At 44.3% G+C, this 144,179-nt stretch overlaps 1 protein-coding gene across 1 annotated transcript; it reads right to left on the bottom strand.

The window, feature by feature from the left end:
- Nucleotides 1-41,555: 41,555 nt before the first annotated feature.
- RFLNA (refilin A) lies at nt 41,556-129,667 on the bottom strand. Its single transcript, XM_069755995.1, has 4 exons — nt 129,475-129,667; nt 121,433-121,775; nt 46,291-46,400; nt 41,556-45,860 (listed from the first exon to the last, which is right to left on the bottom strand). Exons 2-4 carry the CDS (start codon nt 121,649-121,651, stop codon nt 45,527-45,529), a joined length of 663 nt encoding a protein of 220 aa, XP_069612096.1. The 5' UTR covers nt 121,652-121,775; nt 129,475-129,667; the 3' UTR covers nt 41,556-45,526.
- Nucleotides 129,668-144,179: the final 14,512 nt, after the last annotated feature.

Below are 144,179 nucleotides of genomic sequence, written 5' to 3'. Positions count from 1 at the left end.
GTCACTTATAACATGTTAATATGGAAGGTATTTGTGTATGTCTGCAGAGCATCAGGCGCAGGAGGACTGGCATAGACAACGCGCTGACAAAAACATTTTCCTTGAAATGTTTTTGTCTTTATAGAAAATCTTATTCAAATTGTAATCCGTTTAATTATTTTAATTCTAAGAATTAAAAAAAACACATTTCAAAATTATTCAAAGTTACTATTACTCAGCTGTCTTTTCTCCTGTGACCTTCTTCCCCCTCTCCTGGCAGTCAACTTCCTCTTTGCTAGTGTGTATACCCAACCTTGTGATTGCAAGGTAAAGTATTTGTCCTTACTTCCTGTTCCTTTGAACCTCGGCCCGTTCAGTGCTTCTTGCACCACTTATCTACATGTCATCTTGTGTATCAAGAGTGGAGTGTGATAATCAATTTGTCTCTTCAGAATTCCACAGAGGTGTTTGATTTGGTTTAGACAAGGACACATACTTGGCCACTGGATCACTTTTACCCTGTTCTTCTTCAGAAATACAGTGGCCATAGTTGTGTGTTTTGAATCATTGTGACATTAGAAAGTGCCCGTCTACCAACGGAACAGAATTATGATAGCTTCTTCTGTTTTACTATATAGTAGTACATCCATGATTTCATGATATCATCAATGAAATGTAGCTCCCCAACACCAGCAACACTCATGTAGCCCCACATAACAACACTGCCACCACTATGTTTCACTGTAGGCACCATGTGTTTTTTTCTTTGTACTCCTCATCTCTGCAACGCCACACAGTTGTGATGTCATCAGTTCAAAAAACATTTATCTTGGTCTCATCACTCCAGAGTATAAAGTCTCAGTAGTCTTCACATTTTTCAGCATAGGCCCTGGCAAACTGTAGGTGGGCTTTTTGTGCATGGAATCTAGAAGAGAATTCCTTTGTAAACGACACCCATGCATGCAATTCCTCTGCAGAGTATGCCATATTGTGTCACGGGAAACACTCACCACAGTTTGGGTTCTACTTCTATAGCTAACTGCAATGAAAATATGACATTTTTGTATCATTTTTGCTACAGTATTCTGACTGATAAGTAAAACTTTGCTGATCTTTTTCTAACCTTTCACCTTTCTTCTGTAAATAAATAATTTTGACAGCATGAAATAAAAAGAGGTTGTCTTTAAATTATGCCCTTCGTAATTAGACTTACCTGTAGTTAAATTCTTGTTAATTAAAAATTGTCTTCAATGAATGCGTTAGAAAATTACTTTTTTGGTTATGCAAAATAAAAAATCTTGTTTGCAACCAATGGCAAGCATTTGTGGGAGTGTTTTGTAGTATGATAACCCATAAAAAGTTGATTCTGGAAGGAAACTAAAAGTTTTCTGAGAAATATGTTGGTGTACTCACTTATGCTAAGAAAAATATATATAAATAGCAAAACATATCAATTGCTCAGGCAATAGACCAGGATGACAGTTTACATATAATGAATAAAATAAGTATTGAACACGTTACCAATTTTCTAACTAAACATATTTCCAAAGGTGTCATTGACATAAAATTCTCACCAGATGTTGGTAGCAACGCATCCAATCCACCCAGACGTCCACCGCCTGCCTACAGTCTCCTGCATTAAGCCAAGCCAGACACAATCTAGTCGGAATGTGGCTTGGAAGTATGCAATTCGCATACTTGTGGTGACAGTCCGCTCCCAAAGCTGGCATCGGAGAATCCTCATAGCATGCATTGCACACGGTGTGAGGATTCGCAAGTCTGCAGTCACATGGAGTGAGTGCAGACTTGTAGCCTAAAGGTACCTTCACACTGAACGATATCGCTAGCGATCCGTGACGTTGCAGAGTCCTGGCTAGCGATATCGTTCAGTTTGACAGGCAGCAGCGATCAGGATCCTGCTGTGATGTCGTTGGTTGGGGCAGAAAGTCCAGCACTTTGTTTCGTCGCTGGACTCCCTGCAGGCATCGCTGAATCGGCGTGTGTGACGCCGATTCAGCGATGTCTTCACTGGTAACCAGGGTAAACATCGGGTTACTAAGCACAGGGCCGCGCTTAGTAACCCGATGTTTACCCTGGTTACCAGCGTAAAAGTTAAAAAAAACAAACACTACATACTTACCTTCCATGTCTGTCCCCGGCGCTGTGCTTTCCTGCACTGGCTGTGAGCGCCGGCCAGCCGGAAAGCACAGCGGTGACGTCACCGCTGTGCTTTCCGGCCGCTGTGCTTACACAGCGCAGAGAAGCAGAACGCCGGGGGACAGACAGCGGAAGGTAAGTATGTAGTGTTTGTTTTTTTAACTTTTACGCTGGTAACCAGTGTAAACATCGGGTTACTAAGCGCGGCCCTGGTTACCGGCATCGTTGGTCGCTGGAGAGCTGTCTGTGTGACAGCTCTCCAGCGACCAAACAGCGACACTGCAGCGATCGACATCATAGTAACATAGTAACATAGTAACATAGTTAGTAAGGCCGAAAAAAGACATTTGTCCATCCAGTTCAGCCTATATTCCATCATAATAAGTACCCAGATCTACGTCCTTCTACAGAACCTAATAATTGTATGATACAATATTGTTCTGCTCCAGGAAGACATCCAGGCCTCTCTTGAACCCCTCGACTGAGTTCGCCATCACCACCTCCTCAGGCAAGCAATTCCAGATTCTCACTGCCCTAACAGTAAAGAATCCTCTTCTATGTTGGTGGAAAAACCTTCTCTCCTCCAGACGCAAAGAATGCCCCCTTGTGCCCGTCACCTTCCTTGGTATAAACAGATCCTCAGCGAGATATTTGTATTGTCCCCTTATATACTTATACATGGTTATTAGATCGCCCCTCAGTCGTCTTTTTTCTAGACTAAATAATCCTAATTTCGCTAATCTATCTGGGTATTGTAGTTCTCCCATCCCCTTTATTAATTTTGTTGCCCTCCTTTGTACTCTCTCTAGTTCCATTATATCCTTCCTGAGCACCGGTGCCCAAAACTGGACACAGTACTCCATGTGCGGTCTAACTAGGGATTTGTACAGAGGCAGTATAATGCTCTCATCATGTGTATCCAGACCTCTTTTAATGCACCCCATGATCCTGTTTGCCTTGGCAGCTGCTGCCTGGCACTGGCTGCTCCAGGTAAGTTTATCATTAACTAGGATCCCCAAGTCCTTCTCCCTGTCAGATTTACCCAGTGGTTTCCCGTTCAGTGTGTAATGGTGATATTGATTCCCTCTTCCCATGTGTATAACCTTACATTTATCATTGTTAAACCTCATCTGCCACCTTTCAGCCCAAGTTTCCAACTTATCCAGATCCATCTGTAGCAGAATACTATCTTCTCTTGTATTAACTGCTTTACATAGTTTTGTATCATCTGCAAATATCGATATTTTACTGTGTAAACCTTCTACCAGATCATTAATGAATATGTTGAAGAGAACAGGTCCCAATACTGACCCCTGCGGTACCCCACTGGTCACAGCGACCCAGTTAGAGACTATACCATTTATAACCACCCTCTGCTTTCTATCACTAAGCCAGTTACTAACCCATTTACACACATTTTCCCCCAGACCAAGCATTCTCATTTTGTGTACCAACCTCTTGTGCGGCACGGTATCAAACGCTTTGGAAAAATCGAGATATACCACGTCCAATGACTCACCGTGGTCCAGTCTATAGCTTACCTCTTCATAAAAACTGATTAGATTGGTTTGACAGGAGCGATTTCTCATAAACCCATGCTGATATGGAGTTAAACAGTTATTCTCATTGAGATAATCCAGAATAACATCCCTCAGAAACCCTTCAAATATTTTACCAACAATAGAGGTTAGACTTACTGGCCTATAATTTCCAGGTTCACTTTTAGAGCCCTTTTTGAATATTGGCACCACATTTGCTATGCGCCAGTCCTGCGGAACAGACCCTGTCGCTATAGAGTCACTAAAAATAAGAAATAATGGTTTATCTATTACATTACTTAGTTCTCTTAGTACTCGTGGGTGTATGCCATCCGGACCCGGAGATTTATCTATTTTAATCTTATTTAGCCGGTTTCGCACCTCTTCTTGGGTTAGATTGGTGACCCTTAATATAGGGTTTTCATTGTTTCTTGGGATTTCACCTAGCATTTCATTTTCCACCGTGAATACCGTGGAGAAGAAGGTGTTTAATATGTTAGCTTTTTCCTCGTCATCTACAACCATTCTTTCCTCACTATTTTTTAAGGGGCCTACATTTTCAGTTTTTATTCTTTTACTATTGATATAGTTGAAGAACAGTTTGGGATTAGTTTTACTCTCCTTAGCAATGTGCTTCTCTGTTTCCTTTTTGGCAGCTTTAATTAGTTTTTTAGATAAAGTATTTTTCTCCCTATAGTTTTTTAGAGCTTCAATGGTGCCATCCTGCTTTAGTAGTGCAAATGCTTTCTTTTTACTGTTAATTGCCTGTCTTACTTCTTTGTTTAGCCACATTGGGTTTTTCCTATTTCTAGTCCTTTTATTCCCACAAGGTATAAACCGCTTACACTGCCTATTTAGGATGTTCTTAAACATTTCCCATTTATTATCTGTATTCTCATTTCTGAGGATATTGTCCCAGTCTACCAGATTAAGGGCATCTCTAAGCTGTTCAAACTTTGCCTTCCTAAAGTTCAATGTTTTTGTGACTCCCTGGCAAGTCCCCCTAGTGAAAGACAGGTGAAACTGCACAATATTGTGGTCGCTATTTCCTAAATGCCCAACCACCTGCAGATTTGTTATTCTGTCAGGTCTATTAGATAGTATTAGGTCTAAAAGTGCTGCTCCTCTGGTTGGATTCTGCACCAATTGTGAAAGATAATTTTTCTTGGTTATTAGCAGAAACCTGTTGCCTTTATGGGTTTCACAGGTTTCTGTTTCCCAGTTAATATCCGGGTAGTTAAAGTCCCCCATAACCAGGACCTCATTATGGGTTGCAGCTTCATCTATCTGCTTTAGAAGTAGACTTTCCATGCTTTCTGTTATATTTGGGGGTTTGTAACAGACCCCAATGAGAATTTTGTTACCATTTTTCCCTCCATGAATTTCAACCCATATGGACTCGACATCCTCATTCCCTTCGCTAATATCCTCCCTTAAAGTGGACTTTAGACAAGACTTTACATAGAGACAAACCCCTCCTCCTCTCCGATTTTTACGATCGTTTCTAAACAGACTGTAACCCTGTAAGTTAACTGCCCAGTCATAGCTTTCATCTAACCATGTCTCGGTTATTCCCACTATGTCAAAGTTACCTGTAGATATTTCTGCTTCTAGTTCTTCCATCTTGTTTGTCAGGCTTCTGGCGTTTGCGAGCATGCAGTTTAGAGGATTTTGTTTTGTTCCAATCTCCTCACTGTGGATTGTTTTAGAAATGTTCTTACCTCCCTTCTGAGTATGTTTTCCTGGGTCGTCTTTGTTCGAGTCTAATGTTTTTCTTCCCGTCCCCTCTTCTTCTAGTTTAACGCCCTCCTGATGAGTGTAGCGAGTCTTCTGGCGAATGTGTGTTTCCCAGGTTTGTTGAGGTGTAGTCCGTCTCTGGCGAGGAGTCCATCATACCAGTAATTCACACCGTGGTCCAGGAATCCAAATCCTTGTTGTCTGCACCATCGTCTTAGCCAGTTGTTTGCATCAAGGATCCTGTTCCATCTCCTGGTGGCATGCCCGTCTACTGGAAGGATAGAAGAAAAAACTACCTGTGCATCCAGTTCCTTTACTTTCTTCCCCAACTCTTCAAAGTCCTTGCAGATTGTCGGTAGGTCCTTCCTTGCCGTGTCATTGGTGCCAACATGTATCAGAAGAAATGGGTGGACGTCCTTGGAGCTGAAGAGCTTTGGTATCCTATCGGTCACATCCTTGATCATCGCACCTGGAAGGCAGCATACTTCTCTTGCAGTTATGTCCGGTCTGCAGATGGCTGCTTCGGTGCCTCTCAGTAGTGAGTCTCCCACCACCACCACTCTTCGTTGCTTCTTGGCTGTACTTTTTGCTGTCACTTGTTGCTGTGTGCCCTTTTCTTTTTTGCTTGCTGGTATTGCTTCATTCTTAGGTGTGCCATCTTCATCCTCTACAAAGATTTGATATTGGTTCTTCAGTTGTGTGGTTGGTGATTTCTCCATGGTCTTCTTGCATCTTTTGGTCACATGCTTCCACTCATCTGCTTTTGGAGGTTCTCTGACACTTGTCGGTATCGCTGCAGCATCGCTCAGTGTGACGGTACCTTTAGGCTGGACCAGCCCTTTAAATCTGTTCAAACTGTGCCTGTGCGCATGTATGCCTATAAAATGATATGAATATATAATGAAAATAAACTCAAATATGCGTTATGTTACATTTATTGAAAGGGTGTGGAGAAAAATGAACTGTAATATTTTCACTATTTCCATTCAAGGAAGCTGTTATAATGTTCAACCATGTGGAGGGCTGAAGGCCAAGCTATAACTAGCGGTGCCTATATTTAATTGGCTAGGAATTTTGCATTCAGCAGTTATACCACATCAATTAATCCCAAACAGTTATTTGTAGATACTCAGATATCCGTTACTTCTATTTGCTCTGCCGCATCATCAGTGGCCTTTTTTATTCTCTCTTCTTTTTTTGAACTTTTGGGAACAGAGAACGTATGTAAGCATGGTGACCACACAAGAAAAATCTAAATCCAACATTAATCAGCTGGGGATTGCAGCTAAAGATGTGGTTTGTGTAGGGTATAGATTCTCAGACACTCCCTAGTAATGATTTTAATTACGCTGTTATGCTAGATTTTAAATAAATATAGACACCCCAACTAATGGAAAATATCTTGTGCTCAGAATGCTATAATTTCATCAGCAGTCAGATTTTGGAGTATAATTTTAAAGGGAACTTCTTATTTTTAAAAGGAGTCCAATCTGCAGGTTTTGCAATCAAGTGACGGTTGCATTCAGGGATTGACAGCCTTCTATGTGTAAGGGTATGTGCACATGTTGCAGATTTTGATGCGGATCCGCAGCTGTTTTCCATGCACAGTACCATGTAAATGTATGGAAAACAAAATCCGCAGTGCACATGCTGCGGAAAAAAACACGCGGAAACACAGCGTTGTTTTTTCCGCAGCATGTCAATACTTTGTGCGGATTCCGCAGTGGTTTACAGCTGCTCCATAATAGGAATCCGCAGGTGTAAAACCGCACAAAATCCTTGGAAAAACGCGGTAAATCTGCAGTAATTCCGTGGTAAATCCACAGTGCGGTTTACCTGCGGATTTACCAAAAACAGTGTGGAAAAATCCGCACACCATTCCACAACGTGTGCACGTACCCTAAGTGTGTATATAGAGATAGCTGTCAGTAAGTAAATAGAACCGCCTACTGGACTCCTAAGAAAAAGAAGGGCAGTGACTTCAATAATAATAATAATCTTTATTTTTATATAGCGCTAACATATTCCGCAGCGCTTTACATTTTGCACACATTGTCATCACTGTCCCCGATGGGGCTCACAATCTAAATTCCCTATCAGTATGTCTTTGGAATGTGGGAGGAAACCGGAGTGCCCGGAGGAAACCCACGCAAACACGGAGAGAACATACAAACTCTTTGCAGATGTTGTCCTGGGTGGGATTAGAACCCACGACCCCAGCGCTGCAAGGCTGTAGTGCTAACCACTGCGCCACCGTGTTGCCCCGAATAAAATACAAGTTATATTGAATTTTTTATAGAGATTGTATCTGTTTTTTACCTCTTCACCCACACATAATGCATCCAGTAGTGGGTGATCAAATGTTTAGAATTTTTTTTATAGATTGCGGCTACAAATACCGTATTTTGCGGATTATAAGATGCACCCGACATTTTGAGGAGAAAAATAGGGAAAAAAAACCTTTTTTTTAATTAAATGGTGGTGCTTTTTATAATCCATGTGTCTTATTGCTTACCGCAGGTGGTGGCTGCAGTGAAGCGGGGTCCCAGGGTCGCTGCTGGAGGAGGCAGGAGTGGAGCGTTGCTGCAGACCACAGGCTGGGAAGAGAGGGAGTTCAGATGTGCGGTGCGGAGCACTGCTGTGGGTGTTCGGTGCTGCAGGTGTCCCATGCTGCAGGGGCTCTGCTAACATCTTGTGAAAGCCCAGAGCCCCCGCAGGCACATGGTTTCCTATTTGGTGAACTGGACTCCAGGAAAATGGCTGCCAGCCAGGGGCGGCGCATGTGCAGATGGAGATCTCGGCACCAGGATCTTGGGAGATGAGATCTCAGCACCGGACACCTGCAGCAATGGACACCCGCAGCGGTGCGCCACACCGCACATCCAAACACCCCCTCATCCCAGTCTGCGGCCGGTAAGGTATATCCGCATTATAAGACGCACCCCCATTTTCCCCCAAAATTTTGGGGAAAAAAGTGCGTCTTATAATCTGAAAAATACGGTACTTTAAACTAATAAATGTAACTAATTTTAGTGAACAGAAAAAAGAACCAAATATTATAGTAGAATCAGCAAAGTAACAATACTATGTATGTACCCCTACAATCAAAAAGTAGCAAAGACACGCAAAGCTTTGCATATGCAACGTCAAACATTAGTTGTGGTGGGTTCTCCCTCACACAGTGTCACTCTGATTTATCAGTGCCCTAACACACCCCGCGGGGGGCTACGTGTCAATCTATCTCAATTATTCAGAGGCATATCACACTTCCAATAAGGATTTTAGAACAAGTTTTTACTATTGTATATTTGGGGTCAAATAATATTTTAAAAAATTGGCAATAAAGTATGAATCAATCTTCAGATCTTCAGAGAGGAAGAGTAGTGGAGTCAGCATTAAAGAGCAGAGCCAATGTTTGGCTGGGAGATCTTCTGGTAAAAGATTTGCTTATACTGGTGTCATCCCGGGAATAAGTGATGGTTCTATAGAGGGCTCAACAGTGCCTGAAAGCTCTGGTGGTGGTAGTGGCAGTGGTGGCATGTCCTATGGGCAGGCATCTGAAATGTGGGAATTCTTTTTCACATTGCTAGAGGACCAATCTATGACATTGTGCAGGTTTTGCTGTTTTAAAATAATCAGTACACCTTGGCACACATTGACTAGGAACTACAGTTAGGTCCAGAAATATTTGGGACGAGACCGAATCGTCATGATTTGGACATGTATGCCACTATTTTTTTAATTTAAATAAAATAACTAAGCTTAGTACAATTGAAGTGTAGACTTTCAGGTTTAATTAAAGAGGTTGAACAAATATATCCATTTAGGAAAAACAACCATTTTTCTACAAAACCTCCTCATTTCTGTATGACTAAGGGCACACACAGCGCCAGAAACGGGTAACAGGATTTTTCTTTCACCATCATGTGAATTTTAATTGTTTGACATACAGTATATGGTATACAATTTGAAGATTTGATCTATTTTTTTGAACGCGCACATAAACTTTATTTTTCTTTCACATATTTTCTGGTGGTCAGCAGTATTTGAAACAGCACCCATTGCACATAAAGACAGATTTCATCATACATTGCTCGGTGAGCAATTTATTCAATATTCCTCCTCATTTCAGGGGCTCAAAAGTAATTCAACGAATTAACTTTACCATAAATAAAATGTTCATTTTAATGCTTTAAATAAATAGAATTAAAATCCCAAGTTTGGTAAATGTCTTAAATTAATTGCTCTCAAAATGCAATAACCAACGAAAGAGGAAATAGTGGTAGGTCAATGTATAAATGCAAATTATATAAATCGTTATTAAGAGATATAGTGAAAAACAAGTTATAGGGAAAGAAATATTAAACATGGCAAAATCAGATAAGAAAGTTGGGTGAGTCCAAAAGAGCCATTGAGAACAGAAGCATCAGATTAAATTGGTACGAATGCAATCCAGTGTCTAATTTCATTAGTCCGAATTAGTAGCGTAGCTACCGGGGGAAGGGCAGAGGGGGGCATCGCTCCAGGCCTGGTGCTCAGAGGGAGCCCACCCGGAGCTATGCTACGGTAACTGTATCGGCGCGCAGCATGCCGATACAGTTACCTTCTGCAGCAGAGTAGGGAGAATTGATCTCCCTGCTTTGCCGCCGGCTTCTGTGGGGCCCCAGAGCAGGTGCCAGCAGTGGGCCCCCCGCCTGTCATCACAATGATGAGGGAAGGAGCGCTGCGCTCCTTCCCCATCAACCCCTGTCACTGCCCGGAGCCCGCTGTCAGGAGACTAGCAGGAGCTCAGAGCAGCGCAGGAACCAGGAAGAGAGGTGAGTATTTTTTTTTTTTTAAGGGGTGTTGCCTTATAATACAGGATCTACCTATGGGGGGTCTGCCTAATGCTACAGGGTCTGCCTTATACTACAGGGTCTGCCTATGTGGGTCTGCCTATGGGGGTCTGCCTATACTACAGGGTCTGCTGATGGGGGTCTGCCTAATGCTACAGGGTCTGCCTATGGGGGGAGGTCTGCCTAATACTACAGGGTCTGCCTATGGGGGTATGCCTAATACTACGGGGTCTGCCTTATACTACAGGGTCTGCCTATGGGTGTCTGCCTAATACTACAGGGTCTGCCTATGGGGGGTCTGCCTAATGCTACAGGGTCTGCCTGTGGGGGGTCTGCCTAATACTACAGGGTCAGCCTATGGGGGTCTGCCTAATACTACAGAGTCTGCCTATGGGGGGTGCTGTCTTATACTACAGGATCTGCCTATGGGGTACTGTCTTATACTACAGGGTCTGCCTATGGGGGTGCTGCCTTATAGTACAGGGTCTGCCTATGGGGGTGCTGCCTTATAGTACCAGGTCTGCCTATGGGGGTGTTGCCTTATAGTACAGGGTCTGCCTATGGGGGTGCTGCCTTATAGTACAGGGTCTGCCTATGGGGGTGCTGCCTTAGAGTACAGGGTCTGCCTATAGGGGTGTTACCTTGTTCTACAGGGTCTGCCTATAGGGGTGCTGCTTTATACAACAGGGTCTGCCAGCGGGGTTCTACCTTATACTTAAGGGTCTGCCTATGGGGTGCTGCCTTATACTACAGAGTCTGCCAATGGGGAGTGCATTATACAATATACAGTAGGCCTATGGGGAGTGCATTATACTATATGGAGACCTATGGGGAGTGCATTATACTATATTGAGGTCTATCTGTTACATTATACTATATTGAGGACTATCTGGTACATTATACTATATTGAGGACTATCTGGTGCATTATACTATATTGAGGACTATCTGGTACATTATACTATATTGAGGACTATCTGGTGCATTATACTATAAAGAGGCTATCTAGAGGTGCATACAGTGTGGGGATTACAGTGTTGGAGCCATCAAACAGTTTGGAGGCTACTAAGGGGTCAGTATACTGTGTACTATAGAGTGAGGGAGCATTATACTGTGTATAAGAGAGCATCATACTGTGTATAGGGGAGCTGTACAGGGGAAGACTCGGGACTTTATGAAATGAAAAGTGGGCACTTATTTTTATAAGGGAACTCAGGTTACTGTGACTGTCAAAGGAGCACACAGGGCAATATTACTTTCTAGGGGACAAAATATGGGCACTGTTTTCTAGGACACTTGTGCCCAGCATTACTATATTAGAGAGCGGTGTTTTAGAATTTAGAGGGCACACAGAACCACACAGTAGGTGCAGTAGTAGGGACACATATGGCAGCAGCGGCTCAGTATTGGGGTATTAGGTGCAGTAATAGGACACATGCAGCGGCCCAGTATTGAGGTATCAGGGGCAGTAATAGGGACACATGGCAGCAGCGGCTCAGTATTGGAGTATCAGGTGCAGTAATGGGGACACATACGGCAGCAGCGGCTCAGTATTGGGGTATCAGGTGCAGTAATAGGGACACATACGGCAGCAGCGGCTCAGTATTGGGGTATGAGGTGCAGTAATAGGGTAACATATGGCAGCGGCTCAGTATTGGGGTATCAGGGGCAGTAATAGGGACTAGAGTTGAGCGACCTTGACCTTTTTAGAGTCGAGCCGGGTTTCGCGAAACCCGACTATCTCAAAAGTCGGGTCGAGTGAAATCGGCCGATTATGACGTAAAGTCGGGATCGACCGAAACACGAAACCCAATGCAAGTCAATGGGGCAGCATAGTCCGCAGTGAGTGGGGGCCAGGAAAACACCTAGAGTGCCCATTTTAATGTCAAAACCATCCATTCTTCTTAATGAAGTTTGTCAAGCGTAATTTACCTTATAATAATTGGAAGGCATTTGAAATTGGGGGTCATTTGGCTAAAGTTGTGTGGGGTAGGGCTGGTTCAAGTAATTAGTGGGCCCAGGAAATCTGGACCACGTCACGGCAGTGGAGCAGGGAGAGGTAAGTATTTCAACTTTGCAAGTGCTGTGATCCTGAGCAAGCAGGGGGGCCCACTTGTTGGCATTGGCACTGGCACAGGGCCCCTCAAAGTACAGCGGTGTGTTTGCACGGCGGGGGCGCCTCCCACCGGCAGCAACACTTTTGCGTACTATGAGAGGCCCTGTGCCAGTGACGTCGCCAACTAGTATTCCTCCCCCCACCTGATGAAGGAACCTGCACTTTCATCTGCACCTTCCTCTTTGTCCCCGTGTAAGGTGGTATGGTATGCGGGAAGAGCAACCTGACTTTCAGCAGGGTCACAATGTTGTTGTGTAGCATGCACGGGGAATGTTGCGTTATGGGTCAATGTACCAGCAGACTCATCTATCACTGGCTGGGCAATGGGCACGATGAAGTGGAAACACAGATATAGGCCCAAAGAATAAAGTGGGCTAAATGCAGTTCAAAATTGGTAACACAGGAATAACCAGGGGGCATTGCAGTGGAGGACAACTGGAATGAGAGGCTGACACAGAGAGTAGGGCCAAATCAGTAAGTAGTCGAAATGCAGTTCAAAATTGGCAACCGTAGTAAACAGGCGGCACAGCTTTGTTCAGTGGAGGAGAACAGCAAGGAATGGCAGACACCGATAGTAGGCCCCAACCCAACTAGTAGGCCAAATGCAGTCTAACATTAACAACTACTTAACGAGAGCCTGAAAATGGAATTTCAGGACAGGAAACCAGGAGAACAGCAAGGAGTGGCAGACACCGATAGTAGGCCCCAAACCAACTAGTACGCCAAATGCAGTTGTTCCATTTAACCACAATTTAATGAGAGCCTGAAGATAGAAGCTCAGGAAAGGCAACCTGGGGAACACCTTGGAGTGTAACACACCATCTCTCTCCACCCCATACCCATTTTGTAGGCCTAATGCAGTGTACTTTTCTACAACTACTAAACGAGAGTCGGAAGACCGAAGCAATGGCAAGGAAACCTGGGGAACACCTTGGAGTGTAACACACCATCTCTCTCCACCCCATACCCAATTTGTAGGCCTAATGCAGTGTAGTTTCCAAGAACTACTAAACGAGAGCCGGAAGATCGAAGCTCAGGAAAGGCAACCTGGGGAACACCTTGGAGTGTAACACACCCTCTCTCTACACCCCATACCCAATTTGAAGGCCTAATGCAGTGTAGTTTCCAAGAACTACTAAACGAGAGCCGGAAGATCGAAGCTCAGGAAAGGCAACCTGGGGAACACCTTGGAGTGTAACACACCCTCTCGCTACACCCCATACCCAATTTGAAGGCCTAATGCAGCGTAGTTTCCAACAACTACTAAACGAGAGCCGGAAGATCGAAGCTCAGGAAAGGCAACCTGGGGAACACCTTGGAGTGTAACAAACCCTCTCTCTACACCCCATACCCAATTTGTAGGCCTAATGCAGCGTAGTTTCCGACAACTACTAAACGAGAGCATGAAGATCGAAGCTCAGGAAAGGCAACCTGGGGAACACCTTGGAGTGTAACACACCCTCTCTCTACACCCCATACCCAATTTGAAGGCCTAATGCAGTGTAGTTTCCAAGAACTACTAAACGAGAGCCGGAAGATCGAAGCTCAGGAAAGGCAACCTGGGGAACACCTTGGAGTGGAACACACCATCTCTCTACACTCCATACCCAATTTGAAGGCCTAATGCAGCGTAGTTTCCAACAACTACTAAACGAGAGCCGGAAGATCGAAGCTCAGGAAAGGCAACCTGGGGAACACCTTGGAGTGTAACACAACGTCTCTCTACACCACGGAAGGGCTGATTCTTAGGAAGGAAGGCTGTTGGAAATAAGCATTGCGCGTCCGAGGGTGATTATATTCTTATTAGGTATATACTCACCCTCGGACGCGCCCTGCTTCTTTATTTGGATGAATGTTTATTTGCAATGTGGTGTTGACTTTCTCTATTATTTTGGTAATTAATGATTTTATTATTTTCATTGTTTTGCATCTTCTCGGCAATAATATAAAGAAGACGCGACAGGACAACACTCGGTGGATGCCATATGTGTGTTTTCAATTTAAAAAACCTTTCAGTTAACTACTTGCAGGAGAAAGTAATTGTAGCTGGTGGCCATTTTTAGTACTGTACCAGATTTTAGTTGTGTGTTTGTTTTTAATGTTAAAATGTCTGCATTTGATATCTCACCAGTATTTTCTTTTTTATAAGCAAAATACTTTTTTTTTTATTTTATGATGTTGGTTCAAGGGGTACACGGGCAGCAGTAGACAGGTCAGTGGAGGCCTAGTGGAAGGAGGGACCGCAGACAGGTTTCGAAGCCCTAACATAATAAATTGGGCTGCCTGTAGGCAATTTAAAATTGGTTCCAGGGGAACACGGGCAGCAGTAGACAGGTCAGTGGAGGCCTAGAGGAAGGAGGGACCGCAGATGCGCCAATTTTTCCCCCATACCCAATTTGAAGGCCTAATGCAGTGTAGTTTCCAAGAACTACTAAACGAGAGCCGGAAGATCGAAGCTCAGGAAAGGCAACCTGGGGAACACCTTGGAGTGTAACACACCCTCTCGCTACACCCCATACCCAATTTGAAGGCCTAATGCAGCGTAGTTTCCAACAACTACTAAACGAGAGCCGGAAGATCGAAGCTCAGGAAAGGCAACCTGGGGAACACCTTGGAGTGTAACAAACCCTCTCTCTACACCCCATACCCAATTTGTAGGCCTAATGCAGCGTAGTTTCCGACAACTACTACACGAGAGCATGAAGATCGAAGCTCAGGAAAGGCAACCTGGGGAACACCTTGGAGTGTAACACACCCTCTCTCTACACCCCATACCCAATTTGAAGGCCTAATGCAGTGTAGTTTCCAAGAACTACTAAACGAGAGCCGGAAGATCGAAGCTCAGGAAAGGCAACCTGGGGAACACCTTGGAGTGGAACACACCATCTCTCTACACCCCATACCCAATTTGAAGGCCTAATGCAGCGTAGTTTCCAACAACTACTAAACGAGAGCCGGAAGATCGAAGCTCAGGAAAGGCAACCTGGGGAACATCTTGGAGTGTAACACAACGTCTCTCTACACCACGGAAGGGCTGATTCTTAGGAAGGAAGGCTGTTGGAAATAAGCATTGCGCGTCCGAGGGTGATTATATTCTTATTAGGTATATACTCACCCTCGGACGCGCCCTGCTTCTTTATTTGGAATGAATGTTTATTTGCAATGTGGTGTTGACTTTCTCTATTATTTTGGTAATTAATGATTTTATTATTTTCATTGTTTTGCATCTTCTCGGCAATAATATAAAGAAGACGCGACAGGACAACACTCGGTGGATGCCATATGTGTGTTTTCAATTTAAAAAAACTTTCAGTTAACTACTTGCAGGAGAAAGTAATTGTAGCTGGTGGCCATTTTTAGTACTGTACCAGATTTTAGTTGTGTGTTTGTTTTTAATGTTAAAATGTCTGCATTTGATATCTCACCAGTATTTTCTTTTTTATAAGCAAAATACTTTTTTTTTTATTTTATGATGTTGGTTCAAGGGGTACACGGGCAGCAGTAGACAGGTCAGTGGAGGCCTAGTGGAAGCAGGGACCGCAGACAGGCTTCGAAGCCCTAACATAATAAATTGGGCTGCCTGTAGGCAATTTAAAATTGGTTCCAGGGGAACACGGGCAGCAGTAGACAGGTCAGTGGAGGCCTAGAGGAAGGAGGGACCGCAGATGCGCCAATGTTTCCCCCATACCAAATTTGTAGGCCTAATGCAGTGTAGTTTCCAACAACTACTAAACGAGAGCCGGAATATCGAAGCTCAGGAAAGGCAACCTGGGGAACACCTTGGAGTGTAACACACCCTCTCTCTACACCCCATACACAATTTGAAGGCCTAATGCAGTGTAGTTTCCAAGAACTACTAAACGAGAGCCGGAAGATCGAAGCTCAGGAAAGGCAACCTGGGGAACACCTTGGAGTGTAACACACCCTCTCTCTACACCCCATACCCAATTTGAAGGCCTAATGCAGCGTAGTTTCCAACAACTACTAAACGAGAGCCGGAAGATCGAAGCTCAGGAAAGGCAACCTGGGGAACACCTTGGAGTGTAACAAACCCTCTCTCTACACCCCATACCCAATTTGTAGGCCTATTGCAGCGTAGTTTCCGACAACTACTAAACGAGAGCATGAAGATCGAAGCTCAGGAAAGGCAACCTGGGGAACACCTTGGAGTGTAACACACCCTCTCTCTACACCCCATACCCAATTTGAAGGCCTAATGCAGTGTAGTTTCCAAGAACTACTAAACGAGAGCCGGAAGATCGAAGCTCAGGAAAGGCAACCTGGGGAACACCTTGGAGTGGAACACACCATCTCTCTACACCCCATACCCAATTTGAAGGCCTAATGCAGCGTAGTTTCCAACAACTACTAAACGAGAGCCGGAAGATCGAAGCTCAGGAAAGGCAACCTGGGGAACACCTTGGAGTGTAACACAACGTCTCTCTACACCACGGAAGGGCTGATTCTTAGGAAGGAAGGCTGTTGGAAATAAGCATTGCGCGTCCGAGGGTGATTATATTCTTGTTAGGTATATACTCACCCTCGGACGCGCCCTGCTTCTTTATTTGGAATGAATGTTTATTTGCAATGTGGTGTTGACTTTCTCTATTATTTTGGTAATTAATGATTTTATTATTTTCTGATGTTGGTTCCAGGGGTACACGGGCAGCAGTGCCCTGGTCAGTGTAGTAGTAGTTGAAAGAATGGACCGCAGACAGGCATCGAAGGCCTAAAATAAAAAAATTGGGCTGCCTGTAGGCAATTTTAAATTGGTTCCAGGGGTACACGGGCAGCAGTGGTGTGGTCAGTGGAGGCCTAGTGGAAGGAGTGACCGCAGACAGGCATCGAAGGCCTAAAATAATAACACATGGCTGTAGGCAATTTTAAATTGGTTCCAGGGGTACACGGGCAGCAGTGGTGTGGTCAGTGGAGGCCTAGTGGAAGGAGTGACCGCAGACAGGCATCGAAGGCCTAAAATAATAACACATGGCTGTAGGCAATTTTAAATTGGTTCCAGGGGTACACGGGCAGCAGTGGTGTGGTCAGTGGAGGCCTAGTGGAAGGAGTGACCGCAGACAGGCATCGATGGCCTAAAATAATAACACATGGCTGTAGGCAATTTTAAATTGGTTCCAGGGGTACACGGGCAGCAGTGGTGTGGTCAGTGGAGGCCTAGTGGAAGGAGTGACCGCAGACAGGCATCGAAGGCCTAAAATAATAACACATGGCTGTAGGCAATTTTAAATTGGTTCCAGGGGTACACGGGCAGCAGTGGTGTGGTCAGTGGAGGCCTAGTGGAAGGAGTGACCGCAGACAGGCATCGAAGGCCTAAAATAATAACACATGGCTGTAGGCAATTTTAAATTGGTTCCAGGGGTACACGGGCAGCAGTGACCTGGTCAGTGTAGTAGTAGTTGAAAGAATGGACCGCAGACAGGCATCGAAGGCCTAAAATAAAAAAATTGGGCTGGCTGTAGGCAATTTTAAATTGGTTCCAGGGGTACACGGGCAGCAGTGGTGTGGTCAGTGGAGGCCTAGTGGAAGGAGTGACCGCAGACAGGCATCGAAGGCCTAAAATAATAACACATGGCTGTAGGCAATTTTAAATTGGTTCCAGGGGTACACGGGCAGCAGTGACCTGGTCAGTGTAGTAGTAGTTGAAAGAATGGACCGCAGACAGGCATCGAAGGCCTAAAATAAAAAAATTGGGCTGGCTGTAGGCAATTTTAAATTGGTTCCAGGGGTACACGGGCAGCAGTGGTGTGGTCAGTGGAGGCCTAGTGGAAGGAGTGACCGCAGACAGGCATCGAAGGCCTAAAATAATAACACATGGCTGTAGGCAATTTTAAATTGGTTCCAGGGGTACACGGGCAGCAGTGCCCTGGTCAGTGTAGTAGTAGTTGAAAGAATGGACCGCAGACAGGCATCGAAGGCCTAAAATAATAACACATGGCTGTAGGCAATTTTAAATTGGTTCCAGGGGTACACGGACAGCAGTGGTGTGGTCAGTGGAGGCCTAGTGGAAGGAGTGACCGCAGACAGGCATCGAAGGCCTAAAATAATAACACATGGCTGTAGGCAATTTTAAATTGGTTCCAGGGGTACACGGGCAGCAGTGGTGTGGTCAGTGGAGGCCTAGTGGAAGGAGTGACCGCAGACAGGCATCGAAGGCCTAAAATAATAACACATGGCTGTAGGCAATTTTAAATTGGTTCCAGGGGTACACGGGCAGCAGTGACCTGGTCAGTGTAGTAGTAGTTGAAAGAATGGACCGCAGACAGGCATCGAAGGCCTAAAATAAAAAAATTGGGCTGGCTGTAGGCAATTTTAAATTGGTTCCAGGGGTACACGGGCAGCAGTGGTGTGGTCAGTGGAGGCCTAGTGGAAGGAGTGACCGCAGACAGGCATCGAAGGCCTAAAATAATAACACATGGCTGTAGGCAATTTTAAATTGGTTCCAGGGGTACACGGGCAGCAGTGCCCTGGTCAGTGTAGTAGTAGTTGAAAGAATGGACCGCAGACAGGCATCGAAGGCCTAAAATAATAACACATGGCTGTAGGCAATTTTAAATTGGTTCCAGGGGTACACGGACAGCAGTGGTGTGGTCAGTGGAGGCCTAGTGGAAGGAGTGACCGCAGACAGGCATCGAAGGCCTAAAATAATAACACATGGCTGTAGGCAATTTTAAATTGGTTCCAGGGGTACACGGGCAGCAGTGGTGTGGTCAGTGGAGGCCTAGTGGAAGGAATGACCGCAGACAGGCATCGAAGGCCTAAAATAATAACACATGGCTGTAGGCAATTTTAAATTGGTTCCAGGGGTACACGGGCAGCAGTGGTGTGGTCAGTGGAGGCCTAGTGGAAGGAGTGACCGCAGACAGGCATCGAAGGCCTAAAATAATAACACATGGCTGTAGGCAATTTTAAATTGGTTCCAGGGGTACACGGGCAGCAGTGACCTGGTCAGTGTAGTAGTAGTTGAAAGAATGGACCGCAGACAGGCATCGAAGGCCTAAAATAAAAAAATTGGGCTGGCTGTAGGCAATTTTAAATTGGTTCCAGGGGTACACGGGCAGCAGTGGTGTGGTCAGTGGAGGCCTAGTGGAAGGAGTGACCGCAGACAGGCATCGAAGGCCTAAAATAATAACACATGGCTGTAGGCAATTTTAAATTGGTTCCAGGGGTACACGGGCAGCAGTGCCCTGGTCAGTGTAGTAGTAGTTGAAAGAATGGACCGCAGACAGGCATCGAAGGCCTAAAATAATAACACATGGCTGTAGGCAATTTTAAATTGGTTCCAGGGGTACACGGACAGCAGTGGTGTGGTCAGTGGAGGCCTAGTGGAAGGAGTGACCGCAGACAGGCATCGAAGGCCTAAAATAATAACACATGGCTGTAGGCAATTTTAAATTGGTTCCAGGGGTACACGGGCAGCAGTGGTGTGGTCAGTGGAGGCCTAGTGGAAGGAGTGACCGCAGACAGGCATCGAAGGCCTAAAATAATAACACATGGCTGTAGGCAATTTTAAATTGGTTCCAGGGGTACACGGGCAGCAGTGACCTGGTCAGTGTAGTAGTAGTTGAAAGAATGGACCGCAGACAGGCATCGAAGGCCTAAAATAAAAAAATTGGGCTGGCTGTAGGCAATTTTAAATTGGTTCCAGGGGTACACGGGCAGCAGTGGTGTGGTCAGTGGAGGCCTAGTGGAAGGAGTGACCGCAGACAGGCATCGAAGGCCTAAAATAATAACACATGGCTGTAGGCAATTTTAAATTGGTTCCAGGGGTACACGGGCAGCAGTGACCTGGTCAGTGTAGTAGTAGTTGAAAGAATGGACCGCAGACAGGCATCGAAGGCCTAAAATAAAAAAATTGGGCTGGCTGTAGGCAATTTTAAATTGGTTCCAGGGGTACACGGGCAGCAGTGGTGTGGTCAGTGGAGGCCTAGTGGAAGGAGTGACCGCAGACAGGCATCGAAGGCCTAAAATAATAACACATGGCTGTAGGCAATTTTAAATTGGTTCCAGGGGTACACGGGCAGCAGTGCCCTGGTCAGTGTAGTAGTAGTTGAAAGAATGGACCGCAGACAGGCATCGAAGGCCTAAAATAATAACACATGGCTGTAGGCAATTTTAAATTGGTTCCAGGGGTACACGGACAGCAGTGGTGTGGTCAGTGGAGGCCTAGTGGAAGGAGTGACCGCAGACAGGCATCGAAGGCCTAAAATAATAACACATGGCTGTAGGCAATTTTAAATTGGTTCCAGGGGTACACGGGCAGCAGTGGTGTGGTCAGTGGAGGCCTAGTGGAAGGAGTGACCGCAGACAGGCATCGAAGGCCTAAAATAATAACACATGGCTGTAGGCAATTTTAAATTGGTTCCAGGGGTACACGGGCAGCAGTGGTGTGGTCAGTGGAGGCCTAGTGGAAGGAGTGACCACAGACAGGCATCGAAGGCCTAACATAACAAAAATGTCAATACAATGGTATTGTCAGTGGCAGGCATTGAAGGATGTCAGCGCATAGACTAAACATTGGTGGAGCTGTGAGATAATTTTGCAAGTGGTAGAGCACTGTTTGAGCTGGGGTGGGGGGAAACTGTCTTGTGGCCGGCGGTACAGGCCCAGGGCCCCTCATATTACAACGATGTGTCTGACGTTGGGTGCGCACCACCACCGCCAGAGACACTTTATTGTACTAGGAGGGTCCCAGTGGCAGTGCCGTCGACCAAAAGCGGGCTCACCCACCTCTTCAGACAAACTGCACTCTCACGGGTGCTGTCGCCAAGTGTCGATACCACGGCCCCTTGTGGGGAGTTTGGCCATTTAGTGAGGTGTAAACATGTCGTATGCTGGACAATCAGGTGCTGAAAATTACGAGATTGGAAAAGGCATTCAGAATAGTCCACAGGCAAGACCTTTTCATAGGAAAGCTAGGTGTCAGCCGGGCAAGGTGGGGCAAAAGATTTCGAAATCCAGTTGTGGTTCATTTTAATGAAGGTTAGATCATCTACATTTTGGGTAGCCAGACGAGTCCTTTTTTCTGTTAGTATTGAACCTGCAGCACTGAATACTCTTTCTGATAGGACACTAGCTGCCGGGCAAGCAAGCTCCTGCAATGCATATTCTGCCAATTCTGGCCAGGTGTCTAATTTTGATGCCCAGTAATCAAATGGGAATGACGGTTGAGGGAGAACATCGATAAGGGATGAAAAATAGTTTGTAACCATACTGGACAAATGTTGTCTCCTGTCACTTTGAATTGATGCTGCAGTACCTGTCCTGTCTGCGGTCATAGCAAAATCACTCCACAACCTGGTCAGAAAACCCCTCTGGCCAACGCCACTTCTGATTTCTGCCCCTCTAACTCCTCTGGTCTGCTGGCCCCTGCAGCTCGTGTGAGAACGATCACGGGCGCTGTGTGCAGGGAATGCCAGAAGCAAACGGTCAACAAGAGTTGATTGTTTGGTTGCTAATATTAGTTCCAAGTTCTCATGTGGCATTATATTTTGCAATTTGCCTTTATAGCGAGGATCAAGGAGGCAGGCCAACCAGTAATCGTCATCATTCATCATTTTAGTTATGCGTGTGTCCCTTTTGAGGATACGTAAGGCATAATCCGCCATGTGGGCCAAAGTTCCAGTTCTCAAATCTGCGGTTGTGCTTGGTTGAGGGGCAGTTTCAGGCAAATCCACGTCACTTGTGTCCCTCAAAAAACCAGAACCCGGCCTTGCCGCGCCACCAATTTCCAGTGGCCCCGGAAAAGCTTCCTCATTAAAAATATAATCATCCCCATCATCCTCCTCGTCCTCCTCCTCCTCTTCGCCCGCTACCTCGTCCTGTACACTGCCCTGGCCAGACAATGGCTGACTGTCATCAAGGCTTTCCTCTTCCTCAGCTGCAGACGCCTGATCCTTTATGTGCGTCAAACTTTGCATCAGCAGACGCATTAGGGGGATGCTCATGCTTATTATGGCGTTGTCTGCACTAACCAGCCGTGTGCATTCCTCAAAACACTGAAGGACTTGACACATGTCTTGAATCTTCGACCACTGCACACCTGACAACTCCATGTCTGCCATCCTACTGCCTGCCCGTGTATGTGTATCCTCCCACAAAAACATAACAGCCCGCCTCTGTTCACACAGTCTCTGAAGCATGTGCAGTGTTGAGTTCCACCTTGTTGCAACGTCTATGATTAGGCGATGCTGGGGAAGGTTCAAAGAACGCTGATAGGTCTGCATACGGCTGAAGTGTACGGGCGAACGGCGGATATGTGAGCAAAGTCCACGCACTTTGAGGAGCAGGTCGGATAACCCCGGATAACTTTTCAGGAAGCACTGCACCACCAGGTTTAAGGTGTGAGCCAGGCAAGGAATGTGTTTCAGTTGGGAAAGGGAGATGGCAGCCATGAAATTCCTTCCGTTATCACTCACTACCTTGCCTGCCTCAAGATCTACAGTGCCCAGCCACGACTGCGTTTCTTTCTGCAAGAACTCGGACAGAACTTCCGCGGTGTGTCTGTTGTCGCCCAAACACTTCATAGCCAATACAGCCTGCTGACGTTTGCCAGTAGCTGCCCCATAATGGGAGACCTGGTGTGCAACAGTGGCAGCTGCGGATGGAGTGGTTGTGCGACTGCGGTCTGTGGACGAGCTCTCACTTCTGCAGGAGGACGAAGAGGAGGAGGAGGGGGTGCGAACGGCTACAGCCAATTGTTTCCTAGACCGTGGGCTAGGCAGAACTGTCCCAAACTTGCTGTCCCCTGTGGACCCTGCATCCACCACATTTACCCAGTGTGCCGTGATGGACACGTAACGTCCCTGGCCATGCCTACTGGTCCATGCATCTGTTGTCAGGTGCACCTTTGTGCTCACAGATTGCCTGAGTGCATGGACGATGCGCTCTTTAACATGCTGGTGGAGGGCTGGGATGGCTTTTCTGGAAAAAAAGTGTCGACTGGGTAGCTCGTAGCGTGGTACAGCGTAGTCCATCAGGACTTTGAAAGCTTCGCTTTCAACTAACCGGTAGGGCATCATCTCTAACGAGATTAGTCTAGCTATGTGTGCGTTCAAACCCTGTGTACGCGGATGCGAGGCTAAGTACTTCCTTTTTCTAACCATAGTCTCATGTAGGGTGAGCTGGACTGGAGAGCTGGAGATCGTGGAACTAGCGGGGGTGCCGGTGGACATGGCAGACTGAGAGACGGTGGGAGATGGTATTGTTGCCACCGGTGCCCTAGATGCAGTGTTTCCTACTACGAAACTGGTGATTCCCTGACCCTGACGGCTTTGGCCTGGCAAAGAAACCTGCACAGATACTGCAGGTGGTGCGGAAAATGGTGGCCCTACACTGCCGGAAGGGATGTTGCGTTGCTGACTAGCTTCATTGGCCGAGGGTGCTACAACCTTAAGGGACGTTTGGTAGTTAGTCCAGGCTTGCAAATGCATGGTGGTTAAATGTCTATGCATGCAACTTGTATTGAGACTTTTCAGATTCTGTCCTCTGCTTAAGGTAGTTGAACATTTTTGACAGATGACTTTGCGCTGATCAATTGGATGTTGTTTAAAAAAATGCCAGACTGCACTCTTTCTAGCATCGGATACCTTTTCAGGCATTGCAGACTGAGCATTAACCGGATGGCCACGCTGTCCTCCAACAGGTTTTAGCTTTGCCACGCGTTTTGGGCAAGATACGGGCCCGGCAGATGGAACCTGTTGCGATGTTGATGCCTGCTGCGGCCCCTCCTCCTCCGCTTCAGAACTGCTGCCGCCTGCACCCTGTTCCCCCAATGGCTGCCAATCGGGGTCAAGAACTGGGTCATCTATTACCTCTTCTTGTAGCTCGTGTGCAACTTCGTCTGTGTCACCGTGTCGGTCGGTGGTATAGCGTTCGTGATGGGGCAACATAGTCTCATCAGGGTCTGATTCTTGATCAGCACCCTGCGATGGCAATGTTGTGGTCTGAGTCAAAGGACCAGGATAGTAGTCTGGCTGTGGCTGTGCATCAGTGCACTCCATGTCAGATTCAACTTGTAATGGGCATGGACTGTTAACTGCTTCACTTTCTAAGCCAGGGACGGTATGTGTAAAGAGCTCCATGGAGTAACCCGTCGTGTCACCTGCTGCATTCTTCTCTGTTGTTGTTTTTGCTGAAGAGGACAAGGAAGCGACTTGTCCCTGACCGTGAACATCCACTAACGACGCGCTGCTTTGACATTTACCAGTTTCACGAGAGGAGGCAAAAGAGCTAGAGGCTGAGTCAGCAAGATAAGCCAAAACTTGCTCTTGCTGCTCCGGCTTTAAAAGCGGTTTTCCTACTCCCAGAAAAGGGAGCGTTCGAGGCCTTGTGTAGCCAGACGACGAACCTGGCTCCACAGCTCCAGACTTAGGTGCAATATTTTTTTTCCCACGACCAGCTGATGCTCCACCACTACCACTACCCTCATTACCAGCTGACAATGAACGCCCCCGGCCACGACCTCTTCCACCAGACTTCCTCATTGTTTTAAAAACGTTACCAAACGAACGGTATTTGTTGCTGTCACACAACTTACACGGTGAGCTATAACTTCAGTATGATTTAGCTACCCCTTTACAGGTGGGTGAGACCACAACGAAAATCAGCCACAATGTTACACACTCTGTTGTTGTTGGCAACAAATGAGATGGCACACACGCAGGACTGTCACTGAAGCGCAAATGTAAATATTTATCTCCCACTGATTTGTGTTTGTTTTTTTTAAAAGGGAGACTTCAGAAAAAAAAAAATACAAAAAAAATGATTTTTTTCAGGAATAATTTAGAAACCAAAGAAAATAAAATGATTGTTTCAGGGAGAATTTAGAAAACAAATAAAACAAAAAATAGGCTTTCTAGGGCCCACTGAGTGACAGATGACGCACACAGGAGTCAGGAGTGGCACACAAGCCCAGAGGCCAATATTAATCTCCCACTGATTGATTTAGTGATTTTTTTTGGTAGATTTTGGAACCCAAATCAAGCAAAAAAATTAATAGGCTTTCTATGGCCCACTATTTGTGAGAGAGATGGCACGCTCAGGACTGGCACACAAGCCCAGAGGCCAATATTAATCTCCCACTTTTTTTTTTTTCCAGGGAAAATTTATAAACCCAATAAAATAATAAAAAAATAGGCTTTCTATGGCCCACTATCTGAGAGAGAGAGAGATGGCACGCTTAGGACTGGCACACAAGCCCAAAGGCCAATATTAATCTCCCACTGATTGATTTATTGATTTTTTCAGGTAGAATTTAGAACCCAAATCAAGCAAAAAAATTAATAGGCTTTCTATGGCCCACTGAGTGAGAGATGGCACACACAGGAGTAAGGAGTGGCACACAAGCCCTGAGGCCAATATTTTTCTCCCACTGATTGATGTTGTGATTTTTTCTGGTAGATTTTGGAACCCAAATCAAGCAAAAAAATAAATAGGCTTTCTATGGCCCACTGAGTGAGAGATGACACAGACAGAGATGGCACTCTAGCAGAAATGTCAATCTTAATCTCCCACAAAAAAAAAAAAAAAGGAACTGTCCTTCAATTACTATCTCCCTGCAGTAATCTCAGCCAGCTATGGCAGGCAGCAATAAGGAGTGGACTGATGCACAAATTAAATAAAAAGTGTGGACAAACAAACAAGATAGCTGTGCAGAAAGGAAGGAACAAGAGGATTTGTGCTTTGAAAAAAGCAGTTGGTTTGCACAGCGGCGTACACACAGCAATGCAGCTATCAGGGAGCCTTCTAGGGCAGCCCAATGAGCTACAGCGCTGAGGAAAAAAAAAAAAAAAGGAGCTTCCACTGTCCCTGCACACCGAAGGTGGTGTTGGGCAGTGGAAATCGCTACAGCACAAGCGGTTTTGTGGTTAATGGACCCTGCCTAACGCTATCCCTGCTTCTGACGAAGCGGCAGCAACCTCTCCCTACGCTCAGATCAGCAGCAGTAAGATGGCGGTCGGCGGGAACTCCCCTTTATAGCCCCTGTGACGCCGCAGACAGCAAGCCAATCACTGCAATGCCCTTCTCTAAGATGGTGGGGACCAGGACCTATGTCATCACGCTGCCCACACTCTGCGTTTACCTTCATTGGCTGAGAAATGGCGCTTTTCGCGTCATTGAAACGCGACTTTGGCGCGAAAGTCGCGTACCGCATGGCCGACCACGCACAGGGGTCGGATCGGGTTTCATGAAACTCGACTTCGCCAAAAGTCGGCGACTTTTGAAAATGTTCGACCCGTTTCGCTCAACCCTAATAGGGACACATATGGCAGCGGCGGCTCAGTATTGGGGTATGAGGTGCAGTAATAGGGTAACATATGGCAGCGGCTCAGTATTGGGGTATCAGGGGCAGTAATAAGGTCACATACGACAGCAGCGGCTCAGAATTGGGGTATAAGGTGCAGTAATAGGGACACATACGGCAGCAGCGGCTCAGAATTGGGGTATCAGGGGCAGTCATAGGGGCACATATGACAGCAGCGGCTCAGTATTGGGGTATCAGGGGCTGTAATAAGGACACATACGGCAGCAGCGGCTCAGTATTGAGGTATCAGGGGCAGTAATAGGAACACATATGGCAGCAGTGGCTCAGTATTGGGGTATCAGGTGCAGTAATAGGGACATACGGCAGCAGCGGCTCAGTATTGGGGTATTAGATGCAGTAATAGGGGCACATACAGCAGCAGCGGCTCAGTATTGGGGTATCAGGGGCAGTAATAGGGGCACACATGGCAGCAGCGTCTCAGTATTGGGGTATCAGATGCAGTAATAGGGACACATACGGCAGCAGCGACTCAGTATTGGGGTATCAGGGGCAGTAATAGGGACACATACAGCAGCAGCGGCTCAGTATTGAGGTATCAGGTGCAGTAATAGGGACACATACGGCAGCAGCAGCTCAAAATTGGGGTATCAGGTGCAGTAATAGGGACACATACAGCAGCAGCAGCTCAATATTGGGGTATCAGGGGCAGTATTAGGGACACATACAGCAGCAGAGGCTCAGTATTGGGGTATCAGGTGCAGTAATAGGGACACATACGGCAGCAGCGGCTCAGTATTGGGGTATCAGGGGCAGTAATAGGGACACATACGGCAGCAGCTTCTCAGTATTGGGGTATCAGATTCAGTATTAGGGAGTGACACATACAGCAGCAGCAGCTCAGTATTGGGGTATCAGGTGCAGTAATAGGGACACATACGGCAGCAGAGGCTCAGTATTGGGGTATCAGGGGCAGTAATAGGGACACATATGGCAGCGGCGGCTCAGTATTGGGGTATGAGGTGCAGTAATAGGGTAACATATGGCAGCGGCTCAGTATTCGGGTATCAGGGGCAGTAATAAGGTCACATACGACAGCAGCGGCTCAGTATTGGGGTATAAGGTGCAGTAATAGGGACACATACGGCAGCAGCGGCTCAGAATTGGGGTATCAGGGGCAGTAATAGGGGCACATATGGCAGCAGCGGCTCAGTATTGGGGTATCAGGTGCAGTAATAGGGACACATACGGCAGCAGCGGCTCAGTATTGGGGTATGAGGTGCAGTAATAGGGTAACATATGGCAGCGGCTCAGTATTCGGGTATCAGGGGCAGTAATAAGGTCACATACGACAGCAGCGGCTCAGAATTGGGGTATAAGGTGCAGTAATAGGGACACATACGGCAGCAGCGGCTCAGAATTGGGGTATCAGGGGCAGTAATAGGGGCACATATGGCAGCAGCGGCTCAGTATTGGGGTATCAGGGGCAGTAATAAGGACACATACGGCAGCAGCGGCTCAGTATTGAGGTATCAGGGGCAGTAATAGGAACACATATGGCAGCAGCGGCTCAGTATTGGGGTATCAGGTGCAGTAATAGAGACATACGGCAGCAGCGGCTCAGTATTGGGGTATTAGATGCAGTAATAGGGGCACATACAGCAGCAGCGGCTCAGTATTGGGGTATCAGGGGCAGTAATAGGGGCACACACGGCAGCAGCGTCTCAGTATTGGGGTATCAGGGGCAGTAATAGGGGCACACACGGCAGCAGCGTCTCAGTATTGGGGTATCAGATGCAGTAATAGGGACACATACGGCAGCAGCGACTCAGTATTGGGGTATCAGGTGCAGTAATAGGGACACATACGGCAGCAGCAGCTCAAAATTGGGGTATCAGGTGCAGTAATAGGGACACATACAGCAGCAGCGGCTCAGTATTGGGGTATCAGGGGCAGTATTAGGGACACATACAGCAGCAGAGGCTCAGTATTGGGGTATCAGGTGCAGTAATAGGGACACATACGGCAGCAGCGGCTCAGTATTGGGGTATCAGGGGCAGTAATAGGGACACATACGGCAGCAGCTTCTCAGTATTGGGGTATCAGATTCAGTATTAGGGAGTGACACATACAGCAGCAGCAGCTCAGTATTGGGGTATCAGGTGCAGTAATAGGGACACATATGGCAGCGGCTCAGTATTGGGGTATCAGGGGCAGTAATAAGGTCACATACGACAGCAGCGGCTCAGTAATGGGGTATAAGGTGCAGTAATAGGGACACATACGGCAGCAGCGGCTCAGAATTGGGGTATCAGGGGCAGTAATAGGGGCACATATGGCAGCAGCGGCTCAGTATTGGGGTATCAGGGGCAGTAATAAGGACACATACGGCAGCAGCGGCTCAGTATTGAGGTGTCAGGGGCAGTAATAGGAACACATATGGCAGCAGCGGCTCAGTATTGGGGTATCAGGTGCAGTAATAGGGACATACGGCAGCAGCGGCTCAGTATTGGGGTATTAGATGCAGTAATAGGGGCACATACAGCAGCAGCGGCTCAGTATTGGGGTATCAGGGGCAGTAATAGGGGCACACACGGCAGCAGCGCCTCAGTATTGGGGTATCAGATGCAGTAATAGGGACACATATGGCAGCAGCGACTCAGTATTGGGGTATCAGGGGCAGTAATAGGGACACATACGGCAGCAGCAGCTCAGTATTGGGGTATCAGGTGCAGTAATAGGGACACATGCAGCAGCAGAGGCTCAGTATTGGGGTATCAGGTGCAGTAATAGGATCACATACGGCAGCAGCGGCACAGTATTGGGGTATCAGGTGCAGTAATAGGGACACATACAGCAGCAACAGCTCATTATTGGGGCATCAGGTGCAGTAATAGGGACACATACGGCAGTGGTGGCTCATTATTGGGGTATCAGGGGCAATAATAGGGACACATACGGCAGCAGCGGCTCAGTATTGGGGTATCAGGTGCAGTAATACCTTCCTACTGTGTTGTCTGAGTAGCATTACGCTGATGTTAAAAAGAGAGTGGGCGTTTGGTGGGACGATCTCTTGTCCATGCGGTTTTGGCTAGTGGATTGGGGTGCCCGACGGACCCATGTGTCTCCTCACTAACCATAGATCTTCTGTGGAGGCAGACTCATGCAAATCCTTGGAACTCTTCATGTAGTCCCAGATAAACTTAATGATGTTAATGAGATCAGGGATTTCTATCATTCATACCAGTACTCCTTGTTCCTCTTTACGCTAATGATAGTTCTTAATAACAATGGCTGAATGTCCTGCTGCAGAATTAATTTGGAGCCAATCAGATGCCTTCCTCAATGGTATTGCATAAAGCATCAGAATTTGCCACATTTGTCAGCATTCAGGACACTTTTAATCCTAACCAAAGCCCAAACTTAATTTGCTGAAATGTGGTTCCGAACTTGCAAAGAACCTCCACCATGCCTCATTGTTGCCTGTAAAAACTAATTATTGTACTGTTCTCTAGCACTTTGACAAACAGACTGCTTTCTGTTACAGCTGTACCAATCTCAAGTCCTGTGACAAACTGCCTTCTATTGCAGCCAAAAATTTCAAATGTTGACTCATAAGTCTAGAACACCTGCTGCAATTTTTCTGCACCCTAGTTCCCATGTTTTCATGCATAATTGAGTTGCTTGACATTGTTTCCAGGTTAAGGATATGGATTTTTGGCCACAATTCTTCCACGATACTCACTTGTGGCCAGACCTCTCCAAACAGTATATGGATGTAGCTGATTCCCGCTGGTTTCTGCCAGTTCTGAGCTGATGGCACTGTTGGACATCTTCCGATTTTGAAGATAAGCAAGCATGATGTGTCTTTCATCTGCTGCACTGTTTCCTTGGCTGATCACTGCGTATACTGTCTTCAATGTTGCCCATTTCTTGGTACTTCTTCAAAAGAGCTTGAATCCTTAGTATCCTTTGAAATCTTTGCCTGTAATAATTTTCTGATCCAGTGTAACTTCCTTGTGTCATGTTGCAGTCTTGCCATGGTATATGACCAGTGACATAAAAAGAACAAAGTCCTGGAAGTGACAAAATGGCCCCCCCAGAGTCCTGACCACAACATCACTGAGTCTGACACGCCAACCTGGGAAAGTAAACAACTGCCGATCAGCTCTGCATTTTATGATCGGTGGGCATTTAATAGTCTGTTTACATAGGTCAAATGCGTACTGATCCATAGATTGATCATGTGCACAGGTTGCCATTTTTCCTGGCAGCACTTGTCCTGTTTACATAAGATGATGCGCTGCCAAAAATTATGATGTATTTTGCAGCACAAAAGATAATTTCACCTGATGAACATGCATTTTTCTTGTTCATCAGGTGATCGCCACCGTTTAAGCTGCAAGTTCATGATTGAGCATTCCTATGAACGCTAATTCACAATCATCTCGCAGTGTAAATGGAGCAATATTCTGTTCATTGCCTAATAGAAAATATATTGTGTAAAAAAAATGGTGAAGACTCTATCTCTCTCAGTCTTCCTTTTGAGAAAATTGGGGTAGCTTATTCTCAGTATAGATCAGTTAAAAATAAATGGTGCTATCGCGTGGTGTATTTATTTCTCTGCAGTGAAGCCTTTTTTCTTCACTTTAGACCTTGATTCCTTGCTCTAATTTTGCATATTACTCCTCTATGTTCTACTATAAATCCCATGATGCATCAGCACCGAATCACATGACCTTCTAGTGCTAGTATGATCTCTGCCTTTCCCTTCATATTCCACTAAATCAACTATGAGATTATTAATTCATCAAACATTTTGTACCAGAAAACTGGAATAAAAATTTTAGAAAATTAAATAAATACAAATTAAAACTTTTACACCAACACTGCCTAATTTTTGAAAAGTGGGCACAATTTACAGGGGTATGGTTTATCACTACCCTACATACTCATTATAAATTACATCCCAAAAGTGGCATCAATTATAGCAAAATTGTACTCCTTTCCATAGCTGGAGCACATTTCTGTCTTTAGCACGTGGCAGCTGAAAAATGCGCTATATTGATTTAGAAGATCATGCATCTTTAAAAGCTTAGCGCATTTTTGTCCAGTGAGCTCTGTATCAAGATTGGCGTAGAAAGATACTGGACTTGGTGACTGGACCCTTTAATCATACAGACAGGGAGGGTGAACTGTCATCTCCTACATTAGAATTGTGCAGTCATCATCAGTAACCATGATAATTGTTTATTTTCCCCTTACCTTACTGTGGAAAACGTCAGTGGCACTATCCATGCAATTTCATCAGACAGAAAGTTCTGGTGACTGAAATAGTGATCCAATTCAGAGAACTTAAAGCCATTAATTCCCAGGAGGTTACCATGAGATCTCAAGATCCGGCTAAAGAGACATATACCATAAATGTTCAGCTAGAAAAGAACAACTAAAAAAAAGGTAATACTAGATGAATTATATATATTGGTGGATTTGTGAAAATATTAATGATAAAAAATAAAACATGAGTGGTAAGTTTAAGAATGTATATATAGAAAAGCCAGTAGCGCTTCTAACCTTAAAAAACCCGCAGCAGGTAATGATACAAGTCCACCCTTTTGTATCGTAATCTATGAAAGTACTGAATAATATTATACCTGCGCAGAGTAAAAAATCCTCCGTACAATGCAACCTAGTGTTACCCAATAGGAGGTGTACAATTTGCCAGACACTAACCGTATTATTAGACTGACCACAATGTGGAAAAGGTCCTGCTATATAAAATGCCAGAAACGTTGTATTTCAGAATAAATAGATGTAACAAGTTATTACCTTTGTTTACAACAACGATGACTTGCAGGCTCCTTGTAATGTTCTTGCTGAACGATATCGGCTATGTCCGTAATTCCGGTGAAGATCTTCAGGTAGAGCTGCTTTGGGCGCTGCCCCGGCCGGTGGCAGAACGCTCCAAGCCCGCCTACCACGCGGAGTAGATGAACACTGGAGTAGCCGCTCGGTTCTCTGCCGATGCAGGACCTTCCGTGACGTCACGATCACGTGAGTATACACGTGACTGGGCTAAGGAAAGCGGAGAGGACCAATTCCTATGTGTTTCGGAACTAGCGTGTTCCTTCTTCAGGGATGGTCTATGATAACAACCCCACATCTTAAATACCCTCCAGCGCTCCGACATTGCCATTATTCATTTATTATGAACTGACTCTTGGGGACATTGGTTAACCAGCTCGGAAGATGGCAACTACCCAAAGATATATAGTTGTTCACATCAGTAGGCTTATGAAAAGTTTTGGTGCAAATTCGTTTATTTTCAATAAAAATAGTAAGATCCAAAAAGTCTATGGAAACAGTACTGGTGGTCGCTGTAAAATTTAAAAAGTAAGAATTTTTATTTAAATTAGTGATAAAATCCAATAATAAATTAGGGCCACCAGACCAAATAAAAACAATATCATCAATAAAACATTGCCAGAGTACCAGGTTCGCACCAAGGGCGCCACCCTCATAAATTGTATGGTACCAGAGAGGAGGAGAGGTGGTTAACCAATGTCCCCAAGAGTCAGTTCATACGTGCACATAGAAACTGTTCTAGGGTACAAGATTTCAATAAGGAAGTGGATATCTTGACAAAGAAATTTGTGCAGAAGGGATACAGCCAAAATTCTCTGTCCAATACAAAGGACATAATTGGTGGGATTCCTAGAACCCAATTTTTGAATAATAAAGATGCAAAGGAAAAGCAATTCCCACTTGAAATTATCCCTATCATCACACAGTTTAATGCCAATACCCACCTTCTTAGACGTATAGTGAATAGACATTGGGACATCTTAAAAGAAGACAAAATTATTGGGGAGAAGATTCCGGATCGTCCAACATTTATTTATAGAAGGGCAAACAACTTAGGTAATAAAATAGCCACTACAGTGCCACACTCCCATGCTGTTAAGTCGTACCCATTTTTTTGCAAACAACCAGGTTTTTATCCTTGCTCAAGATGTAAACCCTGTAAATTACTAAATACCAAAAAACAACTTTTGCTGTCAAATGCTACTACTAATTGGTATATTAAGGACTATATCTCCTGCAAGACTGAAGGGGTGATTTATGCAATCAGGTGCCCGTGCGATAAGATCTATGTCGGGAGGACGAAGCGTCCCCTGTATGTGAGGATAAATGAACATCTTAGGAATATAAATAAACAATTTCAAGGCCACCCGTTATCCAAACATTATTTAATTCACCACGGGGGCTCACTCAGGGGTACGTGCATTACAGGCCTGAAAATCGTACATAAGAGTTGGAGAAAGGGCGATTACATTAAACAAATGTCTAGAGAAGAAACCAAAATGATCTTCGAACTAGACACTCTGGCTCCAAAGGGTCTAAACAGCGAAATAGAGCTGTTTGCTTTTAATGAATAATGGCAATGTCGGAGCGCTGGAGGGTATTTAAGATGTGGGGTTGTTATCATGGACCATCCCTGAAGAAGGAACACACTAGTTCCGAAACGCGTAGGAATTGGTCCTCTCCGCTTTCCTTAGCCCAGTCACGTGTATACTCACGTGATCGTGACGTCACGGAAGGTCCTGCTTTGGCAGAGAACCGAGCGGCTACTCCAGCGTTCATCTACTTCGCGTGGTAGGCGGGCTTGGAGCGTTCTGCCACCGGCCGGGGCAGCGCCCAAAGCAGCTCTACCTGAAGATCTTCACCGGAATTACGGACATAGCCGATATCGTTCAGCAAGAACATTACAAGGAGCCTGCAAGTCATCGTTGTTGTAAACAAAGGTAATAACTTGTTACATCTATTTATTCTGAAATACAACGTTTCTGGCATTTTATATAGCAGGACCTTTTTCACATTGTGGTCAGTCTAATAATACGGTTAGTGTCTGGCAAATTGTACACCTCCTATTGGGTAACACTAGGTTGCATTGTACGGAGGATTTTTTACTCTGCGCAGGTATAATATTATTCAGTACTTTCAAGTTTAAGAATGTATTAGGCCACTATCAAAGGATCCTTCAATCATAGTTTGTTTACATTTGATGACAAGCCTAACATATTCATTTAGTATACAGATGTAGCACACATTAAATTCACATTCAAATCCTTACATACCATGATGCAGCCAACCTGAGAACGGATCCATCACCACATTTCACAATACAAATTTCATACATCACTGGGCAGATCTCTTGGAGCTGGACTTGGTTGTATTCTTTGAACAATCCCTACTTGATGGAAGAGTACCTTGAAGTTAAGCTTTTCACAAATTGTCTCCTGCTGGGGCCCACAGCAACACTGGTAATTTGTGGGGAAACCCTTCACACTGCATGATTACCGGAATGCTTGATCCTTATAATCGTGCAGTGTAGTCAAACAACCGTTCACTTGAGGAATGAGCAAAACACTTGTTCGTCATGTGAAATTATTTTTAGGCTTTGTTCTAGGCGGTTTATGTGCTCAGACGAATATATTACCACTAGTTCTGTATGCAGTTGGTTGGACTAAATGGGTTAGTAAATGATGTCGATCAACAAACATGAAGCAGATCAGTAGATCATTCAGTGAATACTTATATTCATACTTATATTCAGTGAATACTTATATTCCTGAACAAGTGTTAAATTTTCTGCAGCACCTTCTCAGAGGAAATTAAACATTGCACAGCTGGACAAAGACAGTTCCTCCCGAAATATTCTTTGAAACTGTTCCCAAAGATGTGTAAGAAATGAGTATCCATGATGACCCCCTACACCTCACATAAAGGGTTGTTCTCATCTTTGTTCTTCAGCATACTGCTTCCCAGCCTCCCGGCTTCCTGCTTGTCATGGGTGGTGAGCGCCAAATTATTGACAGATTGGAGCAGCGGCATTGGCGCACTGATGTCCCAGCTGTACGCTGATTCTATAAGCAGGGGTAGCATTGCAGGGGCACTGAAGATGGCCGAATCCAGTAAAGAGTTTGCAAGCGCGAGCTACACTGAAAAGTTCTCCACAAACCAAGGCAATGAGCAGTGACCAATACAATTTTACACCCCTCCATTTTTCAGAACTGAGACAATTTTTAATTGGAGGTAAATTGCAAAGTTGCTTTTTTTTTACAGACACTTTTGAAATTGTACACATTTATAATAATGAGAAAACTCCTTAAAACTCTGAACTCTCTAACCCAATATGCGTAAATTGAATTTGGGCCAAAATAATTTTTTGTCTTTTGCACTTAGAATAGAGATAGAGAAAGAATTGATCAAACTTTATAAAAAAAAAAACCTAGACATAAATCCATCAAATTCTAAGAAATGTGGTCGTATTGAGTTCACGGAAAAATGCAAAGAGATAGGAAGTCAAAACCGTATACATAAGAGTGTGTGTTTGATTAAACATCCTGCCATCACAGAAATAACAACCTATTACTACGTCTCCCAGGCAAATGATCTGGGCTTTACCTTCGTTTCCAAGTCATAGTCAGACTTGTGAACACCAGCTCCTCTAGCTTTATGTGTTGTGCTGTTAATATATTTTGCGCTTATTCCCAGAATATTTACAGCAGCTGTTTGCTTCATCCAAACTCAAGTCCCAAGGCCGTTCAATAATGCAAAGTAGAAATGTGTATTTTATATAAAGATGTAGCACTTTGTCATAGTTTATCAGTGGCGTAACTTGAAACTCATGGGCCCCGATGCGAAAGCTCCAACAGGGCCCCCAAATATTTTAAATCTTTTATAGCAATAGTCTTTTTCTATAGGCTAAAGGGACTTTTAGGGCCCCCTAGGCTCCAGGGCCTGGGTGCGATTGCAACCCCTGCACTTGTTGTAGTTACACCCCTGCTCCTTATAAATCACCATGTATTATATGTGGTTGTACATAGGATTACAGGTAAACAGATGATAGCTGAGAAGAGAGAATAGTAGTCAGGAAATCAACTTCCTTGTGGCCCCTTTATTTTGTTAATGAAGACAGAAGGTGATGGATGTCATTTAAAGTAGCAATCCAGCTGAAAATCCTTCCTTGTAAAAGTGCTGTATGGTCTGTTCTGTAAGAACAATGGGGAGGCTCTTGTGTATTACTTGGTTATACCTGTTTTCGGTGAAGTGCCATAACTGGGTTGTCCGATGTGTTGATTCTTAGTTGCCCGTGATGGCAATGTCTCATCATATTGCTTTGGCTCCTATCTAGGTTGCCAGTGATAGATCAGTGACCTAGAGCTGATGCCCCCTGATGTCACAGTGCATCCTATGTGATTTATACAGCAATGTCTCATTATTTCCTCTGTGATGTGTATAGCAAAGACTCAGTGTATTCTATTTGATATACAGCGGGTGAAATAAGTATTGAACACACAGCCAAATAAACTCTCAATTGGTTTCATAGAAAGAAAATAAAGCTGTTAGAATGGCCCAGCCAATCACCTGTCCTGAATCCAATAGAAAGTTAATGGAAAGAACTAAAGCTCAGAGTTCATAGAAGGAGCCCACAAAACCTTCAGGATGTGAAGAGTGTTTGTTCTTGTGGAAGAATGGGCTAAAATCACACCTGAGCAATGCATGCAACTAGTTTCTCCATGCAAGAGGCATCTTGAAGCTGTCATCACCAACTTTGTACAAAGTATTAAATACATTTTCAGTGTTAAATACTTTTTTCCTGTGTCATTTCTCCTTATTACACATAACTTAATTTATGGACATACTTGCGAAAGTATTTGGCCCCCTGGAACTTTTCAACCTTTTCCCACATATCATGCTTCAAACACAAAGATACCAAATATAATTTTTGGGTGAAGAATCAACAACAAGTGGAACACAATTGTGAAGTTGAACGAAATTTATTGGTTATTTTAAATTTTTGTGGAAATTCAAAAACTGAAAAGTGGGGCATGCAATATTATTCAGCCCCTTTACTTTCAGTGCAGCAAACTCACTCCAGAAGTTCCTTGTGGATCTCTGAATGATCCAATGTTGTCCTAAATGCCTAATGATGATAAATATAATCCAACTGTGTGTAATCAAGTCTCTGTATAAATACACCTGCTCTGTGATAGTCTCAGGGTTGTTAGAAGCACAGAGAGCATCATGAAGACCAAGGAACACAACAGGTAGGTCCGTGATACTGTTGTGGAGAAGTTTAAAGCTGGATTTGGATACAAAATTATTTCCAAAACTTTAAACATCCCAAGGCGCACTGTGCAAGCAATCATACTGAAATGGAAGGAGTATCATACAACTGCAAATCTAACAAGACTCGGCTGTCCCTCTAAATTTTCATCTCAAACAAGAAGACTGATCAGAGATGCAGCCAAGAGCCCCATGATCACTCTGGATGAACTGCAGAGATCTACAGCTGAGGTGGGACAGTCTGTCCATAGGACAACAATCAGTCGTACACTGCACAAATCTGGCCTTTATGGAAGAGTGGAAAGAAGAAAGCCATTTCTCAAAGATATCCATAAAAAGGGTTGTTTAAAGTTTGCAACAAGCCACCTGAGAGACACACCAAACAAGTGGAAAAAGGTGCTCTGGTCAGATTAAACCAAAATCGAACTTTTTGACAACACTGCCAAACAATATGTTTGGCGTAAAGACAACACAGCTCATTACCCTGAACACATCATCCCCACTGTCAAACATGGTGGTGGCAGCATCATGGTTTGGGCCTGCTTTTCTTCAGTAGGGACGGGGAAGATGGTTAAAATTGATGGGAAGATGGATGGAGCCAAATACAGGACCATTCTTTAAGAAAACCTGTTGGAGTCTGCAAAAGACCTGAGACTGGGATGGAGATTTATCTTCCAACAAGACAATGATCCCAAACATAAAGCAAAATCTACAATGGAATGGTTCACAAATAAACGTATCCAGGTGTTAGAATGGCCAAGTCAAAGTCCAGACCTCAATCCAATCGAAGCGAATCTGTGGATAGAGCTGAAAACTGCTGTTCACAAACAATCTCCATCAAACCTCACTGAGCTCGAGCTGTTTGCCAAGGAAGAATCGGCTAGAATTTCAGTCTCTCGATGTACAAAACTGATAGAGACTTCCCCAAGCGACTTGCAGCCGTAATCGCAGCAAAAGGTGGCGCAACAACGTGTTAAGTTAAAGGGGCCGAATAATATTGCACGCCCCACTTTCAGTTTTGGAATTTCCACAAAAATTTAAAATAACCAATACATTTCGTTCAACTTCACAATTGTGTTCCACTTGTTGTTGATTCTTCACCAAAAATTTACATTTGGTATCTTTATATTTGAAGCATGATATGTAGGAAAATGTTGAAAAGTTCCAGGGGGCCGAACACTTTCGCAAGACACTTTATATGGTTTGATTTCTTTGCCTGTGTGGATTAAATGGGTTGTTACCATCATCTAGTGAGAATTTCATGTCAACAGCATAGTATATTTCTTCTGATAAGGTATGTTGATTACCCTTACTAACAGCTAACTAACTTTCACTATATGAGTGGTTGTAACCTTGGATACCTAGACTACTGCAATGCCTTCCACATGGGGTAAGTGACATAGTGAATCAGAAGAACTATATAACATTTCTATTTGGAATTATTTGCTAATATTATTAATTTTTACAATGACTACATACTGGGATAGAATCTTGGAGATGCGAATACCCCTTTAAATTTAAAATTTTTTTGAGTCCAGCTATAGAATGAAATTGCTCATGAGTCCACCCAATCTCCATACTGCCACACAGACAGCTGGCAGCCTGAGATCTTAGCAACAGGAGGAACAATGGGGAGCTGTCAATCAAGTTAAGATTGGGTAAAACTTTAAAATATTATACAGCCATTTTTACATGGATTTTGAAAGTACCGTATATACTCGAATATAAGCTGACTCGAATATAAGCCGAGGCACCTAATTTTACCACAGGAAACTGGGTAAGATTATTGACTCGAGTATAAGCCGATTATGCATTGTCGCCTCATCCCTGTCCTGCTATGTGTGGCTCCCCAGTCCTGCCCTGGTATGTGGCTCCCCCGTTTTGTCCTGTTATGTGTGGCTCCCCCGTCCTTTCCTGCTATGTATGGCTTTCCGCGTCACGTCCAGCTATGTGTGGCTCCCCTCATCCTTGTATGTGTAGCTCCCCATCCTGTCCTGGTATGTGTGACTCCCCCGTCCCGTCCTGCTATGTATGGCTTTCCGCGTCATGTCCTGCTATGTGTGGCTCCCCTCATCCTTGTATGTGTAGCTCCCCATCCTGTCCTGGTATGGGTGACTCCCCCATCCCGTCCTGCTATGTATGGCTTTCCGCGTCATGTCCTGCTATGTGTGGCTCCCCTCATCCTTGTATGTGTAGCTCCCCATCCTGTCCTGGTATGTGTGACTCCCCCATCCCGTCCTGCTATGTATGGCTTTCCGCGTCATGTCCTGCTATGTGTGGCTCCCCTCATCCTTGTATGTCTAGCTCCCCATCCTGTCCTGGTATGTTTGACTCCCCCGACCCGTCCTGCTATGTATGGCTTTCCGCGTCATGTCCTGCTATGTGTGGCTCCCCTCATCCTTATATTTGTAGCTCCCCCATCCTGTCCTGGTATGTGTGACTCCCCCATCCCGTCCTGCTATGTATGGCTTTCCGCGTCATGTCCTGCTATGCATGGCTGCCCCATCCTGTCCTGGTATGTGTAGCTCCCCCATCCAGTCCTGGTATGTGTGGCTCTCCCATCCTGCACTGCTATGTGTGGCTCCCCCCATCCTGGTATGTGTGGCTCCCCCTGTTGTATGCATGGCTCACCCCCCGTCCCATCACTGTATGCATGGCTCACTCAACCCTGTCCTACTCACCCTCCACGCGCTGTTGCTGCATCTCCGTTGTCCCGGCATCTCTTTCTGTGCTGACCAGTCACGTGGTACCGCTCATTAAGGTAATGAATATGCGTTCCATGCCTATGGGAGTGGAGATGCATGCATATTGATTACGACCGCTCAGCACAGGAAGAGCTGCTGGCGCCGGGACTGAAATGCAGCAACGGCGTGAGGAGGGTGAGTATGATGTCTTCTGGTAGCCGACTCCTGCCACTGCTCCGCCGCTCCCCCTCCCCCCTCCATGTTCTGGACAATGACTCGTGTATAAGCTGAGAGGGGCGTTTTCAGCACAAAAAATGTGCTGAAAATCTCAGCTTATACACGAGTATATATGGTAAATAAAGAGTATTGTGACACTCCCTTTGAGAAAGCATCACAGCGAAAGGCACGTTGGGGCACTGGTGGCTGTATGTGGGGTCCCTTCACCTCAATATGGGTAAGCGCCTTACTACCTTTATATTAGATATGGACTGATTAAGGTTTTTTTCTTGTCTTCCAGTACTATAATGCATGATATACATATAGACTGATTGATTTTCTTTGTCACTATACTGTCTTGATAGTCTATACTGTGATTTTCGGTATGCCTTACATGCAAATTCTTACGTGAATCATGGAAGATCATTAGTATTCCCTTTGTCTGATATAGACTACCTTGCTACCCTTTACTTTTTGGGTAAACCCTCTCCCACCTTTATCTACTTGATTTTATCCCCTTTTGAATCCTCTTACATGTCCCACTTACCGTACTCTCTGGTTCATGTCTTTTTACATTTAATCCTTACATTTTTTTTTACATTTTATACTCTTTTGAGTGGTGTTTTTCTGGGTACTTTGTACCCTGACTTTTGTTGTATAGACAAACGGTGAGTGAGGATATCAACTCTGGCATTATTATGTCTTACAAATTGTAAAACAGGAGAAACCTACAGTAGCTATAATAATGAAATTCACTAAAACAGACATTCTGACAAGTTGTGACTTTCTTAGAGTACTACAAATGAAATATGCAAAAAGAATGAAACACAAAACAAATATACAATAAATATAATAAGTTACGGAAGAATAATGAAAAGCGACGTAAGAGCACAGACTGTAGTATATTTAAGCAGTGATTATACATGCCAATGAAAATCTCCAGTCTACAAACATAAATTAGGATCACATTTATATAAGTCTTTTTATCACCAAAATGTAGCAAAAAGGAAATAATCATTTGTACATTGTCATAATAACAGTTGGTTCAAATTTTCAAAACATAAGACCAAATGTATTAATGTATTTTTAGCACAAATCACAGGCCACCATAATTCATAATTCTCCCCCCATAGCCTGCCCCATAATAAAATAGACATAAAACAAAAAACAATATCTAACACAATGACAAATGGCCATAATTTAAAAAAAAAAATCTTATTTTTTTTTCATAAAGAAAAACATTCTTGATTGTTATTTTATGACTAATTGATGTTGATAACAAATTATACTTTTGAAAGTTATTTCACCCATTAACTATTCATCAGTCATTCCGAAAAGTACCATCTTCGGGGGCATTTAAACGCCAGTCATGACGCAGTGTCCTTTTCCTTGGCATTCCTGGGCAGTACCTGTTAACATTCTGTGTATTTCATAGTAAACCATTAAACAATGCAAACCTTTGAAGTATCCAAACATATAGACAATAGTAAAATACATATCAAGAATATTTAAAGTTTTATTATATCCAATCTGAGGAACTAAATAAATACCAAATGTACATACAAATCTCCCTGTGTACAAAATTATAGACCTTTCCACAGTGGAATGTAATATAGAACAAGTCAAGCCAAACAAAGTGAGAGAAAAGACCCTTCCCTAAAGTGATTACCTGCCCTTAACACCATTTTGGTTTTGTTCATCTAGAGAAGTCTAACATTCTGTGATGATTTATTTCTCTAAATAATATGCAGTGGATTTACAGTTTTGTATGAAAAAAAAGATTTCTGACTGCTTTTTAGTTATTTTAAGGTTTTTTTCAGGCCTCACATATTGGTGACTTACCCCCAGATATAGTTATTATTATGAGATTGATGGGGGTACAACACCTGATATTCCCAACGATAAGTTGATATCAGCCGATGGATGAAAGCAATGTAGGGTGAGGAACACACCAGCTCATACATTATTTAGATATTTCTACCAAATGCTGCAGTTTATCTCCCATTTATTTGAAATGGTGATAAACTGCAGTTGTCAACAGCAAAACAATGTATGGAGCTGTGTTGTTCTGGGCTGTATATGGCTGATATCCGGTGACTACCAGAATACATATAAGCTGATCAATGGGGGTGCAAATTTTTGATGTCCTGCTGATCTCACATTAATAATCTATCCATTGGATGAGATACCAATTGTCCAGTCTCATATAACCCTTTTAACTCTGTCCTATATATCCACGCTTAGCGGCATTTTTCTGCACACTGGTAATACATTGACCTGATTAATAAGACAGAATGTTCATAGGCCTCTTAATAGAGAGGCATAAAAAAACATTAGAGACAATAACCTCCTCCGCTTATTCCCTTACTCCCTGGGTCCCTGCTTTCTGGCTCCTTTCATCAGGGCTGTGGAATCGGTAAGCCAAACCACTGACTTCGACTCCTCAATTTCCCTGACTTCCGACTTCGACCCCACAGCACGGCCTCACTACTGAGAATGTACATAAAGTGCAGCACAGATTCATCTCAGCTAAAACTCCGACCCCACATCACGGCCACACTACTGAGCATGTGCATAAAGTGCAGCACAGATTCATCTCAGCTAAAACTCCAACTCCACAGCACGGCCTCACTACTGAGCATGTACATAAAGTGCAGCACAGATTCATCTCAGCTAAACCTCCAACTCCTTGCACGGCCTCACTACTGAGCATGTACATAAAGTGCAGCACAGATTTATCTCAGCTAAACCTCCAACCCCACAGCACGGCCTCACTACTGAGCATGTACATAAAGTGCAGCACAGATTCATCTCATCTAAACCTCCAACCCCACAGCACGGCCTCGCTACTGAGAATGTACATAAAGTGCAGCACAGATTTATCTCAGCTAAACCTCCAACCCCACAGCACAGCCTTGCTACTGAGCATGTACATAAAGTGCAGCACAGATTCATCTCAGCTAAACCTCCAACTCCACAGCACGGCCTCCCTACTGAGCATGTACATAAAGTGCAGCACAGATTCATCTGAGTTAAACCTCCGACTCCACAGTATGGCCTCACTACTGAGCATGTACATAAAGTGCAGCACAGATTTATCTCAGCTAAACCTCCAACCCCACAGCACAGCCTCACTACCGAGCATGTACATAAAGTGCAGCACAGATTCATCTCATCTAAACCTCCAACCCCACAGCACGGCCTCACTACTGAGCATGCACATAAAGTACAGCACAGATTCATCTCATCTAAACCTCCAACCCCACAGCATGGCCTCGCTACTGAGCATGTACATAAAGTACAGCACAGATTCATCTCAGTTAAACCTCCGACTCCACAGCACGGCCTCCCTACTGAGCATGTACATAATGTGCAGCACAGATTCATCTCAGATAAACCTCCAACTCCACAGCACGGCCTCACTACTGAGCATGTACATAAGGTGCAGCACAGATCCATCTCAACTAAACCTCCAACCCCACAGCACGGCCTCACTACTGAGCATGTACATAAAGTACAGCACAGATTCATCTCAGTTAAACCTCCGACTCCACAGCACGACCTCACTATTGAGCATGTACATAATGTGCAGCACAGATTCATCTCAGCTAAACCTCCAACTCCACAGCACGGCCTCACTACTGAGCATGTACATAAGGTGCAGCACAGATTCATCTCAACTAAAAGCTGAGATCCTTAGATCAGGAACAGAGCAGACAATTATAGGACATTTCACAACTTTCCCAAATTCTTATGAAAACACTTACAGCGCATACCGCATTGTACTACTGTACGCAATGTATTATATATTATAGTCCATCCATTTTATACCGACTCCAACTTCACCAAAATGGACACCAACTAAATGACTCCGACTCCACAGCCTTTTCAAGATTAATTTTATTTTTTGAACTACTTGGAGACTTTAAAAAAAATAAAAAATAAAACAACTGATCAACAGAGATCATGGCATGATGTATCAGAAAAAAATGGTAATCTCACCCTCCAACGTATGGAGAAATTAATCAGTACAGAATGTTAGAACTAAAACTGACATGATGATAAAAGGTGGAGATTCACCTACTACATTACTGTTGCTTACAATTTATATCTCACATTTCAATACGGAAGTACATCATTGTTACTACTTAGTCCATAATAAGTCAACTGCATACCATCCTACCTTCAGTCTTCAGGTTACAGATATAATCCCCAAAATAAATGTGTAACCACAGCTTATCTGATCCTAGCGTCAGTTGTTGCCTCCAAAACCGTTTTCAATCACTAAATGAAATTAGAATTGCAGTTGCCATGTCTTTCCTTCCCTCAATCAACCTTCATTATGTAAATTCTAAAACATCTCAAAACTTTCCAACTTTTCAAAAGTTTTGGTAGCTGATACATAAGCCAAGCCACCCATTGCACAGATCCCTCTGTATAAGAGCTGACCACCCGACCTGCTTCTCTTGTACACATTTGTACCCCTAAAACATAACAGAACCTTAAGAATATTTGCTCAGTTTCACCCTGGACACACCAGTGGTGGGTAGATGATCGCACACCACATTATCTGGAAAGCCAAGGAGCCTTCATGATCCATCCAAGACTCAACAATAAATCTCAGAGTAAATCCTTTCAACAATCTTCCGATTATAATGAAACCATTAATGATTTTACATACAACAGCACAGGAAAAAATACAAGAAGAATTATCAATAAGAATGATACTGGTGAACCCAGTTCCAGCGTTAAACTCTTCAATCAAATCCAGATCCAGACTGCAGATTCTCTCTTCCATGTTTGCACTGTTAAGATAAGGTTCCCTGAAGAGGTTGTGATAAACCTGGTGCTGGATTACAGATCATCTGAGTATATCATACAAGGGCTTGTTTCCTCACACAGTTCCAGATGTACACTGGAGGCGAACCATTTTTTGGGCCCCCCGCAGTTGTAGTTGAGTGTTGTTCTGTAAATGTTCTTGGCATGTTTCGGGTAGATGATAGTTGTGCTTTCAAACCTCAGAGCCTTGTTACGTGGCTCAAAAACCAGCTGAGATTTGTAATTCTTCCACGTGCAGTTTGGGGCGGAGATGATTGTTTCACTGAAAGAAGTGACGGTTGGTATTGGGGCATAAAACACATGATCTCGAAAATGCTTCTCTGAATCATACTTGATTTCCGAATTGCATCTGGAAATAGAAGTGGGAACAAGAGGAACATATGAGCAGGTATTCCTGTGGACAGATTCATAGAGTAAAGCTTGAAAGATATTTGACACAAATTATCATGTAAAGTTATAACATGGCAGAGCACGTGAGTATGGAGGTGATGCTCTTATTAAATAATCAAAAGTACAAAGAGAGCATCATCCATCTGACTGTTCTTGTTTAATGTCAGGATGTGCAGCATGGGTCAATTAAAGGAAATTATGGAATTCATCTGTCTCTAGGAAAATATTTGTCAGCAGTAATAACACAAAAATCTAAAATATCATGATCTTATTTTTTTAGCTAAACATCCCCATCCAATTTATCATATGATAGTAAAAAATATTAGGTGCATTGTGTTGCTTTTTCATTTTCTCCCAAAGGCATACAAAGGCCTAAAATTGTAATTTACCTGATTTCTTGGACTGGCTCTGGATTTACTTCTATGCTTTCCCCAAACACAACTGGGTGCATCCTTGGCCTTGCCTCTGGAGGAGAGTTGCTAAGTAGAAGATATGGTATCTGAAGAGGAGAGGAAGGATTTATTCTGCTGAGATTTTTATCAAGGTACATAAAGTATTGCAAGTGTATTAATAAAAGCAACAAAGGCAACATTTAATTCATCTGTTTCACAATGCTATGTAGCTTAACATTTGATGCTCTTAAAGGGAATCTGTCACCAGGTTTTTGCAACCCCTTTAAAGAGCAGCATATAAGGGGAAAGACCCCGATTCCAGATATGTGCCACTTACTGAGCTGCTTGCTGTCGTTTTGACAAAATCCCTGTTTTCCCTGTTGCAGATCCACCAGTTCTCTGAATGCTGTACTCTTTATAGCCCCGCCCCCACCATTGATTGGCAGCTTTCTGCCCAGTGTACACACAAAGCTGCCAATCAGTAGTAGGGGAGGGGTTATCTAGAGCTCATGAATATGTAGGACTACATAGCAGCAGGTTTATAGTCCTCTAATGATAATCTCTTGCTGATAAAACAATGATTTTTATCAAAACTAAGCAGCTTATTACGTTGCACATCACTGGAATCATGGTCTCTGTGTCTACATTATCAATAAAAAAATAGATCTTGACTGCTGTAATGATCAGTTTTTATTTTAATGCTAATTTTCTGCTAATAACCTGGCACCACTGGCAATTGTATGCTGATTTAATTGGCCACCAGGTCCCTGTCATATCCAAAAACCAAAACCTTCTAGAATTTAGATTCAGCAACTGGAGGGTGTAATGTGTATAGTCTCACCAATAACCCCAACTATTAGATTGGACTATATGCTTTATCTGACAGAACTGAATTTTTCTTACGCAATTTATTATTATATATTCTTATTTTGCTTTCCACAACCGTGCTTTTAATTCAGCTCTCACAGGTTCTTATAAGAGGGTTATGTAGGTGGACTCCAGTTCATCAAAGTTTGGCACCACAATTTTTGAGTAAAAAGCTTTGAAAAGTCACATTTTTTAGTCCTCATAATACAGGTCTTTTGATGTTCAGCATCTTGGATCATAGCTCACAGTCTTCGGATAGGCCATCCATATCAGATCAGTGGAGTCTCTCTCTTAGGACTCCCGCTGGTCCCCTGACTGAGGAAGCCCCATACTTTTTGTGGCTGTGCCTGGTATTTAAGCCGAGTCTTACTTAGGACTGAGCGACAGAGAGCTGCAGTACCAGAAACAGCCATTAAGACAAATATGGAGCCGTTCTTGGTCAACAATGAAGGGTAAAAAAACTAAAGAACCCTCAATGAGCTGATCAGGGGGGATGCTGAGAGTAGGATTTCCACCAATCCATTACTCATGCCCAATCCTAAATATAAACCATAAATATTCAAGGCCTGGAAAATCCCTTTAATACCTCAGCACTATTTGGAGGCTTGCAGTTGATCCACTTCACAATATTTTATGCCTAACTGGTTCTTCTAGAGATAAACCAGAACATTTTAATTAAGCTGAAACTTTCCAGTTACAAGGCAAGCAGTAGCAGCTTTGTTTAATGACAGACGCTATTCCAAATAACTTTAAGCATAAATTCCAGACTCACTTCTTATTTTAGGGTGACAGCTTGAGTAATAGCTTACTTTCCTGCAGCCAAAATAATAAACGTGCACTCAGGCAGCCAAACCCTGCTTGCTGACTGCTAGGAAGATGACTTATTTACCTGTATTTTTAACTACTTGTCAGTCTGACGAAAAAAGAGTTGTTTGCCGTGAGTACCTTTTATTTTAGAAGGTGTCCCCAATGATGACCTGACAAAGGATGTCCTGTTCCCGGGACCCTAGTGATCAGCACTAATCAGTAACGTCTGCTAGAGTGCCTCCATAGGAGAATAGAAGGATTACACAGTTCCACATTAAATAGAATCTATCAGCAGGTTTTTTCTATGTAATCTGAGTGCACCATGATGTATGGGCTGAGACTCTGATTCCAGCGATGTGTCACTTTCCAGGCTGTGTGCTTTTGTTTCAATAGAATTAGTGTTTAATCAGCAAGAGATTATCACTACTGGACTAGGTGTCTTGTGCTTTATGGTCCAAACATGACCCCATAACTGATTAGCAGCTTTCTGTCAATATACAGGGTACACAGAAAGCTGCTAATCACTGGTGCGGATGGGGTTATCACAACTCAGATTTCAAAGCTGAGAAAACTGTGATTGTTTCATAACGGATGCACCCAATAAACTAAAAAATGATACATTGCTGGACTCAGGGTCTCTGTCCTTACATGATGCTGCTGTCAGATTACATAGTAAATCACTGCTGATAGATTCCATTTAATTCAGTTTGCTGTCTTAATGGTAAGTGGCTATTATCCTCTCTAGTATGGGGGAATTCTGAATTTGGGTCTCCATCTATTAATTCAGAATTCTATCTAAGGCACATGTGGCCCCTTAACTACATATTGTGCACGTGCGAGTTATATACTATTTACACTTTTTAGAACCATATCAAGTGAATTATGTAGAAAACTATACAGACCGTATGGTCGTAAACGCCTCAATAATCCTGTATAAGGATAAGCAAGAAGCTCCAAAATCAAAATTGTAAAAAAAAAAAACACAAACAAAAACAAAAACATACAAAAACGCTTCTGAAAGTACCGTACATTTGTATTAACTTCCACAGCATTAATGTTTGGTTCAGATTCGAGAAGATCTGTTATAATGAAATCAGCCCTGAGCTTCTTGTTATTTACAGATGGAAAAAAGCCTCCAGCTCGGGCACTTCCCACATCTGCAGTTCAGAAATCAGAACCAGGCTAACATGTTTTAGCATTTCCCAGTGTAGACTCGAGTCATATACGGTAAATGGCCTCCAGCCTATCTTGCAAAATATCCTTACAAATGAATGCACTGTTTCATGTTGACTTGTCTTCTGAAGAAGGAAATACCACCGGCACTATTATTCATACACACCAGTGGCTTTCTGCAGTAACATCCACACACAGTTAAGGGCGCTAATGGTTGGAGACCTGATATCTCAACTGAAAATTACTACTAGGACAACCCCTTCTTGAAGGGTTATGGGGATATTATACTGATGGATGCGGGCTGTAGGGATATTATACTGGGGGATGCTGACTGTGGGGATGTTATACTGGGGGATGTGGGCTGTGGGGATATTATACTGGGGGATTCTGACTGTGGGGATATTATACTGGGGGATGCTGACTGTGGGGATGTTATACTGGGGGATGTGGGCTGTGGGGATATTATACTGGGGGATGTGGGCTGTGGGGATATTATACTGGGGGATTCTGACTGTGAGGATATTATACTGGGGGATGCTGACTGTGGAGATATTATACTGGGGGATGCGGGGCTGTGGGGATTATGATACTAGGGATGCTGACTGTGGGGATATTATACTGGGGGATGTGGGCTGTGGGGATATTATACTGGGGGATGCTGACTGTGAGGATATTATACTGGGGGATGCTGACTGTGGGGATGTTATACTGGGGGATGCTGACTGTGGGGATATTATACTGGGGGATGTGGGCTGTGGGGATATTATACTGGGGGATGCTGGCTGTGGGGATATTATACTGGGGGATGTGGGCTGTGGGGATATTATACTGGGGGATTCTGACTGTGAGGATATTATACTGGGGGATGCTGACTGTGAGGATATTATACTGGGGGATGCTGACTGTGGAGATATTATACTGGGGGATGTGGGCTGTGGGGATATTATACTGGGGGATGCGGGGCTGTGGGGATTATGATACTAGGGATGCTGACTGTGGGGATATTATACTGGGGGATGTGGGCTGTGGGGATATTATACTGGGGGATGCTGACTGTGAGGATATTATACTGGGGGATGCTGACTGTGGTGATGTTATACTGGGGGATGCTGACTGTGGGGATATTATACTGGGGGATGTGGGCTGTGGGGATATTATACTGGGGGATGCTGGCTGTGGGGATATTATACTGGTGTGTTCAGGCTGTAGGGATATTATACTGGGCGAAGCTGACTGTGGGGATATTATATTGGGGGATGCTGACTGTGGGGATATTATACTGGGGGATGCTGACTGTGAGGATATTATACTGGGGGATGTGGGCTGTGGGGATATTATACTGGGGGATGCTGGCTGTGGGGATATTATACTGGTGGATGCAGGCTGTGGGGATATTATACTGGGAGATGCTGGCTGTGGTGATATTATGTTGGGGATGCTGGCTGTGGGAATATTATACTGGGGGATGCTGGCTTTGGGGACATTATACTGGGGATGCTGGCTTTGTGGATATTATACTGGGGGATGCTGGCTGTGGGGATATTATACTGGGGGATGCTGGCTGTGGGGATATTATACTGGGGGATGCTGGCTGTGGGGATATTATACTGGGGGATGCTGGCTGTGGGGATATTATACTGGGGGATGCTGGCTGTGGGGATATTATACTGGGGGATGCTGGCTGTGTGGATATTATACTGGGGGATGCTGGCTGTGGGGATATTATACTGGGGGATGCTGGCTGTGGGGATATTATACTGGGGGATGCTGGCTGTGTGGATATTATACTGGGGGATGCTGGCTGTGTGGATATTATACTGGGGGATGCTGGCTGTGGGGATATTATACTGGGGGATGCTGGCTGTGTGGATATTATACTGGGGGATGCTGGCTGTGGGGATATTATACTGGGGGATGCTGGCTGTGGGGATATTATACTGGGGGATGCTGGCTGTGTGGATATTATACTGGGGGATGCTGGCTGTGGGGATATTATACTGGGGGATGCTGGCTGTGGGGATATTATACTGGGGGATGCTGGCTGTGGGGATATTATTGTGGCACCCCTAGGGGTATTTGCCACAAAAATAGTTACTGACAGTAAGTACAAATACTAAAATAGCAAGACTGCACTACCACCTCCGGCCAGAAGGGGGAGCTCCAGAGACTCCCCTTGATCCATTCTGGTCTGAGAGAAGAAATGGCAGTTGGGCTAAGGAGCTGAAAGTGAGAGGTCATACAGTTGAATCTCTAACAGCCCTGTGACTGTTACCAGGCCTAAATCACCGGCCTGAGGAGAAGAGGGATAGAGAAAAAGGACATTGTGAGAACCGGGTAGCATTAATCACTACCCAGAACAGGCGCAAAGACGGATACCGGATCCGTGGCTGTATTCATTATATATAATACAGCAACCGGAAAAACGTGAGGTGATATCAGCTTCACTAGGGCCGGACGCAGCAACAGACACAGAGTTCAGCGGTACTCCCAGAGGGGGTAAACCGATAAAAGGACTCGGGTTGCCCGTCGAACCAGGACCCGGAGGGGACAGATTGGGCCGGCAGCCAGTTCACATACAGCAGCAGGGCCACACAGAAATTGCGCACAATAAGAGGCGAAGACCCCGGCAGGGTCAAAGTAACTCAGAGTTCCCATACAGACTCCGGTGACAGGACTGGTTGTAAATCCTTTTATGTTAAAGTAAACTGGTTAAACGTTTCAGTGCCTCAGTCTTTCATTTGGACAATAGCCATCTATCCAGGATCGGGATCGTCACCGCTGGGAGAACCTGCTGCTGATCAAGTAAGTGCCTGTCCCCTCATGATACCCCTTACACTGTGCATTGCCTTAGGCCACAGCACCGGGTCAAGCCACCCGTGACATCCCCCTCAAGAGACAGACTCCATTGGTCCGGTGCTGGGTATCCCGGTCTCCTGGGCGTTACAATTGGCGTCACGAACAGGATCTAGCCAGCCCGTATACCGGGTATTGTGTGCCGTGATTGGAGCCCAAAACTGTGAAAACTGGGATGAAAAATCTTGAAAATTGACTTTATTAAAGAAAAATCCATTCCCCATTGAAAACTATTGAAAGTGACTTTTCCCCATTGGTTATAATGGAGTAAAGATGGCCGCCATCCCCTGAGGTAATCACTTCATAACCGTTAGGCACGAGACTGTTAATTGAGCTACACCATTACCTGAGCCCCAGTCTAACTGAAAAACTTCAGAATCCGCCATTACTGAGCGCGCGGCGGGCGGGAGCAGCAGGGGGCGTGTCATTGTGGGCAGCACCAAGCTGAGCGCTCTGACATCAGAGCAAGGGGAAAATCGATCCTGCTGCACAGCGGAACGAATCTACACTATCCCGACGGAAACGGAGGACCGGAAGGGTCCGGATTAACTAAGGGGGCACAGTATGTCGCAGCACGGAGACGCCGCAGCACCCGGCAACGCTAATGCAGCTGAAAGACAGAGTGTCAATAGAGAGTCCGGTAGCACAGCGGTGCAAGGAGTGGCGCCCATCATGCCGGTGCTGATGCCATATACCCCGGGTGGCCCATGGCTTCCAATGTATGAAGGTGAGCCTAATACCCTTGACGATTTCAGAGAAAAGATGCTGGCCCATTTTGACATGTTCCCTGTGGGTGAAGTTCAGCGTGTTAGTCTCCTGATGATGCAGTTAAGTGGCCATGCTAAGCGAGAAGTCACAGCATGGGCAGCTGATCTAAAAGGCACTGTTGAACGCATATTTGCTGGATTAAAAGCTACATTTGAAACCACGGCCAGCAGCAAAGCTAAAATACGATTCTTTAATTGCAAACAAAAAGCTAATGAGGGCGTGAGAGACTTTGCCTTAAACCTGCAGGAAGCCCTTAAATCACTTACACTGGCTGAACCCATTTTTAACACCGGAGCGGATAAACTACTAAGAGATCAATTTATTGAGGGACTCTACACCCCTTCTCACCGGGGGCATGTGAGCATGCTTGTTTTTAAGAACCCTGAATTGACATTTGCCCAATTAAAGGAGAGCGCTATACGTCTCCAGCTGGCAGAGGCACCTCGGGATCAGGATCCTGCGCAACCCATGGCAGAGGCACCTCAACAACAGGGAGTGCCAGTGACATCAGCTATGTCTGGGGCCATTGCTAAGCCCCTGGGGCCCAGTACTAATGAGGCTCTTCAACAAAAGCTTGACTCTTTAGCTGATGTTGTTGCTTCAATGGCTAAAACCATGCAGGAGATGAGAGGACACAAGATGGAGTTGGCAAACTGTAGAGAGGATGTTCCATGGATGAGACCCCGGAGATACCCGACATGGAGAGGACGACCCCGCGACCGCTACCAACCGGATGGACAGCCCATTTGCCGCCGTTGCCAGCAGCCGGGCCACTTTGCACGAGATTGTGATTTAAACGTGAATCCCCTGGGAATGCGGGCCGCTTCGCAGGAATGAACTTTCAAGGCCCAACACCCTGGCACGACAGGTACATCGGAGGACGACCCATTATCCCGATCGTGCTGGACGGAATTCCCCTCAACGCTTTGCTGGACACAGGTTCCCAGATTTCATCTATACCGTATATCCTTTATAAGAGGTACTGGGCTGATGCAGATATTGATAAAGGGCCCTCTGATGTTGAACTAGATATATGGGCCAGTAATGGTAAGTTGGTACCGAAACTAGGATTCAGGGAGATGACCATAAAGATTGGTAAAGTAGAACTGAAGAAACAGGGTATAATTGTTGTTGATGTTGACCGGCGGAACTGTGAACCAACTGTATTGATAGGAATGAATGTGTTAGAGAACTGCTTTTCCGAAGTCATTTCTGTCTTACAGCAAATTGCTGAAACTGCCCAATCCTGCCAGCAGAGAGTTCTCCGGAGGGAAATAAAAGTATTGATGTTAAGGCAACAGGTAGAAGTTGCAGGTGGAGAAATTGGCAGTGTGAGGGTAAGTGATCCAACGTCTATTGTAATCCCACCAAAAACAGAAATGCTGGTATGGTGTAGAGCAGCCATTGGTACTAAGGGACGAGATTATCAAGCCTTAATAGAACCAGTGTACACCGACAGCAGGCCCACTATACTCACAGCACGAGGGATAGTCGAGGTACACCGGGGACGAGTGCCGGTACGACTTTTGAACTGTGGAGAGGAAGAGGTCACTTTGCCAAGGTATGCTACAATGGCAAAGCTATATACTGTTGACAACAATGCCATCACAACCATTGAGCCCTTAGAACCAACCTGTCAGGTGGAAGGCAATGGCTCAGATGGAGAAATGGAGGATTGGTGCCAACAGCTACACGTGGGCATAAATTCAACACCTACCCATCAAAAACAAGGGGTGTATATTCTAGTGACGGAATATGAACAAGTCTTCAGTAAACACCCATTGGACTTCGGACGGATAGAAGGGGTAGAACACACAATCCCCACAGGTGACCATCCCCCAATAAAAGAAAGATATAGACCCATACCGCCCGCTCACTATCAATGTGCAAAAGATATGCTGAGGGAAATGAAACAGGCCGGGGTAATAAGAGACAGCTGTAGCCCCTGGGCGGCCCCTCTAGTGATTGTCAAAAAAAAGGACGGAACCATGAGAATGTGCGTAGACTACCGGAAGATTAATAACATCACCCATAAAGACGCCTACCCCTTGCCTAGGATAGAAGAGTCCTTAACTGCTTTGAAATCTGCTAATTATTTTTCCACCTTAGACTTAACAAGCGGGTATTGGCAAATCCCTGTGGCTGAGAGAGATAAGGAAAAGACGGCATTCACCACACCAATGGGTCTATGTGAATTTAATCGCATGCCGTTCGGACTCTGCAACGCATCCGGTACCTTCCAGCGGCTGATGGAATGCTGCCTCGGACACAAGAACTTCGAGACCGTCCTCCTGTACCTAGATGATGTGATCGTCTACTCGAAGACTTACGAACAACACTTAATGGACCTGGCAGAAGTGTTCGAAGCCTTATCCAGGTATGGCATGAAAGTCAAGCCATCCAAATGTCACCTTCTCTAGCCAAAGGTACAGTACCTGGGACACATCGTGAGTTCGGAGGGAGTAGCACCAGATCCCGAGAAAATAAGCGCCATAAGGGATTGGCCAAGACCTACCAGCGCAAAAGAAGTGAGACAATTCCTGGGATTGGTGGGTTACTATCGCAGATTTATAAAAGGATTTACCAAGTTGGCAGCACCCTTGCAAGACACCTTGGTAGGGCAGACGAAGAAACCTTCAAACCGAAACCCTCCTTTTCAGTGGAACGACGAAAGGGAAGACTCCTTTGAACAACTAAAGAAGGCACTAACCGGAGAAGAGGTTCTGGCATACCCAGATTACCATCAACCTTTCATCCTCTACACCGATGCCAGTAATGTGGGACTAGGAGCGGTGCTGTCACAAAAGCAAGAAGGTCGGGAGAAAGTCATCGCCTTTGCAAGTAGAAAGCTCCGGCCTACTGAAAGAAATTCAGAAAATTACAGCTCCTTCAAATTGGAACTACTGGCAGTAGTTTGGGCTGTGACGGAGCGTTTCAAACACTATCTGGCCGCTGCAGAATTTATTGTCTATACTGACAACAATCCGTTGACCCACCTGGACACAGCCAAATTAGGTGCGTTAGAACAGCGATGGATAGCCCGGTTATCTAATTACAACTTCATAATCAAGTATCGAGCAGGTCGCAAGAATGGAAATGCCGATGCCCTATCCCGGATGCCACACTTGAGAGATGTAGAAGAGGAAACGGGGGAGCTTGAAGAAATTGAACTACCAGCCTTCCATCGTCCCAAGGCAAAACATCATCAGTCAAGTACCTATCAGAAACAACAAGAGGTGAATTTTAATCCGTTAGCACACCATAGATGGGCTGACACCCAAGACAGCAATCCGGCTGTGAAGTTGGTGAAGGAACTGTTGACTGAGCAAAGTGCATATCCCGATGAGGATGCCCCAGAAGAGACGCATCAACTCTGGAAAGAGAGAGGCAAAATGTTCCTGTATCAAGGGAAGCTCTGTAGAAGATACACCAATCCGAAAACACATGAATTGGTTTGGCAGATTATTGTGCCTAAACAAGATGTGAAGATGGTCCTCGAAGCTTACCATAATGGTGCTGGTCACTTCGGTTGGAAAAAGTTAGAAGTACTTCTAAGAGAAAGATTTTATTGGGTCGGGATGAGAAAATCAATCGAACAGTGGTGCAGAAATTGTGGCCCGTGCAACTTCAGAAGAAACGATCAAAAGAACCAAAGAGCACCACTGCAGCCCATAATCACCAAACAACCACTTGAACTTGTAGCCATGGACCACGTGAAGTTGACACCAAGCCGGTCCGGCTATGTCTATGCCTTGACCATCGTGGACCATTATTCACGTTTCTTGGTAGTAGTACCCGTAAAAGATCTGACAGCAAAAACAGCAGCCAAAGCGTTCCAAACGTACTTTTGTAGACCCCATGGATATCCGGAACAGGTTCTCACCGACCAAGGTACAGCCTTTGAATCAGAGATCTTCAGAGAATTCTGTAATATGTATGGTTGCAAAAAGATCCGGACGACGGCCTATCATCCACAAACAAACGGCTTATGCGAGAAGATGAACCATATTGTAATAGACCTACTAAAGACTTTACCTGAGACAGATAGGAATCAATGGCCAGAGAAATTGCCTGACTTGGTGGATCTGTATAATCATGTCCCGGTGAGCTCCACCAACTGCACCCCAGCTTACCTTATGCGTGCAAGACCCGGCCAATTACCAATCGATCTAGAAATGGGAATTCTGAAACCAGACGCAGAAGTTCAAGACTCCAATTGGGATATCATACGGCAAAAGCAGTATCGCCAAGTGCAAGAGAGTGTGGAAAGAAGCCTTCAGCAAACTAAAGAAAGACAAGAGCGAACTTTCAACCAGAATGCTCTAGCGACCCCATTAAGACCGGGTGACCAAGTGCTCAAGAGAAATCGTCGAACCAATAAACTAGACAATCAGTGGGAAGCCGTACCCTACACAGTTTTACCAACAAGAATGGATAATCCTAAAATGTGTCTCATTAGCAAAAACGGAGGCTTAACATCTGTACTAGTGTCAAGAGACAATCTTAAATTGTGTCCGGAAGCATTGAAAGAGCCAGAAGTTGTCCAGCCAGAACCAGAAGTTATTCAACCCATACAGGTTCAACCAGTAAAGGAAAAAGAAGAGGAAATGTATCACACCTGTATAGGAGACTTTCCCAAAACCCTACTAACATACCATGGTGCAGTAGTGGTTCCCATGGTGGCCTTTTACCCAACACCGAACCCAATACCAGAAGTCCCAAGACAGGAAGAGGCTGACCCCGTACTACAGGAGGTTCCAGGCCAGGAAGAACAGATTCCTGATCAGAGTAATCTCATTCACGGTGGACTTGCCAACTCCATAGTCATGGAATTATCTTTAGCAGAGCGGGCAGATACTACATCCGCAGTAGACAGTAGTACACCACATGAAGAGATACCGCTATTACGTAGATCACAGCGTAGTACCCAGGGCCAATTACCGGCCAGGTATGCAGATTACCAACTATAAAGCTCATAATGTGAATTGTATATATGTTATGCCATATATAGTTAAACAGAAAATGTAGTATAGTCATTGTTATCAGTCTGCAACGTTTAAGCCCAGTGCCTACAGAGACTTGTCTGTATGAACTTATTGCATATTCTTGAACTTTTTATCAGCCCGGAGGCACTAAATCAAAGCTCCGGAAAGACTGCTTTTTGAACTTTGCTTTTTGCTCTTTTTGAACTTTCTTTAGACTTTATATTGATAAGTCCGTTGGAAAAATGGAACTAAATTCCTGGACACTAAGTACAGTGCCTTTCCTAATACCTTCAAGGATAGAACTGTATTAATGGACGCTATTTGAAGTGACTTTTTACAGAACTCTATTTTTGTTTCCTTGAGTGGTTTTTGTAACTTTTCATTTTTAAGACTCTGTACATATTATTTGTTATTTCAAAATGTTATTGTCCCACAGTCCCGGGGTACTGTTCTTAACTAAGGGGGAATGTGGCACCCCTAGGGGTATTTGCCACAAAAATAGTTACTGACAGTAAGTACAAATACTAAAATAGCAAGACTGCACTACCACCTCCGGCCAGAAGGGGGAGCTCCAGAGACTCCCCTTGATCCATTCTGGTCTGAGAGAAGAAATGGCAGTTGGGCTAAGGAGCTGAAAGTGAGAGGTCATACAGTTGAATCTCTAACAGCCCTGTGACTGTTACCAGGCCTAAATCACCGGCCTGAGGAGAAGAGGGATAGAGAAAAAGGACATTGTGAGAACCGGGTAGCATTAATCACTACCCAGAACAGGCGCAAAGACGGATACCGGATCCGTGGCTGTATTCATTATATATAATACAGCAACCGGAAAAACGTGAGGTGATATCAGCTTCACTAGGGCCGGACGCAGCAACAGACACAGAGTTCAGCGGTACTCCCAGAGGGGGTAAACCGATAAAAGGACTCGGGTTGCCCGTCGAACCAGGACCCGGAGGGGACAGATTGGGCCGGCAGCCAGTTCACATACAGCAGCAGGGCCACACAGAAATTGCGCACAATAAGAGGCGAAGACCCCGGCAGGGTCAAAGTAACTCAGAGTTCCCATACAGACTCCGGTGACAGGACTGGTTGTAAATCCTTTTATGTTAAAGTAAACTGGTTAAACGTTTCAGTGCCTCAGTCTTTCATTTGGACAATAGCCATCTATCCAGGATCGGGATCGTCACCGCTGGGAGAACCTGCTGCTGATCAAGTAAGTGCCTGTCCCCTCATGATACCCCTTACACTGTGCATTGCCTGAGGCCACAGCACCGGGTCAAGCCACCCGTGACATCCCCCTCAAGAGACAGACTCCATTGGTCCAGTGCTGGGTATCCCGGTCTCCTGGGCGTCACATTATACTGGGGGATGCTGGCTGTGGGGATATTATACTGGGGGATGCTGGCTTTGGGGATATTATACTGGGGGGTGCTTGCTGTGCAGGTTCAGTTTGTAGAGGACAATGTGGTGGGCAGTATGAGAGCATAGTGTGAAGAGGTGGGCCACCAAATGGATATGGAGAGGGGGTAGCATGAAATGGGGTCACAGTATGGAGAGAGGTTAACATCATGGGGCAGTGTGGAGAGTGTAAGGGAAACAGTGGAGAGGATCAGCGATGGTTTAGGCTGCAGTTCATAAGGGCAGAGTGTGTGGCAGTTATATCTGATAATTGCAGATAGTGGGGTGGCTGTAGATCATTAAGGTGGACAGTATATAGGCCATGTACAATAAGGGGCTTATTTAAGGTATAGCATAAAAATATATTTTGTGCAGAGGGCATATTAATAACACTCCTATTTTTAAAGGCACCATGTAAGGATGTGATGCAGAAGACCGGAAAAGAGGGAAGTCTACAGTGATGATATGAGGATATGAAAAGTCATCATGGCTTCTGGACGTCTGAAGATGGAGATGAAAATAAAGAAAATAAAGAACAAATCCAATCAGAAAAGATGTCACCTATAACGTACCTGGATGTAAATGTTTATTTGTGGTCGTTAAACCTTGTTATCTGACCCATCCAATGGAGGGGAAGGGTGTGGTGCGTTAGGGGTCCTGTTACCTTAGTCTCTGACCAATTCCTTTGCTTGGGAGGCTGAGGGTTCATCGGGGGAGGGCACTATAGGCTTCATCTGCCTACGGTACCAAAATACCTTGTTCCGGCCCTGCCACTGCCTAAACTTCCGTGAGCAAATGAATATAGTGTAGGTCTCTGCAGTATAATAATTTTTATTAAATGACACGATTAGTGATATTTTCTATGGACCAACCGAAGTCCTTTTAGTGGGTTTCAATAAATCAGGCAGTGTCCTCCTTCTGCTGCTAGTCTACCATCTTCAATACGCGAGAAAGCATCACAAGATTTTACAGTGCTCTCTCATGCACTGAATACAAGCGGCAAGCAGGACACTGCATGGTTTAGTGCAGGGGTGGGCAATCTTTTTTCTGCCAAGGGCCATTTGGATATTTATACCATCCTTCGAGGGCCGTACAAACTCGGTCCACAAAGTGCATCCTGACTCTGGCACTGGTTTCAGGATATAATCTTTCATTGCATGCCCTTCAGTGTTCAGTAGTGAACACTGCGTGCGTTTGCGCTAAGAGAGCAAGAAGAAATTAATGAGCTGGTGGTAATCAAAATACACCTCCAAGCCCAAGAAGAGGTCCCTAAGAATCTGCTTGGGGGCCTGATAAAAGGTCATCAAGGGGGGCTTGAGGTTCCCCACCCCTGGTTTAGTGCATCCTGCAGCACAGACTTGGGGAGTTCGGTACTGTAGATTATCAGCAAAAATTGCTAATAGAATGATTTAGAAAAATGATTATACTGCAGTATTCGGAAATATAATAATTTTACCTAAAAGTCTAGGTACACTTTATTATACTTTTACACAATACAATTCTTACTTCTCTGCCTTAAAGTTATTGCCCAAATATATAATTTCTACTGTCATATGTTTCGGCAAAATAATGGTTAATGCATCTCATACATCAAATACTATAACATTCCTGCATTATATTATATACCATTTTATAGCTGCATATTGAAAGTAGAAAATATTGTGTACAGCCAAAAAAAACTCTGCATGAAAACCCCCGGCGCATATTTGCATACTGTTATTCTCAATTTAAAATCAGCATGGTTTATGGAGATGCCAGACTTCTTTATATTGGGCAATGAGACTGCTGTTGACAGCCAAGAAAACACAAGTCTTGGCATTAAAAATTCACTTTCCAACCAGAATGGAACTGAAGCTCTTGCAGAGTGTCACATTTCTCCTGAAATCAGCAATACACCTCAGAAGATTTTACTCTTAATTCCTCTTGGCCTTTCTCTTATTACATATAAAGCATAGAAAGGACGGCGAACACACAAAACGTCTACTTGTCTCCGTGCATAAACCAGGACAAATATGCACACATACGGCCTTGATACTTACCGTATATATTTCCTATCTCATTTAACCTATTCATTTTTGCATTACACGGTATGCAAGCAGTCCTAAAAAAACTAAAGATCGTTTGTTCTACATCATAAGGATTTACACATATACAAACAATACACTGCCGCAATTGACAACCTTAACTCTACAATTGGACACCTCAATTCAATTTATCTGACAGATATACCATTTATCACACAATTGTCTCAATAATCCATCCGTGTTCCCTACTTAGGCATTAGGTTGCTCGGATCCCCTTCTACGAGCATGAAAAAGTGGCATCCATTCTGGCAGATTCAAGCCGTCAATGTAAGGCCTAAATCACACATCAGTTTTTTCTCATATTAAAAAAAAAACATTTCATCAGTGTTCTGGATCTGTGGCGCCCCAGGGTCCTGGTCGTCACAGTAGCATTGCTTCCCTCACGGGGGAGGTGATGTTACGTTGGGAGGGAAGAAGGGATAACTGTCACCAGGTAAACACAAGCATGCAACATATTCACACTCCAGGCACTAGGGGGAGCTTTTGATCCTATTTGCTAGGTGACTCCCCATATATATGGTAGTTTGTAGGGAAAGTTACACAGTTTGTGCCAGGAAGCAGACTGGACCAGTCTGAGGCAGAAGAAGGTGTACGGAGCTGTGTAGCCGCAGTGCTGCAGCTCCTGGGAAGAGATTATAAGAAAGCTGAATACATTGCAGTGAGCGTGTAGGAGAGAGGAGCACAGGCGAGAAGACCAGTGGGAGACCAGCCATGAGCAGGCTGCCTTCTTCTGAGGTGCAGACACCGGTAGCCAGAACACCGAGGACTGTAAGGGACTCCACGACTTACATCAGAGACTGGCAGGACAGCTGAACTGCAAGTTACCTGTTCGCCACACACACCTGAGACACAGTAGCACATAGAGCCCGGGGCGTGCTAGAGTCCCTATAAACAGGCTCGAGTTACCTGTCATGCAGGTATTGTCCTATCCTTTATGGGGACAGAGACGAACTGTGAGGACCTCAGCTGAAGCCATAGGCAGTAAGGGACTACAACACCACCGCGCTAGAGGAAGGTTTTGATCTCCACCTGGATAAGGGAACTCCTAACTTGCCTCCAAGCCGGCTGGACCCTCTCTGCCCTGTGATCTGGTACCCTGGACTGTGGCTGCCTGAAGTCTTCAGTAAAGCTGGTAAAGAGACTGCAAACCTGTGTCCTCATTCTTTACTGCGCCATTAACCATCTTCCACCTACACATCGGGAGCTCTGGAGACACACTTCACCTGTGGGAAGTTATACCATCTAGCTGCCATAACATCACCCCAGAGGGCCCCTTAAAGCAGCGTCGGTCCCCACTGACTGAATACCACAGGTGGCGTCACGAACAATAAACTTTTTTCACCAAATACCTTTAGCGCCGATCGTGGGCATTTAACCCCTCTGATGCCGCTGTCAGTAATGACAGCGACATAGAAGGGCATCGCGCAGGGACAGGGGCTCCGTGCGCTCTCCCACCGCAACAACGCGATGCGATCGCGTTGTGACAGTGTTCTGGAAGGAGTCCCCAGATCCAAAATGGCCGCAGGGCTCCTTCCGGGTCCTGAAGAAAGGTGGCTTGCCGGCGCCTGCTCAGAGCAGGCGCTGGAAAGCCTCTTGCACTGCCTGTAAGATCGCTGATCTGACACAGTGCTATGCAAAGGTGGGAAATCAGGGTCCAGGGCAGTAAAGCTGGACACAGGGGGGGCAGTAAGGCTGGACACAGGGGGGGGCAGAAAGCTGGACACAGGGGGGCAGAAAGCTGGACACAGGGGGGGCAGAAAGCTGGACACAGGGGGGGGGGCAGAAAGCTGAACACAGAGGGGGCAGAAAGCTGGACACAGGGGGGGCAGAAAGCTGGACACAGATGGGGCAGAGTGCTGGACACAGATGGGGCAGAGTGCTGGACACAGATGGGACAGAGTGCTGGACACAGATGGGGCAGAGTGCTGGACACAGATGGGGCAGGATTGGACACAGATGGGGCAGAGTGCTGGACACAGATGAGGCAGGATTGGAAACAGATGGGGCAGAGTGCTGGACACAGATGGGGCAGGATTGGACACAGATGGGGCAGAGTGGTGGACACAGATGGGGCAGAATTGGACCCAGATGGGGCAGAGTGCTGGACACAGATGGGGCAGAATTGGACACAGATGGGGCAGAGTGCTGGACACAGATGGGGCAGAGTGCTGGACACAGATAGGGCAGGATTGGAAACAGATGGGGCAGAGTGCTGGACACAGATGGGGCAGGATTGGACACAGATGGGGCAGAGTGCTGGACACAGATGGGGCAGAGTCCTGGACACAGATGGGGCAGAGTGCTGGACACAGATGGGGCAGAGTGCTGGACACAGATGGGGCAGGATTGGACACAGATGGGGCAGAGTGCTGGACACAGATGGGGCAGGATTGGACACAGATGGGGCAGAGTGCTGGACACAGATGGGGCAGAGTGCTGGACACAGATGGGGCAGGATTGGACACAGATGGGGCAGAGTGCTGGACAGAAATGGGGCAGAGTGCTGGACAGAGATGGGGCAGAGTGCTGGACACAGATGGGGCAGAGTGCTGGACACAGATGGGGCAGAGTGCTGGACACAGATGGGGCAGAGTGCTGGACACAGATGGGGCAGAGTGCTGGACAGAGATGGGGCAGAGTGCTGGACAGAGATGGGGCAGAGTGCTGGACAGAGATGGGGCAGAGTGCTGGACACAGATGGGGCAGAGTGCTGGACAGAGATGGGGCAAAGTGCTGAACACAGATGAGGCAGGATTGGAAACAGATGGGGCAGAGTGCTGGACACAGATGGGGCAGGATTGGACACAGACGGGGCAGAGTACTGGACACAGACGGGGCAGGATTGGACACAGATGGGGCAGAGTGCTGGACACAGATGGGGCAGAGTGCTGGACACAGATGGGGCAGAGTGCTGGACACAGATGGGGCAGAGTGCTGGACACAGATGGGGCAGAGTGCTGGACACAGATGGGGCAGAGTGCTGGACACAGATGGGGCAGAGTGCTGGACACAGATGGGGCAGAGTGCTGGACACAGATGGGGCAGAGTGCTGGACACAGATGGGGCAGAGTGCTGGACACAGATGGGGCAGAGTGCTGGAGACAGATGAGGCAGGATTGGAAACAGATGGGGCAGAGTGCTGGACACAGATGGGGCAGGATTGGACACAGATGGGGCAGAGTGCTGGACACAGATGGGGCAGAATTGGACACAGATGGGGCAGAGTGCTGGACACAGATGGGGCAGAATTGGACACAGATGGGGCAGAGTGCTGGACACAGATGGGGCAGAGTGCTGGACACAGAGGGGGCAGAGTGCTGGACACAGATGGGGCAGAGTGCTGGACACAGATGGGGCAGAGTGCTGGACACAGATGAGGCAGGATTGGAAACAGATGGGGCAGAGTGCTGGACACAGATGGGGCAGGATTGGACACAGACGGGGCAGAGTACTGGACACAGATGGGGCAGAGTCCTGGACACAGATGGGGCAGAGTGCTGGACACAGATGGGGCAGAGTGCTGGACACAGATGGGGCAGGATTGGACACAGATGGGGCAGAGTGCTGGACACAGATGGGGCAAAATTGGACACAGATGGGCAGAGTGCTGGACACAGATGGGGCAGACTGCTGGACACAGATGGGGCAGGATTGGACACAGATGGGGCAGAGTGCTGGACACAGATGGGGCAGAGTGCTGGACACAGATGGGGCAGAGTGCTGGACAGAGATGGGGCCGAGTGCTGGACAGAGATGTGGCAGAGTGCTGGACAGAGATGGGGCAGAGTGCTGGACAGAGATGGGGCAGAGTGCTGGACACGGATGGGGCAGAGTGCTGGACAGAGATGGGGCAGAGTGCTGGACAGAGATGGGGCAGAGTGCTGGACAGAGATGGGGCAGAGTGCTGGACAGAGATGGGACAGAGTGCTGGACAGAGATGGGGCAGAGTGCTGGACAGAGATGGGACAGAGTGCTGGACAGAGATGGGGCAGAGTGCTGGACAGAGATGGGGCAGAGTGCTGGACACAGATGAGGCAGGATTGGAAACAGATGGGGCAGAGTGCTGGACACAGATGGGGCAGGATTGGACACAGACGGGGAAGAGTACTGGACACAGACGGGGCAGGATTGGACACAGATGGGGCAGAGTGCTGGACACAGATGGGGCAGAGTGCTGGACACAGATGGGGCAGAGTGCTGGACACAGATGGGGCAGAGTGCTGGACACAGATGGGGCAGAGTGCTGGACACAGATGGGGCAGGATTGGACACAGATGGGGCAGAGTGCTGGACACAGATTGGGCAGGATTGGACACAGATGGGGCAGAGTGCTGGACACAGATGGGGCAGGATTGGACACAGATGGGGCAGAGTGCTGGACACAGATGGGGCAGAGTGCTGGACACAGATGGGGCAGAGTGCTGGACACAAATGGGGCAGAGTGCTGGACACAGATGGGGCAGGATTGGAAACAGATGGGGCAGAATGGAGACAGATGGGGCAAGATTGGAGACAGATGGGGCAGGATGGATATGATGGAGACAGATGGCGCAGGATGGGGAGATCATATGGGGCAGAATGGATACTCATGAGGGCAGGATGGGAGAATATATGGCTGGAGCCTGGAATGAGACACACGGGGGCTAGGATGGCGAATATTAACATAGGGGCTAATTAAGGGATATTATTATTGCAGTGATGTATTTATTTTATTTTTTGAGTATACTGTTTTAAATGGGGGGCGGTCCTGTTACTGTGTAGAGTGATACTATGTTGCCTTCTTCATGTGGTGTAATGTAGAAGTTGGGAAAATTAAGTAATGTGTTCTACAAGCGGAACTCGAGATAACTGTTTTATTTCCTGCAGAGACGAGTCCTGGCTGGATGAAGTGATGGCGGTCTGTGCTGGATGAAAGATGAAGGACTTCACCTAGAGATGTCACTGGTGAGTCAGTGTTACCTATACACTGACACTATACACTGTATACTATATACAGAGGTCCTGTGTACAATGTCACCAGTGATCACTGTATTACCTATACATTATATACAGAGCTCCTGTGTGTAATGTCACCGGTGATCACTGTATTACCTGTACACAGACACTGCTTACTAATTACAGATCTCCTGTGCATAATGGCACTGATGGTGATAGTATTGTGGGTTGTTTTTTTTCTTATTACTGATCAGTATTGTAGTATTCAGTCATTGGTGGTAATATGCGGTCTGGTCATGGTGTAGCGGTATTTGTTCCTTGTATTTTATATTATTCGATCACTGTGGTGGTAATATGTCATCTGGTCATAGTGCTGTGGTATTTGTTCCTTGTATGTAGTATTATAGGTCATTTTAAAAATTCAAAAATAAATAAAAATATACCTAAATTGTATTGCATATTTTAACAAATATTTAATAGGTTACAGCAGAGTAGGGCCCGGCCAAAAATGTCTACCGTGTTATGGCGGTGGCTTAAAAAATCTTTTGGCCAAAACAAAAGCTGCCGGCTATATGTGTGATCTGGTGATGGGAACTGTCAATGTGTAATAGGTGAGAAGTGGAGATTTTCCAAGAGAGAGCGGTGGGCCTGTGGACAGTTCGTGGGGTGGAGCCTTGAGGCGGGGCTGGGGTGGAGCCTGGGCGAAGTTTCAAGGGGGCCCCGAAAATTTTGCCAGTATGGGGCCCCAAAATTTCTAGTGGCAGCCCTGGAATAGGGGCAAGCCATAATTTTTCTATTTTTGTCCATTTATTATAGGCCCAAAGTGAAGACCACGAAAGAACCATTCGTAGATGAGCAGCCCAATAGTATTTAATAACATCCGGAACGGACAGGCTACCCTGTGATTTAGAAGAGATAAGAACACACTTGGAGATCCTATGACGTTTACCATTCCAAATGAACCTCATTATAAAAGCCTGAAGAGATTTACGTTCTCCTATAGGGACCCTGACAGGAAGAGTCTCAAAATATCAGAGTAACTTGGGAAGGAGAGACATTTTAACTGAAGCTATGTGACCTATCAAAGAGAGCGAGAGTGGCGTCCTTTTAGCTAACAATCTTTTCAGTTCACTAACGAGTGACGGGTAGTTACAGCCATATAGGCCACCATAGGAAGAGAATAGACTAACACCCAAATCTTTAACTGCCTCAGTTTTCCATCTAAATTTGAAATTTATTTTTAAATGGTCCAGAATATTAGGGGATATATTCAGAGGTAAAGCTTCTGTTTTGGAAGTGTTCAATTTATAACCCGACAAATAACTTTGCACGTGTAAGGTATCCACGAGATTAGGGAGAGTTATATGAAGCTTAGTGAGGGTCAAGAGGACATCATCCGCAAATAAAGATACAGTGTCTTGCGAAAGTATTTGGCCCCCTGGAACTTTTCAACCTTTTCCCACATATCATACTTCAAGCATAAAGATACCAAATGTATATTTCTGGTGAAGAATCAACAACAAGTGGAACACAATTGTGAAGTTGAACGAAATTTATTGGTTATTTAAATTTTTTGTGGAAATTCAAAAACTAAAATGTGGGAAGTGCAATATTATTCGGCCCCTTTACTTTCAGTGCAGCAAACTCACTCCAGAAGTTCATTGTGGATCTCTGAATGATCCAATGTTGTCCTAAATGCCTAATGATGATAAATATAATCCAGCTGTGTGTAATCAAGTCTCTGTATAAATGCACCTGCTCTGTGATAGTCTCAGGGTTCTGTTTGAAGCACAGAGAGCATCATGAAGACCAAGGATCACAACAGGCAGGTCCGTGATACTGTTGTGGAGAAGTTTAAAGCTGGATTTGGATACAAAATGATTTCCAAAACTTTAAACATCCCAAGGAGCACTGTGCAAGTGATCGTACTGAAATGGAAGGAGTATCCTACCACTGCAAATCTACCAAGACCCAGCCGTCCCTCTAAACTTTCATCTCAAACAAGGAGAAGACTGATCAGAGATGCAGCCAAGAGCCCCATGATCACTCTAGATGAACTGCAGAGATCTACAGCTGAGGTGGGACAGTCTGTCCATAGGACAACAATCAGTCGTACACTGCACAAATCTGGCCTTTATGGAAGAGTGGCAAGAAAACCATTTCTCAAAGATATCCATAAAAAGGGTTGTTTAAAATTTGCAACAAGCCACCTGGGAGACACACCAAACATGTGGAAGAAGGTGCTCTTGTCAGATGAAACCAAAATCAAACTTTTTGGCAACAATGCCAAACGATATGTCTGGAGTAAAGGCAACACAGCTCATCACCCTGAACACACCGTCCCCACTGTCAAATATGGTGGTGGCAACATCATGGTTGGGCCTGCTTTTCTTCAGCAGGGACAGGGAAAATGGTTAAAATTGATGGGAAGATGGATGGAGCCAAATACAGGACCATTCTTGAAGAAAACCTGTTGGAGTCTGCAAAAGACCTGAGACTGGGACGGAGATTTGTCTTCCAACAAGAAAATGATCCCAAACATAAAGCAAAATCTACAATGGAATGGTTCACAAATAAATGTATCCAGGTGATAGAATGGCCAAGTCAAAGTCCAGACGTCAATCCAATCGAGAATCTGTGGAAAGAGCTGAAAACTGCTGTTCACAAATGATCTCTATCAAACCTCATTGAGTTTGAGCTGTTTGCCAAGGAAGAATGGGCAAGAATTTCAGTCTCTTGATGTACAAAACTGATAGAGACATCCCCCAAGCGACTTGCAGCTGTAATCGCAGCAAAAGGTGGCGCAACAAAGTATTAAGTTAAAGGGGCCAAATAATATTGCACGCCCCACTTTTCAGTTTTTGAATTTCCACAAAAATTTAAAATAACTAATAAATTTCATTCAACTTCACAATTGTGTTCCACTTGTTGATTCTTCACCAAAAATTTACATTTGATATCTTTATGTTTGAAGCATGATATGTGGGAAAAGGTTGAAAAGTTCCAGGGGGCCGAATACTTTTGCAAGGCACTGTATCTTGAATACCTAGTTTTTAACTTCCACTCCTGAGACATTAGGATTTTGACGGATCATTGCGGCTAATGGCTCTATACACATGACATATAGTAAAGGTGAAAGGGGACATCTCTGGCAGGCGCCATTTGAAATATAAAACGAGGGGGAGATATGATTAGAGGCAGTTTGATTGAGGCTGAAAGGGAACTGTACAATGCCCTAAAATCCATCAGGAAAGCCCCTGAAATACCAAACATCTTTATAGATTCAAACAAAAAGGACCAATTTAGGCAATCAAAAGCCTTCTCTGCATAAAGGCTCAATATGAGGGTTTGCAGATTACTTTTATTAGATACATCTATTAGATCAATCGCCCCTCTAGTGTACTCCCCTCCCTGACGAAAGGGGACAAAACCCACCTTGTCCTTGTTAATAAGCTGAGGTAACCAACAATTGAGCCTATTAGCCAGCATACGGGTAAATATTTTCAAGTCAGAATTTAGTAAGGCTATTCGACGGTAATTGGAGAAATCCAGGGGATCCCATCTGGCTTTAGGGATAAGAATCAGGTAGGAGTGCGACATAGTATCTGGGACTGAGGAGCCTTCCAGAAAGGAGTTGAACATCCTGGTCATGTAAGGAGTCAACTCTTCAGCATAGGTTTTACAGTATAAATAGGTTAACCAGTCCATACCTGGAGATTTGCCCAGAGGAAGATCTTTAAAAATCTCTCTTTATCTCATCATGAGCAACTGGCTGGTTAAGAGATGCTACCGCTTCTGTTGAGCACACTGGGAGATTTAAATTGGAAAAATAAATTTTGCAATACGGTGTCTTCACATACGAGGGAAGAGTATCCTACAAATTATATAATTTGCAATAAAAATTATAAATCAGATTCGATATTTCAGAGGGATCATAGTTGATTGTACTGTCCTCCCCCCTAAGGACTTGGGGATTTGATGCCGACGTCCTATTTTTCATAATATTTTTGTTTTGTATATAAGAGTAGTTTTTCAACCTTTCATATAGACAGGTCTTTTAACCTATTTCTAATCTCCAGAACTTTCTTCAAGACCCCCAAGGAAAGAGAGATGGCTAGTTTGTGCTCCTCTTTTATTAGTTAAGAACTCAAATTACTATAGTCCAATTTCCAGTTTTTTAAGTCTAGAGCCCTCTTTAATACAGTAACCCCTCATTGCACAGTGTACACATAACTCGTGGTGTGGGTGGGGTTATAAAGAGCTCAGCATTCAGAGAACTGCTAGATAACAGTGAGAGAAAACAGCGAGAGAAATACCCGGAAGAAGGCTGAACGCCGAAACGTGCTGTCACGCCGTTAACGGCGATAAAGGGGCAGGACGGCGTACTGGGACCCGCACCTGTCCCTGCCACTATAATGGGGCCCTGGCTTTCCCTTATCTCAGGGCTCCAGTGTATAAATACAACAATAAACTGGGTATACAGACAAGGTAACTAAAAGACTCAAACTCACCAAATGCTCACACAACCACAGAGGTAACACAGAGAAGGGAAAAGAAGGAAAAAACTAGGAAGGAAAACAGGTTTAACATGCAACCAAAACAGCAGACACCAATCTCTGTAAATAAACCTCCAAGCTCCTAATATCACGCTCCTTCACTCTCCAAGCCAGGCAGCAGAACTGATCACTGACAATAGCTGTAGTCAAGGCTGGGTCTATATAGAGGGGGAGATTACAAAATCCACTTCAGCTGAGAGACCCAGCTCACAGCAACTGAAGCAACAAGGTTAACTCCTGCACTGCTGGCACAAAGCAGCCAGGTCAGAATACAGAAGAAGAGCTTCTGTTCACTGTGTGTGAATGAGGCCCAGAGCACTGCGGTTCTCTGGAACCTCTCTGTCGCGGTAGCCCCGTGACAGTTCCCCCCCTTCTACAGAGGACCTCCGGAACCTCAGGACCAGGTTTCTCAGGATGAGCTGTATGAAATGCCCGAACCAACCTAACCGCATGGACATCGGCAGCAGGTACCCATGTCCTCTCCTCAGGACCGTACCCTCTCCAATGTACCAGTTATTGTAGGGACCGACGAACTAATCGAGAATCCATAACCCTGGAAATCTGGAACTCGAGATTTCCATCAACAAGGACCGGAGATGGAGGTGAAGAGGACTGATTGGATGATGCTACAACCTTCTTGAGTAAAGAGCGATGAAAACATTATGGATCTTAAATGACTGAGGCAAAGCCAGCCGAAAAGCAACTGAATTCACGACGGCCACAATCCTATAAGGGCCAATGAACCTAGGGCCCAATTTCCACGAGGGAACTCTCAGCTTAATATTTTTCGAGGACAACCAAACCCAATCACCCACACACAGGTCCGGACCTTCCACACATCTCCGATCAGCCGCATTCTTATACCTGGAACCCATCCTCTTTAATTTATCAAGAACCCCTTGCCATACGGACGTGATGGATGAAGAAAACCTCTCCTCTTCAGGAACACCTGAAGAATCCCTTCTATTAAATGAACTAAATTGAGGATGAAAACCATATGCCCCGAAAAACGGGGCCTTACCAGTAGACTCATGAGTACAATTGTTTATAGCAAATTCTGCTAACGGTAAGTACTTAACCCAGTCCTCCTGATTCTCTGAGATGAAACACCTGAGATAAGTCTCAAGATTTTGATTTACGCGTTCAGTCTGACCATTGGATTGAGGATGAAAAGCTGAAGAAAACGACAAATGAGTCCCCAGCCGGCTGCAGGAAGCCCTCCAAAACTTAGAAATAAACTGCACCCCTCGGTCTGAGACAATATCTGAAGGAATACCATGCAGTCTCACAACCTCCTTGATAAAGACCTGTGCCAGAGTCTTAGCATTTGGTAACGCGGGGAGCGCAATGAAGTGAGACATCTTGCTAAATCTATCAACTACAACTAAAATAACTGTATTACCCTCCAAAACCAGTAAGTCAGTGATGAAATCTATTGACAAATAGGTCCAAGGTCTACTGGGAATCTCCAGAGGTTGGAGAGACCCAGATGGGCGAGAACGAGAGGACTTGGAACGCGCACACACACTGCAGGCAGCGACATATTCCTGTACATCATGTCTTACCCCAGACCTTACTTCCAGGGTGTCCAGCCAAAACCGAGTCATGATGCTCATTTATAAGACGTAGACGTAGGCACTAATAAGAAGGGGTGGTGCTCAAGTAGGAGCCCAAGCCGTAATGCATATGACAATAAACTTGGCACACACCAATGCGTAAATGCAGTGAAGAAGAGGGGTTTATTAATGAGGTAGAGTACATACAGTAGTAGACGTTTCGGTTTAATCACCAGACCTTCATCAATGTACCTCACTCTATTAACCCCTTTAGCCCCAAGGGTGGTTTGCACGTCAATGACCAGGCCAATTATTACAATTCTGACCACTGTCCCTTTATGAGGTTATAACTCCGAAACGCTTCAACGGATCCTGGTGATTCTGACATTGTTTTCTCGTGACATATTTTACTTCATGATAGTGGTAACATTTCTTTGATAGTACCTGCGTTTATTTGTGAAAAAAACGGAAATTTGGCAAAAATTTTGAAAATTTCGCAATTTTCAAATTTTGAATTTTTATGCAATTAAATCACAGAGATATGTCACACAAAATACTTAATAAGTAACATTTCCCACATGTCTCCTTTACATCAGCATAATTTTGGAACCAAATTTTTTTTTCGTTAGGGAGTTATAAGGCTTAAAAGTTGACCAGCAATTTCTCATTTTTACAACACCATTTTTTTTTTAGGGACCACGTCTCATTTGAAGTCATTTTGAGGGGTCTATATGATAGAAAATGCCCAAGTGTGACACCATTCTAAAAACTGCACCCCTCAAGGTGCTCAAAACCACATTCAAGAAGTTTATTAACCCTTCAGGTGTTTAATAGGAATTTTTTGAATGTTTAAATAAAAATGAACATTTAACTTTTTTACACAAAAAATTTACTTCAGCTCCAATTTGTTTTATTTTACCAAGGGTAACAGGAGAAAATGGACCCCAAAGGTTGTTGTCCAATTTGTCCTGAGTACGCTGATACCCCATATGTGGCAGTAAACCACTGTTTGGGCGCATGGGAGAGCTCGGAAGGGAAGGAGCGCTGTTTGACTTTTCAATACAAAATTGACAGGAATTGAGATGGGACGCCATGTTGCGTTTGGAGAGCCACTGATGTGCCTAAACATTGAAACCACCCACAAGTGACACCATTTTGGAAAGTAGACCCCCTAAGGAACTTATCTGGATGTGTGGTGAGCACTTTGACCCACCAAGTGCTTCACAGAAGTTTATAATGCAGAACCGTAAAAATAAAAAATCATATTTTTCACAAAAATTATATTTTTGCCCCCAATTTTTTATTTTTCCAAGGGTAAGAGAAGAAATTGGACCTCAAAAGTTGTTGTCCAATTTGTCCTGAGTACGCCGATACCCCATATGTGGCAGTAAACCACTGTTTGGGCGCATGGGAGAGCTCGGAAGGGAAGGAGCGCCGTTTGACTTTTCAATGCAAAATTGACAGGAATTGAGATGGGACGCCATGTTGCGTTTGGAGAGCCACTGATGTGCCTAAACATTGAAACCCCCCCACAAGTGACACCATTTTGGAAAGTAGACCCCCTAAGGAACTTATCTGGATGTGTGGTGAGCACTTTGACCCACCAAGGGCTTCACAGAAGTTTATAATGCAGAGCCATAAAAATAAAACAAAATTTTTTTCCCACAAAAATTATTTTTTAGCCCCCAGTTTTGTATTTTCCCTAGGGTAACAGGAGAAATTGGACCCCAAAAGTTGTTGTCCAATTTGTCCTGAGTACGCTGATACCCCATATGTGAGGGGGAACCACCGTTTGGGTGCATGGGAGGGCTCGGAAGGGAAGGAGCGCCATTTGGAATGCAGACTTAGATGGAATGGTCTGCAGGCGTCACATTGCGTTTGCAGAGCCCCTAATGTACCTAAACAGTAGAAACCCCCCACAAGTGACACCATTTTGGAAAGTAGACCCCCTAAGGATCTCATCTTGATGTGTTGTGAGAGCTTGGAACCCCCAAGAATTTCACTACAGTTTATAACGCAGAGGCGTGCAAATAAAAAATTTTTTTTTTCCAGAAAAATTATATTTTAGCCCCCAGTTTTGTATTTTTCCAAGGTTAGCAGGAGAAATTGGACCCTAAATGTTGTTGTCCAATTTGTCCTGAGTACGCTGATACCTGATATGTGGGGGGGAACCACCGTTTGGGCGCATGGGAGGGCTCGGAAGGGAAGGAGCATCATTTGGAATGCAGACTTAGATGGATTGGTCTGCAGGCGTCACATTGCGTTTGCAGAGCCCCTAATGTACCTAAACAGTAGAAACCCCCCACAAGTGACCCCATATTGGAAACTAGACCCCTCAATGAACTTATCTAGATGTGTTGTGAGAACTTTGAACCCCCAAGTGTTTCACTACAGTTTATAACGCAGAGCCGTGAAAATAAAAAATCTTTTTGTTTTCCCACAAAAATTATTTTTAGCCCCCAGTTTTGTATTTTCCCAAGGGTAACAGGAGAAATTGGTCCACAAAAGTTGTTGTCCAATTTGTCCTGAGTACGCTGATACCCCATATGTGAGGGTAAACCCCTGTTTGGGCACACGGGAGAGCTCAGAAGGGAAGGAGCACTGTTTTACTTTTTCAACGCAGAATTGGCTGGAATTGAGATCGGACGCCATGTCGTGTTTGGAGAGCCCCTGATGTGCCGAAACAGTGGAAACCCCCCAATTATAACTGAAACCCTAATCTAAACACACCCCTAACCCTAATTCCAACGGTAACCCTAACCACACCTCTAACCCTGACACACCCCTAACCCTAATCCCAACCCTATTCCCAACTGTAAATGTAATCTAAACCCTAACCCTAACTTTAGCCCCAACCCTAACTGTAGCCCCAACCCTAACCCTAGCCCTAACCCTAACCCTAGCCCTAATCCTAGCCCTAACCCTAGCCCTAACCCTAGCCCTAACCCTAATCCTAACCCTAGCCCTAACCCTAACCCTAACCCTAGCCCTAATGGGAAAATGGAAATAAATACATTTTTTTTATTTTTCCCTAACTAAGGGGGTGATGAAGGGGGGTTTGATTTACTTTTATAGCGAGTTTTTTAGCGGATTTTTATGATTGGCAGCCGTCACACACTGAAAGACGCTTTTTATTGCAAAAAATATTTTTTGCAATACCACATTTTGAGAGCTATAATTTTTCCATATTTTGGTCCACAGAGTCATGTGAGGTCGTGTTTTTTGCGGGACGAGTTGACGTTTTTACTGAAAACATTTTCGGGCACGTGACATTTTTTGATCGCTTTTTATTCCGATTTTTGTGAGGAAGAATGACCAAAAACCAGCTATTCATGAATTTCTATTGGGGGAGGCGTTTATACCGTTCCGCGTTTGGTAAAATTGATAAATCAGTTTTATTCTTCGGGTCAGTACGATTACAGCGATACCTCATTTATATCATTTTTTATGGTTTGGCGCTTTTATACGATAAAAACTATTTTACAGAAAAAATAATTATTTTTGCATCGCTTTATTCTCAGGACTATAACTTTTTTATTTTTTTGCTGATGATGCTGTATGGCAGCTCGTTTTTTGCGGGACAATATGACGCTTTCAGCGGTACCATGGTTATTTATATCTGTCCTTTTGATCGCGTGTTATTCCACTTTTTGTTCGGCAGTATGATAATAAAGCGTTGTTTTTTGCCTCGTTTTTTTTTTTTTTTCTTACGGTGTTTACTGAAGGGGTTAACTAGTGGGACAGTTTTATAGGTCGGGTCGTTACGGACGCGGCGATACTAAATATGTGTACTTTTATTGGGTTTTTTTTTATTTAGATGAAGAAATGTATTTATGGGAATAATATATATATTTTTTTTTCATTATTTTGGAATATTTTTTTTTATTTTTTTTTTTACACATTTGGAAAATTTATTTTTTACTTTTTTACTTTGTCCCAGGGGGGGACATCACAGATCAGTGATCTGACAGTTTGCACAGCACTCTGTCAGATCACTGATCTGACATGCAGCGCTGCAGCCTTCACAGTGCCTGCTCTGAGCAGGCTCTGTGAAGCCACCTCCCTCCCTGCAGGACCCGGATCCGCGGCCATCTTGGATCCGGGGCTGGAGGGAGCAGGGAGGGAGGTGAGACCCTCGCAGCAACGCGATCACATCGCGTTGCTGCGGGGGGCTCAGGGAAACCCGCAGGGAGCCCCCTCCCTGCGCGGTGCTTCCCTGCACCGCCGGCACATCGCGATCATGTTTGATCGCGGTGTGCCAGGGGTTAATGTGCCGGGGGGCGGTCCGTGACCGCTCCTGGCACATAGTGCCGGATGTCAGCTGCGATAAGCAGCTGACACCCGGCCGCGATCGGCCGCGCTCCCCCCGTGAGCGCGGCCGATCGGCTATGACGTACTATCCCGTCCAGGGTCAGATAAGCCCAGGGCACCTCGACGGGATAGTACATCTAAGGTCACAGAGGGGTTAATCAATAGGGTACCCCGGGTCAGTGAATGGACAGGGAGTCCCTGTTGCTGTGAATGGCTCCTAAGGGTTAAAAGTGAGCAGACCATGAAGTGAAGGTGGGCTGGTGTATGCGGACCATGGACGCAGTATCCACCGCTTGTCCAGTGGACAAGTCTTTAATAATTTTGCGATAGAAATTTGCAAAACCTAAAAACCTCTGTAAAGCCTCAGGACGATCCCACTCCAAGACCGCCCAGACCTTAGCCGGATCCATACGAAAACCTGTGGAGGACAAAAAATAACCCAAAAACGGAATTTCTTTAACTGCGAACATGCATTTCTCAATTTGGATAAATAATTTATTGTCCCTGAGTACCTGGAGAACCTGCCTAACATGAACATGATGAGACTCGAGGTCAGGAGAATAAATTAAGATGTCATCGAGATATACCACCACAAACCTACCAATCAGGTGACTAAGTATATCGTTGACAAAGTGTTGAAACACGGCAGGGGCATTACATAACCCAAAGGGCATAACCAGGTTCTCATAGTGCCCCTTAGGAGTATTAAATGCCGTCTTCCATTCATCCCCCTCCCTCATGCGAATAAGATTATATGCCCCCCTGAGATCCAATTTGGAGAACCACCTAGCCCCCACAATTTGATTAAAGAGATCCAGAATAAGAGGGAGCGGAAAAGAATCCCGGACCGTAATTTGGTTCAATTCGTGGAAATCCAAGCATGGGCGTAAACCCCCGTCCTTCTTCACAAAGAAGAACCCAGCCGTAATGGGAGACGAGGAGGGCCTGATATGACCTTTGGCAAGACTCTCCGTGATATAATCCTTCATGGCTTGTCTCTCAGGGGCAGAGATGTTGTAAAGCCTACTTTTAGGCAGTTTAGCACCAGGAATGAGATGTATGTCGCAATCATAAGGGCGGTGTGGAGGTAGCTCCTGACTTCCCTCTTCAGAGAATACATCCTCAAAATCTGAGATGAATTCTGGCAGAACCTGAAAAGCCACCCCGGCCAGCCAAGTGCCCAAGCAATGTTCCTGGCAAAACTCACTCCATTTAGTAACCTCTCGAGTCTGCCAGTCTAGCACCGGATTGTGTAGCGTGAGCCAGGGTAAACCGAGAACTATAGGCGATGGTAATCCCCCCAACACATAACAATCTATTGACTCAGAGTGCAATGCCCCTATTTGCAGGCTCACCCCTCGGACAATCTGGGTGAAAGTCCCTTGGCTCAAAGGTGCAGAGCCAATCGCAATTATGGGTATGGGTCTAGGCAACTCCTGAGTTTTAAATCCCTGGGCCAGCACAAACCCAGCATCGATTAAATTAAACCCTGCCCCAGAGTCTAAGAAGGCAGAAATTATGAGTTTATTTTCACCAAGACGAATCTCGGCAGGTAAGAAAAATTGTGGCTTACCTATGGAGGACACAAGTACACCCGAGTTGCCAACCTCCCCTCAACCCGGGCTCACTAGTTTTCCGTCGGTTGTCTTCTAGATGGACACACATACGCGTAATGACCCTTTCTGCCACAGAAAATACATACACCTCCCTTACGCCGTACTACTGCTGCCCCTTTAGAACGAGTTGCTCCACCTAATTGCATAGGTTCCCCTAGAGACTCAGGTTCTGGTAACTCCAAATTCGAGTCACCCTTAAAAAGCGGCGTCTCCTTAAGTCTCTGGCGCAGGCGGCGGTCTACACGAATTGCTAGAGACATGGCAGCCTCCAGAGTGGCTGGTCTCTCCTGTAGGGCGAAGGCATCTTTTACCTTATCAGATAATCCCTGGTAGAATTGACTGCGTAGTGCAGGATCATTCCACATAGTATCAGTAGCCCATCTCCGAAACTCAGAGCAGTAATCCTCCACTGGCCGATCTCCCTGCTGGGGATGACGTATTGTGGACTCAGCGAGGGAGACGCGGTCAGGATCATCATACACATGACCCAAGGCTTGAAAAAACTCATCCAAAGTCCATAACGGCAAAGCATCAGAGGGAAGTGAAAATGCCCAGCCTTGGGGATCTTTTGTGAATTCTGTTGTCAAGCTCCCTCCTGTGGTCGTGAATGGTACTTTGGCTGGTTCTGTCCATGGGCTTCCTCTGGTGGTTGTGAGTGGGGCTGCGGCTTCTGAGTTTCCTTCCACAGGTGACGAGGTTAATTCGTTAGCTGGCTGCTCTATTTAACTCCACTTAGATCATTGCTCCATGCCACCTGTCAATGTTCCAGTATTGGGCTTGTTCACTCCTGGATCGTTCTTGTGACCTGTCTTCCCAGCAGAAGCTAAGTTCCTGCTTGTTTTTCTCTGTTTGCTGTTTTTCTGTCCAGCTTGCTACTTTGATTTTTGTCTTGCTTGCTGGAAGCTCTGGGACGCAGAGGGAGCGCCTCCGCACCGTGAGTCGGTGCGGAGCGTCTTTTTGCGCCCTCTGCGTGGTCTTTTTGTAGTTTTTTGTGCTGACCGCAAAGTTGCCTTTCCTATCCTCAGTCTGTTCAGTAAGTCGGGCCTCACTTTGCTAAATCTATTTCATCTCTGTGTTTGTAATTTTCATCTTTACTCACAGTCATTATATGTGGGGGGCTGCCTTTTCCTTTGGGGAATTTCTCTGAGGCAAGGTAGGCTTTATTTTTCTATCTTCAGGGCTAGCTAGTTTCTTAGGCTGTGACGAGTTGCATAGGGAGCGTTAGGAGCAATCCACGGCTATTTCTAGTGTGTGTGATAGGATTAGGGATTGCGGTCAGCAGAGTTCCCACGTCTCAGAGCTCGTCCTATATTATTAGTCACTATCAGGTCATTCTGTGTGCTCTTAACCACCAGGTCCATTATTGTCCTAACCAACAGGTCATAACAGGGATCATCTTGTAAGAGCAAGATAACAATCCCAACCCTCTGTTCCTCAGAACCTGAAGTGTGGGGTTGCAACCTAAAGTATAATTTACAGGCCTCCCTGAATGTAACAAACTTGTCGCGCCCCCCAGAGAACCTGTCAGGTAATGCAATCTTAGGCTCCAGTGAAGCTTGTGGAGGTGTAACAACCCCTGCAGTGACCACTGGAGTGCGCTGTACAACCGCCGAGCGGAGGTCAGCCACCTCTAAACTGAGTTGCTGCAATTGTCCAGCTAATGCAGCAATGGGGTCCATATTGGACCAAAAAAATTCTTTATGGTCAGTGTTACTGTCATGCCGTTAACGGCGATAAAGGGGCAGGACGGCGTACTGGGACCCACACCTGTCCCTGCCACTATAATGGGGCCCTGGCTTTCCCCTTATCTCAGGGGTACCTATGATGGTTAGGAGGCCTGAGCCGCCAGCGTATCCCTGTCTCCTGTGCAAACCCTATCAGTGGCCCCCTCTCCCCCCAAGGAAGGTGGACTGCTCCTGTGTATAAATACAACAATAAACTGGGTATACAGACAAGGTAACTGAAAGACTCAAACTCACCAAATGCTCACACAATCACAGAGGTAACACAGAGAAGGGAAGAGAAGGAAAAAACTAGGAAGGAAAACAGGTTTAACGTGCAACCAAAACAGCAGACACCAATCTCTGTAAATAAACCTCCAAGCTCCTAATATCACGCTCCTTCACTCTCCAAGCCAGGCAGCAGAACTGATCACTGACAATAGCTGTAGTCAAGGCTGGGTCTATATAGAGGAGGAGATTACAAAATCCACTTCGGCTGAGAGACCCAGCTCACAGCAGCTCAGAAACAAGGTTAACTCCTGCACTGCTGGCACAAAGCAGCCAGGTCAGAATACAGGAGAAGTGTTGTGGATTCTGTTTTTGGGCTCCCTCTGGTGGTTACAGATGGTACTGGGTGACTTGTGTTCTCTGCGGTCTCTGGTGTCCACCTGTTCTATCAGGATATGGGAGTTTCCTATTTAACCTGGCTTTCTTGTCATTTCCTCGCCGGCTATCAATGTAATCAGTGTGTCTTGTTACCTCTGCTTCCCGCTTCTGTATTCTTCAGGACAAGCTAAGTTTTTGATTTTCCTGTTCCACGTTTTGCTTAATTTTTGTCTTAGTCCAGCTTGCAGATATATGATTCCTTTTTGCTGGTTGCTCTAGTGGGCTGATATTACTCCTCATGTTCCATGAGTTGGAACATGAGTTCAAGTAATTTCAGGATGGTTTTTTGTAAGGTTTTTCGCTGACCGCGCAGTTCACTTTTGTATCCTCTGCTATCTAGTTTTAGCGGGCCTCATTTTGCTGAATCTGTTTTCATAACTACGTATGTGCTTTCCTCTCATTTCACCGTCATTACATGTGGGGGGCTGCTATTTCTGTGGGGTGTTTCTCTGGAGGCAAGAGAGGTCTGTGTTTCTTCTGATAGGGAAAGTTAGTTCTTCGGCTGGCGCGAGACGTCTAGGAATCATCGTAGGCACGTTCCCCGGCTACAGCTAGTTGTGTGTTGAGGTTCAGGATCGCGGTCAGCTCAGTTTCCATCACCCTAGAGCTTGTTTTGTTTTTTGTGCTTGTCCTTTTGTGATCCCCTGCCATTGGGATCATGACAGAGAAGAGCTTCTGTTCACTGTGTGTGAACGAGGCCCAGAGCACTGCGGTTCTCTGGAACCTCTCTGTCACGGTAGCCCCGTGACACGTGCTTTGGGGCTGGCACCATCACCCACAGGAGGTAAATCCTATCTAGCACTATACTAACTATCCAAACAGGACTGGTGTTTAACAATGTATACACTGATTGTATCTTAGGGATGCCCTCTGGCAGCTTTATAGTCTGTTCGAGGAACAATTACTGGGGTTTTGTGATATGTGCAGCCTCTTATGGTTATAGATGTGGGTGGTGGTGCATCTATTTGGGTTTCCCACTCTTTTAATCTTTGTATGATTTTTCTATGTGTTTTTTTTTTAAATTATTTGTAACACAATAAAGATGTATACTTTTCTAAATATACGGTTCAGGTTCATATGTATCTATCAGGAAAAAAAAATTCAGAGAACTGCTAGATAACAGTGAGAGAAAACAGTGATTTTATCAGAACTACAACAAGAAGCACAGTAAGTGACACATCAAAGGAATCAGCGTCTCTGTCCCTACTTTATGCTGTTGTTAGATGGGGTAGCAAAAACCTGTTGACAGATTCCCTTTAATATGTTGGGGAACCCTTGCCTCTATATTGTGCTCTTTCTTCTTAACAACTTTAATACATTCTCTGTTGTAGCTTAGAGCTATTTTACCAGTTTCTATAAATTTTCTGGATAATTTGTCTCCATGCACCATGTTATGTATTAAGTCCTAGATGGTGGCCCGATTCTAATGCATCAGGTATTCTAGAATATGCATGCCCAGGTCGTATATTGCCCAGCCACGTAGTATATTGCCCAGCCACGTAGTATATTGCCCAGCCACGTAGTATATTGCCCAGCCACGTAGTATATTGCCCAGTCACGTAATATATTGTCCAGTGACATAGTATATTGCCCAGCCATGTAGTATATTGCCCAGTCACGTAGTATATTGCCCAGTCACGTAGTATATTGCCCAGCCACCTAGTATATTGCCCAGTCACGTACTATATTGCCCAGTCACATACTATATTGCCCAGCCACATAGTATATTGCCCAGCCACGTAGTATATTGCCCAGCCACATAGTATATAGTATATTGCCCAGTCACGTACTATATTGCCCAGTCACGTACTATATTGCCCAGCCATAGTATATTGCCCAGTCACGTACTATATTGCCCAGTCACGTACTATATTGCCCAGCCACATAGTATATTGCCCAGTCACGTAGTATATTGCCCAGTCACGTACTATATTGCCCAGCCACATAGTATATTGCCCAGCCACGTAGTATATTGCCCAGCCACATAGTATATTGCCCAGTCACATACTATATTGCCCAGTCACGTACTATATTACCCAGCCACATAGTATATTGCCCAGACACGTAGTATATTGCCCAGTCACATAGTATATTGCCCAGTCACGTAGTATATTGCCCAATCACGTAGTATATTGCCCAGCCACGTAGTATATTGCTCAGTCACATAGTATATTGCACAGCCCACGTAGTATATTGCACAGCCCGCGTAGTATATTGCACAGCCCACGTAGTATATTGCACAGCCCGCGGAGTATATTGCCCAGCCACATAGTATGTTGCACAGCCCGCGTAGTACATTGCCAGCCCACGTAGTATATTGCCCAGTCACGTAGTATATTGCACAGCCCACGTAGTATATTGCACAGCCGACGTAGTATATTGCCCAGCCACGTAGTATATTGCACAGCCCGCGTAGTACATTGCCAGCCCACGTAGTATGTTGCCCAGCCCGCCTAGTATATTGCACAGCCCACGTAGTATATAGCAATGTGAGCATCATATTCCTGTTAAAAAAAAAATAAAATAAATAAAAAATAGTTATATACTCACCTTCCGTGGATCTAGGAAGCATTTACCGACGCTCCTCGCGCGCTCCGGTCTCAAGAGTGCATTGCGGTCTCGCGAGATGATGATGTAGCGGTCTCGCGAGACCGCTACGTCATCATCTCGCGAGATCGCAATGCATGGACCAGTCACCGGAGCATCGCGAGGAGCGGGAAAGGCGCTGGAAGGTGATTATATGATGATTTTTTATTTTTTTTTATTATTTTTAACATTAGATCTTTTTACTATTGATGCTGCATAGGCAGCATCAATAGTAAAAAAAGTTGGTCACACAGGGTTAACAGCAGCGTTAATGGAGTGCGTTACACCGCGGCATAACGCGGTCCATTAGCGCTGCCATTAACCCTGTGTGAGCGCTGACTGGAGGGGAGTATGGAGCGGGCACTGACTGCGGGGAGGAAGGAGTGGCCATGTTGCCGCTGGAATGCGCCCGTCGCTGATTGGTCGTGGCAATGGTCGTGGGCGTTTTGCCACGAACAATCAGCGACTTGGATTTCCATGACAGACAGAGGCCGCGACCAATGAATATCCGTGACAGACAGAAGGACAGACAGACAGAAAGACAGAAGTGACCCTTAGACCATTATATAGTAGATTTATAACTTTGAACCACTTATTCTGTTTTTGGGTCACCTACTTGTTTTGTTCGAGTTTCTGTATGTCCTATTTTGAAAGTGAACCTGTCACCAATTCAAAAGTGGCTAGTTTTTGCTCTTTATTTAATTTTCAATGCTCCCCTAATGTGTTTTTTTTATATCTGTCATATGGTTCCAAAGAAAAAATAATAAAGCCTATACTCACCTCCCATGCCAGTGCTGTTCCCTGCCAGTGACGTCTCCCGGGGCTCCTGTGCAGTTGTGACAAGTGATGCCCAGCGCTCAATCAGTGCAGGCGTCACTGTCCCCGCCTTCGGACAAATTGAACAGGAAGAGAAAGCCTGGGCTGCAGCTGATCTCTGCCTTCCCCTTCATGTCCAATTTGAAAGCAGGTGGGGACAGTAACACTGGTGCTGATTGAGCGCAGGTGTCATGTGTCACAACAACAGCACGGGCGCCCCTGGACACGGAGTGCCGACACTAATGGAACGGCGGCAGCACGGGAGGGGAGTGTAAGCTTTATGATTTTATGGGGTATGAGACTAGTGGACATCTTCTTTAATACTAACTTTTGTAGGATAACAGGCTGCTTTGCATAATTACCATGTGATAAACGCCTCACTGGTAAATAGAAACAAACATAAAAAATAGTACTAAATAAAAAGGTAAATGTATCTGGAACCGTATGGCGTATTTAATGAAAAATGGAAAACTCAGAGGAGAACTGGAAATAAAATAAAGCTACGTTCCCACAATGACCTTTTGGTGCATTTTTGACGCTGCATATTCTTACTGCATCTTACAGTTCCAGCAAAAATGATGGGATGTACAGAAAAATCATGCCCACTGTGCTTCTTTTTAACAGAGCATAAACTCATCTGTGGTGTGGGTTTTCAATCCGCAGCATGTCAATTGCTTTTGCGCGTACGCTAAGTTTTCTGTGCGGAATTTCCCCATAGACTTGCATTAGGTGTGGAAATTCTGCAGGTAAAAAACCCACATGCTTTTTAAAGAGAACCTGTCACCCCGTTTTTTCAGATTGAGCTATAAATACTGTTAAATAGGGCCTGCGCTGTGCGTTACTATAGTGTATGTAGTGTACCCTGATTCCCCATGTATGCTGAGAAATACATTACCAAAGTCGCCGTTTTCGCCTGTCAATCAGTTTGCATCTCGGCTTTGGGAAAATGGCCGCCGCGATCTCTAATGCGCACGCGCGGCATCCCGCGGCCATTTTCCTGAAGCCCCGTGCAGCAGAGCATTCCATCTGCGCACGCGCGGCCCCAGGAAGATGGCCGCCCCCACCGATGCAAGGGATTACAGCGCAGATCGCGCGCTGTGTCTTCACGTGGGCGCAGGGAATTCGGACCTTGGACATGCGCACACCACTACGCCACCAACGGAATGCTGGGGAAGAAAAGAGCGCTGTGAACACGCCCACCTGACCAGACCAGCCTGATTGACAGGCGAAAACGGCGACTTTGGTAATGTATTTCTCAGCATACATGGGGAATCAGGGTACACTACATACACTATAGTAACGCACAGCGCAGGCCCTATTTAACAGTATTTATAGCTCAATCTGAAAAAACGGGGTGACAGGTTCCCTTTAAGTGCGTTTCCACAGCGTAAATGCATCTGCTTCTACATATGTCAATAAAGTTTTGTCAAAGCCAAACACCAGGAAGTATTAAAAAGAGAGCATCTTTATTTAAGCCCCCGGAAAAAGCTGTCTGCGAAACGCGCGTTGGGGTGAGGTGGAAAGCTGTGCTGCAGGTAGATATAAATATAAGTTCTGGATGTATGTGCATTTGTATTCCCTGTACTATAGGCATGCTTAGGCAGCCAGTAGGGCACCAGACAGTATAGGATTATGAGGTCACTACTCTGCATTTGACACTATTCAGTAATGTATACTACTCAGGCTCCCATCTTCTGTTAGGGTGCTTGGGCATTTATGCATTTTTATATATTTTTCAATAAAAGCTTTAATTTACTTTACTCTGGATCTCTTCGTTTCGGCTGTTTTTGAGTTCAGACCGTTGTTGTGTATTGTGTATCTGGAAGAGCCAGCCTTATTATCAGGACATTGGTGACTTTATGACACACCAACAAGAGACAAAAAAGTGGCGTCAAAAATGCATGTAAAAAAACTGTAGTCCACAGTTCGGTTTGGGTACCAGAACTACCCGAACTTGAACCTAAACCGGAACCCCATTGTAATCAATGGTTAACCAAACTTTGGAGCTGAAAAAACCCTCTCTCTTGTTCTCACTCGCCTCCCGGGACTGCGAACATTAAAATAGACTTACGGGAGAAATCAGTGTTCGGAGTTTAACACCGGACAGTTCGGCTTCACTCATCTCTAATCATGACCTACTTTTTTTTAATAATTCTTAATAATAATGTTTGAATACTTTGATGTTTCTGTAATTGTATTCTATTTGGAGTGTGTTGATTTCCCTGTGCTTTACCTCTTATAAACTTGTCACGTACGTGTTCTAATCATGATTTTCACATGCCCATGAAAGTCTAGGGAGCTATTCACACATAAATAATGGAGATATGTCTATTTTTGATCGGAGCCACAGCATCCATGTGCCATCTGTGTGTTGTCCGTGATCACCATGATATGATAAGAGAAGCTTTGTAATTTATTTATTTTTTTTCTTACATTAAAATCACTGATGAAATACTGATGGTAAAAACTGACCAAAGACTGAGGAAGCTCAGACCATTTTCTGCGAATGTGAAGAATTATGGACTTCTGAATGATCTAGTCTATTGTAGACTACAGTCAGCGCCAGGTTGGACCTTGGCATTGTGACTTATTTGTGCCAATAATGGGCTACTACCATCGGGTGGTCTGGAAATGATTGTCTTTATTAAATGATTTTGAACAGCATGTATCAGAGATGACTTGAGAAGCACATCTGAAATTCCTAAAATCTATTCTATTCACCTGATTCATTGACGAACAACACAATGTGTGCACATTAGAGGAAAGGGTTAAGTGCAATGCTATGGTAAGCCAAAGCAGGCTGTTCCAATAGAAACAATGATTGTAGTTTGATACCAATAAAACGTATCATTCTGCTGGAACAAGATGTCAATGGTGCCACTAAAAGCAGCAGTGCTTGCTTTATTTACCTTGGAATATTATATGTGTTTCAGCCTTGAACAGCCTATTTATGCAAACATGGCTAAGCGAGCAATGTTTGAGCAATGACGTTAGTGTTGGATTAGAAAATAATGCATCTAATATCAAATTGATATATTTTCATCTACTAAACGTGTACGGTACTCTGATACCCTCTTTTGTATAGGGCAATATGTTTATTGCAGTCAAATAGTTTTAAAATGTGGTTTATAAACTAATCACCCTAAAGTCACAAAAAAGGCATTATTACTAGTGATGAGCGAATATACTCGTTACTCGAGATTTCCCGAGCATGCTCGGGTGACCTCCTAGCAGCGAAGGACTGGGGCACCTTGGGCCCACCAGAGAAAATCATTCTTGTTGCCCACTATGTAGCTACATAGAAATAGATACAAGACCACCAATTGTGCGGTAAAAAGCGCTAATATCAGGGTATAATATAAGGTAGTACACATCTTAATTATGTAGCAAGGGTTGGGGTAGCCCCCTCACAGAATATAATTTAGCCCCCTCATAAAATATAACACAGTCCCCTCTAATAGAATATAATGCAGCACCCCACAAAATATAATGCAACCCCCTCAGGTATAACGCAGTCCCCACCATAGAATATAATGTAGCACCCTCATAGGGTATAATGCAGCCCCCTCATATAGTATAATTCAGCCACCACAGAATATAATGTAGTCAACTGAGAGAATGCAGCCCCACCACATAATATAATGCAGCCCCTCCATAGAGTATACTGTAGCCCCCTCACATAGTATGATGTAGCCCCCCATAATATAATGTAGTCCCCTGAGAATAATGCAGTCCCCCCACAGAATATAATGTAGCCCCCTCATAAAGTATAATACAGCCCTTCTCCACCCCATCATTGTCCTCATCACCACCTCCATCATTGCCTTCTCCCCCACCACCCCTATCATTCTCCCCCACCACCTCCATCACTGCCCATTCCACCACCTGCATCATTGCCTCCTCCCCACTATCATTGTCCATTTAATCACCTCCATCATTGCCTCCCCCACCACCATCATTGCCTCCCCCACCACCATCTTTGCCTCCCCCACCACCATCATTGCCCATTTCATCACCTCCATCACTGCCTCCCACCACCACCATTGCCCATCACCTCCATCATTGCCTCTCCCCCACCACCATCATTGCCCATCACCTCCATCATTGACTCTCCCCCCCACCACCATTGCCCATCACCTCCATCATTGCCTACCCCCACCACCATTGCCCATCACCTCCATCATTGCCTCCCCCCACCACCATTGCCCATCACCTCCATCATTGCCTCCCCCCACCACCATCATTGCCCATCACCTCCATCATTGCCTCCCCACCATCATTGCCTATCACCTCCATCATTGCCTCCCCACCATTATTACTTATCACCTCCATCATTGCCTCCCCTCACCCTCATTGCCCATCACCTCCATCATTCCCTCCCTCACCATGATTGCCCATCACCTCCATCATTGTCTCCCCACCATCACTGCCCATCACTTCCATCATTGCCTCCCCTCACCTCCATCATTGCCTCCCCACCACCACCATCATTGCCGATCACCTCCATCATTGCCTCCCCCACCATCATTGCCTCCCCTCACCCTCATTGACCATCACCTCCATCATTCCCTCCCTCACCATGATTGCCTATCACCTCCATCATTGTCTCCCCCACAATCACTGCCCATCACTTTCATAATTGCGTCCCCTCACCTCCATCATTGCCTCCCCACCACCACCATCATGCCTATCACCTCCATCATTGTCTTCCCCCACCATCATTGCCCATCACCTCCATCATTGTCTCCCCCAACCCAATACACACAGCTCACCGCAGCTCATCACACACACACACACACACACACACACACACACACTCTCTCTCTCACACACACATGCACACACACACACACACACACACACTCTCTCTCTTACACACACACACTCACACACACACACACTCTCTCTCTCACACACACTCACACACACACACACACACACACACACACACACACAGGCAGGCACGCAGCACAGCTCACCTCCCCGCAGCAGCAGCTCATTCCAGCAGCCTCTTCCTCGCTGGATTCCTGGAAGCTTTCTGACTGAGACAGCAGCACGCTGGATGATGACGTCATCCAGCTGGGCTGCCTCAGACAGGAAGCAGGTTGCCGGGAGGTGAGCTGGTCTGGGAGTCTGTGTGCCTGCGTGTGTATGTGTGCGGTGCGGTGCTGTGTGTGTGTGGGGGGTGTGTGGTACTTTGTGAGTGTGTGTGTGGTGCGGCTTTACATGCGGTCAGTATGCCAGCAGGTGTCAGTGCCTGGGCCCATCGGAGAATCCTCCGGTTCTCCGGTGGGCCAGTCCGAGCCTGCCTCCTGGTATCTTTTAGTGCTCGGAGATTTAGTTTTCCTCACCTCAGCTGAATGATTTCCATCTGTTAGGCTAGTTTCACATTTGCGTTTAAAAACGCAGTGTTAAAAACGCATCCGCGGGTGGTGAAAAAAACGCATGTAAAAACATACAAACGCTGTGTTTTTTAGACGCATGTGTTTTCGCGTGCAGTAAAAAAACACCGCGTTTTTACGAGTTTACATGCGTTTTTTCCTGCGTTTGCGTTTTTGATACGCATGATGAGAAATTTCACAAGAGAAAAATCAAGATCCAGACACCGCCAATGGGACTACAGAGGGCGTGTGACATGACTCTGTGGACCAAAATATGGAAAAATTGTAGCTCTCAAAATGTGGTAACGCAAAAAATATTTTTTTGGAATAAAAAGCGTCTTTAGTGTGTGACAGCTGCCAATCATAAAAATCAACTAGAATACCCACTATAAATAGAAATGGCTAGGGTTAGGGTTTGGATCCCTAGGGTTAGGGTTAGGGTTTGGATCCCTATGGTTAGGGTTAGGGTTAATGTTAGGGTCCCTAGGGTTAGGGTCCCTAGGGTTAGGGTTTGGATCCCTAGGGTTAGGGTCCCTAGGGTTAGGGTTAGGGTTTGGATCCCTAGGCTTAGGGTTAGGGTTTGGATCCCTTTATCACCTTGATGGTGGGGGGTGGCTTATCAGTGTGTAGACTTGTTTTTCTCTATTGAAACGCATGCGTTTAAAAACGCAACCAAACGCATGTGCTGAAAAAACGCATGCGTTTACCTAGACAGCAATACGTTTTTTTGCCGCAAAAAAACGCATCTAGAAATTACTACATGTTGCATTTCCGCAACAAAACGCAAGCATAGAAACGACACATGCGTCGTCAAATGCGGCCAAATGCGTACAAAAAAACGCATGCGTTTTTAATGTTAAATATAGGAAAAAAACACATGCTTTTTTTGCGTTAAAACGCAGTGGCAAAAAACGCAAATGTGAAACCAGTCTTAGCCAGCATAAGTACATGTGAGGGTTGTCTGGTTGCTAAGGAATCCCCACATGTACTTATGCTGGCTAACAGATGGAAATCATTCAGCTGAGGTGAGGAAAACTAAATCTCTGAGCACTAAAAAATACTAGGAGGTCACCGGAGCGTGCTCGGTAAATCTCGAGTAACGAGTATATTCGCTCATCACTAATTATTACGAAAAGTAAAAAAAAAATTCTGACAAAAAGTTTTAATATTTGTTTACTTCTCATTATCTATTTGCGTAAAATATGATAAAATATAATTTTCACATAAACATTAACACTATAGACTAGATTTCAAAATACTACCTACCGTTTAATAGTTACCCCATTATTTACTGACAAAATAGCAGGTTCATCCTGCTGCCAGAGTCAAGATAAGCATCTCTGTCACTGACAGCAGCAGAAAGAAGATGACAGAGGACAGACACAGGGGCAGATTAACTGCCGAAATCAAGCTACAGACTCAACTAACTCTGCTGAGAAATAAACTTGATGCTTTACAGAGCTCTGCAAATTTTGATGGCAGCCAAGTAGAGAGAGCAGAAGTTTTAACAATAGATGAATAGTATACTTGCTTAACCCCTTCACAACCTATGATGTGTATATATATGTGTCCCTGCATTCCATGTGGGCTCCGGTACTGAGCCTGCATGTTTTCTGGCACATGACAGCTGATTTCATGTTAAATGCCGCAGTCAATCTCCGACAGCGGCATTTAATTTTGCCACGCCGGAAGACCGTCACTAATCCTGGCATGACAACCTGCAGTCTGCAGGAGACCCCTGTGGTTGTCATTGCCGCTATGCTATGAGCCCGCCTAGTGACTGGCGTTCATAGCAGATGACTAATTCTGCTACGCATAGCAGGGTTGAAGCCCTGCTATGTGTAGCACACACGAGCAGGTTGAAGTCTCCTAAGGAGATTATTGAAGTAAGTAAAAAGTAGAAAAAAAAATGTTTTTAAAAATGTTAAAAAATTTAAAAATATAAAAGTTCAATTCATCGTCTTTTGCCCATTTAAAATTAAACAATAATTTAAAAAAATGCACATATTTGGCATTTCCATGTTCAGAAACGCAAATCAAAATATAGAAATAATTTATCCGCTAGACGATAGGGAAACAGAGTAATGAGGGAAAAAATAAAAACGCCAGAATTCCATTTTTTTTGGTCACCACAACATTACAATAAAATGCAATAACGGGCGATCAAAAGATCGCATCTACCCCAAAATGCTATTGATAAAAAGGTCAGCTTGGTGCACAGAAAATAAGCCTTCACCCAGCACCAGATCCCCCAAAAAGGGAGACTCTATGGGTCTCAGAAAATTATGCATTTTTTTTTTTACAAACTTTGGATTTTTTTTCACCAGTAAAAAAAACTATACATGTTTGGTGTTTGCAAACTCATAATGACCTGGAGAATCATAATAACAATTCAGTTTTAGCATTTGTTGAGCGTGGTGAACAACAAAACAAAAAACAATTGTGGAATTGCATATTTTTTTTTAAATTTCACCGCACTTTGAATTTTTTCGCATTTTCCAGTACCCAATATGGTAAAACCAATGGTATCTTTCAAAAGTACAACTCATCCCGCAAAAAAAAGCCCTCACATGGCTATATTCATTGGAAAACAAAAAGTTATGTCTCTGGGGAAAAAGGGGAGCAAAAAACGAAAATGAAAATCCCAAAGTCTTAAAGGGGTTAAAGTGAATCTGTCAGCAGTATTTCACCCCCATACTACTTATGTGCATGTAACTTTTTCAAAGACAAATCCAGTAATACTTTTACAGGGCCAGTCTGCTCCTCCTTTACTGAGAAATCAACGTTTCAATTGATATGCAAATGAACCTGAAGAGCTATTGTAGATCTGAAGCCTCTGTCACTCCAGCTCTTTTAACCACCCAGCACTGCTTCGTCCTGCTTGACTGACAACTTCTGTGGTATGTGACTTCAGGTAAAGCATTGGATAGTGAATAGAGCTGAAATGACAGTGGATTCAAATCCATCATAGATTTTCATCCTTATTTTCATATTTATTTTATTTGCAGCATAACATAAGGGGAACAGACCATGATTACAGCGATGTGTCACTTACTGGGCTGCTTGCTGCCATTTTTATAAGATCACTGTCAGCAGAGATTATCACTACAGGACTAGTAATCATACTGCCAAGTAGTCTAACTCCACCCCCACCACACCTAACCATACCCCCACCATTGATTGGCAACTTGCTGTGTGCACTGTGCATTACCAAAAATCTGCCAACCATTGGCGTGGGTGGGGTTATACAGAGCTCAGCATTCAGAGAACTGGTAGATCTGCAGCTGATAAAAAAGGTTTTAACCAAAACTCCAGTGTGAAGAATATAGGATACATAATTCTATGTCAATCATCTGTATACTATTGGGTATGGAATTCTCAAAACATCCTTCAGCACATGCTTTGGTAACATGAAACCTGGCCAGCAAAGACAAATGATTCACCCCCCCACTCAGCTAGCTGGTAAGCAACCTTCTACAGGAAGATCCAAGCCACGCGGCCTGAGTCCTTTGTTCAGCAAGCTAGGATTTCATAAAGGAATTATGGAGCTACTATACGTCCTTGCTGTACATTGTATATACTTTCAAGATCCCCAGACCAGGGCAAGCGCCTGTCTGGGTCTCGAGTCATTCTAACATGCACGGGAAGGGAGATACATAGAACAGCCGCTAGTAGCTAGCTAGTAAAATTGTGCTTAGACTCTATGAGTAGCAGGGGCCCAGATGGATCTGATAGGGCCAGAACCGCTGCCCCAGGACCGCCCAGAAAGGAGATATGATCTTTCATAGGTTTTGGGAGATTTATCTTCAAACCTCCAGTGGAGGAGATTTAGGTTCAGCCCAGAGGGCAGAAGGGGAGTGACGCAGAGGGTTAAATGCTTGTGTGCAGCATTTCCTATTGCTTTTTTCTCTGGGAGGTCAGGAGGACATCCTGTGAGGACAAGTCAAACACTGAGAGGAATACAAGCCTCCCATGTGGCAGCTCTTCCCCCGCAAGCCAGGCCTTTTATCTAACTGGTAACTATATGATCTGTTTATACCCTTTGTCCTACCACTATTGTATTTGCATATCTGACCATTATATATGTATAACCATTTTGAATATATAGCGTATTGTCTAGTGTGCCCTTAAGGTGATTTAATATATAATTTAACATTGGCCTTCTCTTTTATCTCGATCCACGAATCTACACATCCGTTTCTCGGCCTAATCTCAGATGTTACTGGGGCTGGTCCCTGGCCCGTTAAACAATGTTAATGGACTAGGTGTATATATCGAATGAAGAACTGGTGGCAGCCCTACCGGGCTGATGAGGCTCTGTTTCACTGGGGCTAGTGAAGGGGTCTCTCAGCCTGTCAGGGTTGTGTGTGAGTGTGGTGCCAAGTCAGTGACTGCTTGGGCCACCTTCTCTCACTCCACGTGCCTCCCAGGCCCGTGTGGACAGGGGGTTGTCTGTGTAAAACTGTGCCAAGCTGAACCTACGTATCCCTTGGGGATGTGCAACGTCATGTTGGTATAAGTGGGAAGACCTTACCATGTGATCCCGCTGACATAATATTGACGTCAGGTGGGGTGGCGAGGTGTAGCTCCTTCGCGTTTCCTTCATATACAGCAACCAGTAAGTGATACATCATTGGAATCTGGGTCTCTTCTCCTACACAATGCTGCTCTCAGATGGGGTGGCAAAAACATGGTGCTAGGTACATTTTAACTATTGCAAGAAAGTTAGTTCCAAATAATGCACATAACAATTATTTACATATAGCTATGATTAAAGGAAATCTGTCATCATGTTTTTGCTACCTCATCTGAGAGCAGCATAATGTAAGTGCAGCAGAGGCCTTGATTCCATCAATGAATCACTTAGTTCACTGGGTGCAGCATTTGTGACACAGAGTTCTTAGATATAGTATGAAGCAGAGCTGTTTCTACATAGAGCTTAGAAGGATTTATCTAGTCGAATTTTGACCAAATGTAAAAGAGAAGACTTAACTAAGTAGAAACGCAAAATGAGCAATTGTAAGTAGTGAAGGGCGAACCCTTGGATGTTTGGGTTCAGTTGAACAGTTAAAAACCTGAATTGGGATGGGACCCGAACATCCAGTGTTTGCCACTCTGCCTTGTGAATGACAACGCAGCAAACACTGCCTCTAATTGATGGTAAAATCATTACCGCCAGTAAGAGAATCGCAATTCCAACATTGTCAAATATCAGCATGAGACCGAAGCTTTGATCGGAGGTAAAAAGTTTACCTCCGCTCACTGGTATCAGCTAATGAGACTACTACTCCCACCATCCTATGCCTGCTGCCGCTATAGACAGCAAGAGCAGGTGGCGGCTGATGGGAGCATTCATCAGCTGGCGCCTGCGCTATAAATAAATAAATCATTTAAAAAAAGGAGTGGGTTCTCCTGTATTTTTGATAACCAGCCAGGCAAAACTGACAGCTGCGGGCTGAAACCCTCAGATGTTAGCTTTAGGAAGGTTGGTTATCAAGAATAGAAGGGTCCTCATGCCATTTTTTTAAATTTAAATGATTTAAAAAATGGCGAGCCCCCTCCCCATTTTTGACAACCAGCCAAGCTAAAGAAAACAGCTGGGGCCAGTATTTTCAGGCTGATAAGGGGCCATGGATGTTGCTTTAGCACGACTGGGTCTCTCCTGTAAGCGTATACTCCCCAAAATGGCGCATGTCAGAGCGCACGTTCGCTTTGCTGAGACCATTACAGTCTATGGCCATGTCGGTGCATACATCTGAACCCTGTGCGGGGGGTTTAACATATGTCCTGATGGGACCCACGATCGCAATGTGAAAGCACCGTTTCAATTGGTTGCATGGAGGACAAGGTCAGGAAAATGTCCAACTTTTCATTGAAAAACAAAGTGTTCTCATTTGTTGACAGTAATCAATCATTATACAGGAGTGAAAGCTTTCTTAAATATTAAATATTACATACAGCACATTATGAAGAAGTAAACTTTTGATCTCTGGATTGCTAGGTTGATAAGTCCGATAAGACAAAACCCAATGATATATAAATAGCTCACACACTGACATCACAATATATCGAGTTGCATTTTAAAAATGCGGCTCTAAACAAGACTTGGCTCCTTGAGGTCTGGCACAGAGGCAGCTGTCATATTTCAACTATCTACTTTAAAGAAAGAGATTGACACAGAAAGATGATCCTTCATATGTTGAATTCTGAGCTTCCTCTCTTCCTCCCGACTGCACACAGGGGTAATAGCCATGGATTATATTTACATGGATAGAATAATCATTTGTTTTTCTCTGCTACTGCAGCTCCTGTAAAGTTTTATGTCTGAGATATGGAAGTAGCCAGTAGATGGAGACATAAACCATTGGTCGGAATCTGCCCAAACCCGGGTGCGTACTGGCAACGCAGCTGATCTATCAGACACATATGGCCGTTCTCACACTGTGGGATCAGACTTGAATGTCATAAGCCCAAAACATTTGCAAAGTCTTTTACTAAAGAATAAATGAACCCAAGGTTGAATTTTGCAATATATGAAATGAAGAGCTGGACGAACTTCAAACAGATAAGTGGAAATAGCCAAAATCTACCAAATCTGTGGAGACCATTTTCCAATGTATGTGATGTAGTGTGAAAATGCACAGGATATGGATCTCAAATAGATAGGCACATTGTGTGTCCACGCCAAAATCAAGGTGAAATCTGAGACAACATACTGTTGCACAGTGTGCAAATGCAGCCTCCGCAACCCGCACAGTCATGGTGCTTTTCACATCTGAAGTGTAAATTTTGAGAATATTTAAGCAAAGGACAAGCTTGTGCAAAAATTGTCCAGAGGTGGCTCTTTACCTGTATTTTCTTCTTGCAAGTTTATTGAGGAGACATTGGTATACAGCAATATTTATATATATATATATATACATATATATATATATATATATATGTATATATATATATATATATAGGAAGTCATATTTACTAATAATAGCATCTCTATTACAATGACAAAAATAGTAGACACAAAAATAAAGATGGATAATGGACATAAAGAAAGCGGAAGTGCCTAGGTCTATCCAGGCTAAACATGTGGTAAGGTTAAAAATGTATATGTATGTATAATGTAAATGTATAAAATGTGCACCCACCGTGCAGTGAATATCATATTAAATATATCTATCAATGCTAGTCTATCTGCACAGATACAAATATTAACCATGCCACAAGCATGCAATGAAATAATACAAATATACAGTAGACTACGATGGCGCCTACCCCTAGAGTCAAATGGAAGAGAAATCTACATCTGAATAAAATATTACTTTTAACGATGTCCTTTTACCACTTTGAGCATGCTAATCTGGCTACATCATGGAATAGAGGCTGCAGAGCTGAGTAAAATGTCGTTTTTATTTTTTAAATCAAAGTTTGGGTTATAACTTATGTTAAGCATTACCAGAGATTTGTTTCTGTGGGGGCATGTACTTCTTCCCCTCCATGAGGCTGACAAATCATATGCAGGCAGAAACATACATGGGAAAGAAGAACATGCCCCTACAATAGCATAGAGCAGGTTTCTCAGTGTGAGGCATGTGATGACAAAAAGTCAAATCACCATACAAGGTAGCTTCGTCAGGGGCAAGTATGCCTGCTTACACAACCTTATCTCTTAAAAACACTTAGTACCACTTCCGACCGCACGGCCAGGTTTCAGCGCTGACACCACTTGGTGTCCTTGCGCGTGCGCACTACACTGGCAACAACGTCGTTGCCACTTCCGGTTTCGTGGCCGGTGCTCATCCTGCAGCTGATGCAGATCCCTCTATTATGTAAGTGTATTTAAGAGATAAGGTTGTGCAAGCAGGCATACTTGCCCCTGACGAAGCTACCTTGTGCGGCGACACGCGTAGGGCAACATAGCCCCACGGACCTCTTGGCACTCTGACTGACAGGACAGACTGGACTTTTTTGATTCACTATTGATGCCTCCATTAGGCTTGGGGAACCGCACACCTGACGATACACATGAGTATGGAGCTCCCATTGATATGAAGGTCTATCAATCAGTATTGGTGTTTGACTATGCTCCCTTATGCAGCTTATTATAGTTTTTTTGGTAATACGGCAATTTAGGGGGTATGATGACTCCACATGTGTTGTAGGTGGGTAATCCCTTTGCTCACTTGTTGGTAATTTTGTTTATTATGTCCTGCAGGTATTTGCTATGGTAGGGGCCCTCCTTTATCATAAATATTAAGTCCACTCTTGAGTAACTGTTTGACAACTATTAATTGATCAACTGTTTTTTTCTGGAGGGGTTCTTTCTTCTATCCCCTGGCTTAGCCTTCTCAGGTGCCAAAGTACATCTCAGTCTGTGGGATATGTTTTTCTCTTCCGTCATTGTGGGCATTTTTGTGCCTTTTAATTGTTTTTAATGTCGATGCTTGTTTATCCTTTTCTAATAAATATTTATATTTGGTAATTTATTTTGTCCTGTTGATCTCCAATACAACATGTCTTTTTCTATGTGGTTCAGTTGAGGTTTTTCATGTTGAGGTAGATTCGGGACATTTTTTGATCTGTTATATTAATGGTGGTGCCCTCCATTCTTTGATAAAAAAGTCAAATCTCCTCATTGTTGAGCTGAGTGTGATTACAACGTGTCATGAGTAGAGAAGAGATGAGAGTGATTACTAACACTTCTTCAGCTTTCATCACAAACAGCCATTGCATGTGCATGTTGAAGGAGGGGGAGCTGCTAGAAGTATTTGTAATGAGACAAAGCTTAGCTCTGCTGCACTTCCCCTCCATTTCATTGGCTGCCATGATGAAAGATGAAAAGTGCATATCTGCTTTGCACTCACTACTATGTAATCACATGTGTAATCACATGTATCTCTGATGTATCTGTGATGTAATCACATGTATCTCTGATGTATCTGTGATGTAATCACATGTATCTCTGATGTATCTGTGATGTAATCACATGTATCTCTGTTCTATTCCCCTTACTTTGTAATCACACCTATGTCTGATCTTCTCCTGGGACTATGAAATCACACTTATGTATGTTCCATCCCTGACACTATTTCATAACAGTTATGTCTGCTCTACTTCTGACCCAATGTAATCACACACGGCTTTGCAGTAAGATCAGGAGAGTAGACTGTCTGTCATTACATGTCTTACACTGGCAAGCCTTGTTGCAGAGTGCGTCTTCTTACAGTCACCGCTGTACTTAGGAAAGCTTCAATCAGCAAGATATCTTGAGTAAACAGTATTTACTTCATACTGGATAAACATGAGATACAATTCAGTGTCACACAGTCCGTGCACTGAAGACAACACATTCATGAAGAAAAGCAAAACCGAAAGTAAGAAAACAAACAACCAACCACTGAGAGCTTCCCTCCCCACATTACAGCAAGTATATGACTTTACACACTATCGCCATCTGCTGTCTGGTTAGTGTAAAGTCCTCCTTTCACTTATAATAAGTCCCAATCTGTTGCATATGCCAAAACCCTTTCTCAACAGTAAGGACTTATTCAATCAAACCCAACTTTTTTATTAGTCTCTGATGTTTATCAGCATTCAACGCCTTCGTGAAAATGTCTGCTGTCATTTCTTCAGTAGGACAGTACTCTAACTTCAAGACTCCTTGTTCCTGATGATCTCTCAAGAAATGATATTTCACATCAATATGCTTGGTTCTTGGATTGACTCTTTCCATCTGAGCAAGAACAAGACATCCTTGATTGTCCTCTTTTAGTTTTGTTGGTGCCAACTGTGGTTGTCCTAATTCTGTCAACAATTGTCTTAACCACAGTACTTCTTGACTCGCATGTGCTGCGGCAACATATTCTGCTTCTGTTGAAGATAGTGTCACAATTGACTGTTTCTTACATGTCCAACTTATTGGTCCACCTGAGAGGAAAAAAATATGTCCACTGGTAGATCTTCTGTCAGTTGGATCTCCAGCCCAATCTGCATCAACATATCCTGTTAAAATGCAATCATCGCTTGTGGGTAATTTCAGCTTAACATTGCTAGTTCCTTTCAAATAACGTATTACTCTCTTCACGGCATTCCAATCAGCTTTATTTGGTTTTGATACCTTTCTACTCAGGATTCCTACTGCTGCTGCGATGTCTGGTCTTGTAACGGTTGCTAGATACAGTAGTTTTCCTATTGCTGCTCTGTATTCTTCATTATTTGGTAGCATATTTTGTTCACTGTTCATCTCTTTGAGATAATTAGTTTCCATTGGAGACTTTACTGTTTTTGCATCCTTTAATCCAAATTTTTCTGTTATGTCTTGAATCATGTGATTTTGATTCAGTAGGAAACTTCCATCTTCTTCTCTTTCTACTTGTATTCCTAGATATTGTTTTACATTTCCCAAGTCTTTGATTTCGAAATGTCGCTTCAGGATTTTTAGAATGTTTTCGTTATCCCTTTCTTGTTCAAAACAAATCAAAATGTCGTCTACATATATGAGTATGTAAATCCATCTATTAATCAGCCTTTTTGTGTATAAGCATGGATCAGCTTTTCTTCTTTGAAATTTTTCATTTGTAAGTACTTCCGTGATTTTGTCATTCCACGCTTTAGCTGCTTGCTTTAAACCATATATGCTTTTCTGTAGTTTACAAACTTGGATTTCTTTCATCTTTGAATCCTGGAGGTTGTTCCATATAAATGTCTTCTGTTAAATCTCCATTCAGAAAAGCTGTCTTTACATCCAGATGTCTCAGTTGCATCTGTTTCATTGCTGCAACTGTAAGTAAAGTTCTTATTGTAGTGTGTTTGACAACTGGAGCAAATGTTTCATCATAGTCTTCTCCATATTTTTGAGAATACCCTTTAGCTACGAGTCTTGCTCGGTATCTTTCAGCTGTGCCATCTGTTTGGTATTTAACTTTAAAAATCCATTTACATCCTATGGTTTTTCTTCCTTCTGGTAAATCTGTTAGTGTCCATGTATTTGAATCTTGCATGGATTTAATTTCTGTTTCTGTTGCTTCTATCCATTTATTAGCTTCTTCCACTGGAAGTTTAGATATTTCCTCCCAAGAAGTAGGCTCATAGATTTTTCTTGTGCTTGTCTTGTATGAGAGACGTTTTGGTGGTTTTCCTTTGTTCTCTCTCATTGAACGTCTTGGTTCTGTGTCTGTTTGTAGTTGTGATTCTTCACTTTCAGTATTTTGTTCTTCATTAATTTCTGCTTCTTTCTCATCAGATATTTCTTCAGTTGTGTCATTATTGGTTTTCTCATTTTTTGTTTCAACTGAAATCATAATGTCTTCATTTAAATCTTCAATGAATGTCACACTGTTACTCACCGTAACTCTGTCTGTTTTGGGATCTAGGATTCTGTATCCTTTGCAATTTTCACTATATCCAACAAATATTCCTTCCATGGATCTGTTTTGAAGTTTGGAACGTTTTTCTGTTGGAATGAATATGAAAACTTTACATCCAAAAACTTTTAAATGATTGACACTTGGTTTCATACCTTGCCACAGTTCATATGGAGTTTTCGTCAGTTTTCTGGAAAAAAGTCTGTTCTGTAGATAAGTAGCTGTCATTGCTGCCTCACCCCAATATTTCTCTGGTAGTTTGGAATCAGTCAGCATACATCTTATCATCTCTGTTAGAGTTCTGTTTTTCCTTTCTGCTACTCCATTTTGTTCAGGTGTGTATGGAACAGTTTTCTGGTGTTCTATCCCATTTTGTCTTAAGTAGTTTTCTATTCTGTGACTTGTAAATTCACCTCCATTATCACTTCTGATGACAATTGGCTTCCTTTGAAATTTGTTACTTGATCTTGTTACATAGTCTTCAAGTTTATCAAAAACTTCACTTTTGTTTTTAATTAAGTATGTAACTGTGTATCTTGAGTAATTGTCTATAAAAGTCAACATGTATCTATTACCTCCTGATGTAGTCACTTTCATGGGTCCACATACGTCAGTATGCACCAAATCAAGTGGTCTTTCGCTTTTCAATCTCACTTTCTTTTGGAATAGATATCCTTGTGGCTTTGGATTTTATACAACAATTACATCTTATGGTAATTGAGCAATCTGATATCTTTAAATATTTTGTCAATTCTTTTCTCTGTAGTTCCCTTATACTGTCAGGGTGTCTATGTCCTAGACGTCTATGCCACATGTGAATACAGTTTTTGTGATCATGTGTACATACCTTCATCTGTTCCTTTGGTGTGTCAAAATGATATAATTGTTCATCTGCCTTGACTTTGGTTATCACCTTGTTTCCTGCAATAATTGCACACTCATTGTCTTTGAATTTCACTGTAAGTCCTTTTGCTGTTAAACGTTTCACAGATAATAATCCGCCTTCCAATTTTGGAACATACAACACATCTTGTACAAGTATCTTTGAATCTTGTCCGAACTTGTTTGAACAATTTAGCATACCTTGTCCGATACCTTCTGCGGTTATTTTGCTTCCATCTGCGAGATAAATGGCTTCTTTCTTATCTAAATCAAGATCAGTAAAGAAATTCTTGTCACTTGTCATATGACTCGTTGCTCCTGAATCAATAAACCAACCAAGTGATGATTTCTTGTCTGTTACTTTAAATGTGCCATTCCAATTATTCTCACATGAATCGGAAATTGTGTTTTTTACTTTCTCTGTATGCTTTTTATGTTGTAATTTTTGTTGTTCTGCTTTCCATATGGTACAGTCTTTCTTTAAATGACCTTTTTTCTTACATCTGAAGCATTCTCTTGTCTCTTTATTATAAGGTTTTTGGAATTCTGTAGCTTTAAGAGCGTTTTCACTGTCCTTTTCAGTAGAAGAATCATTTCTTTGCTCTTTTCTTCTCTGATATTCATCTATTAGTCTTGTTTTCACAAAATCTAATGTAATGTCAGTTTCTGGTCTCGTCTCAAGGGCATTTATCAAGGCTGTATATGAATCTGGTAAACTGCACAACAATATAGCTGCTACATGACTTTCTTTAATATCTTCACCAATAGATCTTAGCTGTGATATCACTTCCATCATTGAGAATATGTGCTTCTGCATATCGTCATTTGCACTCAATCTCATACTGTACAGCTTTCTTAATAAAAACAACTTGTGATTCAAGCTAGGTCTTTCATACAGTTTTCTTAATGCTTCCCACATTCCCTTAGCTGTTTCTTCATTTCTTATATGTATTAATTGAGCATCATCCACTAATAAGCTAATGGTGGCTCTAGCTTTTATATCCTTCTTATCCCATGTCTAATTATCTTGATCTGGTCTTGCTGTAACAATTACTTCCCATAGATCATCCTTAGATAACAACATCTCTACTTTGAATTTCCATAACTGATAATTTTCACTATTCAGTTTAGCTACTGTAAATTTCAGTTCTGTGTTACTCATCATCTTTATATAGTCTTACTTGTTTAGAGAGTTGTACTGAAGATATTCTCCTGTATGTCCTGTGAATTCTCTGCAATTATATCCAGCTCCTGGGATGCTGAATTCCTCTGTCACTCTGTATCTGGATTTAGTTCCTTCTGTTTACAGAGCTTATCTGTGTGCTCCGTTATCTGGGCTATAAACCAGGATCCTTCTGCCTGAGCTTGTAGTGCAGACCTGTAGTGTCTGGGGTGCCTGGGTTGCCTGGAGTTATCTGGGGTTATCTGGGGTGCCTGGGGTGATCTGGGGTTATCTGGGCCCATAACCTGTTGCAGAGTGCGTCTTCTTACAGTCACCGCTGCCCAATCTGTTGCATATGCCAACAAGCCTGCGCTGTTATTGTGGGGGCACGTTCCTTTTCCCCCATTATGTTGCTGCCTGCTTATGGTTGGTCTGATAATGCTCTCTTGAACTTATAATAAATTATAGCTTAACCTTTACAAACAAATATATCCACAATGGAGAGGTGAAATTAAAACAAGGAGTATTGCATGTTTTACTCAGCTCTGCAGCTGCTCTTCTATGATTTGTCCTGTGTAACATGCTAAAAGTGGTGAAATATCTCTTTTAAATAGACCCTAAAGTTTTGCACTTGGTGTTGTGGCACATACATGGATTGCTAGAGCAGAATTGCTCCTTGCCATGCCATACTTAGAAGGATTTCTTCATAGATGACGATCGCTGTCCTAGTTCACTAAAACAGCTTCCCTACAGATGCACCCTACATTAGATGTATGTACCTGCCTGGTATACTGATTTATGCTTATATATATATATATACGGTAATCCAGGGGAAGGGAGGCATTCAATCAGTCTAGTTCAGTGCTAAACTTTGGCCAGGATTCATTGACTGTTTTGACAGGCATCTTTGGCAGACTGGAATGAATCTGCCTTCCCTACTGTACGGTGGCAGATCTTGTTGCTGCTGTGTTATGTGTAAACCCCGAGCAAGTGCCAGGTTGGAACCAAGTTGGGAAACACTAATGTAGGAGAAGTACAGATACTGAAGTGGAACATGAACTGAGGGAACATTACATAACTCACTACATAAAGCTAGGAAGAACATGGGCGTGTAGAGGGTTTCAAGGACATAACCATAGACCCGCCATAGCACATACAGTGGGGCAAAAAAGTATTTAGTCAGTCAGCAATAGTGCAAGTTCCACCACTTAAAAAGATGAGAGGCGTCTGTAATTTACATCATAGGTAGACCTCAACTATGGGAGACAAACTGAGAAAAAAAAATCCAGAAAATCACATTGTCTGTTTTTTTAACATTTTATTTGCATATTATGGTGGAAAATAAGTATTTGGTCAGAAACAAACAGTCAAGATTTCTGGCTCTCACAGACCTGTAACTTCTTCTTTAAAGGTACCTTCACATTAAGCGACGCTGCAGCGATACCGACAACGATCCGGATCGCTGCAGCGTCGCTGTTTGGTCGCTGGAGAGCAGTCACACAGACCGCTCTCCAGCGACCAACGATGTCAGTAACCAGGGTAAACATCGGGTAACTAAGCGCAGGGCCGCGCTTAGTAACCCGATGTTTACCCTGGTTACCATCCCAAAAGTAAAAAAAACAAACAGTACATACTTACCTACAGCCGTCTGTCCTCCAGCGCTGTACTCTGCACTCCTCCTGTACTGTCTGTGTGAGCACAGCGGCCGGAAAGCAGAGCGGTGACGTCACCGCTCTGCTTTCCGGCTGACCGACGCTCACAGCCAGTACAGGAGGAGTGCAGAGCACAGCGCTGGAGGACAGACGGCTGTAGGTAAGTATGTACTGTTTGTTTTTTTTTACTTTTAGGATGGTAACCAGGGTAAACATTGGGTTACTAAGCGCGGCCCTGCGCTTAGTTACCCGATGTTTACCCTGGTTACCAGTGAAGACATCGCTGGATCGGTGTCACACACGCCGATCCAGCGATGTCAGCAGGAGTCCAGCGACGAAATAAAGTTCTGGACTTTCTTCAGCGACCAACGATCTCCCAGCAGGGGCCTGATCGTTGGTCGCTGTCACATATAACGATTTCATTAACGATATCGTTGCTACGTCACAAAAAGCAACGATATCGTTAACAATATCGTTATGTGTGAAGGTACCTTAAGAATCTCCTCTTTCCTCCACTCATTACCTGTAGTAATGGCACCTGTTTAAACTTGTTATCAGTATAAAAAGACACCTGTGCACACCCTCAAACAGTCTGACTCCAAACTCCACTATGGTGAAGACCAAAGAGCTGTCAAAGGACACCAGAAACAAAATTGTAGCCCTGCACCAGGCTGGGAAGACTGAATCTGCAATAGCCAACCAGCTTGGAGTGAAGAAATCAACAGTGGGAGCAATAATTAGAAAGTGGAAGACATACAAGACCACTGATAATCTCCCTCGATCTGGGGCTCCACGCAAAATCCCACCCCGTGGGGTCAGAATGATCACAAGAACGGTGAGCAAAAATTCCAGAACCACGCGGGGGGACCTAGTGAATGAACTGCAGAGAGCTGGGACCAATATAACAAGGCCTACCATAAGTAACACACTACGCCACCATGGACTCAGATCCTGCAGTGCCAGACGTGTCCCACTGCTTAAGCCAGTACATGTCCGTGCCCGTCTGAAGTTTGCTAGAGAGCATTTGGATGATCCAGAGGAGTTTTGGGAGAATGTCCTATGGTCTGATGAAACCAAACTGGAACTGTTTGGTAGAAACACAACTTGTCGTGTTTGGAGGAAAAAGAATACTGAGTTGCATCCATCAAACACCATACCTACTGTAAAGCATGGTGGTGGAAACATCATGCTTTGGGGCTGTTTCTCTGCAAAGGGGCCAGGACAACTGATCCGGGTACATGAAAGAATGAATGGGGCCATGTATCGTGAGATTTTGAGTGCAAACCTCCTTCCATCAGCAAGGGCATTGAAGATGAAACGTGGCTGGGTCTTTCAACATGACAATGATCCAAAGCACACTGCCAGGGCAACGAAGGAGTGGTTTCGTAAGAAGCATTTCAAGGTCCTGGAGTGGCCTAGCCAGTCTCCAGATCTCAACCCTATAGAAAACCTTTGGAGGGAGTTGAAAGTCCGTGTTGCCAAGCGAAAAGCCAAAAACATCACTGCTCTAGAGGAGATCTGCATGGAGGAATGGGCCAACATACCAACAAAAGTGTGTGGCAACCTTGTAAAGACTTACAGAAAACGTTTGACCTCTGTCATTGCCAACAAAGGATATATTACAAAGTATTGAGATGAAATTTTGTTTCGGACCAAATACTTATTTTCCACCATAATATGCAAATAAAATGTTAAAAAAACAGACAATGTGATTTTCTGGATTTTTTTTTCTCAGTTTGTCTCCCATAGTTGAGGTCTACCTATGATGTAAATTACAGACGCCTCTCATCTTTTTAAGTGGTGGAACTTGCACTATTGCTGACTGACTAAATACTTTTTTGCCCCACTGTATAACCACAGTCCAAGTATAATGATAACTAGAAAAAGAAGAAAATGTCCTTTTTTTCCAGTCTGGGGCTGTTTTCTAGTCATTTAAATTGTTCACTACAACGATTAGTCACCTTGCTTTTGTAAGGTAGCATTCCGAAAAAAAAAAAAAAAATTAATCTGTACATCAACTAATATTCTAGGTTTTACAGAGAGGATCGTTGTTAGAAAAATGGGGGTCTGACATTTAGACCCAACAAAAATCGGTGGAACTCGGTATCTTGGTCCCCTTTCACCGCATTTTTAAGAACGAATTAGAAGTTAAGGGGCTGCTCCCTTGAAACTTTATGGAAGCAATGGAGCAGATGAGTGTAGACATTTTTGTAAATGTTCAGTGCTCTATTATTCCATGGGAGATGATGGTCAAATTAAAAAGACCACTGAAGCACCAAAAATTATGATGCTAAATGGTCATCTGAAAGGGGTTATCCACTACTCAGCCTATAATTTTTTAAATGAAGTAGATGGATCGCCCCCAAGGGGCCGTGAGGTACTCGGTACCGGGTCATTCGGTTCTCAAGGGCGATGTCACGATGGCTGACCCGGTCCGTGGCCCTCGGGAGGCCCGTTGTGAAAGGGAAAGGTCTTTAAAGGGATAATGTTTGTGACGCCACCTGTGGTATTCGGTCAGGGTGACCAACACTGCTTAGGGGTCCGCTGGGGTGATGTTATGGCAGCTAGATGGTATACCTTCTCACAGGTGAAGTGTGTCCCCAGGGCTTCTCAGTCTGTAAGATGGTGGATGGTGTGAGGCGCAGTGAAGAACGAGGACACAATGTTGCAGTCTCTTAACCTTTTTACTGTAGACTTCAGCATCCACAGTCCAGAGGACCGGATCACAGGGCAGGCAGAGTCCGGCTAGTTTGGAGGCAAATCCAGAGTCCTGTTATCCAGGTGGAAATCAGTAGCCTTCCTCTTGGTGCTGTAGTACCTTACTGCTAAGCGTCTCATAAGGTCCTCACAGATTTCGTAGATGTTATCAATGTTATCTCTCTCTCTGTCCCCCAGATGGATATGACAAATCCGTATGACCGGTGGCCTGAGGCTTTTTACAGGGACTCTATCATGCCCCGGCCTCTCGTGGGTGCCACCTTGCCTCCTGGGTATAGGGCGGATCAGTAACTTGCAATTAGCTGTCCTGGAGCAAGGCATAAAGGACTGTTGCTCCCTCGGTGTTCCAGCTACCGGGATCCTGCGCCTCAGAAGGAGGCAGCCTGTGCAGGGCAGAACTCCTTCTGGTATCCACTCCTTTGCTATGCTTTCTTCTCACTCTCTACAATACAGTTCTCCGTTCGTGTCCTTTCTTAGGAACTGCTGCATGTGGGGCAGGCGCAGCTCCGTGACCTTCCGTCTAGGCCTCTGACAGGCACCCACCCCTGTCAGGGACCAACTACCTGAGCCAAAGCTCAGCCAACAACTGCCTAACTTCCTATCCAGTCCACCAGTTTTACCTAAGTGTGAAGAGTGCCCTAATAAATAGGAGCATAGCTCCCCCTGGTGGACTGGAGTATGAAATGTGCTGTATGTTTGTGGTACCTGGTAATGAGATCTCCTTTATTGCCTCCAATCGTAACATTACTCCCCCCTAGAGGAGAATGATTTTACAGCAACGACCAGGACCCTGGGGCGCTGCATAGACACCCTTGTAAACTAACATATACTCACCTCTTGTACCGGTGCCATTCCATTGTTTGTTGGCACTGGGTCTTCTAGGCCTCACATGACATTGTTATTACACATGAGCCCTGCAGTCACTTAGTGGCCACTACTAGGCTGCTGGGCTCTCATTTCTTCTCCTTGTCCGAGGTTTGTCCAAAGGAGCACAGTAGCCCAATAGCGGTCGCTGCGGTACTCACATGACAGCAATATCACGCAAGCTCGGGGAGACTGGGCGCTGATGCTAGAGGTATGTTATTTTTATTTTACAAGGGGGACTAAAATATTTTAAAAGCAGTTGTCCAGGAAGTGGAAAGCCCCTTTAAATAACAAACACTTACTGTACTGATAATCACCAAGAAATGGATAATGACTGCACCATTGACCACCAGGGAATGCATATTGTACTCTTGACCACAAGGTTCAATTGCTTACTGTACTTCTGTCCCCCAGAAATCGGATACCAACTGTACCACTGGCCGTTAGGTATCTAACATTAATAATAACACTGCCAACATGATCCAGGAAGGGATTGTACTACCGGCCATCAGAAAATGGGCAACTATCAGATGCTTGATTTTCTATGAGCCATGATGGTGTGTACCAATTTGGTCCATGTGTCACTCCTCACAATTACTATGCACTGAAACTCTGTATTACTGCAGGTGGTTTAGGGTAAGCACTGTATGCTCTATGTTAATGAATAATCTCTATAAATTGTTTTTAGAATAAATTTACTACACTGATTTACAAATACATTCTCATGTGATGTGGCTCCTAAACTACACTATCCGCACAGACAACACAAGAAATAGTGCAGAAATCAAGTGATGGAAATGTCATTAAACTAGATTTAAATATCATATGTCTGCATTTGCCATCGTGATCACATACTTTTCATATTTTCACCTCTTGTCTTCCTGTTTCATTGCTCTTCCCAATGACAGAGTTCAGAGAAGGTCAATGTATAAAGAGGCACCCTAGCTCTTCACAGGACATCTTATCACTGTGCAAACAGTCCAGACCATATAACCTGGTCAGAAAACAATAACTACTTCTCAGTAGTACAATGGATCTGCACAGAAAAAAAAGTCTATTTTTGGAATAAATTCCTATTAAGTTTTCCAAAGAACTTCAATTGCAAAACTCTAATATAATCATTTCCCCCAAAATAAGTGAAAGACGATACTTTACATTCTGCTTTAGAAATCAGGGATTTGTACACTCATTAAATAAACTTGTTGTGCCTTAGCCCATTCTATAACATTATTATACGGCACACGAGACGCTTGTGTAGAAAATAATGCAGCCTTGCACAGCATATGGGGTTCCTACTTACTGAAGAATACCGGCCTCTCAGTGTCCCCCTAAAACAGCAAATGCTGGAGTATGTCACGTTTCTTTTTGTTATTGTTTTTGCATAAACCCATGGTAAAAAAAATCCCCTTGTGTGATTCTCTCTAAACTGGAGGCAAGCAATATGAGACTATACATTTCTATAGATGCCACATTACAGATACTATCCTATTTTACCCAGAGAGGTGAACCCTCTACATCTTAGGTGACCATTGTTTCATTTCACATAGTTGTCCAACGAGGCTTTATATGAGTTTGTCTGGTAATGCACAGCCCAATTTGAATACGCGCAATGTGCCGAATGTTTTGCCTTGGCCAGCTCCTCTTCAAGACTCTGTGTCCTCTAGCAATCTCCTGACACAGCACTGCACCTTGTCAGGGAAACTTTTCCCATCTGATGGAACTGTGAAGGATGCAGCCCATCTCCTGCCAATGATATCCTATAGCATTCATGTGACATAAAAAATGTCATAAGAATGCCAGGGAACACAGCAGCTGTCATACCCGCTCTCCTTGGCGCTGCGGCCGCTGCTCCTGCCGGCTCCTCTCGTGGCATCTCCGCGTGCCGTTCTCAGCATTGCGCTGATTCCCCGGTTCCTCCTCCTGCTGCTCGGGGGTTCCGGCGTGGTGTCCGCGCTTCCTCCTTCTCCCGTCCTGTGCCTGCTCCACACATGCGCCTTAGGACGCGGGCGCGCGCTCCTTCTTCCTCTTAACCCCTTCCGCGCTTCTGGTCCTCCTATCAGGTACTTTCTCTGGCTATATCAGGCGTCTCCTCCTTAATGGAGGCGCCTGATTATTGTGTGCAGTTCATACACTGTTTCTGGTCCCGTTTGGTTCGGTTTTATTCCGTTCCTGCCTGGTCTGCTATTGCAGGCTTTTCTCTTATTAATCCCTGTCTTCTCCATTGTTTTTGTCCTGCCTCCTGTTATCCGTTCCTTGTTTTTTCCCGCTTCCATTTTCCCACTGTTCTGTTTGTCTTCTCCCATCCTCCCTCTCCTGTCTTCCTTTAGAGCCGTCCCTCTTGGCACCAACTGTTACGGTACTTGTCCCCCTCGGGCTTGCTCCCAACTATCCCTGTATAGGGGTTTTCATCTCAGGGTTCGCTCGCCCCCGGGTGCGTCAGTACCGTGACCCAGAGGGTCCTCTCTCTTATCGTCTTACTCTGACGTCACAGCAGCTCAATGTAGAGGGCCCTCAATTATCCAGAAGGTAAGTATACTTTTTTCTTATTTTATATGGCATTCTGAGGGCATTCAAACGTGGTGGTCCAGTAGCAGACAACCCCATTAATGTGTTGGTGTAACTGCGACCATATAGCAATCCCATTTGAAAAAGTGGGGTCAAGAGCCAACTACCGGTAATCTCCACCATGACTTACCCAACTCTATGCAAAAATATCCCAAAATGAACCCTGTAAGCACCAAGGGCAAGAAATCAAGACACCTCTGCATATACCAGGACAGCTGAACGGTTCTTGTTCCGTGTAAGATTCATGTCATTATCAAATTTGGCAGAATGTAGGAAACAAGACAACATTAGCTCACAATGATACATTTAAACATTACAATTTTTACCATTAATTCACAATATCTCTCTGTTAATATATGCCTCTTCAGGGAGAAAGAGGACTTTAACTCTACTGCCACCTATTGGAAGTAGCAATCCTAAAAGGCAATATCAACCGGTTAACAAGCCTTGCCACATGACTTATGATAAAAACAAAACAACAATCTCAACTTGCTGACATGTTTTCAGGATGTTGCTCCTCCTCAGTAAGTCAGTAAGAAGCATGAGGTCTAATTTGGCTGTATGAGAGGTCTCTAACTGAAGTTTAAGGGGTAAGGTCTCTCCTTATGGAGACTGACATGCCTGACATGCAAGTGTAAGGAGACTTATAGACCATGTAATGCTCCTCTGGGAGATTAACTAAGCAAATTGCCTCTTCAGAGAGGAAAAGGACTTGAACTCTAGTGCCACCTACACTGGCATATCAGGCAAGTGACTCTACCCAAGAAGAGACATTACCCCTCAGACCTCAGTCAGAGGTTTATCATACAGCTAAATCAGAGGAGAGGCAACTCGCCGAAACACTTAATATTGACTTTTAGGATTGCTACTTCTAATAGGTGGCACTAGAGTTCAAGCCTGCTTCCTGAAGAGGCAATTTGCATATTTAATTTCCCAGAGGAGCATTGCATGCCTATAAGTCTCCATACACTGACAGGTGAGGCATGTCACTCTCCACAATGAGAAACGTTACCAATTAGACATCTGTTGATATAATCATGTCCATGACATGCACACTTACAGCATTACAACTATGATACTTTTTGTGAATGATGTTGTCTATTCTATTGGATGAAATTAGTATTATAATACCGTCCTTGGTGGGACAATCCTTCTGTTGACCTGAATCTCCCGGCACTTCCACACTTCCTATATTTCCTTTTTGAAATGCTAAATAGCCTGTAATTAAAGAGGTTCCGTCACGAACATTGAAGGCAAATTAACCACCCGTGGGTTACACACCTATGTGAAGAACATGGGTGCTTCCTTCGCATTTACAAATGTTGAGGTATTCACCAGCTGCGGCATCAAGGTGGACAGTGACTGTAAATGTCCCACCAACATTGTGACTCCCCTTTCTCTTCTACGGGAGTTATGGAAAAAGTCAAACAAGCGTGGTCTCTGCTGTTACGTTTCAATGAAAAGCCGTTCAAGCATGTGAACCATATGTGGATCTTTCACGCAATGAAATGCAAGTGACTACTCAAAAAGTTTGAAGAGATGCTATATTGTATCCATTTATCATTTTAGATATTAGCACTGAGCCATTATAACTACAAATACCCAGAATGGTAAAAAAAAATATTTGCAACATGTAAAGAAAGATAAAGCTGTGAGGAATTGTAAGATCTTAATTGTATATCATGTACTTTATGTATACACTAGGTTCTACTAAACAACCACCTCACCTAGTTCCCACTACTCTGCTGCCAACACAGGAGTATGATATACAGATACATTTAGACATAACAGTCCCACATGTGCCTCATATTAAATCACCATCTAGAGGATCGTGAATGTCTGTAAGATATTAACAGTAACCAGGCCTTCAGTAGAGGCTGCATAAGGTCCACTAATGGACATCATTAACTTCGGTACTTTATTTGTAAATTCAGAAATGAGTTAAAACGCCTGAGTTGCTTCGTTCTGCTTAACCCCAGTAAGGGACAGACATTTGCTTCAAAGCCATGTGCAACTCAGCCTGAATATCAATAGGTATTGAAAATATCATTGAAACAGAATTTGACAGCGCTTCTTAGATCTCTTGCCCAATTTAAAAAAATAAAAAAATTAAGTGCAGAATATATTTCATTCATTTCCTTTAAACGCATCTCACGTGTTATTTCCAAATGCAAAATTGTGACAAATCTTATTCACATTAATATAACATCTGGAGGCCCATTTTTGAATAAAAGAAAACAAATCAAAATCTGAACCGGGACTTAAAGTACTTTTTAGTTTTTATGCTCTCCTTAAATATCTGTTGTCAAGTTTATCAGTTTAAGGTAGGGACAGAGACCTTGATTGCAGTGGTAGGTCTAAAAATTGGGGAACACTCATTTACAGGAATTGTTCTGTCTCACCAGGCCAGCAAACACCCATTGAATGAGCAAATTCAATGTTTTAATTTTTAAGCCATCTTAAAAATCATTGTTTTCCCCAGCACATCTTGTGTAATGTCAAATTATTGTACACTCCGCAGTATGAAAGCTTTACTTCTCAAAATGCAAATCACCATAGCAAACTCGGTGCAGATACCAAACAAGCGGTGACCAGAAAAATGTCCATAGGAAAAATGCCCACAGGAAAATTGCCCACAGGAAAATTGCCCACATGGAAAATTGCCCACACTGAAAATTGCCCACATGGAAAATTGCCCACACGGAAAATTGCCCACACGGAAAATTGCCCACACCGAATATTGCCAATTGCAGCATCACAAAGTTTCAGATCCATGATATTTGAGGTGCAAGGTGAAGAATGCCCACAGAAAATTGCCCACAGGCTGAATTATAGGTTAAATGCTCTGTAGGACAGGGGGATAGTATATGCATGTACACATGAGATGCTCTGCAGGGAAAAAGAATAATATATAATTATAGGCGAGATGCTCTGCAGGGCAGAAGAATAATATAGATTTATAGGTGAGATGCTCTGCAGGACAGAGAATAGCAAAGAGATATAGGTTAAATGCTCTGCAGGATAGGGGGATATTATGCAGGTATATGTGAGATGCTCTGCAGGGCAGAAGAATAATTTACAATTATAGGTGAGATGCTCTGCAGGGCAGAAGAATAATATAGAATTATAGGTGAGAAGCTCTGCAGAACAGAGAATAGCAAAGAGATATAGGTTAAATGCTCTGCAGGACAGGGGATAGTATGCAGGTATATGTGAGATGCTCTTCAGAACAGAGAATAGTATAGCTGCCGGGTGATTGCCCTTGACTTCCATGGGCTCCATTGAAATACAATACAGCACAACACAGGCAGCAAAGAAAATGCAGAATGGATTTCAACAAAGGTCTCTGGGCCCAGTTTACTTCTCCAGGTTGTACAGGTTCGGTTCACTCATCCCTAGTCCCACAGTATGGATTCTGTTCTTAGGAGTTGTCATTCCATTGTGCTAACAATAATTCTACTCTCATTGTGGTGTGTCTGGGCCTAGAGACCCTTATTCCACTCTCATTGTGGTGTGTCTGGGCCTCGAGACCCTTATTCCACTCTCATTGTGGTGTGTCTGGGCCTAGAGACCCTTATTTATTCCACTCTCATTGTGGTGTGTCTGGGCCTAGAGACCCTTATTCCACTCTCATTGTGGTGTGTCTGGGCCTAGAGACCCTTATTCCACTCTCACTGTGGTGTTTCTGGGCCTAGAGACCCTTATTCCACTCTCATTGTGGTGTGTATGGGCCTAGAGACCCTTATTCCACTCTGATTGTGGTGTGTCTGGGCCTACAGACCCTTATTCCACTCTCATTGTGGCGTGGTCTGGGCCTAGAGACCCTTATTCCACTCTCATTGTGGGGTGTCTGGGCCTAGAGACCCTTATTCCACTCTCATTGTGGGGTGTCTGGGCCTAGAGACCCTTATTCAAATCCACTCTGCATTTCCTTCCATCCTATGCCTGCCTGCCCCTGTAGTAAATCTGTATGATACATAACTAGGTAGGGTCTGTTCACTCTTACACTTGGTAGCCATAAGTGGACAGGGAAGGAAGTGCAGGCCCCAGATTCACTGCCACTGAAGTCAATGGGAGAGCGGAGCTGCTATGGCACTTCCGCTCCTCTGACAGATTCTGACAGAATCTCACCTTTCTGGGCTTCCAGGACCATCTATCTCAGCCAGCAGCACCCTGCTTTTGGTGGGCACCCACTGAAATGATAATGTATTAGATCTGACCTGCAGTCCCATGTAACTCTACAGATAATATAGTGATTCTTTTGTGGGCACTGATAGCAGTGATGGCACCTCTGGATCATACTGCTGCTGGTTCTGCCTGTGCTGCTGTTCTGGGCTTGTGCGAGGAGTAAGGCAGAATCAGTGAGAGATGAGAGCAGACTAGATCTATCTATTGCTGAGAATGACAGACTACTACAAACCACAGATCTTCAGCATGCTTGCAGTGTTGCACTAGGTCAGCTGTAAATCACAAGTCATGTGAACATCCTCACCTTTCACCTCAAATATCACAGATCTGAAACTTTGTAATGCTGCAATTGGCAATTTTCCATGTGGGCAATTTTCCATGTGGGCATTTTTCCATGTGGGCAAATTTCTGTGTGGGTAATTTTCCATGTGGGCAACTTTCCGTGTGGGGAATTTTCCATGTGGGGAATTTTCTGTGTGGGCAATTTTCCGTGTGGGCAATTTTCTGTGTGGGCAATTTTCCTGTGGGCATTTTTCATGTGGGCAATTTTCCTGTCGGCATTTTTCAGGGAACCGTTAAACAAAATGTCAATGCGCTGAGATAATCTTATACATGTGCCCCTGCTATGTACTGTGTAATGGCTGTGTCTGACTGTACAGGAACATGGTCTGATCATACCACCTCTCCTGGACAGGGGAGGAAGCAAAAGAGTATAAAAACATTACAGAATGGGATCCCGTGCTGTAATGTCTATATACTCTTTTGCTTCCTGCCATGGCCAGGAGCTGTGGTATGATCAGACAATGTTCCTGTACGGTCAGACACAGCCATTACACAGTACACAGCAGGGGCACATGTATAAGATTATCTCAGCGCATGGACATTTTTTTCAAACACATCCAATTGTGGAAGTTATTATTATTAAAAGATTTATTGATTAAAATGTTGATTAAAATTAACTTTGCTTGTGGGAAAATTCCTTTAAATCAGCCCAAAGGACAGTTATGTTTCTCTCCTACAAAAGGTTGAACAGGAAGGAAGTGTTCCAAGGAAATGTTTTTATTTAACCCCTTAGTGACAGAGCCAATTTGGTACTTAATGACCGAGCCAATTTTTACAATTCTGACCACTGTCATTTTATGAGGTTATAACTCTGGAACGCTTTAACGGATCCCGCTGATTCTGAAATTGTTTTTTTCATGACATATTGTACTTCATGTTAGTGGTAACATTTCTTCGATATTACTTGCGATTATTTATGAAAAAAACAAAAATATGGCGAAAATGTTTAAAATTTTGCAATTTTTAAAATTTGTATTTTTATGCCCTTAAATCAGAGAGATATGTCACAAAAAATAGTTAATAAATAACATTTCCCACATGTCTACTTTACATAAGCACAATTTTGGAAACAATTTTTTTTTTGTTAGGGAGTTATAAAGGTTAAAAGTTGACCAGCAATTTCTCATTTTTACAACACCATTTTTTATTAGGGACCACATCACGTTTGAAGTCATTTTGAGGGGTCTATATGATAGAAAATAACCAAGTGTGACACCTTTCTAAAAACTGCACCCCTCAAGGTGCTCAAAACCACATTCAAGAAGTTTATTAACCCTTTACGTGCTTCACAGGAACTGAAACAATGTGGAAGGAAAAAATGAACATTTAACTTTTTTTTGCAAACATTTTACTTCAGAACCATTTTTTTTTATTTTCACAAGTGTAAAAACAGAAATTTAACCATAGATTTTGTTGTGCAATTTCTCCTGAGTACGTCGATACCCCAAATGTGGGGGTAAACCACTGTTTGGGTGCACCGTAGAGCTTGGAAGAGAAGGAGTGCCATTTTACTTTTTCAATGTAGAATTGGCTGGAATTGAGATCGGACGCCATGTTGCGTTTGGAGAGCCCCTGATGTGCCTAAAAAGTAGAAGCCCCCAAAAATGATACCATTTTGGAAACTAGACCCCTTAAGGAACGTATCTAGATGTGTGGTGAGCACTTTAAACCCCCAGGTGTTTCACAGAATATTATAACGTAGAGCCGTGAAAATAAAAAATCACATTCTTTTTACAAAAATGATATTTTTGCCCCGAAATTTTTATTTTCACAAGGGTAACAGGAGAAATTAGACCACAAAAGTTGTTGTGCAATTACTCCTGAGTATGTCAATACCCAATATGTGGGGGAAAACCACTGTTTGGGCGCACCGCAGAGCTTGGAAGAGAAGTAGTGCCATTTTACTTTTTCAATGTAGAATTGGCTGGAATTGAGATCGGACCCATGTCGCGTTTGGAGAGCCCCTGATGTGCCTAAACAGTGGAAACCCCCCACAAGTGACACCATTTTGGAAACTAGACCCCTTAAGGAACTTATCTAGATGTATGGTGAGCACTTTCAACCCCCAGGTGCTTCACAGAAATTTATAAAGTAGAGCCGTGAAAATAAAAAATACTTTTTTTTCCCTCAAAAATGATTTTTTTAGCCTGCAATTTTTTACTTTCTCAAGGGTAACAGGAGACATTGGACCCCAAAATCTGTTGACCAGTTTGTCCGGAGTATGCTGATACCCCACATGTGGAAGGGCACTGTTTGGGCATCCATCGGGGCTCGGAAGGGAAGGAGCGCCACTTGGAATGCAGACTTTGATGGGATGGTCTGTGAGCGTCATGTTGCATTTGCAGAGCTCCTGATGTACCTAAACAGTATAAACCCCCCACAAGTAACCCCATTTTGGAAACTAGACCCCCCAACGAGCATATCTAGATGTGTGGTGAGCACTATGAACCCCCAACTGCTTCACAGAAGTTTATAATGTAGAGCCATGAAAATAAAAAAAAATCAAATTTTTTCCACAAAAATGATCTTTTCACCCCCAAATTTTTACTTTCACAAGGGTAACAGGGGAAATTGGACCCCAAAATTTATTGTGCAATTTATGCTGAGTAGGCTGATATCCCATATGTGGGGGGGACCACTGTTTGGGCGCATGGCAGAGCTCGGAAGGGAAGGAGCGCCGTTTTGGAATGCAGACTTTGATAGAATGGTCTGCAGGCGTTATGTTGCGTTTGCAGAGCCCCTAATGTACCTAAACAGTAGAAGCCCCCCACAAGTGACCCCATTTTGGAAACTAGACCCCCCAAGGAACTTGTCTAGATGTGTGGTGAGAACTTTGAATGCCCAAGTGCTTCACAGAAGTTTATAATGCAGAGTCGTGAAAATAAATAAAAAAAATTTCTCCGCAAAAAAGATTTATAGCCCCCAAGTTTTTATTTTCACAAGGGTAACAAGAGAAATTGGACCCCAAAAGTTGTTTTCCAATTTGTCCTGAGTATGCTGGTCCCCTATGTGTGGGGGGACCACTGTTTGGGCGCACGGCAGAGCTCGTAAGGGAAGTAGCGCAGTTTTGGAATGCAGACTTTGATAGAATGGTCTCCGGGCGTTATGTTGCGTTTGCAGAGCCCTGATGTACCTAATAGTAAAACCCCCCACAAGTGACCCCATTTTGGAAACCAGACCCCCCATGGAACTTATCTAGATGTGTGGTGAGAACTTTGAATGCCCAAGTGCTTCACAGAAGTTTATAATGCAGAGTCGTGAAAATAAAAAATATTTTTTTTTCCACAAAAAAGATTTTTTAGCCTCTAAGTTTTTATTTTCACAAGGGTAACAAGAGAAATTGGACCCCAAAAGTTGTTGTCCAATTTTTCCTGAGTATGCTGGTACCCCATGTGTGGGGGGCCCACTGTTTGGGTGCACGGCAGAGCTCGTAAGGGAAGGAGTGCTCTTTTGGAATGCAGACTTTGATAGAATGGTCTGCGGGCATTATGTTTCGTTTGCAGAGCCCCTGATGTACCTAAACAGTAGTAACTCCCCACAAGTGACCCCATTTTGGAAACTAGACCCCCAAAGGAACTTATCTAGATGTGTGGTGAGAATTTTGAATGCCCAAGTGCTTCACAGATGTTTAGAATGCAGAGTCGTGAAAATAAAAATATTTTTTTTTCCACAAAAAACATATTGTAGCCCCCAAGTTTTTATTTTCACAAGGGTAACAGGAGAAATTGGACCCCAAAAGTTGTTGTCCAATTTATCCCGAGTATGCTGATGCCCCATATGTGGAGGTAAACCACTGTTTGGGCGCACGGCAGAGCTCAGAAGGGAGGGAGCACCATTTGACTTTTTGAGCGCAAAATTGGCTGTCATGTTTGGAGACCACCTGATGTACCTAAACAGTGTAAACCCCCCAATTCTAACTCCAACCCTAACTCCAACACACGCCTAAGCCTATTCCCAACCCGATCCATAATAATAATCACAACCCTAACGATAATCACAACCCTAACCCCAAAGCAACCCTAATCTGAACCCTAATCATAACCCTAATCAAAACCTTAATTCCAACACACCCCTAATGCTAATCTCAACCCTAACCTCAAACCTAACCCTAATCCCAATAAACCCCTAACCCTAATCCTAACCTTAACCCTAATGCCAACCCTAACCCTAATACCAACCCTAATCCAAACCCTAACCCTAATCCCAACCCTAGCCCTAACTTTAGCCCCAACTCTAACCCTAGCCCTAACCCTAACTTTAGCCCAACCCTAGTCCCAACCCTATATTTAGCCCCAACCTTAATCCTAGCCCTAACTTTAGCCCCAACTCTAACCCTAGCCCAACCCTAACCCTAGCCCTAACTTTAGCCCCAACTCTAACCCTAGCCCAACCCTAACCCTAGCCCTAAGGCTACTTTCACACTTGCGTCGTGTGGCATCCGTCGCAATCCGTCGTTTCGGACAAAAAAGGGATCCTGCAAATGTGCCCGCAGGATGCGTTCTTTGCCCATAGACTTGTATTGCCGACAGATCGCGACGAATGGCCACACGTTGCGTCCGTTGTGCACTGGATCCGTTGTGTTTTGGCGGACCGTTGTAACAAAAAATGTTCAATGTAACGTTTTTTTGTATGTCGCGTCCGCCATTTCCGACCATGCATGCGTGGCTGTAAGCCCGCCACCTCCTCCCAAGGACATAGACAGGGCAGCGGATGTGTTGAAAAACTGCATCCGCTGCCCACGTTGTGCACAATTTTCACAATGTGCGTCGGTATGTCGGGCTGACGCATTGCGATGGCCCCGTACCGACGCAAGTGTGAAAGAAGCCTAACCCTAGCCCTAACCATAGCCCTAACCCTAAATTTAGCCCCAACCCTAACCCTAAATTTAGCCCGAACCCTAACCCTAAATTTAGCCCCAACCCTAACCCTAAATTTAGTCCCAACCCTAACCCTAACCCTAAATTTAGCCCCAACCCTAACCCTAAATTTAGCCCCAACCCTAACCCTAAATTTAGCCCCAACCCTAACCCTAAATTTAGCCCCAACTCCTCCAGGAGGGGACGCAGGAGGGCCCAGGGACACCGGTAAGTATAGCAGGGTCCCCGAATCCCCCTATTTCTCTGTCCTCTGATATGCAATCACATTAGAGGACAGAGAATGACAGATCGCTTTTTTTTTGCGGCCGCTGGTAAACCGGGTAATTACCAGCGATCGCAAAACAGGGGTCAGTAAAAACCATGTCATGTTCTTTGGTGTCTCGGCTACCCCTGGCAGCCAAGACCCCAAAGATTTTCCGGGTATCGGCCGGCGGGCGCACTGCGCATGCGCCCGCCATTTTTTGGCCAGAACAAGATGGTGGCGCCCATCGGGAGCTACGAGGAGCACCGGGGGAAACAGGTGAGTATCGGGGGGATATCGGGGTCCCCATTTCTCTGTCCTCTGATGTGCGATCACATCGGAGGACAGAGAAATTAAATGGGAAATCGCTGGGTTTTTTTTGCGACCGTCGGTAAACGGTTAATTACCGGCGATCGCAACCCGGGGGTCGGTAAAAATCCCCCAAATCATGTTCTCTGGGGTCTCGGCTACCTCCGGCAACCGAGACCCCAGAGAAAATCTGACTCTGGGGGGCGCTATTCACGTTTTCCACAGCGCCATTAATTAACAGTGCTGTGGTTTAAGTACCCTTAACTGCCACCGGCATATCGGCGGTTGTTAAGGGGTTAAAGAAGCACTAGGACAGGATCTCTATTTTGAGATATTTATGTAGTTCCCTTTTCTGTGGCTCCAATCTATGGGTGTACTCTTTACTACAGGTGTCGATGTTTCCTCGTACTATACTTGTCAGGCTACAAATATGCTTTAGCACTTTTTCTAGCCGCAGTAATTATTTACAAACTATTAACACTAAGCTCCTGACATTCTTCTCACATAAGTTCTGGACAAATATACAAGAAACACAAATCTGTTTCTCATCAATATAAGAAATAGCAGCATATGTATGTCTGTAACAGAAGACAGATTCTGGTCAGAAGCATCCGAATTACTAGTTTAAAACATTACAGAAAGAAGTTAGATTAAGAAAAAAACTGAAGGATCAGTAGACCGCTTATTTTTTACATTAAAACCTCAAGTGCATTCTATGGCGAACATTTAACCCCACCCTGCGATCATTAACATGCTCTAATAGGGTGTAAACACAATGGATACAAGCTGAAAATCCATGAACAAGTTATCACAAGACGCGTCCTTAGAATATGGGAATAGAGGAATGCAACAGCAGTCAAATAAACAGTTTAGCTAAGAAAGCTAGAATAAAGTACATACCACTTTCCCCTCTCTGGTCTCCTTCTTGTAGGCATATCCTGGGTATTGTGTTGGTGTAATGCTGCCCTCTGCTCTGCTCTCAGTAATGCCAGGAGAGACAGAATAAAAAGGAGGACTGGGGCTTGGTGGGAGGCCAGAATCCGGACTATCCAATAACCCTTCCCGATTCTTGTCCTTTAAACTGTCTTCCATCCCTTGCAAATTCAGATGTCCTACCATGTCTGGCAGAGCCTCGGTCAACTCCCGGGAAAACCTGATCCAATTTCTGTTTATTTCTTCCACACAATGGATTCACAGATCAGACACAATTCTGAGATCTCGCAGTCCACCCTAAGATCAGGCCCTAGGTTAAGAATAAATTAATATTAAAAACCAAGATACTTTATCAATCATATAATTGTTTACATATATTTGTCAGATCTACAAGAGTCATGGACCTCTGTAAAGCTATACCGTAGTGCTGGCTCAGTAGGAGAGGTAGTAGCGTAACAATGTGGCTCTATTCTTCTATAAGCTACATGTTGTTTTGCAACCAAATAATTCTGCTCCTACCATGAATGAAACACTTCCCGAAAAGGCATTTAGGAAACAGTTCAAAGTCAAAGAATTCCTCTTATTTCAATTCTTCTATCCCAAAACAGTGTGATGTTCTGAGGGCACCACCAGGGAAGAACTTGTGCTTTCAGAGATGACTTTCTAATCCATATAGCAAATATACAAACACTACATGCCATATATCTTTATTCTGGTTTCTGGTATTTGTAGAGTCCCTGTTTAGCGCCAGTGCCGGAAGCCCTACAGGGCCTGAAATTGAGGTGGAAGCTCAGAGCTCAGAAGAACAAGTTATACATTGTCCTGCTCTATGGTCAAAAGTCATCTGCAGTTAAAGCACATCTTTACTCCTTAAATGAAACTTTACACTGTACAGAGAACTCTTCTTCTGGTGTTAACCAGTTATGTTCTTGGCCACACATTCACATTCTTGCATCTGAGTTCAGGAAGTTGACACTTTGCAACAATCATTTTTGACTCTATGGATCTACTACAATTTAGTCATATAGTCACTTAGACTTTGTGGAAACACATAAACCCTGCTCTTTTCCATTTCATAAATCTTCCCCCTTCTGCATCTAGGATTCAAATTAGTACAAATCAGATCACTGCATTGTTTTGGGTTTTAATACAGCATTATGAAGGATAATGCCCCCGCAGATTTACAGCAGTAAAGGGAGAACCACTTTAACACTGTCATGTACATTATGTGTCACATATAGTAAGAATCAATACTATATGTTTGGTCTATGAATATATACGAACATAGAAATGGATCAATATTCATTCTGCCTAAATGTAGAATTGCAGTTTCTACTTTACACAAAGTTCTAATATTGCTTGCCTTTTTAAGACATTGGGGGAAGATTTGATAAAACAAGTACCAATGAAAAATCTAGTAGATTTGCCACTCTCATCTTTAATAGGGCGTTTGGAAAAATACTCTATCCTATAAGTGATCCAACTCTCTTGGACTCATTTTGATAAAACTTAACCATACCAAACATGCATCAGCTCCTAATCCGAAGCACGTACCAATTTTAGGAGGCTCTGGAAACTTGGCCCCTAAAACCTTAATTTTAAAGAGTACCATGAAGGTGTTAAATGTCTTGATCAGGAGTAAGCAGGCCCTAGGTGATGCATACAAGCAGATCAGAATTGCAGGACAACACTTGTTATGTATTATCTTAGGGTCCCACTCTTTGTGAGGCTTCTACATGGTCTGGTCAGCCATTGAAGGCAGTGAAGAGGCACCAGAAGCTTCCTCTGACAATAACCGATAATATCCACAGGTTGCAGAAAGGTGAATGTGCAGATGCATCCTTCCTTAACTTTACTAATATATCCAAATGGTGAGTAGTGGTAGATGGCCATTTTTTGAAAGATAAAAACCTTTTACATTACTCTGATGGACATCGTGAGCAACTCAAGAGTTTTTCTTTTCCTAGATGCCCATCGTACTCCACTCGCCTTGGTTACCTTGAGTTACGAGTAAAGTTAAGGATGAGCAAATTTTTATTTTATCCATTGGACAAATTCTTTAAAGGGAACCTGTAACATGACAAAACCCTATTAACCTGCAGTTATGGGGTCAATCTACAGGTTAGAGCTGATGTCAGTCAGGGCCGGGGGAGCGGTTACAGCAGACGCACTATTCACAGAGTGGTGACTGAACCCGCACCGGCAGCTCCCTGTGACTAAAACTCGAACACTGTTTAGGGGAATAAAGTTAATTTCCTTCCGGCAGCGGGAGTTTTAGTGTTGGCACCGGGCTTTTTACCTGCAAATTTACCCCATGTCTGCAAGTTAATTGCGTTTTTCCATGTGACAGATTCTCTTCAAGTAATCTTTTAAGAATGAGCAATTTGGTCCTCGTTCAGGTAAAAATGTAATTTCCTCCTTCTTCGTGATGTGTCATCTTACAAAGGTTCCTTCATTTCTAGAAACGCTTTTCACGTTGAGTTTTGCTGTTTTGTTGCTCAGCCCACTAGACTTCTAAGAAACTAAAATTCTCAGAAGCGCGTTGCATCTCCTTAAGGCTGCAAGCACCTTCTGTTCTCCTCCTGTACTGCTGACATTGACGATTTTGCTAAGTATTCATAGGCCACATTTTGTAGACATATTTTCATTGATGGTTACAGAGCATATTCTTTTGCATACACATTAATGTGCCAGAGGTCTAGACAGCGCATGTTTGCTCTGTGCAGTGAGGATGGGAAAACTGTGCATGCGCAGACTCGCCGCGCAGAGAGGTAGTGGTTACTACACACAGACAGAGGCAAGTGATAATAGCTGATAATAGCATTGTGACATATGTTATTTTGGGTTTTTAGTAATAAGAAACAATGATTTACCCAAGATTCAGTATTACTGATTTAACAAACAAGACACTATAAGGCCACGTTCACACAGTCAGTATTTGGTCAGTGTTTTACATCAGTATTTGTAAGTCAAAATCAGGAGTGGGTGATAAATACAGAAGTGGTGATGTGTTTCTATTATACATTTCCTCTGATTGTTTCATTTCTAGTTTTCGCTTATAAATACTCATGTAAAAAAAACTCACTAAATACTCAACGTGTGCACGTGGCCTTGACATTACGCTCCCATGATGAGCTTTTGGTGCAGAAAAAACAAAATGTCTTAAGGTACCTTCACACTAAACGACGCTGCAGCGATCCAGACAACGATGCTGATCGCTGCAGCGTCGCTGTTTGGTCGCTGGAGAGCTGTCACACAGACCGCTCTCCAGCGACCAACGATGCCGGTAACCAGGGTAAACATCGGGTTACTAAGCGCAGGGCCGCGCTTAGTAACCCGATGTTTACCCTGGTTACCATCCTAAAAGTAAAAAAAACAAACGCTACATACTTACCTACCGCTGTCTGTCCCCGGCGCTTTGCTTCTCTGCTCTGGCTGTGAGCGCCGGGCAGCCGGAAAGCAGAGCGGTGATTTCACCGCTCTGTTTTCCGGCCGCTGTACTCACAGCCAGAGCAGAGAAGCACAGCGCCGGGGACAGACAGCGGTAGGTAAGTATGTAGCATTTGTTTTTTTTACTTTTAGGATGGTAACCAGGGTAAACATCGGGTTACTAAGCGCGGCCCTGTGCTTAGTAACCCGATGTTTACCCTGGTTACCAGCGAAGACATCGCTGAATCGGTGTCACACATGCCGATTCAGCGATGTCAGCGGGAGAGCCAGCGACCAAAGAAAGGTCTGGCCCTCTAGCCCCGACCAACGACATCACAGCAGGATTCTGATCGCTGCTGCGTGTCAAACTAAACGATATCGCTAGCGAGGACGCTGCAACGTCACGGATCGCTAGCGATATCGTTTAGTGTGAAGGTACCTTTACAGTTCCAGCAAAGTGGATGGGATTTATATAAATCTCATGCCCATTGCACTTTTATTTTACTCAGCGTAAACTGACCTGCGGTGCGGGCTTCAAATTTGCAGCATTTCAATTTTTCTTGCAGGTACACTAAGTTTTTTGGTGTGGATTTTCCCTATAGACTTGCATTAGGTACAGAAAATCGTTGGAAACGCATGTAATCCGCACCAACAGTGTGGCATGTAAAAATTACTGCTATTGTGAACTGCTAAGAAAGTTAAAGATGAAATGATCTCTAAAAGGGATAAAGTTAAAGATGACACGTTTCTTTTGTATTTTAGGCTCAAAAAAATAAATACACATTGTCATTTTTCACATTTTAAAAATTACAAAAAGGAAAATGGGCCCATGCAAAAGTTTGGGAACTTTTGGAGACTTGTGTGCTCAGATAACTTTTACCAAGGGTTCAGACCTTAATTAGCCTGTTAGCATTATGCCTTGTTCCCTATCATCATTAGGAAAGGACAGGCGATCCAAGTTTCCCAGCTTTATAAAAACCCAGCCTCTTCTAACCTTGTGCCAAAAAACAGCAGCCATGGGTTCTTCTAAGCAGCTGCCTAGCACTCTGAAAATGAAAATGGTGGAGGCCCACAAAGCAGGAGAAGGCTATGAGAAGATATCAAACGTTTTCAAGTTGCCCTTTCCTCAGTTTGAAATGTAATTGAGAAATGGCCATTAACAGGAACAGTGGAGATCAAGATAAGGTCTGGAAGACCAAGCAAAACATCAGTGAGAGCTGCTCATAGGATTGTGTGGAAGGCAAAACCAGAACCTCTGCTTGACTGCAAAAGACCTTCAGAAAGATTTAGCAGACTCTGGAGTTGTGGTACATTGTTCTACTATTCAGAGACACCTGTACAAATATAGCCTTCATGGAAGAGTCATCAGAAACCTCTCCTGCATCCTCACCATAAAATTCAGCATCAGAGGCATACAAAAGAACATCTAAACAAGTCTGATGCATTTTAGAAACAAGTCCTGCAGACCAATGACGTTAAAATTGAACTCTCTCTAACCATTAAACATGGGATTGGATAAATCATGCTTTGGAGTTATGTTGCAGCCAATGGCATGAGGAACATTTCACGGGTAGAGGGAAGAATGGATTCTACAAAATGTAAAAAATTCTTGATGTAAACATAACACTATCTGTAAAAAAGCTGAATTTGAAAAGAGGATGGCTTCTACAAATGAATAATGATCACACACATCAAAATCCACAATAGATTACCTCAAAAGGTGCCAGTTGAAGGTTTTACAATGGACCTCACAGTCCCCTGATCTGAACATCATTGAAAATCTGTGGCTAAACATCAAAATAGCTGTGCATACAAGACAACCCAGAAATCTCACAGAACTGGAAGAATTTTCCAAGGAAGAATTGATGAAAATCAGTCAAAAAATAATTTAAAGTCTCTTGTCTGACTACAAAAAACGTTCACAAGCTATGATATTTTCAAAAGGGGGTGCTGCTAGGTACTAACCATGCAGGGTGCACAAACTTTTGCAATTGCCTATTTTACTTTTTGTAATTTTTAAAATGTAAAAGATGACTACCGTATATATTTTTGCCTAAAATACAAAGAAAATGTGTCATCTTTAACTTTAGGCATTTTAGAGATAATTTCATCTTCAACTTACTTAATTGTTCACAATAACAGCCATTTTGACCAGAGGTGCCCAAACTTTTACATGTCACTCTAAGTATATCAATATAAATTTTGTCAAAGCCAAATATCAAAAACAAGCCAGAAAGTATCAAAAACTAAGCAGCTTTATTTCAATCATGACACGAAAAAGAGACAAAAATACGATAAAAACGTATGTTAAAAAAACACGCAAAAAACACGATTAAAAACTGCAAGCAACTTAATTGAAATAATAGGTGCAGAAATTCTGCAGCATTATATAATCACCAAAAGCTCTTCATGGGAACGTAGGCTTAAATCACTGCAAAGTGGAACTGTATTCCCTTCAATTGTTGAACAGACGGTAACTATGACTACTGACCCATTACTAATAACACCAATTTTAACAGATCCCTTTTACGGGCTAACAATAAAGGTATAAAAAGGGTGTTAAGAGGCTTACTGTAAATAACCCTTTTAAAAAAATATTATAATAATACTTATTTTTTATAAGGGTTATTTACAGTAAGCCAATCCTTTTTACCCAGTTTCGCAATACACTGAAGTACCAGTGCCCATTTATGCCTAACCCCATCGCAATTTATATTTATGAATGCATTTTTAAAGGGAATGTGTCATCAGAAAAGATCTATTGTTTAAATCACGTTATTGTTTTAAATGTATTTTTTTTTATATAACTTAAGTCACTGTATGATTTTCCATATCGCAGGCTTTTATTAAAAACAAAATAATAAATCTTGTAATTTTCATACTGGCCACTGGGGCTTTTTTAGACTCTAACATTTATGATATTCACATGTACATTAGCAGCACTGACCAGACTCTGACCTTATCTTTTTTTTTCAGGTGTTTAATAAGCGTGTGCAAACATCATTGTGAAGGAATGAGTGAGCAGGGTCAGCTGTAACATCACCTGTTGTGATCGGTGGATCATTTGTAAGCTGTACACAGAGGTGTTATCTGTAAGTGCAATCCGACCTCTGATGAACATGAGTCTGCTGAAAACTCTTCTTCACAGGACAGGAAGTATGAGTCTAAAAAGCCCTGGAGGTCATTGGTAAAATTGCAAGATTACTAATTTTATTTTTAATAAAAATAATATTAAAATACATGCAACACAAAAACGTAAACGATTTAAACACGCTGTCATTTTCTGATGACACTTTCCTTTTTCTGACCGTTTGTAGATAAGTAAAATGACATATGACAATGTATAATGGTTGTGCCAAATAAACTTACAGGTATGACCGTCATGAGGGACTGTAAGGAACAGAAGCGTTTATACCAAGTTGTGCTGTTTTTGTACATTTGTAACAATTTGTCATTTTTTTTACATTTTTCTGCCATTCTTTATAATATGTAAAAGTAGTATAAATTGAAAAAGTTCTTCCGCTCACAGCAAAATAAATCTGCTCCTTTCCATAATGTAGTCGTCATTACCAACTGGGTTGTGCTCTGTGACCGTACACGATGAGTAGGGCTCATTCCGCAGGTGATCCATGTCTTCCACCCAGGTGATCCAGTAGCGGGCCAGTAAGAGGTTAACTCGGTAGAACATCTCTAGGACCAGTAACCTGAGCTGGTGCAATGTTAGGGAAGCAGTGCACTGTAAACATAGGTAGACCAAGTGGGAATTCCAGGGATCAATGCCCCCATTCTACTCTTTAACACAACACTGCCTTCACACTGCATCAATTCAAACCATATGAAAAAGAATATCATTGTATCCATTACTTAACTCATTCCCTCCCGCACCCAGCAGGAAAATAGGGGTTCGGGGCTCCATAAAGGAGAAAAGTGTGAAGAAGAGACGTGTCCTAAAGAAAGCAGCCCTGCAGAGGTGACATTCTGGAAAGGGGGAGTACTAACAGTAACTTACCAGTTTCAAAAAAGATTCCTACCCTCCTGAATTCATGGCATTGAGCAAGGGCAGGAATCCCTCTGATCACTGGTACATGACAGGTCTGATTGGCATGTCTGAGTGTGCTACCGGAAAGCCCCTTTAATTCTGTGGTTTCCTTTACACCTTGTACCAGGTGGTGACAATATCTCTGCTTCTTCTATTATATCCTGTCATACATGTAATCCTGGATCTATAATGTTATACCAGGAACATATACAATAAATCCCTTTAACTCTCCCCCTGCCACAGCACAGCCTATGGCATCTCACAGAGAAATAGATTTCACAATCACTTGGAAAGACTGGAATTTGTAATGTAGCAGAGCTGGCTTTGTGGCTATAGCTCATCCGTTACATGCATGTGTGACTTTTTTTTACATGGGACTGCTGGAAACCAGCTATCACAAGTCACTTCACACTCAGCTCTGCTAAATCAGGCTACAGAATACTACACACAGCATTGTGGAGAAGGAAAGAAGGAAGCATGGCTGGCACAGGACATCATGCAGAGGCTGGCACAGGCAGCAGAGAGGGTGCAGGGCACTTACTGGGCGCATCCAGGTGGCAGAGATCCTTGAAGGGTCGGTGCAGGCAGCTGAGAGCTGGAGGAGAGTGCTCCCTGGAGCTGCTGCTCTCAGATCTGGAGGGAATCCAGCCTCCACTCCAGGCTGCCCTGCTGAGGGAGGGACAGAGGTGGAGGCAGCACAGCTGATCTGCAAATGTCACCAGCCAAGGTCCTCTGCCCAGGTTATGTGGGCTCAATGAGAGCACTCCCTCTAGTGCCACAAGGCTGACAAGTGCCAGTGATCGGGGTCTCACCCAGTTGTGCCTGGGACCCTCTGACCCTGGAAACTCCTGGATTTTTCATGGTTGACTTGTGTCCAGCTGACTTCTATTGTTCTGCCATTGTCCACCACTAAATAGAAAGTCAGATTTTTCGTTACAATGCAGAATTTCTCCACTTATAGACACCTCTAATTTTAGCCTTCAGGACTCAACGATTTTTTATTTTTTTAATCTTGCCTATATATATTTTTTTTTCATTTTACTTCCAACAATGTAGGCGTATGAACGAGGGCTCGTATTTCTCTGGATCAGTTGTATTTTCAAGTGGTACATACATCATATTGTATAGCTTTTATTTGTTAGAGGGGTGGGAAAAAAAAATCAGCTTTCACAATTGTTTTTTTGGGGGGGAATGGGGGTGTTTTTAGTATTCAACATGTTAACTTTTTTCATTGGGTCAGTCCGATTATCGCGACACCTAATTTATCTTTTTTGGTTATGTTTTACTGCTTTTCCAATGATAAAAACATTTATACTGTACAACAATCATATTGCTGTGTTGCCTAACTTGCCTTATTCAGAGACGTAGCATATTTACTTTATATTATCAAGAGAACAATGCAGTGTATTTTTTATATATATAATATTGAGCTATGTTGTTTTTATTTCTTTTATGGCAAACACCATTCAACTTGTCAAGTATGACTTGTTATAGACATGACGGCAGGGCCGTATTTAGAGTTTCTGCTGCCCTAGGCACTTTTACTGCTGCCTCCCCCTTTGGTGAGTATGACGCTATCAGCATAGACTTTGGCAAGAATCGCTGATGTGAAAGTCGCCTTTTGCAGCAGATCCGGCAGGTTTTCTGCATCTGCCACGTAAAGGATCACTTACAGCAACACTGCGTTCAGCCTCATTCATTCCCTATGGGATTTGCGGCACTTGCCGTGATCTGGCAAATGTGGTACCATACCTCCCAACTTTTGAAGAAGGGAAACAGGTATAAAGTAAATTTAAAATTGTAGGCCACGCTTCTGACCACACCCATTTCACAACTAGTCACACCCATATCCACCTCCCAACCACACCCATTTAGCACTGCTGATCACACTGTTTCATATACAATAATTATAACCAAAAGAAAATATGGCCACACATGATGCTCAGTACTGTATAATGGCCACACATGATGCTCAATACTGTATAATGGCCACACAGTGCTCCATACTGTATAATGGCCACACATGATGCTAAATACTGTATAATAGCCACACATGATGCTCCATACTGTATAATGGCCACATATGATGCTCCATACTGTATAATGGCCCCACATGATGCTCCATACTGTATAATGGCCACACATGATGCTCCATACTGTATACGAGGCTCCATACTGTATAATGACCGCACATGATGCTCCATACTGTATAATGGCCACACAGTGATCCATACTGTATAAAGGCAACACATGATACTCCATACTGTATAATGGCTCTACATGATGCTCAATACTGTATAATAGTCACACATGATGCTCAATACTGTATAATAGCCACACATGATGCTTCATACTGTATAATGGCCACATATGATGCTCCACACATACTGTATAGTGGCCCACCCCCTCCCATCCTGTATGCATAGCTCATCTCCCCCCCCATGCATGGTTCATCGGCTCCCCACTCCCATCATGCATGGCTCATCTCTCCCCCCTCCCAGTATGTATGGCTCATCTCCTACCCTCCCATCCTGTATGCATGGCTCATCTCCCCCTCCTTCCTGTATGCATGGCTCATCGGCTCCCCGCTCCCATCATGCATGGCTCATCTCTCCCCCCCTCCTGTATGCATGGCTCATCTCACCCCTCCTGTATGCATGGGTGGCTCATCTCCCCCCTTGTATGCGTGGTTCATCTCCCCCTCCCTGTATGCATGGGTGGCTCTGGCTCATCTCCCATCCCCCCTGTATGCGTGGCTCATGTCCCCCTCCCTGTATGCATGGGTGGCTCTGGCTCATCTCCCATCTCCCCTGTATGCGTGGCTCATGTCCCCCTGCGTGTATGCATGGGTGGCTGTTGCTCATCTACCATCCCCCCGTATGCCTGGCTCATGTCCCCCTCCCTGTATGCATGGGTGCCTCTGGCTCATCTCCCATTCCCCCCATGCATGGCTCATGTCGGCTCCCATCTTGCATGGCTCCTCATCTCTCGGTCCTCTCTCCCTGGCTGTCATATACTCACCGCGCACGGCGCAGAACAGAATCCTCCACCTCTGTCCCGGCGCAGCACCCTCGTCCTGTGTGAGCAGTCAGGTGGTACCGCTCATTAAGGTCATGAATATGTGGCATATTCATGACCTTAATGAGCGGTACCACCTGACCGCTCACACAGGACGAGCTGCAGTCGCTGAGACCAGACCAAGCATCGCTGGAGTAGCTAGGTGAGTATGTATGACTCATAATGACTCATAATGTATGATGTCAAGGGGGGCAAGGACTAGGAGGCAGGCAGGCAAGCGGGCGAGCGGGGGGGGGGGGAAATTAAGGTGACCCCGACCCAGACTCTATAAAAAAAACAAAAAGAAAAACCTTGCTCAGGTGCCGCCCCCCGCATCGTCCCCACCCTAGGCATGTGCCCTCAAGTATATCAAAACAATTCCCAATAATAAACCACCAGGCACTTCAACAATACATAACTACAAAACAGACCTACAAAAAGTAGTCAAAATGAAGCGAACCAATAAAAATAGTAACCATATTTATTGAAAACATATTAAACATATAAAAAATAACAGACAAAAAACATAATCAAGATATTCAACAGGAGGGGCTCCGGACAGTAGACCTACCCTTATATTATTGGTCAATGTGTAGCCCAAGAATCATACGCTATGGTACTCCCTTAACCACAATATATATACAAGGTATTCTCAGGAATACAGATAATTTGAACAAGCAGGGACCTTGAGCCTTAAAGGAAGGGGGTAAGGCTGCAGGCAAACAACACACCGCAGCGCTATATTCCCAAATAAGATGGATGACACTTATTAAAATCAAAGGATCTAACAACACAAAGGGCCTTTTGCTTTTTTCTACCTTTACATCACTTGAATCCTGACTCTAGGAGCCTGTTACGAACTGTTCCTACCGTGCACTTCACCTCAGCTGCCATTTGCCAATAAGATGAATGTCATTCTGGTCAGTGGAGAGTCATTTTCGCCCTCTGCCGGTCTGTAGCTTTGTTGTCCCCAATGTCTGCTGCTTGACCTTGTTGTAATGGACTGCCGTCTTAAGTATGGAGGCATTATGATGCTCACTGTATCCCTCTGCTGGAAAAGCCAGAATTGAGCCCTTCTTTTCCTCACTCAAGACTTTTCAACTCCTTTGGCATGGCTAAAAGCTATTTTTCATTCCTATTAATTTTGGGATATTACTAGCATTTGTTTTGCCATCCATCTTGTCCTATTGCAAGAGTATTGTGAACACCACAGCAGTGTTTTTTATACTTTCCTTCGTCAAATAAGATTTGGTTCAATAAATGGTCACCCAAAGCAAAATCATAAGGGGTTAGGGCTAAATAGTAAAACAAAATAAAATCATTAAGCATAATGTGCTCAGTAAATTGAAGCTAGCCATTTATGCAAGGAATTGAACCTCCACAATAGATATAGGCAATTCAGAGAATTCTTACAAATATTAGTCTCATAACACAGCAGAAGGATCTTAGAAGGAACCTGACTAGTGATGATGAGCGAGTATACTTGTTGCTCGAGTTTTCCCAAGCACACTCGTATGGTCTCCGAGTATATGTTAGTGTTCGGAGATTTAGTTTTTGTCCATGTAGCTGCATTATTTACGGCTGCTAGACAGGCTGAATACATGTGAGGATTCCCTAGCAACCTGGCAACCCCCACATGTATTCAGGCTGTCCAGCAGCCATAAATCTTTCAGCTGAGGCAAGGAAAACTAAATCTCTGAGCAGTCACAAATACTCGGAGTGCACGGGAAAACCTGAGCAATGAGAATACTCGCTCATCACTAAATCTGTCACATTGTAGATGCAGACTGATCTGTGGACAGCATTGTGTAGAGAAGAAGTTGAACAAAATGATATATAGGTTTGTTGGGAAATATTCAGTATAACTTGTATTTTGTCATTTAAAATCCCTGGAGTTTGTCTACATATGAGTCCAGTGGGCGGTCTTAGTCAGTGATTGTTGGCTATCTCTGATTTTCAGCTAGGGAAAGCGACGGACACTGCAGTTCAGTATATAGATTAGTGTATGAAACTGATTACTGTAATTTATTTCCCATGTCGGCTAATCAGTGGAAGCGCTGGTTGTCAGATGCCCACCAAGGATAGGTCATCAGTATGCTATCAATCAAATAAAGCAGCACTAAAGCAGCAGCATCACTGCACTAGAAATATGAAAAATTGAGAATATAAACATTCTCAATTTTTAATATTTTTCGTGCAGTAATGCAATTCAATTTTCATATTTCATATTTGCATGCTATAACGCTACAGTGTGCTGCCCTATTTGCTTGATTGAACTTAGAGAAAGGCCGCTTGCAGCACATACACAACCTGCTCTTAGCATCTACTGAAGGACATGGGGGGCTGTTTTTTTTTACGTGTTAGTGATGTGGGCACACACTGGAAGTACACACGGAGCCGTGGTGTAGGACTGCTTTGAAATGCTTATAATGAGCGGTGGGAAAGATGTTGGGTTTGCAATGCACTGGAGATTCGTATTGAATGCTTGTTGGTGGTGTGGAGGCAGATGGAGAGCCCTGGGATGCTTGCTAGCGCTAAGGGAGTGATATGGTGGGAAGTCGGGAGATGTTGAATGTTTTTTAACGGTGAGGGGGTGTGTTGTAGGCTGATGAGGAGCTGTAGGATATTTCCTAGTGGTGTTTGGTGCATTGCAGCCCAAGATCGAGCTGTGTTAATTCTTGTTAGTAATATGATGCAGCAATAGAAACACCTTTGGAGCACTGTGATGCTTGTTTGTGCATTTGGGATGCACTGGGGGCAAATGGGGAGCTGTTGGACACTTGTTAGTAGTGTGGAGGCACCCTAACGGTTTATGGTGATCCAGTATTATAAGCATGATTTACTCCTCTAGTAAAATAAGTGAAGTCTAATGGCACAGCATATTTGGGTGTCTATGTCTCTGTAGCAGAATTGAGAGAGAAATACATATTTAAATGATCAGTGCCATGTCCCTGAAAGCTTGACTTCCTCAATAGCAGGAGCATGGGCTCATACTGGCTTGCATAATTTTGCAGAGATAACCAACCATAAAACAAGGACTTTGCTCCCTTATGATGAGATTAAATCTACATTAGCCTTTCCTATGCTCCCGTTATTCCAATACATTAAGATTAGGCATTTTGCATCATCCCTATTTTGCGGTTTACAAGTTTTTATCCCAACATCCTGTGAAAGACTTTGTCGAAATGGTCCTTCAACAAAAGGCTTAGACTCTGATGTCTATAACATTATTCAAAACCGCAATGACTCGAAACTCCTTGACTAGGCACCTATATATGCTTAAATGGGAAAGATATTTGGGTAGAACTCTAAAGCAATGCTGATTTGAGATTTGTATGGTCTACAGCAGCCATTCTGGCATTTTGTATCACTTATAAAGAGAACCAATACAAGATCCTCCACTTCTGGTACCACACTCCTGAGCTTCTACATAAATTAGATCCATCTATCCCCCTTGTGTTGGAGATGTACCTTGTTGACAGGCTCTATACCCATCTATTACGGGACAGCTTCCTGATAAGACTATTCTGGACAAATGTACAAACTTTGATTAAATAGATCTTTGATCTAGACATATCATTAGATCCTCAACACTTCTTACTTTATATTTTAGAATATTTTCCCTCAAAATATATCTAAAAGAACTGTTAGACTTCTCCTACACATATTGATGGCCGCAAGATGCTTGATAGCTTCGCACTCGAAGCAAACCCACCACCACCGCCCTTCTATACATGACTTGTCCACCAAGATCAAAGATATCAGAAATTTCAAATATCGAATTGCTCTGAATGATGAAACGGTGGAGAGACTCAACCTCATTTGGTCCCCATGGGACACTTTCTGAACATTTTGGAACCTTATTCACTAGGTCACATGTCTCCTTCAACCCCTAACACCTTTACTCAAACCCTTTCCCTTATGTCTATTTGTATGTCTTTATGTATCCCCCTTTGTTTTTTTTTTAAGTTTGCCATAAGAAATTTGTTATGTTACACCTATAAAGCAAAGCTGATTTACTTTGTTTTCATTGTGATCTTATAACCTTTATTCCGTTTTCCAAGTCTATTCTTTGCTGAACTTGAAAATCTTTCAATAAAAAAAAAGATAAGTGCCATACTACAAAGTTACTTATTTATGACTATACTGCAGATTTATGTGAAACAAATATATACACATAGCACTTTTAAGATTATATTGACTATTATATAGTTTCAATTTCATTAGTACCTGGCTGTGAGTATTTATCCATTAATTAAATATTGATTGGTGTAACAAATACAGTATGTATTTTTTTTTCTTAAGTCTATCCCATGCATTTTAAGACTTGTTTTTCTTATATACACATTGCGTAATAATGATCTTGGCATCTTATTGTTTTTATGTTTTTTTCTCCAACTATATAGAAGCAATGTAAAATGCAATCTTTGTCAAATCTTGTAAGAAAAGGGATGTTATGTATAAATAATTCACTTATATAAAGCTTACTGTATATGTTCACTAGAGAGCTAGGTTCTGACCTTTTTAGACCACATCGGGTCAATTTATATTCCATAGTACACTTTTATTAATGTGTAAAATAAATACTTATTTTCATTGATTTTACAGTGGGTATGGAAAGTATTCAGACCCCTTTAAATTTTTCACTCTTTGTTTAATTGCAGCCATTTGGTAATTCAAAAAAGTTCATTTTTTTCACATTAATGTATACTTTTCACCCCATCTTGACTGAAAAACACAGAAATGTAGAAATTTGTGCTATTTTTTTAAAGAAAAACTGAAATTTCACATGGTCATTAGTATTCAGACCCTTTGCTCAGACACTCATATTTAAGCCGCATGCTGTCCATTTCCTTGTGATCCTCATAGAGATGGTTCTACTCCTTCATTGGAGTCCAGCTGTGTTTAACTAAACTGATAGGACTTGATTTGGAAAGGCACACACCTGTCTATATAAGACCTCACAGCTAACAGTGCATATCAGACCAAATGAGAATCATGAGGTCAAAGGAACTGGCCAAGGAGCTCGGAGACAGAATTGTGGCAAGGCTCAGATCTGGCCAAGGTTACAAAAGAATGTCTGCAGTACTCAAGGTTCCTAAGAGCACAGTGGCCTCCATAATCATTAAATGGAAGAAGTTTGGGACAACCAGAAGTCTTCCTAAACCTGGCCGTCCAACAAAACTGAGCAATCATGGGAGAAGAGCCTTGGTGAAAGAGGTAAAGAAGAACCCCAAAATCACTGTGGTTGAGCTCCAGAGATGCAATAGGAAAATGGAAGAAAGTTCCAAAAAGTCAACTATCACTGCAGCCCTCCACCAGTCAGGCCTTTATGGTAGAGTGGCCCAACGGAAGCCTCTCCTCAGTGCAAGACATATGAAAGCCTGCAGAGTTTGCTAAAAAAAAAAAACACATGAAGGACTCCCAGACTATGAGAAATAAAGTTCTCTGCTCTGATGAGTTGAAGATAGACCTTTTTGGTGATAATTCTAAGCGGTATGTGTGGAGAAAACCAGGCACTGCTCATCACCTGCCCAATACAATCCGAACAGTGAAACGTGGTGGCAGCATAATGGTATGGTGGTGTTTATCAGCTGCAGGGACAGGACGACTTGTTATCCTTGAAAGAAACATGAATACTGCCAAGTACAGAGATCCTCAGACTTGGCCAAAGGTTCACCTTCCAACAAGGCAATGACCCTAAGCACACAGCTAAAATAACAAAGGAGTGACTTCAGAACAACTCTGTGACCAGGGCCGGACTGGGACTAAAATTCAGCCCTGGCATTTGAAGTTACACAGGCCCACTTGTCACATGGTGACTGTATAATATCTTTGTACATTTGTAGGTTACAAGAAGTGAGGGGAGTGTAACACGACTATATAACATATAATCACAGCTGTATCCAGCATTACAGCTCAGTCCTATTTATTGCTTTTAGTTGCAGTACCAAGAAAAGCCGCTACTTTACCTACATAACTGGATCTCGTAGATAATGAAGAGATTGAGATGACCAAAGGCAATGGAACCTCATTCTGATTCTCCATAAACGTTGCCTACAGCCACTTTGGGAAAAAATCCCCTTCTGCAGTCAGGTGCCAGCCCCCTCGCTGCAGGATAATCACATATATAATGTGCATATAATTAAATTTGTTTGATGTAATCCTGAAATTTATTAAAAAAAAAAATCCGTTTGAAAATGGCGCCCGCCGTACCTGCACAGTAGCAGCTATCAGTATATATAGAGGTGATCCGATAGCTGCTACTGCGCAGGTACCGGCAGCGCCATTTGGAGGAGGAATTTTTTTTCTCTACAAAGATGGCGCCACCTGCACAGTAGCAGCTGTCGGATCACCAATAGCTGCTACTGCACAGGCACAGCAGGAGCCATTTTCAAACCAATTTTTTTTTTTTTTTTTAGGAATTTCAGGATAACCTTAAACAAATGAATTAGATACACATCACATATGCGATCAGACTGCAGCGTGGGGGCTACTGCCGGCACCGATCTGACTCTGTCGGTTACTAAGCACAATCCTGCTGACAGGTTCATTTTAATTATGCCATTTACATCACACGGGACACGCTGGGGCGACATGTACACACCACACAGGACACGCCGGGGCCGACATGTACACACCACACTGGACACGCTGGGACTGACATGTACACACCACACGGGACACGCCGGGGCCAACATGTACACACCACACGGGACACGCCGGGGCTGACATGTACACACCACACTGGACACGTTGAGGCTGATGAGTACCATCACACGGGACATGCTGGGGCCAACATGTACACACCACAAGGGACACGCTGGGGCCGACATGTACACAACACACTGGAAACGTTGAGGCCGATGAGTACCACCACACGGGACATGCCGCGGTCGACAAATACCCGCCACACCGGACACACCAGGGCCGGCATATACACACCACATGGGTCACGCTGGAGCCGACATGTACACACCAAACCGGACATGCCGGGGTCGACAAATACCCGCCACACGGGACACACCAGGGCCGACATGTACACACCACACGGGTCACGCTGGGGCCGACATGTACACACCACATGGAACATGCCGGGGTCGACAAATACCCGCCACACGGGACACATCAGGGCCAACATGTACACACCACATGGGTCACGCTGGGGCCGACATGTACACACCACACGGGACAAGCTGAGGCCGATGAGTACCACAACATGGCACATGCCGGGTCGACGAATACCCGCCACACAGGACACACCAGTGCCGACGTGTACCCACCACACAGGAAACGCCGACGAGTACCCGCCACATGGGATACGCCGGGGCTGATGATAATCTGCCACAAGTGACACGTCGACGCTGATGTGTACCCACCACACGGGACACGCCAGGGCCGACTTGTATCTGCCACATGGGACATGCCAGGGCTGACGATAATCTGCCACACGTGACACACCGGGGCCGACGTGTTCCCACCACACGGGACACGCCAGGGCCGACGTGTATCCACCACATGGGACACGCCGGGGCTGACGATAATCTGCCACACATGACACGCCGGGGCCGACGTGTACCCACCACACGGGACACGCCAGGGCCAACGTGTATCCACCACATGGGACACGCCGGGGCTGACGATAATCTGCCACACATGACACGCCGGGGCCGAAGTGTACCCACCACACGGGACACGCCAGGGCCGACGTGTATCCGCCACACAGGATATGCGGGGGCAGATATATATATATATACGTTACATATTTGATATTTGAAAGTGAAATTATGGGTTGCCTACTCATACACATATATATGAAAACACACATGCACGTTCACCCACACTGCAAAACACAAGCACACATTGGAAAATACACACACATGCACACTCACATTGCAAAACACACACACACATGTTCACACGCATTGCAAAAGACATACATACACGCTCGCACACACTGCAAAAGACACACATTGCAAAACATACAAGCACACTCACACTGCAAAACACACACTGCAAAAGATGCACACAAAAGCAAGCTCACACACATAGGAAAACACACATACTGTAACCTGCAGTTCTCTCATCTTGTCCTGCTGTCCTGTGCTGCTGCTCTGTGCGCTGATGCTCCACCCCTCCATGTCCTGGCAGATCGATCACATTCAGAGATCTGCACACAGAGGAGGAGGATGCTGCCTTCGATCATGGTGTAAGTAATGCTCCCTCCTCCTCTATTAGTAGTGTCAGGAGCTGCCCTCTTGTAAGAGGGTGAACTGTAGTCCCACTGAGAGGGCACTAGGACCCTGTGGTTTTTGCCTATTGCAGAAGAGAACAGACCGTGCAAAACTCCCAGAGACAATGTGTGCTGCTGGGTGGGGTCTAGTGTCTCGGGTGTAAAGTGAAACTAGGAAGTGAGAGCTGAGAGAGAAAAAGGCGGGAAGCAAAGGCAGAAGCTGCTGTGATATCTTAAAGAGAGACTGTGTGTGGATTTACTGCAAGTGTTTTTGGAGGAAAAGAAGCTTTTGAGAGACTTTTTGTTGCTAACGTTCCCCTGGAGAAGAATTAACCTTTTGTTTAACTCTGTGAGAGACTTGTGTGGCTAACGTTTCCTGGAGAGGAGTTAACCCTTTATTTAACAAAAGACTGAGACTTTACTAAGAACCCAGTACGTATTTGGAAGTCTGTGGATTCCCTGTGCATTGAGTGGAGAACCAAGTCTGGACAGACTGCTGATACAGAGACGGACGGATTGTCGTGGAAGCATTCCTAGGAGCTACAGAAGCAGAGACAACATCGTGAGACCACTAACTAAGTCCCCGGCGTTTGGGCTCGGCATCGGCCGACAAGACAAGAGGAGTTTGCTGTAACTTATTGGCGCTGAAAATATGAACTGGCTGCAGCCTGTGCGGATTCCTGCCTGAGAGGAAATCCATCTCAGGATACGGTACCATAGTTATAGATACCCGGGTATCTCTGCTCAGAGTGTTAAATTGTTACTTTAGAGGTGTATCTTATATTAGAGTTGTGTAAGTTATACTCAGTGTGCCGTTCCAGGGGCTCCCTTAATAACACTACATTCAATTTACACTTGTTCCTGTTTTTAGTTGCCTGTTAGGTAAATTTCTTACTAGTCTGTTGTAGTATACAGTTCTCAGGAGACCTTGGAGTGGCACAGTGATTTCAGCTGCTGCTGAATTAGTGTATCTTTGGGGTGCATCTGCCTTAATATTCTCCATATTACCTTGATTAATTTGCCTTTGAGTAAATACCGTTGGAGATTTCTGCCTTGGTCTTGGTTTGTGACTCACTGGATCTTATTCGGACCTCTGGTCATTACATTTTTGGCGTAGTCGGCAGGATCCAGTGTTTGTCATGGACGAGGGCGATGGTGGAAATGACCCCGCTGTATCCGCATCCTTCTCGGGGGTTGGGGTTCCCCTGGCAGCCGCGGCGACTTCGGGAGGGTATGTGCCTGTAGGAGCTTTACTTCAGCACATGCCGAAATACGATGGGCGCAATATGGCGTTGCAAGATTGGGCTGAGAGAATCCGGAGTATTCTGCGCATGTGTAATTTGACCCCCGCGTTACGCGCTGAGCTGGCATTAAATGCACTGGAGGGTGATATTAGGCGTATGGTGATGGTGCGCCCAGAATCAGAGAGGGATACATTAGAAAAGATTTTGGAACTGTTAGAGGGGAGTTTGGGGGGCCGAGCGCGCGTGGCCCAGCTTCGGTCCCTATTCTTTAATCGTCCCCAGAGAGAGTGTGAGTCCCTGATGCAGTACTCTAATATTTTGCAAGAGATGTTGAATGAGATGCAGCGACTAGACCCGGGGGCCATGGGGGCATTCCGGGAGGTAGACCGCTTGCTCCGGGACCAATTCATCACCGGTGTAGCCAATAGACTTCTCCGGACAAACTGTTGGAAATGGCCCGGGTTGCACCAGAGTTATCTTTCCGGCAGATTTACCGAGCTGCAGTGGAAAGGGAAGAGAAATCGGCCTATGTTCCCGAGGGGTCAGTGAACAGTGCCCAGCTGGAGGAAGGTGGTTCATCAGGGTCGGGGGGAGAGGGGCTGGTAAGCGTGGTACAAGCTCTGCGTGCTGAGGTGAAGGAGTTGAAGCTGAAATTGTCTCAACTGACAGTTGATCCCGCCTCTACCCCCTCGCGGGAACCTCCTGCCTCACCCCCTGGAACGGTGACCCCGCAAATGGCCAGGTCGTCCTATCAGAATGAGTCAAGCCCTCGCCCACGAGGAACAATCACCTGCTGGAAGTGTGGCCACCAGGGACACATCTCGCGTTACTGCCGGGCGCTTACAGCCCCAGAAACCCCGTCGCCGGCTTTAAACTTCCGGCCGCTGCCATGAGAGGGCAAGCAGCAGCGGCCCCACCCACACAAAGCCCTCGACGGAATGAACAAGATTTGTTTGCATGTAGTCCAGTGATAGAAGCAGAGTTTGAAGGGCGGAAGATGAGGTGCTTGGTTGACACGGGATCCGAATGTACTATAATGCCTCTAGAAGTATATGAGAGATACTTCAGTCGACTAGTGATTCCAGAGGATGGCCGAGTGATACGACTGACCGCCGCAAATAATGGTCAATTGTCAGTAAAAGGGATCGTGTGGATGCAACTAAAAATGTTTGGTCAAGAGCTGGGGCAGAAAGGGGTAGTACTGGTGGATCACCCCCCTAGAAGAGGGATGGAACTGACGCTCGGAATGAACGTGCTGCGAGATTTGAATCACCAGATGTATGCCAGTGAAGGACCCCGATACTGGGCCCGTGCGACAAGACACCGACCCACACAGAGAATTCTACACCGTCTAGTGCTGAGTTGCGACTTGCTGAAAAGTGCGGTCCCAGGTGGCCGGGTGGGCCGGGTCCGAGTGACTTCGAGGGCCTCGATCCTGCTGGGACCCAGACAAGAGGAACTCTTAATGCTGCCTGTGGGAGCTGCACAGAGATTGAATGGGCTTGAAGTGCTACTTGAGCCCGCCCGAGAGGGTTCCTCATTTGCCAAGGTACATGTGGCCCGTTCTTTGGCGATTGTGAAGAATGGACGAGTACCGGTCCGATGCATCAATGTTTTAGATGAAGCTGTTGCAATTCCCGCTGGGACCATACTGGCTGAACTGTTCGTACCGGCAGAGAAGGTGCCGGAAAATGCAGGGTTCGAATTGCGACCAGACCAACAGTCATCCTGGACATTCGCGGTCGAGGTAGGCCGGACTGAACCTCCTACGGAGGAATGGAATGTTCATGTGATCATGGAGCAGATGGGAGTGGATCGGGAGAAGCTGACCCCCGTGCAGTTGGAGCAGTTGGAGAGAGTTTTGTGGGAACATCAAGAGACCTTTTCCCGACATGGAGAGGACTTCGGGTGTACCCAGACGATTGAGCATGAGATTCCAACGGGGGATACTCCACCCATTAGAGAAAGATATCGCCAAATTCCTCCGGCGCTCTATCAAGAGGTGAAGAGCATTGTGGCCAGTATGCTGGACAACCAAGTGATCCGAGAGAGCCGGAGTCCCTGGGCGGCCCCTGTAGTCTTGGTCCGCAAGAAGGATGGGACACTCCGATTTTGTGTGGACTATCGGAAATTGAATGCCCACACCGTACGGGACGCATATCCTTTACCCCGTATTGAAGAATCCCTGTCGGCCCTGGGTCGGGCCAAGTATTTCTCAACGTTGGATTTGGCAAGCGGGTACTGGCAGGTCCCAATGGCTGAAAAAGATCGGGCCAAGACGGCGTTTGTATTGCCAATGGGGCTCTTTGAGTTCAACCGGATGCCCTTTGGCCTCGCTACCGCCCCGGGAACCTTCCAACGCCTGATGGAACATTGCTTGGGTGATCTAAATTTTGAATCAGTCCTGATATATTTGGACGACATTGTGGTGTTCGGAACCTCATTTGAAGATCATCTGGAGAAGCTGCGTCAAGTTCTCCGGCGGCTCAAGAGCTACGGCCTGAAAATAAAGCCAAAAAAATGTCAGCTGTTACGAAACCAGATTGAATATTTGGGGCATCTGGTGACCCCGGACGGGGTACTACCTTTAGCCAGTAAGATTAAGGCGGTACAAGAGTGGCCACCTCCTTGTGACCTGCGAGAAGTGCGGGCCTTCCTGGGCCTAGCAGGATACTATCGGCGGTTTGTGCCTAAATTCTCACAAGTGGTGAG

The sequence above is a fragment of the Ranitomeya imitator genome, chromosome 1 (assembly GCF_032444005.1).
Source record: "Ranitomeya imitator isolate aRanImi1 chromosome 1, aRanImi1.pri, whole genome shotgun sequence".
Taxonomy (NCBI): domain Eukaryota; kingdom Metazoa; phylum Chordata; class Amphibia; order Anura; family Dendrobatidae; genus Ranitomeya; species Ranitomeya imitator.
The sequence above is the reverse complement of the archived record's forward strand: the minus strand, read 5'-3'. Positions and strand labels throughout refer to the sequence as shown.

Coding starts and splice junctions, on each gene's coding strand:
- RFLNA (XM_069755995.1), bottom strand. CDS start 121,651: ATGGTAGGACATCTGAATTTGCAAGGGATGGAAGACAGTTTAAAGGAC. Junction 46,401..121,432: donor AGACCAGAGAGGGGAAAGTG/GTATGTACTTTA, acceptor TCTCCTCTTCAG/ATACCATATCTTCTACTTAG. Junction 45,861..46,290: donor GAGCCAGTCCAAGAAATCAG/GTAAATTACAAT, acceptor TTCTATTTCCAG/ATGCAATTCGGAAATCAAGT.